General features: G+C 36.7%; 2 protein-coding genes and 1 non-coding gene across 3 annotated transcripts; 2 read left to right on the top strand and 1 right to left on the bottom strand.

The window, feature by feature from the left end:
• The first annotated feature begins 1,566 nt into the window (after positions 1-1,566).
• LOC134532263 (homeotic protein female sterile-like) lies at positions 1,567-42,169 on the top strand. The gene is made up of 7 exons (XM_063368683.1): positions 1,567-1,649; positions 14,808-16,271; positions 19,173-19,431; positions 23,505-23,674; positions 31,199-31,324; positions 40,254-40,371; positions 42,114-42,169. The coding sequence occupies exons 1-7, from the start codon at positions 1,599-1,601 to the stop codon at positions 42,167-42,169; spliced, it is 2,244 nt and encodes a 747-aa protein (XP_063224753.1). The 5' UTR covers positions 1,567-1,598.
• Positions 42,170-49,267: 7,098 nt separating this feature from the next.
• Positions 49,268-69,838, top strand: LOC134532364 (uncharacterized). The gene is made up of 2 exons (XM_063368798.1): positions 49,268-49,478; positions 69,200-69,838. Exons 1-2 carry the CDS (start codon positions 49,273-49,275, stop codon positions 69,300-69,302), a joined length of 309 nt encoding a protein of 102 aa, XP_063224868.1. The 5' UTR covers positions 49,268-49,272; the 3' UTR covers positions 69,303-69,838.
• Positions 69,839-89,839: 20,001 nt separating this feature from the next.
• Positions 89,840-89,910, bottom strand: Trnag-ccc (transfer RNA glycine (anticodon CCC)). The gene has a single exon. It is a non-coding gene; the product is annotated as a tRNA-Gly (tRNA).
• Between the last annotated feature and the right edge of the window lie 54,269 nt (positions 89,911-144,179).

Consider the following 144,179-nt stretch of genomic DNA (forward strand, 5'->3'; position numbering starts at 1 on the left):
ATGTTTGCAATACTTCACGAAAGACATTGTAACTATGTATGACAAAAATAATGGAATATTCAGTATTTTTTTGTTTTATTATGTTTATTAATATGCACAGCTAATACTGGAAAGCTATTCAGGGAACCGGTTTACAACTAACTTTAACTATCGGGGGATACTGGGACAACATAAAGCATAGTCGCCCGGATCTGAATCCGGACCCAGTATTACCGCGAACACCTTTTTTTTTTTCTTGGTCGCGATGGAGTTGTTTGCATGTAAATGTGAAAATTTCAAAAACATATCTGCAGTAACAAATGAATATTTCCGTTTTACGGTACGTTCATCCCCCCCCCCCCCTTTTTTTTTTCCAAGAGTGAAATCGTTGCGTACGTTTGGTAGGGGGGAGGGGAAGGCGCGGATTCTTCTGGACACCCCTGGGTCGGCAGTCGCGTGGCGGACTGTCCTGTGCAAACCTGGGCGGGCGCGGCCACTTCCTTCCTACCCAGAGGAGGCCCCGAACAGTGTTTGCGGCGAAGAACCCCGGACTCGACACCCCCTCCCACCCCTCCCCCCCCCTCCCCAACCACCACACACTTGCTGCGGTCCCGCACCCCGCCTCAGGACTAAAAGTCCAAGTGCCCCACCCTTGCATAGTAGAACTTCTACCACGCCCCGCTCTTCTTCCAGGACCATCCTTCTATTCCTGTAATCCACCTGCTTGTAATAATGCATGACCTTTGCATCCCGCATGTATGTGCCCAGGGTTTTCCCTCTGTCTATGGAGGTTTTACCTGGGCCCAACTTATCTAGTTTTAGTCTAGAATTAAGAGTGAGGGGAGTTAGTCATGGCGAAAACGTCTGCCATGGCTGGCCAATCCCCTCCTAGCACATGATGCACGTGACCTTTTCTGCATGGTTAAAAACCCGCATGTTTAGAGCGTATAGGGCTTGCCCTGAGACGCACTTAGAGTCTTCCCTACCTAGACCCCTCCCTTACACACTTAGTTTTAACTTAGGTTAGGAAAAAAAAAACACCCCGCCTCAGGGAAAAACACACAGGCAACGGCACGGGTCTCCCTGTGCATGTCACAGGCGTAGGTGGATTTCGAAGTATCTGTATATTCTGGAAAATTTTTGGAAACTTCTATAAACTTTTGGAACATTGATTTTTCCCGCATGGATTGAAAGTAGTGATCATAGTCATGAAATTGTTTCATTGTCATCCGGATTACAAAGTTTCAAAACGGTATTACAATAATTGTAAGTAGGTTAAAAATAGTCTTACAAGATTTGATCACACAGTTAGTTACAAGTGAAGCTAATAAACGCGTGTTAAAGACGTACTGTTTGTTTGCTTGTTTTTTTTTCTTTCTCCCTCTCTCCCCTCCCTGGAAGTGTCAGAGCGGACGCGCATACTATCTTGAACGCATGCACCGTCGTCTAGCGCTCGTCAGTCACGTTCCGGCGATGTACTCTGCACACGCCGCTCCGTGCAGATACGAGCGGTCGGGCACTCAAAACCCGGTGGGGGGGAGGCAGTGTATCTCGGCGCTTGGCTCGCCAGAGCTGTGTGTCCGAGTGTGTCTTGTCCGAGCCCTCGCTGTCTCGCCGCGATGCGCGGGTCCGTCGATGATGCGTCCCAGACGCTCCCCATGCATCCTCACGTGAGTAGCAACCACCAGTGCGACCAACACCTGCATCGTGTCAACAGGGGCCGGAGACAGGGCAGTAGCCCGGGGACCCAGGACACCCGCTTCATTTTCATCTTCCTGGCTGGTCTAGCTTTCTGTAATATATATATATATATATATATATATATATATATATATATATATATATATATATTATATTAATGAGAAAAAAAAACAAATGTTGACTAACATGCAATTTATTTATTTATTCGATTTCAATTGAATTTTCATGATTTCATATTTGAAAAAAAAATCACAAAGAATTTACTGCCTCATGAAATGACGCAAAATCAAACGATTTTAATAGTTAGCATTTTTTTGAAAACTGATCCCTGTATAATTTATAAGGAAATAATATTTAAAATGTTTTATATAAATTAGCAAAACAATAATCGAAATTTATGTTCCAGCTTGGCTTAAAAAATATTGTTTCAAAGAGTTTAATTTTCTAATTTTCCAGTGTAGAGCCCTCAGAACATCCTTATCTCTGGGGGCTGTTCCTACTACCTTCCCATGCCCCCGGTAAGGTCTCTCTCCCAAATACAGTAAGCCAATTAAAATATGTCCAAGTTATAAAAATTAATAGTATCAACTGTAAGCGTTGTAGTGGGTTGGTTCAAGGTCACAATTAAAGAGTTACTCAAACAGTTTTAGATAAGCACATGCGCGAGTACTGCTTTGTTGTTTTCTCGCTTGTAGCGCCACCTACGCAAAATGGTGACAAAACGCGCAAAGCGTTTTGTGTTCAGTTAATTTGCTAAGAGTGAATCTGAGATTTCAGCCCTCTCCGTTGGAATCTCTTTGTATGAGAGTGGTTTAATTTCCAAGTCCCTGACCGTTGGCTTGGTCGTAGTGGTCGAGACGACAGATCTCTTTTTCGCTGGTCTCAGCGTTCATCTGACAAAACGCAATGCGATTTTTTTTCCTTTGGGGCTTTATAAAACATCTTGTTTACGTTCCTCCGCTACATAATGATTTGCCAGAGTTTACACATAGAATAGAAGAGGCTATTGCTTCAATTACTCCGGACGTGTTAACCAAAGTGTGGGAAGGATTGACTTTAGGTTGGATGTGTGCCAAATCTAAAGGTGTTCATATTGAACCTTTGTAAGAAAATTAGTTTAGTTTATCTTCAATTTGTTATTTGATTTGTTGTAAAAAGTCTAAATTAAACTGTTATAACATACCATTGAAACTGGGACATTATTTTATGGACACTCTGTGTCACGGCCCCTCAAAAGTAAATGGATCCAGGGCCCCGCAAAGTCTAGGGCCGATACTGGCGGACGATGCATCCCTGCCTACAAGGATCGCTGGATTTTGTGACCCATACTCTGAAGTTTCAACCACGCCGAAAAACTGAATAGTTCACCTACGTTTCGGTCGACGCTGCAGTCACCATCGTCAGGGTGACATTCTGCTGGACTGACTGCATTCCGAATAGTTGGAACTTTTTTATTTTGGATTTTACTTCAGACGGGCCATTCCTTGAAACAACTGGACAAAAACCTCTCTGAACACGATCTTTCCTATGCCTGTTCCAGCTCAAGAGTACACAGGATGATCCACGAAAACTAATCGCCACTTAAAGGCCTATTCCTTACACTATTTGAAGCACAATATGACATATAGCCTAAATTTGGGCCTATTCCTAATTTTGACGGAGTAATTCGATACATTAGGAAAATTACTAATACAATGATAAGAAATCTTTAAGTAAATATTGTGACGTATTGTCAAAACATATTGTTTACAGTCAAGCATAACAAATGCTTGTAATAAACTAACCAAAAGTGTGTCCGTTTACGTCCACACACCTAGCCGCACGTGTCTCACTACATAGCTTAACAAGGTTGCTGTTAATTCATGCGTGATAGCTGTTTGTGCAGTCATTTGGCAAACCATTTCCTTCATACAGCCCCATACACAGTAAGCTGTTAAATTAAAGGCATCTTTGTTGAATTTCTCTGTAAAAATTTGGAATAGGGCCCATAATTATGTGACAGTGTGCTCCTGTGAGTGGCGGTAAGTACTTGTTAAATGGTCTGTATTAGGACAAGTAGTTTTGTGTTTTAGTAACTCCTCGACTGAAAACACTCGGCCTGTATTCAAAATGGCTCGTATTAGCTTGAAGGAACTTTATTTACGGTAACTGTTGACACGATGTCAACACATGGGATATCGCTGGTTACTTTTAAACTGATTCGCTTATAAACTTATCAAATTCGGGTGAGCAAGTTTAATACTTACCGTTATCTTTATTTTTGTTAATGAAGTTACCTTTTTTTTAATTGTGCTTGATTAGATGCGTTGAGGGTGCAATTGAAATGTGCGCTCGTCATGCAACGGAAATTTAAAAGCATTCGCCTTTCGTTCATTTGCGTTCAAACGGAATGTTACACGTGGTTTATTCGCAAACGAATGAAAAGCAGTGTGTACAACAAAATAAAATTGGAAAACTAAATTATATATACTTTTAAACTAATGTCTACAATTATTACTATAATTAATACAACGTTTTTAATACTGACCCCAGAGAAAACTGTTTCTGTTATTTGGTTTTATTTAAGTTTACTTATAGTTTATCAGCCGAGAATATTTTGTTATAACATACATGGCGTTGATCATATTCACCCCTGCGCTCTCGCTTCCTTTTGATGTTAACGATAAGCTTTATTGACTCACTAGCCGTGTGCCCGTTTGGATTTACCAAAATGTCATCCCATATTTAAACCTATTAGGGGATGAAATTTCAAAAATCATTTCTTAGTGCTCACCTACATTATATAAGGAACTCCTACGCAAAATGTCATTTTTCTACACCCGCCGGTTTAAGCTCCGCGTTGTATGTCAGTCAGTAGATGTTAGAGTTATATTAAGTAGAAGATGCCAAATAAGCGTAACTCCTAACGTCGTACGAAAGTACAGTCGCCTTTTGACTTAGCCAAACATACATTATATAAGTACAAATTTTAAGCAGTGGTTTCTAACAATATGGTATATGCAGAGCTGAAGAAGTCAGCGCGCGTTTTAAAGCTTTCTTCTAATGTTGGCTTCTAAAGTTATTCTACGCACTTGGATTATTTTTCTCTGCAGAGCTATACCTTGTTCACCTACAGTACAAAATTATCTGGATACTTTTATGTATTAACGTGGATACGTTTTACATGAAATCAAGCGAATATTAATCAACACGACAGAAAATATTATAAACTGGTATTATTTATCTGATTGTATAATACCTTGCTAGGCAAAAATATGGATAAAGCTAAGAATTATTAAGTAATAAGCTAATGACTAACTAATGAGCAAATTGCGAGTCCTAAATGAGGTGTACGATTATTTTACATTCCATGTAACGTATTTTGGGTATGTATCTCCCCTGAAAAAAAAGGCGGAACTAGTATGCACAGTGTAATTCTATGAAACCGAAAACATATTTTACGGTAGAAATTAAATTACTCTAGGGATGCATATAGATTTTGAAACAACTACCGAAGAATCCGGATTGAATGTTTAGAGTCATGTTACATTTCATTTAAAAATATAAGCTGCAACGTTTGTGTATTAAACATCGAAATTTTGTCCGCGTGCAAGGAAATTATAAAAACATTTATTTAAAAAAACGCATTTTCATCTTTCAATGCACTACGTTACTACGTTATGGGTGTTGGTTCTGATCTCGCGAAGGCTTTACAATTTCAATTTCATTATTTAAGCGTTAATTTTTAGACGTGACATGAAAAATGTCTCGAATTGGACAATACTTTAAAGAATTGTCGTTGTTATACGTAAATACATTTTGCCACTGCTGTTTATTTGTTCGACTTTAATTAATTTATTTTTTTGGCTTTTATTTGACGAAGTTAAGGCTTGTACGCCTTCTTTTTACACTGAATCATGAGACATTAACAACGTAAGATAAGTTATATCTAGGAATCAAATATTAAATCACTTACTAAAAAATGTCAAATTACAGCAATTATTAATCTACCAATTTAATGTCCATGTTTAGTAATAACATATATCATATATAAGTTTTATTAAATATAAAAATATTGTCAAATACTAACATATAACATTAAAATTGTATTAATAGAAAATATATATATTAAAACGTAATTAAAATTCTTATTATGATATTGTCATTCTCTCACAGTCACACATATATTATTCGTAAGCAACTACGTGTAGTTGTAAAGTGCTCGTAAAAAAACCCATCCTGTGTTGCTTTGCGGGAGACAGTTGGCAAATGGGTACAACTAGTACAACTGTCAAATTTGAGACAAGTGCCATGGCAAAGATATGCCACGCCATCCGTAGAAAGCAACGGACTCTTTTAACAGTGCCTCGGTTTGTGGTCCGTCTTCAGCCGCATCAAACCAAGTCTCGCCACATCTTTAGTCTAAAAAGAGATACCCGAGTACGTTCACGCTGGAATAAATGAATGTGGCGACGAGTTCAAACTTGCAGGGCGATGATGCACAATCCGCTGATTTGGAGCGTGGCTATTGCCAATGATTTCATGGAATTAGGAATTGTTTTAATACAGCATGATGTGACGTAGTTTAAGTCAATTTTTTTTACCTAATCAACGTCACATTTTCACGGCCAAAACAAAGCAATACAAAATGGTGCTTCACCACGTTAGACGATAGCAAGTAAGCATGCAAATGGAATCTCCTTCGTCAAACACATTAACTTCCATAAAATACAGCCGTTTGACACTGTGTCCACAGTGCAAACACCAACCAATCAACGTGACGTAGACCATGAGCTGGAGAACAATGGCTCCACCCGTTCACCATGTAACCTTGCAGACGCGGCCACCCGTTGATTACGGAACGTTGTTTCGTGAGTGCTGAAAATAACACAACTATCCAGCACTATGATGCAATACTTTATTCTTAAATTTCTGTCCAACTTTATTTAATTTGAAATACCACCCTGTAGTTTTTTAATGAACAGAAATATTCATGTAAAATTACGGATATTTGTAAATTTGTACATTTACACGATAAAAAAACTGTATTACTACAAAATAATGTTCGTAGTGCATGATAATGGGTTCAGATTCTCACCCGAGAATTTATCCTTTGTTTCATTCCATTACCTCCAATAATTAGTTATTTTGTAATCGTTCCATGATTATACAGTATTAACTACGCACATTAATAAGCGTAGTAAAAAAATAAAGTCAAATTATTGACTATTCAATGTATCTTTGAAGGTTTAAAAAAATTCTGCTTTAGTGCGATATCAATTAAAATTTACAATTATGCGGCGATTTTCGTAAAAAATACTAAGTACTATCTCGAAAAACGTATTTCATATAAGCAAAAATAACCAGTCATGTATTGAACAAAGTTACAATATATTTCTTCGTAGTTTATACAAATTATTTCTTTCAATTGGTTTCCAAAAGAAGCTTTGGTAAAACTATAGAACCTTCCTGTGAGTCTGAGCCTTAAAGATCAGAGACAATAACCAAAATACACCATCTTTGTTTCAACCGCTTTAGGCCATGACCATTTCATATCACTTAAGGTCCAAAATTTGGCTTCGTAAAAGCATATTAGGCCTACACAATGAAGTAAACAGTGACTGAAAACTAAAAACAGTTTTTCCTGTGAAGTAGTTTTAATATTTAAATAATTTTTGGGAATGACGAAAACTGTATCGGTACTGTGTCCATAAACCCTTTACGTTATGGCTTTCAAAAAAAATGTAATGCGTACTCTCTGCCTTAACGAAGGTAAATTTGTTATATTCTAAGTTAAAAAAAAATTGTAATGCCATGAAAACTGTAGAAAACAATGTGGCTTCTTTCGATGTTTTTGTGTTAGTGAGGAGGAATTATAAGTGCGACGCTCGCTGGTGCTTCTAGCTCGGTATCGACTCTAAACGCATGGCTTGTAACAGTCCACACGTCCGACTTACCCTAATTGGTCCGACTGTTGCACACATTAACACTTGAAAAAAAAATTTCTGGGATTGAAAATAATGCCAAGTTCATAAAAAATTTAGTTCGAAATGATTTATGGCGGCATTAAAGTCTCTCGACAACAATTAATGATTTTAATTGCTTTTATTATCCTTGACTGAAAATTCACGTAGTACATTTGCGGCCATCTTTCAAACATAGCATTGTTCCAGATTATCCACAGGAAAAAATATATATTACTAACAAAGATCACTGCTTCTAAAACAATTTACTTTTAAATGGTACCGAACTGACTGATGAACAGATTTTTCACCACTGATATTAAAAGCCCGTGGTTACTTACGACGCACTCTACGACACAAGAACAACAACAAAAACCATTCACGTTTGCCTTGTTATGCACTTTTGCCGATGACTGTGATCAATGAAATCTAAATACAAATGTCCAAAAAAATGTTTCCATATAGGCGTAGCCTGACCACAGTCACGAAAATTATTACAACTCACATTATTACATTCATTTTTTTATCCATCGCCCGATCGCGACCTTTCGGTATCACGAACAAACGAATACTGGACGACCTGATCATCTCCATCCACGAAGAGACGTGGTCACGTGTTCCTCTCAACCAATCACACACAAGCTTTAAACACACTTTACAAAATTAGCCAACCAGGGAACAAGTAACATACTTACAAGAAAAGAGTTTATATATATATACATAAATAAAACCATACATAAATATATACAGTATAACCAGGTAATTTCCCTTATCCATTTTTTTTTTTTTTAAATTCTGATGATAAATTTGTATTGAGGTCCCATTTTCGGCAGGAACTACCATTTCTCTGTCTCTCTATTTTGTACTTCAGGGGATCGCCTGCGTCACTCTTTCTCACTCTAGCATCACGGGCGCTCTGGGTGTTATGAGGAGTCCCAGAGATGCGGTGGTTTCGGATAGGCGTCCTCAGTGCTTGCTGGACGGTCTTAGCCAGTGAGTTACTGTTGGTTGCTGAATGGGTTAACAGAGGGGTTTGGTGGTGTCGATGCTGGGATGGGTCTCCCCAGCATCTCCGAGCCGCGCTGAAGTGGCGTATCCACCACCCTCACCATGTGGTGCCACGCCAAATCAAATCTGCCCACAATGGGGTGTATATGATGGTCCCTGCAAAAGGGTAATTGGCATGTAATAAATTACGCTTGTGATAGTCGCTGATTATTCCGATGTAATTTATCGTCATATTGCATCACAATGCTTCCAGACAAAGAACAATATCAAAATAAGTAAAGGAAATGCATGGCCACGCCTGAAAATTCAAACAACCAGTAAAATAGTTAAATAACTTTTAGGGGCTTTACCAAATCATATAAACAAATCATAAAAAATACTTAACATCATCAAATGAAAAATCTCATCAAAACATGTTAAAATACAAATACTTCAAAAGAGAACTAACAATTTTTTTACACCATACCAGAAAACCTTACCAAGTGTCATCTCTGACTATAATAACATAATAAATCATTACTAATAAAGACAATATTTAATTGTTGCTACAGGCTGTGAACTGGCACGCAGTATTCTCGTTATGAATGTAAAATGTCAGGGGTAACCATAAAACTTTATGGTGGATAATTAAAGATAAAGGTTTAATGCAAGCACCTTGAGTGCTTCCAAGAATCTCTACCGGGTTTACAAACCTAAAAAATATTCTAAAAACACGCGTTTTAGCACTTTTCACTCTTCTAAAAAATACAATTTAAAACGGAATATGGAAACAAAACTTCTCATCTGCCCTAAGCGTATTCTAAAATGCTTAAAAGTTTCAATGTTTCTTTAAAGACCTAGTCACACTGTCGAACTTTCGATCCGACACCTTTCGATAAAGTTGTTCTAATAACGTTGGAAGGTCATGAAGACACCGAAAACGTCCCTAGCGTAGCCATGTTTGTTTGAAAATTGGGACAGATGCATATACTACTGATCCTAAAATTTGTTGCATGTTATACGGAATAGGCATATCAGAGTCGTGTCTATGGAAAATGGAAATGATTTGCGTGGTTGTCTGAACGAATCTTTGAATTGTAGTATACATGTGAGGTCAAAGAAGTTATTAAGTTAAAATATTGACAATATTTTAGGTATGAATATTTTACTCTAAGTACTTTATCTGTCAATAAAGCAAATTATGTATGTATAACTTTTAAAGATCGTAGAACTTTCATTTTACTACGCAACGAATATTAATTTCATTTAAATTTCGAAATGTATTGAAAGCTAATAAATAACAAAAAAAACACATTAAAATTTTTAAAGTGTTCGTACAGCACAGTGAATCATTATTTTAATTTTAAATTAAAGCTAATATCAAAACATTTGAAGAAAAAACATTTGAATACATGTTTGAGGTCATCTGTCCAACTTTGTTTGGTTGGTGAAAATGAAAGCCATGTTTCGTCTCATAATGTACTTAAAACTTTGATGTCAAATGCAGTTGGTGGCAAAAATTTGAGAGAGTGACAGAGCATTGAGTGGAAGTGAATCAGAGGTGATGGGGAAGTACAGCACCGCGGCTCGTGAATCATGCAGAAAAGGCGAAAAGTAACAATCGTCGGTTATTTGGAGACTTGGCTTTGCTGTACCAGGTATATCCCCGTTCTCCTTCCCTCTCTCTCTTACTCTCTCTCTCTCCCTTCCTGTTCCTCGCCTAGACGGCCGCTTCTCCGAGGAATGCCAGGAATGGAGTCATTGTTCCCGGAACAGCTGGGGCCGTGACGTCACTCGGCAAACGGCGGGCGCGTGCGGGCAAAGAGAGCGCCGCCTTTGCTTTCTGTCGCCCTTAAACCCCCCTCCCCTCCTTCGTCAACCGTCCTTGCCTGATTCTCTTCTGAAGAGTTTCACCAGCGCCGCGGTCCGGATGTGTGACGTCCGTTTCCGCGGCGGGCCGAGGCGCACGGCGGGACGAAACCCTCAGACCCGGCTCAGGAGAGGCGGCAAGCTGGATCCCACTAGTTGGACGTCGAGGAGTGCAGCGATATAGCGAACCCCATTCACACACAGTCAACTCGTCCTCCGCTCTGGCGGGCTTTCGACCCGACACCTTTCGATAAAGTTGTTCTAATAACGTTGGAAGGTCATGAACACACCGAAAACGTCACTAGCGTAGCCATGTTTGTTTGAAAATTGTGACAGATGCATATACTACTGATCCTAAAATTTGTTGCATGTTATACGGAATAGGCATATCAGAGTCGTGTCTATGGAAAATGGAAATGATTACCTCTCACACTCTCATCCTCACCAGTAGACTCGGCACAGGAGACGCTACTCGGCAGTTTATAGTAGTCCCACGCTGTAGGATCTTAGTTGTGAGGAATATGTGATAAAAACAAAAGCAGTTAAGCCTGGAAGGAAGTGACACGAAAACGCTAAGCCGATCCTTTTTTTTTTTGTGTTGCTTCTTCTCTTCTCGCAGGAGAGCAAAGCGCAAGAATTGCCCCTGCTTCCTCGGGTTCTAGCATCGCACTGACCTCCCGCTGGGAAGAGAAGATGAGTCCACAAGTTGCCCGGTGTGAAAACCAGCCCGAAAAAAAAGAGTCTTCAAGCGGCAGTCAACTGGTTGAGAGGCAACCAGGCAACTCAGTTGAATCAGCCAGACCGCCTCGTCTGAAGAGGGCCTGGCTGGACCTACGAGCTCTAGAAGCACGATGAGCGCTAAGGGCGACACTGACTAGCGCATCTCACGTCTATTCGCCTCTACGCGCCAGGCAAAGAACTGGCGTGCAGTCTTCGGGTCGGTACTACTTTAAGCCGCGACCCTATTATCTCAAGCTGAAATATTGAAGATAAAGGTGCCATACACTTCTCTATACAAATGACAATACATTTTTGAAAACACCCACTTTATACTTTTTCACTGTCCAAAAACTACACTTTATAGACTAAACCATGAAACTAAACTTTTACATGCAAGTGCAGTGCTGCACTTCTGATTTTGAACCACTCTCGTACAGAGATTACAATTATGAGGGGCTCCATAATGTTGCCAAATAAAGTTTACAGGTTTACCCTCTACTAATTGGGGAAAGAGCCATTCCTTCATCATAGCATTGAATATATATATAAGTTATATATATTCAATGATCATAGGTAACGCTGCATGTGAGAAAACAGCAAAGCAGTACTTGCGCATGCGCTTTTCTAAAACTGTTTATGACTCTTTGATTTTGACCTTGAACCAAAACCATTCAACGCATACAGTTAATACTATTAAAATTTACAACTTGGACATTATTTCATGGACACTCTGTGTAATAGCGGTAAAAAAGTCATGCATGTGTCCAACAATATGATTGATTACTTGCGTGATCTTCAACGGCTAGAAAATAATGTGTAGCAACTATCTGATTAGTAATATTTTGCCCGAACAACAGATGCAGGGGAGTTATAGTGATGAATGTACAGGAAAATCCCTTGATTAAAATGAATGACAAGAAAATGCAATAGGCAACTCGGGGTTTGAGAGGTATGAACAGACAGACACCATATTGGTTTCAAAATTTTAAGGCCGTGACAATTTCTTATAGTTAGATCATCAAAATTTGGTCTATTCATAGCCAGAGGCGTAATTTCACCTTTTACTGGGGTGGGCAAGACATACCGGGGATAAGGGAGGTATGGAATACCCCCACGTACAAGGGCGGTGCGTAGGTCCTATCCCGGAAAATTAAAAAAAAAAAAAAAAATGGTTGTCTGTAAAGTCGATTTACGGACGATAGTTTAACGTGACAACGTCATAAAAAACATTGATGAAATTATAACATACTTTTATGAATAAAATTGAATAATTTTTTATTGAATTATCACTCTTTTGTATGGATACACAGAAGGAGTGAAATGAAATCTACAATTTAATTGAATAATTTACTTTTATTAGCACTCATTAATACAAATATGTTTATTTCTTTAACGAACAGATTATTTTAACTATAACTTTTATACATATTTGCTATTTAAGTTCTTCCAATCTGTGTTATTCTATTAAGGATAGGACGATGATAGGAAAAATAGGAAACGAATGGGAGTGTTTCAAGTTTAATGTGCCTCGAAAAAGTCAAATCGATGGTTGTTCCAATCGAATGGAAGAGAGATAGATGCGGCGTCAGCGTACAATGAGCGTAATGGGACAAATCGTAACGGGACAATGAGTAATCCTTTTTCGTGCGTGCAGCCGGCGTTCATCGATTTATTAGACGTTGTTACAAAAATCTAGCATAAAATTGTTATTAGTTTCTTAAGCTTTTTCAGACTTCTTTAACTATTTAACATTTTTCTATTTAACATAATAAAGTACAAGATTCAATAAACATTTTATTTCTCAGCACCTAATTAAAAATTAATCAAGAAAGTGCCGTGATTGCAAGATGTTTTCACAATCGTTTGTAAATTATTTATATTATTACTTCAAAATGGGGTGGCTAAATACTAAGTGGGTACATTCTGGGGTGGCAACTTCCACCCCTTGCCACCCCCAAATTACGCCTATGTTCATAGCATAGTTGATAATTTGATTAAATGCTGGAAGTTAATAATGAACATTTGCTACAAGTAGTTGACATTTGGACCACTGGCTTGCAGTAATTTACTCATTTTTGGGAACGAATACATCTGTAATAATAGGTACTGTCGATAGATAATATTTTATGGTCTTTGCGAATCCCTAATCATGTTATCTGTGCTGAGATGAAGGCAAATTTTCAATATTAAAAAATATAGGCTATATGGCATGAAAGATTTTTAAAACTAATACGGCTAGTGGAATTTTATTTATTAATCCCGGATATTTACGAAGAAATATTTCTAAAATAGGGCAATACAAGTAAACTTATATGCGTTATCCAGTTTTAATAAAGAGGATGAGGTCTCGCCATCTTGCAATTTCAAATATTTTGATACCGCTTGCAATAAAGCTTCCGTGCTAAATTGTTAGACTTAACATGGCATTGAACTTAGCTTTGGCCACTTTTTGAAGTCAACACTTGAGAACTATTAGGATTATCATGATAGTTTAGTCACCCGTACTAAATAATTAGTTATTTCCTCACGGCACTTACAGACTAGAGCCTGTTGGTAAATACGTGATTTCAACAAAGAAAAGAAGATCCTAGAGATATGATTTATGTCTTAACATATCAACAATTATTGAGATAAATACTTAAAAATTAGAACTATAGCAAAAAGGTTGAAAAATCAAAATGGTGGGGCCTAATAATCCTTAAAAAAATAATTTCTAGGTATCAAATGACCAATGACACCATTTTCCAAGCAACAAAAAAAAATTTCACCGTGAATTTGGCCTGTTATTTTTTTCAAACAGCAAATAACGTGAAAAACAAACCAAAAATTGCGATGCTCATACACTTAATGAAACAACCTTTGAATTGCAACCAAACAAGAATTAATTTCATGAAAATACAATAACCCTTCAAAGACCGATGTTTAGGACGTAGTGGGATCCCCTGAATTCACATTTTAAGTGCCTTTCGGATTACCTTATTTAAAAAAAAATTCATTGGAATGAAATTTTTCTTCCCTGTATTCCCGTAAAGAAAATAAAATAATGTCCCTGGGGTTCTATGGGATTATAAAGTTTAACTTATTTCTTAGTGATCACCTGCGTTATATAAGGAACTCATATGCAAAATGTCATGCTTTTAGACCCATCGGTTTAAGCTGTACGTTGTTTGTCAGGTAGTCAGTGTTAGAATTTTATAAGTAGATGTGGCCGATATGTAACTATTTCTAGACGAATATAAATTATTACCCAGTACGTTACCCAGGATTCGAACCTGGGACTCTTCTCTTAGAAAGTCAGCGTGCATCCAACTACGCGTCGAAGGTTGGCTCCCTAATAGAGTGGTCACAATTTATCGAAATCGTAAATGAACGATACTGCTTTAAATGTGTATACATAACACGGGAAGTGACATTCATTAGATAAGATATATTCGCATTGTTGACCTCCACCACATCTGCTACTTCGTCCGGTTAAAAGTGACTGCAATTTAAGGACTCGTGCTTTCGTACGTTTGAGAGAGAAAGATTTGTATTCCGAGTTATCCTGCACTAAGGCTTTCCGCATCTGCCAGCGATACGGCACTAAAGCAGTTTCTGTGACTGTTCCAGCTCATCAGCGTCATGGAGCAGACGATAGCGCATGCGAAAGCCGCGCAGAACGACGCGTCGCCGGTGACGTCGCAGCCACCTTCCCCGCAGCAGCAGCAACAGCAGCAGCAGCAGCAACAGCAGCAGCAGCAGCAGCAGCAACAGCAGCAGCAGCAGGCTGTGCTGAGCCTGGCCTCGGACGCTAGGTCGGTCATCACGAGCCAGCGGCACGTGCGAACCATCACCACCGCAGGCCGCATCACCACGGGCCATGTGATGGACGAGGAGGAAGACTATGAAGAGAGCCACCAGCAGCAGCAGCAGCAGCAGCAGCAGCAGCAGCAGCACAGCGTTGAGGAGCAGAAGGTACCGGGCACGCCGCCCCAGGAGGACACCCAGCACGGACGCAGTCCTCCTCCTCCGCAGCAGCAGCAGCAGCAGCACATACACCTCCAGCAGCAGCAGCACGTGTTGTCGCCGGCCGCCGCCCCGGAGGCCAGCCACTCCAGACAGCCGTCGCCGGCCGCCCACCTGCACCAGGAGGCGGCGCGGCACTCGCCGCAGTTCTACCAGGAGCCGCCGCAGCACAAGCGCTACCCTCCGACGGCGCAGCAGCTGCGCTACACGCCCCCCGCGGGCCACCAGCTGGTCTACCTGCCGGAGCGCGTCTACCAGCAGCACAGCTCGCCGCCGCCGCTCATGTCCATCAACAGCCTGCACCACTCCGGGGGCCACGCCGTGCCCCAGCCGCAGAGGTTCGCGGCGCGGCCGCAGCAGCGCTACGCCTCGCCCACGGCCGAGCAGCAGCAGCAGCGGTACGCGACGCCGCCCTCGCTGCACGTCTACCAGCAGCAGGGCATGACGCCGCCGCCGCCCCTGGAGCACGTCGACCAGGCGCAGCCGACGACCGCCTTCGCCGTCAAGTTCGAGGACGCCGGCGAGATGGCGCACCTGCAGCACCTCAAGGAGGCGGCGGCGGCCATCGCGGCGCAAGACGGCGGCGGGGAGATGGTGCCCGCGCACCACCACCAGCACCACCAGCACCACCAGCACCGCATGCCGGAGGCGGCGGCGGCGGCGGTGGCGGCGTCCACCACGTACACGACCCTGGAGACGGTGACGCTGACCAACGCGCCCGCCGCCGCCGCCACGTACCAGGGCGCGTACGGCGACGCGCACCACTACCAGCTGCTGTCGGCCCCGGGGACGCCCACCTCGTCGTCGGGGACCCCCGGGTACCCGGCGGGCAAGCAGCACCAGCAGCAGCAGCAGCAGCAGCACGGCGGCGACCTGTACACGCTGTGCTCGTCGCCGATGGGCTCGAAGCAGGTGGTGCTGGCCGGCTCGCCCGACGGCGCGCTCGTCTACATGAAGTCCGACCCCACGCTGGCGTCGACGCTGGGCGCGGCCAAACCGCCCACGGCGCAGCAGATCCTGTACGGGCAGTACGACCAGCAGCCGCCGGGGTCCCCCGGCTCCCAGCAGGTACAGTCCGTCGACCGAGACACGACACTAGCTGCCTTCTGTGTTGCATTCGCATCCCGCTGAACATACTGTTTGCGTGTGAATAATATTTTAAAAAATGGGTGCGTGTACTTAGGTACGCGCGTGAGAAGTTATACATACTTCTTTGGCATCATTAAAAAATATTTTTTAATTGCATGCAAATAATTCTCCGTGGTAGCGTTATTCTCCATGGTAGCGTTAAACGTTTAACGCAACCTTGTTGGAAGTCGCATTCGAAGTATAACTTCAAAAAAGAAATATGTGGACGGTCTCCTGGTAAAAGGTAACAAGTCAATAATTCACTTTTTGCAGGAGAAACAAAAAACTCTTAGATAAAAATTGAATTTAAATACTTAAATTTTACTTGCATTATTCTTTTATTTACCAACATATTTACCAACATAGTTGTCAATGATTAAAATGCATTACATATTCTAAGTATACTTAAGAGTTTAAGTGACTTGTTGACTAACAATCACCAAAATGTGACTTGTTAGCTTTTACCCGGAGACGGTCCATATAATCATGGCGCTCTGAAGTTGGGTTTTAGGTCTCTTTGACAACGAGGTCCATATGATTGCTATTGTTTTATATTTTTACATAATTTACGCGGGAAAATAACATGTATTAACCGGTACAAATATAACACAGAAGTCAGATTGTGTGCGTCTGCTAATTTGTTTATTTGTTTTTTGTCTACGTGCAAGTATTCTTACATCATATGCCTTTTATATAAAAATCACACAGTAAAGTGCATTATTTATTTTTAATGCTACGTAAATGGGGAAAATACATTTAACTACTATTTACTACACAATACTGAAACTACTTAAATATTATACACACATCATCAGTTAAATCATCCAGAAATATAGTGATATTATTGTTATTTGAAAATTATTTTTAGTTTGTATTATTCAGGAAAATAAGTACAATTTGTGTAGCGAAAACTCTAAAGATATTTTTGAAATCGGTTTTTTGTAATTCAATTCATACCGAATAGGATGGATATGAGTTATATAATTAAACTGATTTGTGCTTCTATATATATACGCACTAGTTATTTCGGCAGATGGTAAGACCCCAAGAAAAAATTCAGTTATGTCGCCATGTCCTAATGTTAAGAACCATTCTAGCATTCGCCTGGGATGGACAGTCATACAAGGTGTGGGATTTTGGACATTGATTTACGCTTATGGTTTAGGCAGTACTGGATTTTTGTGGTGGCAACGTTTTTGTTTTCCACCAGGCTGCCAGCCAGCCTAAGAGTTTTAAACCAAGAAGTGAAACAATTATTTGTCGCTTACTAATTAAGTAAACATAAAATTACAAACACTGCTATTATTTGAATCGTTATTGCAATGGCGGAGATCGATTTAAGATGTTTACAGGATGTACGCCATTTCTAGTTACACTGTCGTAAGAAACCTCAAACAAAAAAGAAAAAAAAGATGAACTTTCAAACACAAAGAAATATAGCCAAAATCAGCATGTCAAAAAATTGGAAAACATAGACAGACCTGAAAATAACGTGGAAGGATTTATTCAGGAAAATATCTCAGCATAGACGAACACAGTGGACTAACAATGACGAGAGAGTTGCAAATTGAACAGTAAAAAAAGTAAAAAAAAGACCGTCTGTAATGAAATATTTTTTGTAATTCCTTCCACATAATTTTCTGTGCTGTTTACGTTTTTAGCTTTTTTTTGACATCGGCTGATTTTGGCTTGATTTCTTTTGTTTGAAAATTTAATTTTTTTATGTTTCTTATGATTTACACTACAAGCAACAAAAAAAAATATATGTGGGCGTCTTTCAGTACTCGCGAGTCATGTGTAACACATAACCTCGGTAACGAGAAAATTCGCGTGTTCTCATGTTTCAAATGCACTTTATAGTACGAACCTCGGACACGAAATTTAACGTAGAATTGTTTTAAATAATGCCGAACGGCGCCGCTAGGAGTTTGCTGCCGGAGCAGCTACGTCGATTATCGAACCATTCCATTTGCAGAAACTATGCAATGAAACGGCTCAGATAAAAAGTGAAAAAGACTATAAAAATACTGATTCCCCCGCTTTGAACCTGATTTTCGACAAGTTATTTTACTAAAATACTGCCCATCTTGATAAAATTAATTAAATAGTTTTACACTATAAAGCATGGGCGTGAATACCGAGTAAAGGGGTGCGGGACGCAAGGAATTAATAATACCTTCTCTTCTTGATTTGGGGGGGGGGGGGGGGGTGGAAGCGGGAAGAAGCCTGCATGCACTTGCAAAAGCGTAACCGTGAATCGGTTTTTGATGTCAGAACCTTTGTTTTATGGAAAACCTTCTGTACATCTGGAAGGTTTTCTGCGATTTTGCATGCATGTGGACCAAAAAACACACAAAGCACCGTACAGCCAGAGAAGACGTGTCGGTTAACCCCTCTGCAGGGTTTCCTTTGCGAATCCTGCAGATTGGCGGGCCTGATATAAAGGTTCCCTCTGTCCCTGTGACCTCCACCAGGTGGCAGGCCTTGTGGTTGTTACACTCAGTGGCGTAGCCAGGATTTGTGTATGGGGGGTGTTAAGAAGCATGCCCCCCCCCCCCCCCGTATTAAAGCGGTGGTCCGGGGGTCCTCCCCCGGGAAAATTTGGATTTTAAGGTGTAAAATAGTGCTATTTTAAGCAGTTTTCAGTACTTAAATTTAAATATTGTAATGGTAAAATTATTATTAATTTTAATATGAAATTTGTTTGAGTGATGAATAAGAAATTAATTAAAGATTTGGTGCTAAAGGGGGGGGGGGTTTGAACCCCTAACCCCCCCCCCTGGCTACGCCCCTGGTTACACCAGACTCGCGCGGCTAAGCTGCTGTGCTCACGGCCCGCAGGTGACGCTGTACGGCGCCGGGGGCTCCGCCAGCTACCAGTACGTGAGCAAGCTGCCCGGGGACGCCGGAGCGCAGTACTGGGCGCCGGCCGGCGGCGGCGGCGGCGGCGGCTCGCCCGCGCACGTGGACTACGTGGGCGGCGGCTACGTGCAGGCCGGGCTGGCCCCGGAGGCGGCGGCCATGCAGCTGTCCAACGGCTCGTACGGCGCCGGCGCCTCCACCTCGTGGGGCATGGCGCTCGACGACTCGTACGACCCCAGTGAGTCGCCGCCGAACGTACTCGGGCATGCCGCTCATTGTGAGACCCGTCTGCTGGTTCCCCATTGGCTCAGAGGCCTTCAGATGAGCTGTGAGCCGATCACAGAAGCATTATAACTAGGGATAGGAAAAATTCGCGAGTTGAATGACCTGCAGGATGTACTCCATAGCTCTACGTACACTCGGTCAAATGCCACCCACACATTGGCTGCCGTCTTGTGAGACGTCCCAACGTAGCAGCCTGCGATTCGATAAAGCTTTGGTCGGGCGTTTCTAATTGGCCCAGAGTCATCCAGGTGAGTTGTGAGCCAATAGCAGAGGCAGCACTGAGGTGTAACTATTTGTATTTTAGCCTGTCGCGAATTAAACCCGCAAATTTTTCCTATCCCTAATTATAACTAGAGACACGGAAATTTCGCGCATTCATTTAGTCGCAAGCTAGAATGCAAACCTCCACACTGTCGCACTCTGTGTTCATGATTGGACCGCAGTTATTTTGACACACCCCTCTACGACCGTGAGCCAACGATGTCCAGCTAGGAGAGAAGTATAAGCGAATCAGGTAGTGCCACATAACAAGGATAAAAATGTCCTCGCTAAGAAATCAACCTAATGGGAAAGTAAACATGGGTCGAGCACACCTATAATTTAGAATTCTATCCTGATGGCAGAGGTATCCGCGAAATTTCCGGGACTCTACCTATCACAGATGCATTATAACTAGAGACGCGGAAATTTCGCGCATTCATTTAGTCGCAAGCTAGAATGCAAACCTCCACACTGTCGCACTGTGTTCATGATTGGCCCGCATTTACTTGGAAACGCCCCTCTATGACCGTGAGCCAACGACGCCCAGCTAGGAGAGAAGTAAGCGAATCGGGTAGTGCCAATTAACGAGGATAAACATGCTCTCGCTAAGAAATCAACCAATGGGAAAGCAAACATGGGGTGAACACACCTACTACCTTAAATTCTACTCTGAAGCCAGACGAATCTGCGAAATTTCCGGGTCTCTAATTATAACGTTACATGTGTTTTGATTCTAGCACGACGCGAAATGAATCCCCGAATTATTCCGGACTCTATTAATGTGTTTGTTGCCACCTTTTAATGAAACAGAAGTCATTAAGGGCCCCACCTACCTGGAAGTACAAATCTCCAGGAGTAAAAAAAACAAGTGATTTGAAAAGCATTCAATAATAGCTCTGTTTAGGCATTTCAGTTTTAAACTGTAATTTTATAACAGTGAAAATTGCTCAAAACACGTGTATTCAGAATAACGTCATACACGCTAGAGATTATCCTAAGAGCTCAAGGGACTTGTATTCTAGCTTTTAACTTCATTTCTCCGTCACATAATGTTATAAATACAGCTCTAATCACATAGTTGCCCTATGCAGTACGATGAGAATGCGCGCCAGTTCAGAGCCAGAGGCGGTACCGCGTTAGAAGCACCTTCAAACGTCGCACTTATCGCCACACCTCACACAAATACACCCATGAACTAGGGGGTCCCTTTAAAAACAAGCAAGATATTTATTCGCCGCTCACAATAGAGTGGTACAATGTTGACAAGCAGCAAATCTACTCACGACACCATTTTGTAAAATAAAGTATGATTCTACCCTGGCGATGTTAAATAACGCGTATTTTTCAGGTCTCTAAATTCATTTTTTTTTCCGCAAAATAAAAGATTTTTAGAATAACTGTGCGATGAAACCAGAGTGTGACAATGCATGCATTATTAAATGGGCAGTATGTCCAGGCGATGGTCTGTAAAACTGTGTACCAAACATTTCTTACGATGTCACTAGAGATCGGAAAAATTCACGTTTTATTTCGCGACAGGCTAGAAGCCAGACCCGTTTACCTATTTCCTGCTTCTGTTATTGGATCACCGTTGGCTAGAAGGACTCAGAGCAAATGAAAAACCCTCAACGTGAGACGTATCTAATCATAAGAAACGCAGACACCAGGTCTTACAAGCCAATGAGCAGGTGCCATTTTCCCCGAGTACGTAGAGGTTTGTGGAATCCATCCTAGAGGTGTACATAGTGACTGAAAACATTCACAGGTACTATGACCTCCAGGATAAACTCCACAGTCCTCTGCACACTTACGCAAATATCACATGCATGTGAGGAAGTATCAACTGGGTAGCTTGTGATTGGTCAATCTATTGGTTAAGGTTTCTGATTGGCCCAGAGACCTCCAGACGAACTGAGAGCCAATTGAAGGAGCAGCACAAAGTTATATATGTTTAGTATCTAACCTGACGCGAAATGAAATCGTGAATTTTTCCAGTCCCTATATATCTCTCGTAAAATAATTAATTTTAAATTTTTTCTACTGTTAAAAAATAAATCGAAACTATTCAACAAAATCACTATAGGAAAGTACAATGTATCTTAAATACTGCTCGTAATAATACGCCTTTGAAAGGGATGGTTACAAACCGAAAGACGCCAACCTAGTTTCGACAGGTTTTTGTTTATGGCCAAAACAATTTTCTATAGTTTGCTATTAAAATATTTGTTTCGTTGAGGCATGGTATATAATTTAGTGGAATGTCTGAAGTTAACATTGAATAGCTGCCACAACTAGTGTACACTGTGAATTCACTGGCAATTGATTCTCTGGAACTGCCAACTTTTATAATTATGTCAGTAAAACTTTTTTTATTGGCAGAGACCTGGAAAAATTCGAGTTAATCTCTGGTTACAGGATGAACTCCATACTATTGTACACAAATAAGTGGGTGTATATTGTTCATTGGCTGCTGTAACATTTTATCTTCCCGCCGGTGTACATGTATTTGGGTAATATGAATTTTCTAATGTTGTCATTGGTCTGTCTTTCTTTGGGACGGGTAAAATCTACCTACCGGCCAACGCGGATGCAGTTCAAGTGTATGATGGTTTGGAGACCAGCCTCTCTCCAAAAAAAAAAAAAAAAAAAAAAAAAAAGCTAATTTTTCAGATCTCTAGTTATTGGCTTTGCAAATCTTTAAATGTGTGATCCATGCCCCATGCGATAAGGAAAGCAAATTTTCAATACTAAATTAATAAAAAACTGTTTAAAATGGTTATGGCATAGAAACTGCTGAATCAATATGGCATAGTGATTTGTAAATGGCGCGTTAACACCCAGAAATATGCGCGCTGTTTCGGTAAACTAATTGGTGTAAGTTATCTCTGCTTCGAGCTCTTGAAATGAACCCGTATCCGGGGTCTCTGAGACAAGATTCACCCAAGTGTCCATCCTCACATTAATTACATCAAACAGGCGAAAATTTATTTCCTTGGCCAAAATTTATCTAAAACTTAAGTCATCTTATGACGCAAAGTAGCTTGCGCTCTGTCTTAAAGATTTAGATTAACTCTGTGCTTGATTATACAATTTGAAATACTTGTACATTCACTGTTTCCCAAATAAGTAACTGCACGGGTGCTTAATTTGTACATTTACTACCTCCAACTATTTTAAATGAAATAAATTTTCAGTGGTTTAAGAGCTAAAGTCAATTAAAAATAATCCAGACGATCAGTGTTTCATCTTAAAAACTTTCTCTATTATTAGAGACCTGTAAAATTCGCGGATTCATTTCGCGATAGGATAGAGTCCAAATACTTTTTACATTATTTTGCTTCAGTGATTGGGCCACAGTTTATCTGAAGGACTCTGGGCCAATGAAAAATCTTTAACAGAAGAATTAGCGAATCACGATCATTCCAGTCAACATGTGTTACGAGTCGGTAACCAATCAGCAGATGTAATTTGCACGAGTGCATAGAGGATCATGGAGTCTATCCTTTAGGGATTTGAAATCGAGAATTTTACAGGTCTCGATCTATTCCTGACATGCAGTTTAGACCATAAGTCATGAAGATGTTTTCGACTTATTTTTGTCGCGATGAACATTTTGCTGGTCGCATTCAGGCTCGTCCTGCTATCCAGGCGGGAAACGGGAAGCGGGGAGGCAGTTCTCATTTTGACTGGAATCAATGAGCACGGGCAGAGACCGGGTTGCGCGCAGCACCGCGGACCTCTCACCCGGCCCATTTGTTCGCGCAGACCAGATGCTGGACATGGTGAAGGAGTGCGTCAACTGCGGCGCCCAGTTCACGCCTTTGTGGCGTCGCGACGGGACGGGACACTACCTGTGCAACGCCTGCGGCCTGTACAACCGCATCAACGGCGTCAACCGGCCCCCCATCCGCAGCCAGCAGAAGAAGGTCACCGCGGTGAGTCCGTCGGCTTTAATTGTGCATGTACGTCCTTAAAATTGCTTCCATAGTGGGAGGCAATTAAAAAAAAAATAAAGAATGATAACAAAATCGGGGGATACAGTTTTGGTGTTGCAGCTACATGTCTATCATCTCCATCCGAAATTTAATTACACCACTGGATAGCTAAAGGATCAAATAATTCGTTACGCTAAGTGAGGACTGTGACGCATCGCGCGCGGTGGTGGGGGAAGCGCCGCAATTTTGAGGTCATTTTGCTTGGTTTCGAGATTTCCATTTAGTATAACTTTTGACTTGGAGAAGCTACGACGTTCGTTTGAGTTTCAATCGTCATCTCTCGTCAAAATATATTGATTGCATATATATATATATATATATATATATATCATTAGTGTAAAATAGTTACAGTTGAATACATATGGTGTTAAAATTTAAAAAAAAATACGTGCACATATTCACTTACAACACACGGCCGTGTCCATGACACATCCACCCCCCCCCCTTTTTTTTGGTATGTAAACATCTTAGCATTCGGTGTTCGGCTTTTGATAGGAGTAATGTCGTGAATGGAACAAAATTCGCAAGGAACGGGAAAAGGTTACAGAATTTTACCAAGACGGGCAGTATTATAATAAAATTCTTTGTCAAAAATCAGGTTCAAAGCCGGTATTTAGTATTGTGCAAAGTTACAATATTTCTTGTAGTATTACAAACTATTTTTCGGCAACTGGTTTCCAAAGGATCGTTTTATAAAAGTACAGAAAAGTCACCCTACTCATAGGGACAGGAAAATTTCGTGTGTTCCGTGACCTCTAGGATAGTCTCCACAGTCACAGTCATAGGATAGGATAGTCTCCACAGTCCTCTGCACTCCCGAGCAAATGACCCCTGCCCATTGGTTGCTGGCCTGAGAGACGTCTCAACTGGGGAGAATGTGATTCGTTACTTCATTGGAAGAGGGTCTCTCTCTCTCTCTCTCTCTCTCTCTCTCTCTCTCTCTCTGGCCCGGAGCCTTCCTGACAAACTGTAAGCCAAAAAAAAACAATAAGCACAAAGGTATTATAAGTATTTGAAATCTAGCTTATCAAGAAATAAATCAATGAACATTTTCAGTCTATATAATTGGTTTAAACAGTTTTCATGCCACAACAATTTTGTATATCTTAGTATTGAACATTATCTTTCATTGAGACACAGATTAAACATCCAGAGATCCCCAAAAATACCGTTGTCCATTGGCATTATATCGGTTGTAGTCGCTCCAGTAAATGAAGTCAATACTATACGCCAATAACTTCAAATTAAAACTATTTGCATCAGTTATTATTAAATTCCCGTAATACATTAAAAAAATACATACTCACTATGCTTCAACAAAGTCAAATTTTGAAAACTAAGTGATGGGTAATAGTTATTATGGGAGATGCTTGGCTTATTGGTTGTAGCCGCATTTAAGGCGAATATCACCGACATTTCGGTTGACATTGCTGTCGCCATCATCAATGCATCAGTTACCTACTGAGTTTATTGCAAGTTCTTCTGCCTTTTACTACTCCCGCCTGAGAGAGGAGTGTTTTCCGATTGGCTGCAGCTGTGGGCCAATAAGAGCCTTCCTTTCTTCTGCTTGGCCTGTTGGTTTGGCCAATAACAGCTGGGTTTTTGTGATATACTGGGGGTTAGCTGGCCAATCAGTGGCCTCTTCTCTTCTGGTTGTCTGGGCTGTTTGGCCAATCTGAGGGGATATATGTTTTGTTGGTTGCAGAGCTAGGTTTTGAGGATTTCTGAAATTTGGTTTCCAAATTCTTCTTAATTGGTATCCAACTTTTCTTTTATGTTTGATGGGTGTTTTAATATTTCTAATTATTTTCGAATGAATCTTTACTTGTATTTTGTGATGTTGGCTATAGAGTGTAATTTGTCGAATTCAATGATGTGCCTGGTTTCCAAAGAGAATTCAACTATATCTGATCGTAGGTTTCATGTTTATAATCACTGATATGTTCTTTAACATTTTGTGATTATTCGCCTGCCAGTTTTTCCTATATATACTTTGCCACATGAGCATGGAACCTTGTAAGCACCGGCTAGATTTTCGGTTGGAGTTTTACCTTTCACTGATGCCAGGGACCCCTCAGTCTTGTTTATAGGTTTCGTGCATCCTGAGAATTATGGCCACTCGGCCTGAAATTCCTTAGATGTAAGGGATGGGAAATATTTATTGGCTATGAATCCGTGGAAACCAAGATGGCGCCTTTCGATTCCTATCTCTCCGCACCCCCTCCTCCTAACCATCCCTTTGACATCGGAGTCTTAAATGACAATGATATATGATGACGAGAATGGAGCATTGACGGGATACGTTGGTAGGGGGAGAGTGGGACGGACGAAAGTTTCCCCCGCCGGTTAGCAGCAACATCCGTCACGTTTCACATACGCGAAAAAAAATTCCGAGGCAATCCCGACGAGGACATTCCCCGGTTTTATTGGTGGGAGATGAGTGATATGACCAGTTTTTTAATTTTTTTAATTTTTGAGTTTTTGATAACTTTTACTGCCAATCACCTCTAGGCCCTCTAAATACTCGGGTAAATGTAACCTGTTCATTTCTGCCGACCGGTGAGACGATTCAACAGGGTAGCCTGTGATTCGGTACGTCTTGGGCTGAGGGTTTCTCATTGGCCAAGAGTTTTCCCTATCAACTGTTTGCCAATAGCAGAAGCTAAGTGGTACACGTATTGTAATGTTATCCTATCGCGAAATGAATCCACGAAATTTTTCTGGCACATACAAATAAACCTAGGATCCCCCTTTAATGACATACGTGTGAAAAATCAACATGTGGTTTCCCGCCTGAGGCAGGGTCTACATTGAAGTAACGGGGCTGACACAGGAGCCGGCTGTTCTACCCGAGGAACAGACCTGTAGTTCCGGCCAGCCTGGAAAGTGCGTGAAGTGAGATGAGATGGGGTGTGCAGAAGCGACCGAATTTTTTTTTTGTGTGTGAAACAGGAGTGTCCCTAGAAAACCCACAGGCCACGGCAACGTCCGCCACGTTCCCAATTGCAAAAAATCCTGGTTCTACCTCGCCGGGAATCGAACTCGGATCGCCTTGGTTGGAAGCGAGTTTTATTACCAAAAATCTCAACACGGTTCACAACCAATGATTGCATTTCTTAAACCATCCCTCAGACAAAATCATGCACCCTGAGAATACAAATGAGCGGAGAAAGGACAAGCGAGGATTAGTTACGTTCACAGATTCGCGAGGTAGCATTTCCCAAAGTTCAGTGCCAGCGATGGAGATCATAGGCCAAGTGCGGATGTAGGCTACACCCCAGTGCAAGATCCTAGTTAATAGATTTTTGTGTCCCACAACATTGGCTTACTGACCAGTTGAAACGCGTGTCATGTTTGTTGGGGTCGCAATATCGCATACATAGAGACCTGAATAATTTCGCGTTATTAATTGGTGACAGTCTGGATTGCAAATGTTTGTACAATCAAATTATCCTTGTCGTTGGAAACGCCCCCGAAGTACTATAAGCCAAAGAGTAACTCCTTTAAAATCATCGGACCGAATCTGACCAGGAGATAAGACGAAATTAGGCAGCAACCAATGACAACCTGCTATATCGGCTTGATAATGCACACTTTTGTGTAGTCATACCTAGCTAAAATAAATGACGCGAATTTTTTTCATAGCTCTAATCATAGACCCTATTTTGCCTAAATTTAAATGCTGCAGTTCCATTCCTAGATAATCAAATAACTTCTTGACATTGGACCATTATAAAAAACTCACTGCTTTCTCATTTAAGACCAGTTAGTTGACTTTGAAATGCGCATGCAAGTAAACGTAAGCCATATGCGATGTGCAAGGTGAAGCGATCCAACATTCATGACTGCTTTAAACGCAGCTACTTTATAAATGCGCGAAAGGGGACATTTGCATTGATACCCATCGCCGAATATCGGACATGGTGATCAGACTTCGGCGCCCACAGTTGACAGATGTTCTCTTCGATCATGTTATTGCTGAATTTTAGTTCGTGATCACTCGAGCAAAGAGAATGAGTTACTGATTTTTAGAGAGTAATCTAATAAATCCCCATCCTTTCCAAAATCCCCCCCCCCCCAAAAAAAAATCCATAAAAACGTATTATTCCCACCAACCAAAGTAATTAATCTGAAATCAAATAGCGGTCAAAATGATTGTATTCCACCCCTCTCCCCCCCCCCCAAAATCAAATCTGCGTACGCTCCTGGAGAAAAAACATGTAATTTATTTAAATATATAAAAGGAAATCAATCGTATTCTTGATAACAGTGATACTAGTGACTTCCTTCAGTTGGCCACCCATAAGGAGCCCAAAGAAATCCACATAAGCAGGAAAATCTCGAGTGTCAGAAGCAGATAGCAAAGATGTTGCGCAACTCCCGAAGAAAATTGATGAAACCCACTTTGAAAGATAACGGTTCGGTGATTCAGCGCTTTCTTTTTTACGGTGTCTTATTTTCAAATATTAATATATCTACTTGAATAGCACTAGTATTATTTTATTTCTTTCAGAGCAACTAGAGTTTTAACATCAACTTCCAAACTTATTATTTCCTGGCTTTTCATGAAATTTATCGTGTAGTTTAATAAGATAATCAGTTGTTTTTAGAGAACACAAGGCAACATACTTTGGTAGTAACATTGTAGCATGTTCTTTACAAGTTTGCTACTGGTTCTCGAGTGACATCTTTAAAAGCAGTCATGGGGTGGATTTTCTGACGTGTCTGCAACCTCAAATACAAAACATGAAGAATTTATTCAGTACATGACAGAACACTACAAAAATACTTAAAATGTGGTATTGCAGAGGACTATTTAAATGTATCTTTCCACGATATTATATATTTTGAACTAAACTTAAAATTTTAGAACACTTATTTTCTTTGGAATCATCGCTCAGAGAAGAAAACGAATATTTAAGAATTTCAATTATTACTAATTACTTTGTATGTACTAGGCCAAAAATTTGAAACTTCAAATTATATTTAATTCTATAATAAAGTTTTGATACAACAATACATATACTTAAAAAAATATTCTATGCCACAAAAATTGTTTTTGTTATTATAGACCCTACATAATAATTCTGTAGCGTCTATGTAGTGTTTTATTATTAGTGCGAGCAACATATTTTCTCAATAGGAAATAGTTTTGTTTGAGGCTAAACATTATCTGTTGTTACCAAAAAAATATTATAAAGTATTTATTGACCAAAAATATTTTGTTGCGGTCACAAAACCGCCTTAGCAGTAGCCTATATAAAAATATATTATAAACACAAGTTCTTATTTCACACTAGAGTTGGACTATTATTTCTACTTTGGGGCTTTAGAAACAGAAAATAAACACTTTTTTTAGAACTAAAAATAACAGTAAAATCTAGAACTAAATTTTATTCGTGGGCAAATATACGAAATCACAGAAGCAAAATCACTTAGGGCAGTGTAGTGCCGTGTTATACCTTCAGTACGGGCCAGATCTTACAGAGAGACTCAGAAGTAAAGTACAATGAGCTCTAGCACATATGTCTAGATACTGGAAATATTCGCTGTCGTAATTACTTTTAGGATAGACTCCATTGTTCTGTACATACTTTGGAAAATGTTCCTCGCTCATTGGTTGCTAACTTGAGAGTTTTCCAACATATGTTGCCAGTGATTCGATAACTTTATTTATAAGAGTTTCTCATTGGCTCAGATTTTTTAACATAAACTGTGGGCCAATCATAGAAGTAGGTAAAAAGGTAAAGCTGTTTGAAATCTTACTTATCGCGGATTGATTCCGAATTTTTTTTCCTCTGTCTATGCCACAGCTTGATGCAAATAAAAAGTGATTTTGGTCTTGTCTTCTTTGTTATAAAAATTAAACAATAAAATACCACTTAGAAACACAAACCGACGAATACATTTTCGTACTTTTTGATGTGTAGAAATCTTAGCTCTTGGTATACGGCTTTTGGTAGGTGTAATGTCGTGAAAATGGAACGGATGTCGGTGAAAGGAAATGTGATACAAAGATGGTGGACCCAAGAGTAGCAGCATATAGTCACTTTCGTAAACATTAGGGTATATGCAAAAGTATTGCTTTGCCAAATGAAACTTTATAATAGTGAAACTATAATAGGATACATTTGTTGAACTATATAAATCATAGTAATTCGTAATTTATGTTTTAAAATATCTAAGAAAATTGGCATTAAACTGATTTTAACTAGAGACCAGTAAAATTCGCGGATTCATTTCGCGATAGGATAGTGTCCAAATACTTTTTACATTATTTTGCTTCAGTGATTGGGCCACAGTTCATCTGAAGGACTCTGGGCCAATGAAAAATCTTTAACAGAAGAATTAGCGAATCACGATTATTCCAGTCAACATGTGTTACGAGTCGGTAACCAATCAGCAGATGTAATTTGCACGAGTGCATAGAGGATCATGGAGTCTATCCTTTATGGATTTGAAATCGCGAATTTTACATGTCTCTAATTATAACACAAATTATCCTTGTAATTTGTAAAAGGGCTTGATAGCACGCAGCGGTAGAGCACGCGCTGGTTAATAACAAGGGACGCGGTAGTAATTTCGTCACAGGAATTCATCTTACTTTTTAATAACATTATAATACAATAATATTTTATAATAATGTTGAATTAGCTCAATAAGGTTAAGGTTTGTTTGTAGGAAAACTATTTACAGGCTGATTTCAGACGTTTGAGCAAAAACAAATATACAAACATGTATTTAGTGATATAATATGTATATTTTAATGTTTCGGGTTACTATTTTAGTAATGCCATAGAAGTATAAGTGTGCGGAAACTCTAAAGTGTTAACAGTTTAATGAGATGTATCAATATGAAAAGTTTTTTTAATAAAATTCCTTTTTGAAGAGTTTATTTGCATCATACACAACATGAGAACACATGAATTCGCTCGTTACCGAGGTCAGATGTTTACATATATATCACTGACAACTACTGAAAGACTCGCTCACATAGATTTTTTTAAAATCATATCCTATTACCTGACTCATGCGTAGTTGCATTAGATATGTAAAACATTATCTCAGAGCATGGATGGGTAGAGACTGGAAAAATTCGCGCTTTCGATGACCTCTAGGATAGACTCCACAACCCTTCTACATACTCAGGCAAATGCCACTTGCTCATTGGCTATTCATTCGTGACACTTGTCAACTGGGATGCTTGCGATCCGATACTTTTTTTTTTGTTGAAGGTTTCCCATTGGCTGAAAGTCCTTCAGATAAACTGTAAGCCAATCACAGAAGCAATATATAACTGTACAGTTCTATGGATTCTAGCATATCGTGAAATGAATCCGCGAATTTTTCTATGGATGGGTGTTCATCCAGGACCGTTGATGTAGTCGGCGTGAAGACGCGGTACGTGCTGTAAGTTGAGAAGCAGATGTTGATGTTGTTTTTGTTGTTGTTGCGGGGGCGCAGACGGGCAACCGGCGGAACGGCGTGTCTTGCGCCAACTGCAACACCACCAGCACCACGCTGTGGAGGCGCAACAACAACGGCGAGCCCGTCTGCAACGCCTGCGGCCTCTACTTCAAGCTGCACAACGTGAGTGCAAAACAAACGCTACATACTACATATACATTTTTTTATAAATGGAACAGAAATATTCATGTAAAATTTGTGAAATTTGTACGTTCACACGAAAACAACTTTAGGGAAACAAAATAGTTTTCGTGGTATTACCGGGGTTTGGATTCTTTCCCAGGAATTTACGCTTTGTCCCCGTACCTATAATAGTTTAAGTTATTTTTAAACCATTCCCGAATAGCTTTCCAGATTTAACTGCGCATATTAATAGGTATAATAGGACAAAATAAAGTCCAACTACCAAAAATTCTACTATCTATTCCATGGTTTGAATATAATCATGCTTAAATAAAACATAAATAAAAAAAATTACGCGCCAATTTTCGTAAGAAATATTTAGTATTGTCTTGAAAAACGTATTTCATATATGCATAATTAACCATAGATATCTATTGTACGAAGTTAAAATTTTTGTTGTAGCATTACAAACAATTTATAGGCAACTGGTTTCCAAATGAATATTATGTAGTAGTACACAACAATTTTTTCTGTGCAGTGTGGTAGTTTGCACGTCTACAAAAAAGCCTTTGAACTCGGGGTTACCGAGTCATACTCTCCAATAATCAGTATTCGTACATCTGCAATTTTTTTTTTTACTTTTGTTGGAGCAAAATTTTATTTAAGTTAGGTGTTTTTTTTACAAAAAAAAATATTTTTCTCCAAAATTATTTTTAAATTTTTTTTCCGGTGATCTAAATTAAATTAAAATGTTGATAAGTAGGACCTGGATATTAGCGGTTGCAGTGACCTCTAGCATAGTCTCCACAGTCCTCTGCATACTTGAGTGAATATGCCCCTCATCTTGGGCTGCTGACTCGAGAGTTCTGTGGACTAGGTTGCCCCGTGATTCGACACTTCTTTGGCCCGGAGTATTCCAGGTAAACCGTTTGCCAATGGCAGAAGAGGCACAAATATACAGGTATTTTGTTTTAACCTATCGCGAAATGAATCCGCGAATTTTTCCGGTATCTATTTATTAGTATCCTTACCTACGTTTCTTCTGATATTTTGTGTTTTTGCACACGACGTTTAATAAAAACATAATAAAACCGTATTCAAAATGTTTCGTATAAAAACGTACTTCTTCTAATCAAGTCCCTATTTGATGGGTTTTTTCTGAACTTAAAGGGAAATTTGTATGTCAGTTGTAGCATGTAGGCTACTGCAAGCACGAAATCATGTGGTATTAAGTTTTGAATTAACCGCTCGCACGTAGCCTTAGTCTTCAAACTTTATTTTTTGTGTCTTTTGACTCCACGAGGTACAGAAGAACGCGCACGCAAGCTGCGCGGTAAAATATTTCTGTGTCAGGCACTGAACGACCAATTCGAAAACACAACTGGCTAATTCTGCTTATTGGCAGACGCATCTGACACGTCTTACAGGCTATGGATAGAGACCGGAAAACTTCGCGGTTTCTCCCGCGATATGCCACAATTCAAATAGGGGTAGGTCGGGTGAAGTGGCCACCCTAAAGCTTGAATGACTGCCTATTGGATAAATATCAACATTTTTTACATTACTTTATTAATGAATTCACTCAAAATAATGTAGTTTTGAAATTGCATTCTTGTTTTGACTTATGTCAGAACGTTTTATATTATTATTAATTTTAAAGCCGAAATGGTAAATTGACCACTTTACCTACCTATGTTGGGTAAAATGGCCTACGTAAACCCACAAAGCGGGGAAAGTGGCATAGTATCTATAAAATATAATTATTGCTATATTAATTCAAGTTTTATTTAAATTTGACTCAAAAAATAATCAAATTCGACAAAGGGACTCAAAGTTCTATTTATTCATTATTTTTCATTGTTCATTAATCACACACAAACATATTCTTATGAACAAAATTCACAAATAAAGTCATCATCATCGTCATCACAACCCGAGCATGCTTCATGAGCCCATCGTTTACACATAGAACACTTTATCCAGCCATCTTAATGTATTAACTTAAACCAAACTTCCCCGCAGTAAAGGCATTCAGGTTCGTCATCCATATCATCATAAGTTATGGCGTGTTTCTTAATTTTAGTTTTGGATTTTTTGACAGTTTTTGTGGGAAAAGTAGTAGGTTTAGGTGCCCTCATTTTGTGCTTTCTTTTGTTCCCGTTGTTTCTTTTCTTCTTGCAAATATTTTTTATGTGGACTGCTCCTCTTTCTGTTTATTTATTTTTTTGTTTTGTTTTAGGCTATGCCTTGGTAATGGAAAACAAGTCTTTAGTCGTAACTGCGAATGGCATGCTTGGTTATGGATCTGATATTCGCGGCGTTAATGTGCTTGCGAACTGCAAAAAAAACGCTTTGCGCTCAGGAGTCGCCATTTTGCGTAGGTGGCGCTACAAGCGAGAAAACAACAAAGCAGTACTCGTGCATGCGCTTATCTAAAACTGAGTTATTCTTTAATTATGGCCTTGAACCAACACACTACAACACTTACAGTTGATACTATTTAAATGTAGAACAGGGACATTCTTTTATGGATGTATTTTACTGTCTCAATTGCGATAAAAAAATAATAAAATCACGTGCAAGTATTTAATTTTATCCGCTAAAATAACTTCCAAGTAAATATCTCGTGGGAAAATTGGTTACCCGAGAGCTAAATGCAAGAGAGCTAACGAAATAAATTTACAGGAAGGTTCCTTTAATTAACAGTAGGGACAGGGCAACCGGCGCGTGGGCACCGAGTCATAACGTCCTTTCGACATCCACGTCATTAGAGACCGTGTCGTGTTTATCGCGCGGCTCAGCCTTGTCTGGCGGCATTAAAAAACTCGGTGACTCACCGCAAACACGCTCTAATGGCTTCAATCTGCACGTGATCAATATTGGTTGCCGACAGATTATCGATCACCACCTGGTAGCGTCACCGTCTCCCCTTTGGCCATGCTAAAGAAGCGGGCAGCGGAGTTCCTTCTCAGTGCTTGGCCAAGAGTATTGGAGGGGGGGGAGGGAAATCAGTTTTTTTATGTTCTACACACTGTTAAAAATATTTCACGCGATTTTACTGGTTTTTAATTACCCAAGGGATCTTCGTAAATTAACGGATGTCTTCGTAATTTCACAGGAACACAGTTTGCTGATCTTGAACATGCACTATTAACAATGTTTCACCTCCAGATTACGAAGAAAGCTGGTTACACATTATCCAGGTATCTTCGTAAATTTACGGCTATCTTCGTAAGTTTACGGCAACTGAGTTCGCTTACTTTGGAAGTGAATCCAAAAGAATATTCTTGGCGTATTAACACAACTTTCGAAAACTGGTTACGTCTACAGTAGGAACACTCTTCCTTTGTCCACCTTTGTTTAGAACGAAATATGCGACTTGGAAGTCGAAATACGGCGTAGTTTCCACGAAGATGAAGTTATTTGAAATTATGCAGATGTCTTCGCTTATTTGAGTTAAATTCTTCGTTGAAAAATCTGTAAATTTACTGTAATTTCTAACAGTGTGAGCTCACGAGAAAATAAATTTGGTTTCTAAATCTTAAAATAAATTTCTTAAGCCTAAAAGTTAAACTACCTTCTTCATTCTACGTGCTGTTTATTGTGTTTACAACGGAAGAAATAACTTGGCAGTGAGTCCGACGTAGTTACCACGACGATAAAATTAACTGGATGTACAAATAACTCTTCGTTGTTTGAGATGCAGTATTCATTGAAAAGTCCGTAAATGACATGTAATTTGTAACGGTGCAGTATCTCAAATTCATCAAATAGATTAACTAGTTCCTTGGTAGCTGAATTTAAGGGGCAGATATAGAAACAAGAGTATTTTATTTTAGATTATAAAGTTGTAAGACCATATAAATTTATTTATTAGCATTTATTAAGGCAGAGAGCACACATTAATGTACATTCTGATAGTTTGTTACAGTTACAGACATTAATCGAATTTGAATCAAATTCGAAACGCCCATTGATTTCACATGCGAAACATTTGAACCCAATCTTAGTCAACTTCCGGTATTCAATTTAATAATGTAAAATACCTTAACGCGTCGAATTTTCAATGATAAACCATAATTATTTTTATAACATAAAACTGTTGGCATCTTGCTTGGAACTCTCCGCCTTTATTGTTGTTCCCTCTTAAATCAATTAAAACTTGGGTCTTCCTAGACTAACTTCAAACAGACCTTCGTAGTTTGTACCTTGGTGCTTACTACATTGTGTAGTTTGAGGTTTCTACCACACGAGGTCATTATTTATATTTCATCTAAACACTATTAAAGTAGTCAAAATTATGATGGCTTGATTTTCACAAAAACAAACGTTTTGAATAATTACCTATCAAACTTCCATTTATAATGTTTTTGTGCAGTATTGGTAAAAATATATAAATTAGTGTACTACAGAGTTGAAGAATTTTAGTTTTAAAGGTAATGACTGCCTATTTCATGACATAGTTATGATTTATACAAACATTTTGCCTAGCCTTTCGAAATCCTCAAAATTTTGAGAATTTGAAAGCCTACATTTTTCTGAGAGAAATTAATACATCATCATGATGTGAACATGGATAATGTCGTTAAAAATAATTTTCAGTTCTGTGATATAGTCTCCTTATATGTATCGCACAAAAAAATATATAAAAACATAACTCTGGCTAGCTATGCAAGAAGTATACAATATATTATATACCTTATTTATTTTGTGAAGGCACTCAAAAAAATCCACAATTTTAAACGTGTTTAAAATAATATAAAACAATTACCAGATACGGCGTTATTTATATTTTGACACCGTTGACACGTCGTACGTTTATGACAATAACATAATAAATCTGACAATTTTTTCCCCGATCTTTTCCATCTACAGTTCACGCTTTTGATTAATCGTTTCAATATTATTGTCACTTTTATTTTCACATACTTGATGATACGCTCAGTTCAGCATTACCTACACACTTTCTAGATCATTCGCACGAAACAAAACACGTAAAAATTTATTTGAAAAGGCTTGTTTAAAAAGCTGTTTTACATTGACTTTTAGTATGCACGTGTGTAATGTAGGTAATAAGCAATATTGCATGCGCTGGAGTGTTATTTTCTCTTGATCGTAGTTTTTCCACGTATAGTAAACACAGAAGGGAATTTTCGGCCTTTAAAAACACGCCATACGCACAAAAGCACTGCCCTTTGCTACGTCGAGGTATCACCGCTGAATTCCCCGTGCTTGCTTCGTCGGCGTGGACTGTCGCGCACCGCGGGACGGACTGCAGGGCAAAATCATCATCCTTCTGATATGCTGCGAGCTCGTTTTATCGAAATTTTCTCTAATATCTGTGCGGTTTGACGAACACCTGCAGATAGCCACAATCAACCCACCTGCTTGGCAACCGCCAGATACTGGAAGCAGGTATGGTATCCGTAATCAAGTTCCTATTTGTTAAGATAGGATATCGGATGACGAGCTACTGCGTCTGATACGTGACAGTTGATTTTAACACACTTAGGGAGCCCGCCTACCACGCGGGGTGCACCAGCTTCAGATATCACCGCGCAATTTGAAAACTGCTCAAAATATCCGAAAGGAGTCTGTTTACAAAAAATATTTAAGTATACGCTGCAAGCGGATAAGAAGTTTTGTATCTTTTTTTTTTTCCAGTTTTTAATTTTTTTTACAGAATATATAGTTGCGAACGCAGACAGGACAACGACGTGCGCTATGTTCGTAGCTGGCTGGCAGCCACACTCGGCCACTGAAGTCACGAGCCGTCCACTGACGTAATAAGGCATGCCACGCGTGCCTGGCCGGATTACAATGATCCTCGCTGTCCCCCTCCCCCCTTCACTTCCCATCGCACCGTCACGCTACTGGTTACTGTCAAGGACCCTTTTTAGCGGCCTGGGAATTCTGCGGGTTTCCCCGAGGCCGCCGCATGGAGTGGCGCGAATAAACACCGCCTTTCTGGACTTTTCGGGCATCGGGTCGGCCCAAGGTGATGCGACACTTCCAACCGCTCAGTCGGTTCCAGACAGTCTGACAAGAGTATAAAAGCAGAGACGCCGGCCTCCACGAGAATACCGAGTGAAGAGCGACGAGCGGAGCAGCGGAGAGAGTCTCCCCCACGGGTGATACCTGCGAGAAGAGAAGGCCTGGTGAGCCAGTCGGGTGCGACGAGCGATAATTGGGGACTGTACTGCGTCGTAATGTGGGTTAGTGTGTGAATTAAGCGCAAAAAGGCGGACAGAAGAGCGAGCCGTTGACAGTTTATATGCTACAGAAACTTTGAAAAGCACACGTGGTTTTTGCAAAAGGTTGATTAAACATTCATCGGAATCCAACTGTATATTCTGTGACACAGCATTAGAAAATATTTCCAGTGCAAAAATGACATGAAATACATCACTGTACTTTTAATTAAATCTAAAATTCTCCTCTGCGTGAAAAATGTGGTGTACCAATTAATCGACCTGATAGAATAAAATTACATGTCAAGACATGTAAATGATTCATTTCGTACTCGAAGAAGACTTTATGTGTCGATAAACGCTAGTGATTTGTGTTCTTGTGCTTGTAGTATAAATTATGTAATAAATATTTTTTTGTACTTTTGTTGTTTTATTTCTCAAGCCTGTCATTTTTATGTAATTTAAATTAAACACATTTTCCGTACTATCAAGGATCGAACCAAGCACTTTTTGTGATAGAATCAATCAGTAAATTTACAAGTAATCTTCTTGGTTAATTTTAAAATTTTTTTCCCGAATTTCCAGCTTAAAATGTACAGAATTTCAAGATGATGGCCTAGACGGCCGACAAGATGGTGGATGTCACAGTAATAAATGATTCCTGCAAAAATTCCTGCGGACAAAAATTAAACTAATATGGCGGAAACGCAATCTGTAAAATGTTGTATATGCTAGCGCTCCTGGTATAGATTACTTAAAAAAAGATGGAGGCGACGCCCTCTAGAAGGCGATGTGTGTTAATTAGCGCCCCTGGTAGCAATTATTGGGAAAAAAATATGGCTGTTTGGTATCAAACAGGTGATGCTATTATTCCTTCAAATTAAAAAAAAATATAGAAGTCCGAATGTATGTTATTGTGTAAAACTTAATTAATTCTCAATCTGGTAAATATCTCGATGGCCATGTATGTTTTCCAACCCAGAAGTACGAGCTGACATGGTTCAAATCACAGCACTTCCAATGCATTTTGTTAGTTAAAAAAATATTGTGTCTATAAGGACCATAACAACATTAGCAGGTAATGGAACATTGACCTTGTGTGCATGAGGCAGAGCAATGCTGGTGCTCTCTAGGAACAAACATAAGAAACAAAGATGATGAAATCCAAGATGGCGGTCTCCAGCAGAATGGAAAAAAAATTCAAGATCTCAGCCGTGAACAACATCCAAGATGGTGGCCTCCAGCAGCCAAAAATACTGAGAAATCAGATCCCAGATGGCGGACATGGTTATTAGAATTCTAGAAGGCTGCCGTAACGAAAACTGCAATGTTCGGGGTTTGGGGTGCTCGATGACAAAATTGCGTAATTCAAGATGGCGGAAAGTACTAGAAAACCAAAGGGCGGAATTCAAAATGGCGCCCGGGGTAAAGGTCAAGGTTATCCAAGATGGCTACCGTGGTGTCAGGGGTGGTCGGTCATTGACCCCACCTCATATCTCACATTGCACCCTGTCTAAAAGTGTATTTGCAATGTGAGAACAAATGAATTTGCTCGTTACCGAAGGTGGATGTTACAAATCTCTGGCGAGTACTGAAAGACTCCATCACATGTTTTTTTTTTTCCCCGATCTGTGAAATGTAATAATTATGACCACTTTAATGATCATGATTATGAACACTTGTGTGATCATTATTATGAACACCGCTGTTAGATTATATTGAAACGAAACATAAAATGCAATAGAAATATCGTAGTAAATTTATAGGAAGATTCTTCAAATAATTTAAATGACAGTAAAAGGAAGTAACCAGATTCTGTGTTTGATACTGAGCTTATAGGGAGAGAAAGGAACCGGAATACAACATATTGGTTTCAACAGTTATTCAGACCATAACCATTTAATATTGAAAATTTTCCTTCGTTAAGGAAGAGATCACACATTAATATATTTTTTTCCCAAAGCCATGTTGTAGTTTCTTTTGCTAGTAAAATTACAGGTCTACTCATTCATATAAATCAATTACATACTGAAAACAATTATTTCATAGGGGAACCTATAAGTAGTAGCCAGTCACTATTAACGTCAATTTTTTTCTATGCTTAATCGAAGACCAATTTTCAAAATTTAGGGCTACGATATTAAAATCGCACGAAAATAATTAAAAACAAAATGGCGTGTTTCGGGCTCTTGAAATCTCATATTTCATTAATTTATTTCAATGACTTGAAAAATTGTTGAAACCCGATGGCGTCTTTGGGCTTCTGAAATCTCATTTCTACATTTCTTTAAGCTGTTTTTAATGGCCTAAAAAAGGTTTGAAACCAAGATGGCGTCTTTCCTTTAATCTCATCTCTACATTTCATTAGCTATTTTCAATGGGAAGCCTTCTTTTCACAGACGGTTGTTTTTGTTCATTGTAATTCATGATAACTAATGGTCAATTAGGTTAGGTTAGCTACAGTATAAATACTTTAAAACATTGTGAACGGTTGATTTGGTTAGGATAGCTACATTAAAGATACTGTGAAATCAAAAATCAAAAAAGCAAGCATGAACTTCTGGGAACTTCGGGTGTGGCTCTCTCGTCTGTGAAATGAATGCTTCTCATATTCAATGGTCTGAAAAAGGTTTGAAACCAATATGGCGTCTTGTGGCTCCTGAAACCTCATCTCCACATTTCACCTGTGTGTTTTATCCGAGCCTCGTGCGGCGTCTGACTTGGTTTGTGCCCCGCAGGTGAACCGACCGCTGAGCATGAAGAAGGACGGCATCCAGACGCGGAAGCGGAAGCCCAAGAACCCGTCCATGCCTTCGTCGGGCGGCAGCCCTCTGGGCGGAGGAGGCAAGTCGCAAGGCAAGCTTACCCTGCTCACTGTGGGAAGCCTAAATACAACGGTTCACCGAACTCCGATCAGTCTCCGAACATATCCGAAATTTGCTCGTGGAACTTCACGGTCGGAGTAAAAAAAAAAAACAGAGTATTTCTTAATGTCTCGGCCTAAACCAATAAACATTTCATTTTGCTTATGATACCCACACGAACGAAAAATTAACCTACAAAGAAGGGGGGGACGTACGACGTACACGGTAATTTGTTTTTTTATTCGGTTTGAACACGTTCTGGAATACGGCCCGCGAGTTGGGTTACGGTTGTATCCCAACCAGGCAGAGCTTATTCGCTACCTTAATCGAACATCGTAATACCGTCCTAATTGGAAAATGTGATTTATTCTCCCACGATATACATAAATACGCTTGAAGCTGATCTCGGTGGTGCAGTACGATGCACACCGGCTTTCTGAGTAAGGGGCTCTGGGTTCGACTCACGGTTAAAAATGGGTTTAAATTTGTATAGTCTCAATTCATCACACACACAAAAAAAAAATTTATCAAAGTCGATAAACAGCGCTAAGACAGTGTCATGTCTTTTACGGGATATTAACGTTTAGATCAATTAAAAATAAACATATGTAAGATTTAAACCGTAGTTTATACGGACAACATAAAAAGACCTGCCACATTCGCACAGTCGCGTCTGTGCCTACTATCTAATTATATACAACAAAACTCGGTAATAAACAAAACCAGTGCAGCAAATAAGTTTGCAAAGTTTGAACGTATTATTTATCTATATCCCATAATTATACAGTGCATAAGCCCTAGGAAAACACAGCTACATCGTGAAAATTGTAAACGTCGACACATGCAGCGGCGGCCTAGGAGTTGTAAATATGGAGGGTAGCGGCATTTCCGTAAAACTATAGATAAGTGGGAAAATGGTATTTCTGAATTCAATGTTACAACCATTATAATTATTGTATTATTTTTCGATATTTTAAGTTTTTTACCTCACCATTTCCCTGGACTTTAATGCCCTCAAACACATTTAGTATTTCAGAATCCACTAGGAATTTCGAATCTTGTTTTCTGGGGGAAATCAAAGAAAATTATAAAAAAAGTTCCTTCTTACATATATATTTTTCAATGGAAAGGTCGTGACTCTCTTGAATTACCTTATCAAATTATCCAAGTGCCTGCAAATTCACAATGGACAAGGGGTAAAAATATCTAAATTTTGTAAAAAAAAATGCGCTTCTCAGTAAACTAAATTATAGAAGGCAACATTTTTGAGTTATCAGAGCTAACTTCATGTAGAAGGCATACGGGTTTAGTAATAAGCCAACAATTTCCATATAATCAACACAAACACTGCAACATTTCCACACAAAATGTAAATCAAATCTATGTGCCCTGCTTTAACGCATCGTATGCTTGAGGTATTTCAAAACCATCAGGGTTTTCCTCTCCAAGAAAATAAATAAATTCGGCCTTTTCCTTTTCTTGACTGTGGATAGCAATAGGCTTTCACAAACACGCCCTTACCTGTGTCGCTATCCACACATCATTGTAATTCCTGAAAGATGAAAACTTTACTTTTTTTTAAGCGTCTTGTTTCCCAAGTCCTTGACAAAGCGAAATCCTAAACTTACTTCAAATAAATTCAAATAAATTAATAACGACTTGGTCCGCGAAAACTCTTTCAACATAGCTTATTCCATTATCAGTGGCTGTTTGTTTACCTTCTGTGTCCCACAGTTGAAAGTGGCGCTTCAACCGGCCGTTACTCGAACTTCTTGGCTCCGTCCCATTGAAAGTCATCCATTAAATTGCAAGTACAAAACATCTCGAAAAAAAGGAGCTCTACACGTGTGGGAGAAAAAACAATACAAAGCAAATTGTGCCCGCCTACGGGCTAGACTAATACGGTGGTAACATATTTACTGCTACTCATTTATAAGCCGACTGCATTTAATTGCATCTAATTTAGATTATTTAGTGGTTGCCCATTTATATAGGTATAAGAAAGATACTGTAGCAAATACATACAAATTGAAACCACCTTCAGTTCCGTGTCAGTAAATAATTCGTATCCATATGAATTCAACTATCTAAATTTTTTTCTCCTTCACATACTTAGTTAATGTCTAACTAGAAACAAAACGCAACTATGTAACACATTAAAAGTAGGATTAAAGTTGTAGGTTTAAAAATTATAAGACCTGTAATTGGTAATACTATACATAGTATAAATGTATAAAACGGTTTAAAGTAACAAATATTTTATTTAAGATAGCTTGCCAAACTGAAAACAATGAAGTGTAAATTCAACCCCGGTATTTAGTTTGATCGGATATTTTGTTGCCTAAATAAATACTTATACCTATCTTCGTTTTAGTTTTATATTTGGTTCCATAAATAATTACGTTGTTTGCCATATCAATATGGATTACCATTACTTGTTTTGGCATTATAACAAAAAAAGTGTTTGGCATTAATAAAATGATCGTTCAGTTGACTCAATACTTGCTCTCAGTGCACAGATTTTGCAGTGTGACTGAGGGACCCGTTTAGTCATGGGTGTATTTGTGTTAGTGAGGCGGGGTTATAAGTGCGACGCTCGCTGGTGCTTCTAGCACATCATCGCCTCTAAGCGCAGGGTTCTGAACTGACGCGCAGTCTTCTTGTCGTGCATAGGGCAACTATAAGATTCTAGCGGTAACCATAAATAAATGAAGATAAATGTGTAATGCAAGTCCCTTGAGTGATTTAAAGAATCTGTACCATGTGATTCGCGCCTCAAGGTATTCTGAAACACGCGTGCTAGCCATTTTCATTCATCTGAAACTACAGTTAAAAAACAACATACCAAAACAGAGCTTCTCATCCGTCCTCAGCGTATTTTTAATGATATTTGTAAACAGACCCCAGTCGAATATCTTGATAAGTTTTCAAATAGCGTGGTTTTCTTTTCTGAAGCTCAGCGCCCCGTAAATGTGTGTGCCCAAGTAGGCGGGGCCCTTAACAAGTTATGATTAATTAATAATCTTCACCACACGTTTAATTATTTTTTTTATAAGCAATACGAATCTCTACGGGTAAACGTGATACTGTATTGATAATATTATTACAAATACTTATAATTTTATATACTCTGCCTTATTCAAAAATTTCAAGAATTTACAAGTTTTGTTATTTATTGTTCGGTATGAAAAATCAACGCTAAATAACTATCTACGAAAAAAATGCATTGATATCGCGAGTTACCGATGCGTTTCATTCGATACTTCTATAAGTACGATACTGTTGGTTTTTTTTTCCCCTGCGAGATTACTCGTGAGTGAAGTATCGATACTTTTCATACGATACCGTGTTCTTACCGGACATACGCGAGCGCGCGACCTCTGGCCCAGCAATCACGTAGGCCACGCCGAAGGTGCTATCAACCCACAGCTCTCTCGTACCGTTAAAACAAATAATAACACGTCGCCAGGCGCAGAAGGTGATGGGAGAGAAAAAAAAATGTTGTACCTAAGTACTACGTTCGGCGTGGGCTGAGAGCGACAACAGTCTAAGTACCTACTCTGTACCTGGTGAGATTACGCGAACGAAATACACCTAAGAGCGCCTAATGTAAAATTTGAGGTAGGTGATACTTTGTCCAGAACATGTAACAATGTTGCTTGGAACTGAGTTAAAAATAAATAAATTAATTAAATGTGATATGATTACCAGTGCAGCCAAGATTTCACTGAACCACGATCAGTCCCTAACACATTCCAAGTTCGCCGCTCGCTTGTGAAACTTTGCGGTCGGACTGAAAGCCACAACACTTTCAGTACCCTCCTAGAACAACAAAAATAAAAGCAGACATCATTTAGAAAGATTATCTTAAAATGCTTTTGAACGCTGTAATTTATAAAAAAAAAATCTTAATTTTTTTTCCCAAAAAAGTTATAACGATTTCAATTGAATCAGTGAATTTGATACAGCTTACGCCAGTAAATGGATTGCTCTGTGATTTCTCAGAGAGAAGGTGCCACTTATTTAGCTCGCAGTGACATCCACTACCACACGCCTGAATTCCTAATGAATTTCACTCTTCTTTTTTCAGCCAGCAAAAATCCTTGATAATCATTTTTAGTTACTATAATTTCAGATATTTAAAAACAATGATTCAAATTTAGAGTGAAGTTCCCGAATGTGAAACATTCTTTTAAAAATATATATTTGTATAAGTATACCATTATGGTAAAATGCTAATCTGATGATGGCGACTGCAATATCGATCGAAACGTCGGAGACTATGTCTTTCAAAATTGACGTGGAAAAATAAATGACGTCAGTTCAGACTATGGCATGGAAATATTGCAAACTTTTTTTTTAAATATATACAATATTTGTTAAATATTATTTTGCATTATAGCTACCTTGCAAGGTGATTGAACGTTAAACGCTTGACTCTCATTTAAAGAGGACCTGGTTTCAAATTACATTTTATCCAACCTTGATATCTGTTCTTCTTGGCTTACCAGAAAAACTTCAGGTAAGTATTGGGGTTGGTTTCTAAAAATTATGCCGTGGGACCAGTGGCGAATACTGTCTTTTTTTCCTCGGTTGTGGGTATGGGGTTAGAGGGGAGATATAAAAGAAAAATTTTGAACACGTGTATTAAATAAATATTGACATAAACACACAGACAGTAGTTGCCGCAGGCGACGCGTCTTCTCACGCAGTTGAAATTTCAGGTTTCGTAACAGCTTACCTTCACTGATAGTTTGATATTTTTCTAACTTCGGTGGAAAAAAAGGGAGGGGGGATATGTCTTCTATATCCTCTTCCCCTTTCTATGCGTCCGCTACTGCATTTGACCGTTTTCTTCCTCAATTCCCTGACCTGTAAAAAATTATGACCTCATTGTCGATGAGACGTAAAACGAAAATTAAAAATAAATAAATAAATTTATATAAAAAAAAAAACTTTTTACGTGAAAATAAGAGAGCGCTGGCAAAGCGAAAGAGAAAATTAAAAAGAAGAGGTAGATATTGTTTCTTCAGCCGTTCTTCCACTGCGCGATGGAGGCGGCCGACCTTACCCCGGCAGCCTCACTGTTTGTTCTACAGAGATAACGGCGCCTTATCAATCATGTCTTGTTCGACAGCCACCGCTATCCCCCTCCCCCCCTCACCCGACACTTTGACTCGCCCGGTAAGCGCCGAGTCTTGGGTGATATCAAAGTTCAAATAGCTTCGTGGTGACGATCGGTTCGAACCCAACAAATCAACCGTTATCGAAACGAACTGTGTGCTTGTGCGTGCGGTTAAAACTCCACGGCAGGTTTGCGTTGGCTCTGTGGGAAAGGGTTGTATTTTTGCTGGGCCGGGTTTTTTTTTTTTTTTTTTTTTTCGGAGGGGATAGGACACAAAATCCAGCCACGCGAATTTAACTGCCACTGGAGTTGACATCGAGATAGCGCGCGGTGAGGGCCAACATTTCTGCTGCTTGCTGTCCTATATATATATATATATATACATATATATATATACATATACACACACACACACACCCACACACTAGCTGCAGTACTCGGCGTTACCCGGGCTGTACACAGGGTGATATATTGTCCGCGAGTTAAAGCAAAATTGATAGCGCCATATGACAGTGTGATAGACATAGAGAAATTACACACAATTACCGTTTGTATGTCTATGACCTATGATTTCCTGTTTACCCATGGAGACCGGTTGAACGGTTTAAAAGTTTGTGCGCTGCAGCGTCTTCTAGCGGCGAGTTACAAAAAAAAAGGATAGCGTAAAAACAGAGATTACGAAAAACAACTTCCATTACTCTTTCCTACCACTTAAATTAGTATTTTGACCCTCCTAGATGAAATTTTGCACACTTGACGTAAAAATGAGAACACTATTATCTACATCCGATTTTAACAAGAACTTAACTGAATACATGAGATATTGAAACATTACTTTTCGCCCGATCACCAAACCCTCCCTCCCTTGCACACTCATTTTCTTGCCCTTAAATAATTTGGTGCATTTCTTCATAAAATTTTGCACACTTGACGTTCAAATTAAGAAGAAAATTAATGTCTACATCTTATTTCGAAAAAAAGTCCCCTTCACCATGTGTTCAGCCTGGGCAACGCCGGGTACTTCAGTTTCTATATGAGAAATTATTGAAACCCTAAATCAGTTTTTATTATAAGACTAGCGACCCGCCCCGGCTTCGCACGGGTGCAGTGCTGATACTAAATATACTACAGAATGTCTTTATATACAACGTTCACAGCTTTTTGTCATTAGACAATACAAGCATGTTTTCTTTAGAGATTACTCTTGAAAGAACGATATATAATTGGCCATGTGAAAAACACTCAACGCTCAAATATAAGCCTGCAACGTTGAAAGTTTTACCCTGCGATTTATTAATGGTCATTGCAAAATATATCTTTACCGGAAATTGTAGGCGTTTAAATTGGAACGGTAAATCCGATGGTATCAGAGGAGTTCGGGGAATCAATACATCTTCTCCGGTACCACATCCGGTGAGTATTTTACACTCTATTATATACATTATATAGCCGCTATTAAGGTACTTAATTGGATAAGGACTAATGCTGTATTGCTTAAAATCGCTTCGTTAATAAGCTATTATTTCTCGTAAAAAGTAAAGGATAAAAAAATGGTTATTGTGTGTTATCCCTAAGAGATAGACATATAACATCGCGGACTTTTTGTAGACCTTTATAAGGTGTACAATACTGTAGTACATTATTTTGATCTATCTCGTAGGGTTCAGCCAGCGTTTGCAATGTAAGCGCAAAAAAAATGTGTTTATTTACGACATCACATTAGAAACCTCTAAAATTATCAGTGTTTCTATACTACATTATGTATGTATTATATATATGAACCTTCCTCTTGAATCATTCTATCTATTAAAAAAAAACGCATCAAAATCCGTTGCGTAGTTTTAAAGATCTAAGCATACATAGGGACAGGCAGACAGCGGGAAGCGACTTAGTTTTATACTATGTAGTGATATATCAAACTTCCAACTTCATACAATTAAAAAATATATATTTATAAAATATATTACTTTATTATTTAATTAGAATAGGGAAAGGGTTTCAATCTATGACAGAGTATTTAAGTTATTTTTTATAAATTATAGGAATATTATTACAAACTACGACACGGTAATTAAGTTATGTTCATAAATTAGTAAGTATCCAAATATTTTGATGTATAAATTTTTAATACGATAAATATTTCAAATTTTACTATTTGAGCCTTAAGTAAACAACTATTGCTATGCAACTATTATTCACTAACTTCGTTTTATGAGAAACCTTTTTAAAAAATGTCTAGTACCGAATTTCATTGAAAATTAATGCTAGAAGAGTTAACATAAGATGATTTTTTTTATTAAATTGGGGGAAATGTTCAAACTGTTGCTAACATCAAGTACTTTTCTAAAATAGAATTATCATAGGACATTTATTTTGTTGTGTAACATTTTTTGATGCGATGCATACCTACTTCACGAGCTAATTTCGAATTGATTATTCAAGGCCCAAGTAAAATGCTAGCTATTGAAAACCATGACATTTAATCGAAATCGGTTCCACGAAAGAAAAAATTAGAGCAAAACACTCAAGATACACATAATATTCACACTCACGTACACACCTATACACACAGACAGATAGCTAGAAAGGTGAGGGGGAATATATTTCTGAGAGTCCGATGCCCCGAAGGATGACTGTCCGGCAGCAAATAAACAAAATTAAATAATTAGACTTTTCTGAGGGATTCTTGTTGGATCGTATCGTCAGGTAGATAAATTAAGAAAAATATATTTACCAAGTACAAAAAAATAATAATTTTGTGATACTCTACTTTGCCTCAAGTCACGACATCGCATGGTGTAAAGACTTCAAGGGTGTAGAGTTTATCCTGTTACAAGCGCTTGGAGAATCAACCACCTGATTACTTAAATATGATAGAACGTGATTAATAATAAGTCAGTGTCTTGACGTTTACACTTTAATCCAATATTTATATTCCCTTTTCATCTCCCATGGTTCTGACGATAAGTATAAATATTGTAAAGTTAAAAACAAACATTGTGTAAGTTTGTGAGAATGTTTCTTAGCTTCTGGCTTCTAGCCGCGTCGAAAACGAAGATTTCACTGGCGTTTCGATTGAACTTGCGGTCACCTTCTTCAGGGTAGCAGTTACCTACTGGTCGGTAAAATATTTGCCTTCGACGTGGCTAGAACCCAGAAGCCAAGCAACTTCAGACAATGGCTGCAAAAGCCTGCAAATCTTTTAATTATTTTTTCACTCTACAACTTGGTTGTAAGTGACGTTTATAACCATTGAGTTAGGTTTAGTCAAGAGATGGCATGCTGCGACGTATTTGAAGTCTTTTTTTTATCCCGCCATTACCATATTGTCATGCCCAAAAAAAATATTTCTGAATTGGTGCCTGACCACGTCTGATGATAGTAAGTATGAATTAGAATCTCCATCGTTAAAAACGGTCACTTCAGTAAAATACTGTCATTAAAACTGTTTCCCCAAATCAAACAATACACTCCAGCCAATGTATTGCGGTGTATAAGCAACACGGCGAACCCCATGAGCTGATAAAAAAAATTCATCAGGTTACCATGCAGACGAGGCCACCTCCTGCTTATGTGTTTCTTGCTTTATATTCAGTAGCGCCATTTTGGAGCCTCTTTGAGCTGTGCATAGGTGGCGTGTGGTTACGAACATGCTTTGGCCGAACACGCGTGACGGTGCTGGGTGTGTTGTGTGCAGTCCGCCTGGTGCTGGGAGCGGCATCCATGTGCCGTGTGCTTGTGTTTGCATTCGCAGTGGACTCGATCTCGATGTACGGTGGCGGTAGTGGTGGCGGTAGTGGCGGCGGCGTCAGGGCGGACGGCAAGCTGCTGCAGCACCAGATGGCGGTGCACGCGCAGCACCAGCAGCAGCCTGGCGTCCTGCTGGGCGACGAGATGTCGCCCGACCACTACCTGCCGCCGCAGTCGCCGCTGCAGCTGCCGTCCGCCGTGCTGCTCAGCCGCCACATCTCCAAGTGAGTGCGCCCGCTTTGCTTGCACCGGCTCCTGTCGCTCCGCTTGCGCTGCTCCTGTCCGTCTGCTCGCTCTGCACTTTTCCTTCTGCTTACACTGCTCTTGTCATTCTGCTTGCATTGCTCTTTTCCTTCTGCTTCCACTGCTATTGTCCGTCTACTTGCATTGCTTCTGTCCCTCTACTTGCACTGCTCCTGTCGCTCCGCTTGCGCTGCTCCTGTCCGTCTGCTTGCACTGCTCCTGTCCGTCTGCTTGCACTGCTCCTGTCCGTCTGCTCGCTCTGCACTTTTCCTTCTGCTTACACTGCTCTTGTCATTCTGCTTGCAATGCTCTTTTCCTTCTGCTTCCACTGCTATTGTCCGTCACGTCTACTTGCATTGCTCCTGTCCCTCTACTTGCACTGCTCCTGTCCCTCTGCTTGCAATGCTCCTGTCCCTCTACTTGCACTGCTCCTGTCCCTTTGCTTGCACTGCTCTTGTCCCTTCGCTTGCTCTGCCCTTGTCACTCCACTTGCACTGCTCTTGTCACTCTGCTTTCTCTGCTCTTGTCACTCCGCTTGCACTATCTTTAACTCCACTTGCACTGCTCTTGTCACTCCGCTTGCACTGCTCTTGTCACTGACGGGAGGGGTCCTGACTCCTTTGAGAGTTGGTGCCGGCCGTCAACGTATCGGAGCTGCAGCTGTCTCTAGTATCTGAGAACGGTACGTTCAGGTCCCCGGAAAGGGTGTATAATGCGCTTAGACATACAGTATACTCTCTGCGGCCAGTGGCAACCCTTAAACTCCTCGTGGCACCGACTGTGTTTATAGATACCCAGGTATGGCCCGGGGTTCCCACTCCTCTGGCTTCCTCGGTGGTCCGGAGTGGGTATCTGGTCAGTCGCTGAAGCTATGCCAGATGCAGCTGAGCATTTCCCGGGGTTTGTTTAGTACTCCCGAGCCCGAGTGACTGGGTGGTGATAGCGGTCGGCCCGGGGTTGTCCTGGTGTGGGAACATACCGGGCTTTCACCGGCTGTAACATTCATGCGTGGGAGGTTCTGCGGTGAATAACCAAGGTAAATATATCCATGGCCCGATGCCAGCCTCAAGTCCTGGGAACGCACTGCTGATTGCCGCGGGCTGATCCGTAATGGGAAGGGTTCCCCACTGAGGTCTCCTCTGTCGATTCCCTTGATCATACTGATGAAGTACTCCAAGTTGGCATTGTTGGTTCTTTTGCTTAGAGCAAATCCATCAGGAATCCCAACACAGTGATGGGCTGCTGAGATGAGCGACATGCAGCTTGGATACTAGTCTGCGAATAGTCCTCGACCAGATCTCGGCTTTTCTGGGTGACTGAAGGGTTCCAGTGAGAGACTGTGAGGTTGGCACTGCACCAGAGCTCTTGTAGGGGCTTGCACTTTATGTAGCTGGCTGTGTCGCAGCGGCCCGGGTGGCATTAGGCGACACTGACCTGCTTCTCATCAACATGGTTATACCTTATGAGGCTCAGGTACAGAGGAGTCCTTGAACAGCCGATACAAATGCACTGCACTCATCACTTCACTGGCCTTGTTCTTCTCCATCCGCTTGCACTGCTCTTGTCACTCCACTACCACTGATTTTGTCACTCCGTTTGTAATGTTCTTGTCACTCCACTTGCACGGCTCTTGTCACTTCAGTTGCAGGTATCTTTTCACTCGACTCGCACGGTTCTTGTCACCCCAATTGCACTCTTCTTGTCACTTCGCTAGCCCTGCTTTTGTCACTCCGTTTGTAATGTTCTTGTCACTCCACTTACACTGCTCTTGTCACTCCACTTGCGAGGTTTCGGCACTTTTGATGATATATTTGTCTTTACCAATTATACGCTAAAAATATTTGTACATTTACATATAAAAGGTTCAAGTATTTTGTGTGATTTAAAATCAGAACTTTAAAGTTTTTTTACACAAATGTTTCCACTAAACTAATTAGAGCTACAGCCTTAGGAAAAGTTACACATTTGAACAGCTATCATTTCAATAACTAACATGTTAAATTACACATTTTGATGCATATGTGATGTTACACTTTAAAGAGTTTAATTAATCAATGTTTTTGAAGTGAAAATTCTTTGCTGAGGGGGCTACAATTTTAGAGCGTTGCGAAAATTCCTATCACATGAGGGGAACTGTTAGGTACGTGGTAGGGGAACCGGGTGAGGAGGGGAATAGGTAAATGGTGGGGGAACCTGTAGAGGTGGAGAAGGCAAGGTGAAGTATAAATGACGCAGCATACTTGCACACTTGCATACTTGCACACTTACATACCTGCATGCTTACACATTTGCTTGTTTGCATACTTTTACACTTGCATTCTTGCGAAATATCATAATTTAATAATACTCGTAAACTGGCATATCTTTGATGAGTGTATAGTATTTCTCAAATTTATCTAAGAAAATGCAACAATACAATATATGTTCCAATTCATACCGACAAAATCCCATTTAATTTACATTATGAAAGTAAAATTCCCATTACAAAATTATATATTAGTGTTTACGATGGTTTAGAGATTATGATACTAGACTTTCATCAAGTAGGTCATAGGTTCGATACGCCGCTAATACACTTAAACTTTCAAAAATGTTTATGTGATAAATAGAAGGTAAAAAAAAATAAAAATCACTTTAAAGTTTTACACATTAATAGTTTTATTTTACAAACAAAATATATTTTTAAATAGTACAAATTAACGTGTTAATTGATATTACCTATAAATTTACTCAATGACGCATTAAAATCAACTGGCATTTGTGGTACACTAATAAGTGCCTGCATATATTCATTTATAATACACGCAGTAAAATACTCTAACATCAGTGGTATATTTACCAAACCATTGCAATTGTACCTTTATACCTTATACTTAAAGCATTTTAACTTGAGCATAAGAGTAAAAGTACATCAACACATGGAGGTATAAAATTAAACTTTCATCAGTGGGGGCTCTGACACCATAAACATTTTGTGTTAAATAACATAAACATTTTTACAGTGTATTATGTTTAATTTCTAATTTACATTGTATTGATGCAGTATTATTTGCAAACTGGTAACTTTACAAAACTTAAGCTTACCTTCTGTTCTATGAACAGTTAAAGGATGTTAACCTACGTGGCTGCCAAACATTCAGTGCTAAAAAGGTATCTAGTTCCAAGACTGAAGTCCCTTCACACACTTAACAAAGAAACTTGCTGTTTCTTTTTGCTACATTGTAACAGTCGACTCAGGACCATTGCAACACAGTAAAAATTAAAAAAACCAGGTAACTCAAAATGGCTATTTGTTGTGCTCACACCCTTTAATAGAATGAACTATGTAAATTAATGTTGAAAACAAGGGAATAAGCCACGAATGTTGTACAGAAATGTAAACTCGACATACACGAGTTCAAGTCAGCACAACGATCGCTTCCCACCAATGACACATTTGCGACAATTTGGGAACTGCCGCCGTCATCAGACACACGTTTTCACCCCAACATTTGAACGTCCGGCCATGGCCTGTCACATGAGTTGCAATAGGGTATATTGCGTGCGTAGCGTGGTAGCTTTCAGCGTTTTATTGTATATATGCTTTGAAGCAAAAATCACGAGAACATGAAAGGCGGGTACCTGCGTCATTAAATTACTCACACAGGTTATCCCTGTATTATATCTTATCCAGCAGATATATTTCCTTCAGTATCTTATAAATTATCAGTTCCTGCTTGCCAGCGAGATAAATTTCGCATGGCATTTCTACACGGCGCCTGTCCCGTGGTATGTGGTCATAACCTGTACCTAACTTAAAATTTCTTACGAAATGAAGAACTGTAATGTTAAGAAACACACATACGTTAAGGGATCGGACCACCTGAAGCCATTTTGCCCATTTTAGGCCACGGGAAAGGTGACGGTAAGGACGACACATTCATCGATTGTTCCATTACCTTTACAAGCAAGGTCACGTCACGTGCATGATTTTTTGTGTCATTAAGGGACTTAAATTGTTAATATATATTTATTTATATATATATATATATGACAAAAAAAATTACTTTAAGAAAATCAGAATTTGTTTAAAAAGTAAATATTTCATGAGATCTTGAAATTTATTTATTTTACCGTCGAAAATTTACTATAATTGACCTAATGAATTATTCACGAAATTGAATTAAGGGAAAATTTATTGTGATTTAATGAAAAATGTATTTTATAAGTCTTTCATTCTGTATGCTCTGTTCTTAGTTAGCAGAGACCCTCCATGAATTATTTGGGGACTAACGATACAGTTTTTTCTCAACTTTGTTACGAGATAATAGTGTTTCGAAACAGAAAAATCTGACTGACTCGCTGTTCATAATTTAGCTTTTAAGAGTTATGCCGTATTGAAACATTGTCTCATTTATGTGAAACATGATCTCACTCAAGATCTCCTTGAAATTTAACCTACCCAAACATACGAAAATAACTAGAATTAGAAAAATCTCGACATAACTTTGAGGTTTTATCTATGAAATATGATGGCAATTTATTTAGATGTGTTTTCGTGATTTCAACCATGAGATTTTTCATAACTTAATACTATGGAAAATAATTTCAACACCTGTAGAAATATGTGATAATTAGAAGACGTGTAGGTACCGATTAAATTCCCGAAGACTTTAGCGCCGGCCGGGGAGGGCTCGAACCCACGACCCTCACCTACATGGCCTTACCGCGTTAGAGAACATGACCCTTCGCAACACTGGTACAAAATGAGTTACTGAAAATTGTATGGGCACAATGAATTTTGATCTTTATCCGAATTTTCCTCCAAAGATTCGTAATATGTTTTACCAATTATATATACTATAGCTTTGAATTAAAAAATACAAGTGATTGTTAAGGTCTATTCTTACTTTGGAAGGTTCACATGTAACTATATTTATAAAAAAATATTTTAAAAATCTACATAATTAAATTATATTTAATGGAATGTGCTAGGTATAATAATCTTTTAAAGGCCATATGTATACAATTACCAACAAATAATATGTATGGAGTTTCTTGAATAGAATAACATATTTGAGCTTGTAATTTTTTAAAATTATAAACTGTCATGACAGATTTTTTGGGATTGTGCAATAGAGGAATTTAGTAAATTGTAAATATTTGTCAACAAAAATGTATTTCCAAAAATTCGTTTCCCTTAAGAAAATATCGTAAAATTACAAACACAAAATTGTTTAACAAACATATAAGTTAAAGTAAAATTGTTTAATGTATGTCGTCTCAATTTATTTTTATTTTGACTAAACGTAAAAAAAATCACGCATATAGGCCTAAAGTAAAATATCCTTAATTACGAGATTCAGAATCACACCGTAAACACAGGGACATTCCGATTTTTATTTTGTATTTAAGTCTTCCAAATTACTTAACGTTGGAAGGGGGAGGGGGAAATTGGTTATAATCAGCTCTTGTCCATTGTAAGATACCATTCTAGTATTTTCGAGGAATGGTTTCGGAATAACATGTAAAATAGTAACCAGCATGAGTGTACCGGTATTATGACTTGAATTTTGCTTATGTCTTAACCTTGCTCCATATTTCTCTGGTATAGACATCAAGACAGGACTGTTGATATCATTAAATCCGATGTCAGTTACCTATGGAATGACCTTGAATTCGGCTGCCATAATTAAAATACAATTTTAGGTTTAAATTAACAATAAAATTAATTAAATATCTGTAAAGAATTAAAATTAGTCTCACTTTAATCTCTAAAAAAATATCTTTATAAATATCGTTAGTTATTAAATAATTTATTTAATACAAACGCTTTTAAAACACCTATTTCTGACGTTTTCGTGGGTTCAATAACCGGAAGATTAATAATGAATCAACGAAGTAAAATTTATTTAGAAGCAATATTTATAAGGATCCATAGTGAGAACGTTGACTTATTCACGAAATATTTTTCCGTAATGCTTATGAATGGTACAGTTTAATTTAAAAGTAATTATGTTGAAGTGTAACTGAACAAATATTCTATGTATTTATACAAACACGCTGAAATGTATTGCAACTGTTGTCCTAGTTAAAAAATATTGATATTATAAAATATGAATCTGACGCTATTCAAAATTTCTGTTATTATATAAAATTATTATATTGCAAACAGAAGTCGTATAAAAGTGTTTGGCCACCCCGAGAATCATATTTATAGCTATGTATCTGTGACATACCGAAAGGACGGTAATAATGTTTGTAATCACGTTATTCTAAAAAGAAAAAAATATATATAATAATATAATGTAACCCAACATCTGTACAGCAATTTTGTTTAATCTTATTACCACGCTACGTACTTATGAGCAGGCAAAAATTAGATTTTCTAAATATAAATGGATGGATAAAAATATATAATTCTGCACAGAATTATAGGTGATAAAAATATTTGAAGCCAGTTATATATTCTAGCGAAATAAACAGGACTAAATGCATGTCATTCGTGTTCTTTGGCTGATGACACTTTTCACCTTCACTCTAGGTCGCACATCGTTCGATCCGATGTTTTCCTAGATATTTTAATTGGGTTATATAGTACCTCAGAGCGAGTCAAATAACCCGTGATCCAATCACCAGGGACGTAAAGGTGTATAAACGTTTGCATTATAGACTGTTTCAGATACTGAAGCGAAATTGGCACGTCTCTACTCATGGGTCTCTACACAGAAAAATGTTTTTCTGTACATTTACAAAAGACAACACAACGACGACAGTACAGACGAACACATTCAAACTTAAATATCACGTTGTGTGTTTGTCTGTGCTGTTATTAATTTTTTTAATGATCAATGTCCTTCCACAGAATTCTTGTGCTGTCTGTAATTTATTTTTGAATGTGTTTGTCTGTGCTGTCGTCGTTGTGCTCTCTCTAATACCTGTTTAGGTTAATCGTTGTGTTTATCTGTTTGCAATCAGTTCATTTAGTCTTCTTTTCTGTGAGTATATGTTTTCATTTTTTATTTCTTTTTTTCTTTTTGCATTTATGAATTTTTTTCATGACAAGCAGTGCAAAACTGCAATGGCGTATGTACAAGAAACTGTATTTAATCCAAATTCCCCATTGTAATACTACAAGACAGATACTATATATAACTTTGCACAACACAAGGCTTTGATTATTTTTTCATATATGAAATACGAGATAATATTTATTATTTCTTATGAGAATTGTAGCATATTATTAAATTTTAATTGATGTTTCGTCCAATCATAATTTTTAAAACGTACAAAATTTAACCAAATATTCAATAATTGGACTTTATATCTTGTTTTATTATGCCCATTAATGTGTGTAGTTAATACTGGATTGCTGTTCAGAGAATAGTTCATAAATAACTTAAACAATTGGAAGGACTGGGACAATACAAAGCATAAAGGCCTGGGTAATAATCTGAATCCAATATTACTGCGAACAATATTTTGTTGTGGTAGATTGGTTTCCAGTAAATGTACAAATGTACAATTATCTATAATTTTACATGAATATTTATGTTGTATTAAAAAAATTGCAGAGTGCTTACTAATAAAATAAATCACTTTCAATTTGGATCCATTAGGCTTCCTTTTTCTTATAAACCAAAACGTTTGTTTCATGAAGATTACGTGTATCACGTAAGATAAAGTTTGACGTCACAGGAAAAGGAAAAAAAAAATATTATTTGTCATCACAGAAGTGCCTTGATAAGAAGTATTACAGAAATGTTTTTATCAGTATCAAAATGTGAGTCATAAATATGTTTATTACATTTGTTCAAATGACAGTGTGAGTAGACACATTTGTTAAACACATTCAAAGTTTTTGCCATACAAATTTTTATCGATTCCCCTGTAAACAATTATTGAAAACGTGTTATTGTATTCACATCAAGATTTTTTTTCAATGTAATGTTCATTATTGATTTCTAAAAGAGAAGAAAAATTGGTTGCAGTATGTTAAATTAACGTAAACTACTGTCTGAACTGGGCTAGCTGTATAATTTGTGGGGCATTAAATTAATATCGCCGAGAAATCTTGGACTGTACATTTTTTAATGGAATTTCAATACTAGATATTAAGGTTACCAGATTTATTTGGGACACTCTGAAAAATGACAACCAATAACAAGCTTGCAAAAATCTTATCTTCCCATTATATACAACCAGAACAAAGGGGTGCCATTTGGCAACAAACGACACTTTCCCGACTAGAATATTGCATCTACCGCGGTGTCAGAAATTAAAGTTAATTTTCCAGGAACTAATACATACTTAACTAGTTATACATTCACTGCAAATATATTTTTGTAAATGGAACAGAAAATGTCATGTAAAATTACAGATATTTGTAAATTTTAACATTTATGCACATGAAAACCAAATGTGTTTCAAACAAAAGTGTTCGCAGTTACACGAGGTTCAGAATCTTTTGTGTTGTCCCAATATCTCCAACAGTTAAATTTATGTGTAAATCGTTCCCCAAATAGCTTTCCAGTATTAACTGCGCACATTAATAATCATAACAAAACATAATAAAGTAAAATTATTGAATAACCAATTATCCTTTCAATGGTTTAAACAAATTATGTTTGAATTAAACATAATTAAAAATATAAAATTATGTGCCAATTTACGTAATAAGTACTCATTATTATTACGAAAAGCATATTTCATATATGCAAAAATAATCATTGTCATGTATTTTACAACGTTACAATATATTTCTTGTGGTATTAACTATTTCATGAAAACCTGTTTCCAAAGGATTGTTTTTTGTAAAAGTATGAAATTTTTTTTCTTTGTAGTTGGATTTATTGAAGAGTCGTGTTTGTATTTTACGAATTTATAATCTTGCAACTTTGTTGGTTGAGGTATCGTGCCAAACACGGCGAGGCAGGTTGTGGGGATGAAACCCAGGTGAGGCAGAGATTCGAGTGGAGTTTTTGCTCGAAGTTGCGGTTTAGTTTAGTTTAGTTTTCAAGAAGTCCTGTCTCCTCGCAGCCAGTGATTTCGCCGGTGGCTCGTGACTCCCAGAATCAACCAAGCGTTATTTTGTTTGCTAAGCCATCGACATAGAACATTATGAGCGCCTTTGGATGAATCCGCTCACTAAAGAAAACATGGTTTTGTTGGGTGCCACAAAATAGTATTTCCACATTGACAATACCAGATATTCTGGTCACTGACAATACCAAATATTACTGTTCATGTTGACAATACTGAATATTCTGTCCACATTGATAATACCAAATATTTTGTGATTTTGATGTCTTGACAAACCCCCTTTATTAGTGACATCAAATACTTACTCTTAAACAATTTCGAGAACACTGCAAAAAAATTTTTTTTGCCAACATAAATTTTTTGACAGGTTTTATAATGACAAAATATTCTTTGAGTGGAACAATTTTTATTAAGGTACTAAAATATTCTACGTAGGTAGACTCTTTGTAGACCCTATTAAATCTCGCGGTAATATGCAGGTCACTTAATGGATTAAAATTTTGTACGAATTCAATCAATGCGAAACATATGCAAACAAGTAGTTCTACCCAAAACTATATTTTTTGTTATTTACTTTTATCTCTTTCCCTACATTGTATAGGTGACAAAATGGAATATGTTTAGTCGAATCTTGCGTACATAATCTATCTGTCCTTCATATACTTCTATAGATTGTAAATGGCCAACGTAACAATTTTAATTTAGTACTAAATAGATAATAATATTCAATACAAATTCTACACAGTTCCTTCGTAGGGCATCAAAGTAGTAATGCAGTGTTTCTGTTTTTATTTTTTTTAATATAGTCGGTAGTAACCGTGTTTAAATTTCCTACTATGGGTCAGAAAAATAATGATAAATGTTACATTATAAATTATTTAATTTATACCAATAACAAACTGTTCGAGGTAAATAGTCTGTACATTGAATGAAATTATGAAAAATTTTATTGGAAATTCCTATTAACATAATTAAGAACTCAAAAATGTAGTTTTTTTTCGATTTTGTCTGTTTGTTCCGCCACCATTCGAAAACTACTTGATGAATTTTTATTAATTTGCTTATTAGAAAGTTCTCTGACTAACTTAAAAACTAGGCTATATATAATTACATAATTCCACCCTTAAAGGGGTGAAAAAGTACTGAATACCGTTTTAAAACAATTAATTGTATCTTTTGAAACTAATCAAGCACAAGAAAAGATATTAGGTACCAAAAATGAACATTCGAATAATACCAACAAAAATTTAATCCTTTTTCGAAATTCAACTCCTATGGCATGAAAAAAATGTAAATTAGTATTAAAATAAATAATTATATCTCCGAATCTAATCAAGCATTAGAATAAAAATTGGTTAACTTATAATAAACATAAAATACTACCAACAAAAATTGTACAGATTTTGCATAATTCGCCCCTAAGAGGTGCAACAGGGATATATTTGGTTTCTAAATAAATAATATCTCCGAATCGAATCAGGAATAAGAAAATATATGGGTACCAATAATAAACATACGAGTACTACCAAAATAATTTCACTATTTAGCGACATTTAACACATAATGGATGAAAAAAAAAGTAAAAAGTTTTTAAAAATAATATTTATATGTTTGAATTTAATTAAGCTTAATAAAATATATTGGTGTTCAATAATAAGCATACTTAAACTACCAACAATAATTGCAGCAGTTTAGGAACCTTTGCCCCTGAGGGGTGAAAAGGGGTAATATGGTTTAGAGATTTATAATTATAACTTTGAATATAATCAAGCATAGAAAAGATTCTGGATAACAATAAAAGCATACGAAAACTACAACCACAATTGTACCATTTTGCGAAATTCAACCTCTAAGTAGTGAGAAATGGGTAAAAATATTTTTTAAGACTCCGAATCTAATCAAGCGTAAGAAAATGTATTTAATACCAATAATAAACAAACCAAAACTACCAGCCACAGTTTTACCATTTTGCGAAATTAAAACCCATATTGTGTTTAAACGGTGTAAGTTTTAAAATAAAAAAATGAAAACTTCAGATATAATTATAACTAGCAGTAAGAAATAAAGAAAAAACAACCTGCATCTATAGTTACGTATTGCAAATTTTTTTATTTATTTATCGAACTTCCTCTTTTAAGGGTGTGAAAAAAATTTAAGTTTTATTTTATCGTTAAAATATATATACATACAAATATTGATGGATGAAAGAAACTGTGCATTAATAACTCAAACAATTAATTACGTAGGGTGCATTTACCAATTTTTTTATATTCAACACCAAAGTTAGTAAAATCGGGGCACGCTATTTTTTTATAGTAATAAATCATATACTCAAACAAATTAATATGGAGGCTAGAAACTCAGCAAGAATAAAATATATTATTATGATTTAATAGCATGTTTTAAACATTAAAAATAAAATCTTCTGATCAAATAAACTTGATTTCAGGTATTGGAGATTATTAATAAACATACCTTAAGCTACTTTCTCTTTAACGTTTTCCGAAATATCACACCTTAAATTGTAACAGGGGATAACATTTTTTTTAATAAAAAATATTATGGGATATACTACGTCAGTATTGGCAAGCTATATTTAAATTCAATATAAATGTAAGTTTATTATAATTATATTTGTGTTAACATATCTGGTTAAAAAAAGGGTATCCTTTTGTTTTATTTGGTTAACCGATATTGCCATATTTACTTAGTACTGAATGCTTACATAGGCATTCCTGTGGGGAAGGAGACGGGTAAAAAATGGGGATATTTCTTTTAAAGTCATACTGAGCATATCATAAGAAATAACCTATATGTTAGATTATAAAATTGATATTTGTATCTACTCTATTTTTTAAATAAAGATTCATTTGCATAAAATATCCTAAAAAAATAGATGTTTAATAATACGGAGAAATTATTTAGTTATTCTAAGCAAAGCTGTAACCAAAATAAATTATAGTTTTAGTGTGAACGATGGCATGAAGTTAATTAAAAATAAATAAGCGCATGTTTAACAATTTTTTTTTAATTGTTTACCTCATGAAATGAAAAGGAGATAAGTTTGATTTATTCGAGGTAAAATATATCTTCGAAAACACTTAAACAGAAGTTATAAAATCAGGTACATAATTTATACTAAAAATCTAAAATGCCTACGCATAACCATTTTAAAAATATCATTATCAAACGGTTTTATCAATTAAATCTTATATGCACCTGACAATATAATTATTGTGCCTGTTTCTTTAGTAAATATGTTTGAAATAAAGCACTTTTTTAATGATAATATTTAAGCAATATTATGAAATTGCGCGAGCAAAGCCTCGGGTTATTAGCTAGTTATATATAAATATATACATTATGAATGGTGTTTTACTTTATGCCTTCAGTTTCCTATCCGAGTTATTTCAACTTCCAACAAAAAATGCAATTCTTTATATGATATTACAAATTATGATATGACCTAACTTACCCACAAAAAAAAATTATTCGTCTTGAAGAAATTAACATTATCGTATTTACACTAATTTTTCCCAATGATCTCACTCAGTATATTTTGACAAAGAGAATATAATAATGTAAACAGCCATATTAAGATAAATTAGCTATTTCAAAAACAGGCGCAGCACATTAAAACGAAAACACTGAACAAATTAAAACTATACTTTCTATCAGTCAGATCCTTCCCTAATGTGATGCATGTATAATATAAGCAGCTTTTTGGTGCTTAAAATATTTCGAAGTAAAATCACAATTTAACAAAATTATTAACTTAACAACATTTACAGATTTGTTCATTTTACTGTCATTGAGCAAGAGAATTTTGTTGCTTTTTTTTTGAAAATTATGAAGAATAATGTGAGAAAAAGAATAATTTATTAATTCATACAGGCAAACTGTATAACCTATGATGCCATATGATATATATTAACTTTCTACATTAATATATACTAATAATAAAACTGTTCGGGGTAAAAATCTGTACACATGACGAAATTAGGAAAAACCTTGGTTTAACATGCATAGTGTTTTTTAATTTTTTTTTAATTTTTCAAAACTTGACCTATAATGGAGTTGAAAAAAATGGGGGAGGGGGGGGGGTAGAATTTGGTTGTATTACAAAAAAAAATCATACCTCCAAAGCTAGCAAAGCGGAAGGCAAGTTATTGGGTACGTATAGTAACCAATCAAACATTATGAACACCTTTTTACCATTTTGTGAATTTCCGCCCCTTAGTGTACTAAATAGGAAAAGTTATATTTTTAGAAGAAAAAACCGTACCTCCAAATCTACTAAAACGGGATACAATCTGAACTTAAAGAAAACGTACACAGATTTATAGTTTGCATTTTTTTTATTTAACCATTTAAGTGGTGAAAGGAGGAGAGTTTTGTTTAATTTTGGAAAATTATTAGTTATAAGCTAATAAAGCGGCAGGTATTGTATTGGGTATGATTAAAAATAATAATAATATTAATACCAACCAATTTTTTCCATTTTTCAATTTTCCACCCCAAAGGTATGCAAAAGGGGTAATTTTGGATTTAAAAGAAAAATTTATATCTCATAATCTATGCATATATCCAAATCTAAAGAAACTATAAATGGTGAGATTTAAATAATCTACATTAAAAAAAATACGCGAATGTTTACTTATTTTAAAATTTAGTCCTTAATGGAGTGGAGAATTGTCATATTATCATGGTTTAAAATATCTTCAAATACACTTAAAATGGGCAATAAGTAATCGTTACGTGCAATATACATTATTAATGTGCATGCTCATATAATGACCATTCTCGAAATTACAAATTACGAAAGGTTTTCTAGTGAAGTAAATTTAATATAATACCTAGACAGAATATTTTTTTTCGCACTACCCGTACTCAGGGCTAAGAAACGATTCTATTTTCTAAAGCCTATAAAATATCGCCAAAACTGTTAGCCAAACACAAGGTTATCAAAGACACTAACGACAAAAATATGTTATTCAATTATACACCCAAAAAATCATGACAATTAATTGCAAAAAATGTAAAAAAAAATCAAGGAACGCTATGGAAAATAAGCACCATGCAAAAAAAATAAGAAAATGTCAATTAATTAACAAAAAATAATGCACTTACTTTCTAAGATCGGGCTCTCTTCAGCTATAAACAATAAAAACCACAGTGTATGTGAATTATCAAATATTTGGCCTGCAGATATATCCCAAAAAAAATTTGCAAGTAGACTTTAATAAATTCCTTTCGGCACAGCCTACAGGCTTGAATAGTTTCGGACTTATCTATTTCTTCTGGAAATGTTTTGAAAACTCCTAAAAACTTCTGGAACAGTTTAAGAACTTAATGTACATGACATCCTATACATTCTCCAATATTCCAAAATTATCGATCAAACATTTTCTCATATTTCGTGCAGTGAAAATGTTTCGAATGTTTTTAACTCAATGCATCCAGCATCGAATGCCTTAGAAGGATTTTCATACTATTCCTACTAACATAGTTATCTTTTTTACCTTCAAAGACTATATTGTCATCCCTTTCACGCACGTGATAGTTTAAAAATTTGCTTTGAACCAAGGTTTAAGATAACGTTTAGAAGGTTCAAAATAAATTCTAACGTATTTGATAAGGAAGTGTTTAGTTTTATTAATTTAAACCCTTGTTTTAATCAAAAATAGTTTCAGGCAAAGATTTTATAAAATATTTTAAAAAATTACAAATTATTTAAACGTACTTGGTACTCTACCTATTAAAAACATTTATGACTTTTATTGTCTTTCAACGCTTGTAATTTCCACCCCTTGCAATAATGTTTAGTTACACAAAATTATTTAAGACAAATGTTGTAGATAATATTTATAAAGTTTAAAATAATTAAGAACGGATTCATTAGTGTACATGTTAAGGAAGTTTTATTTATATTTTTATTTCCAACCTTAGTTTTCTCAACCTTTTGCAGTATTGGTTCGTTCTATCAAAATGTGTTTCAAACCAAAGTTTTAGATAACAATTACAAGATTTAAAGACAATCCAACGGATTCTATGATATGCCTAATAAGGGAGTTATAAATTATTTTTTGTCCTAAAACTTTTTTCACCACTTGTAGTTATGGTTGGTCGTATCAAAAATTAATTAGACAAAAGTTTTTGGTATTACTCCTACAAGTTATAGTACGTTAAAATGGATGCGATATTCGTCATTAAGTTACAGTGGTTTTTGTTTTCAAAAAACCATCCTCATTTCTACCTTTTAGGTCGGATTTTGCCCATTAATATATTTTATGTATTAGTTTGGAAGTGATAAGCGTAAAATTACGGCAGTTATCTTCCCCATAAATAAATAAATAAATATATATATAAACACATACACTAGCTAGACCAGGCCACGCTTCGCTGTGGCTCAGTCTGATATGAAATGAATAGGTAAGTAAATTAAAGAATTCTAGCGAACATAGATTCACCGAGGAAAAGCATCATTCAATTTAATACCCTGCTTGCGTTGCTGTGACTATGCTGTGGAATGAAAGGAAAGGAAGATTTTTTTTATTTCCACATAAAATCATTTTTTAATTTAAAGCTAGTGGATGGACTACATTTCTTGTGGTCCGTTTTCTGCATAAACTTAAAGATCAGACTGTTTACTGACTCTTAAGCATGTGACGTGTAATTGCCCTGAGAGAAGCCTTAGTTTTCTAAATAGAAATGGCAAAATTATAAAGATTGCTCTGGCGCTTTATTGATAGTCATAGCGAACGCAAGGCGCATTGTAAATTGAACCCGTTTGAACTCGAACGCTATGTCGGTTGGAATTAGTGGTATTCGTGGAAGTAGTACATCTTCACATTTATGAGGTCCAATCAGAATTGTTGCTTTAATTAAATTGTTCATCTTTTTAAAATACTAATCGTGTGCCATTGCATAACTTTGCCTGACTGATTTATCTGAGTAATATAATTGTCAGTCCAATTTTCAAATTCAGAATGTGTGACAGTAATCCGTTAATATCGAGTGAATTAAAAAAATTCTGTTGGAAAATTCACTACTTCACTTTGGTTTATCATAGAGTCATGGATTTGTATATCAGTGTATTACCTGCGATTCTGTTTAGAATGATGTTTTTTTTTTTAATATCATATACGTCGACATTATTAGCCGGTAGAATGGCTATTCCGCTTAACCATGCGTGATTTCTATAATTTGTTTCGATGATTTGGAAAACCTTGTCTACTAATTCTTCTTTTGAATTCACGATATTGAATAAATTAAATGGAAAAGTGATCTTTCCTATTTCTGGATTTGTAGGTACAGTGCCGTTATTGACCTCAAGTAATTGATTCGAAAATATGTCAGCTGTGGGATCGGTTTGAAGCTGAACTCTCATATTTGTTGTTAAATGTATTTTTCTGACTGTGCTCCAAAAAGCTGAATATTTTAACAGGAATTCAATTCATCAACTGAGGTTGAGCGAGGTATAACTGGAAGCGTTTGCCCTAAGTCACTGTATAGTAACACCAATAATCCACCAAATTGATCCTGATTATTTCTCTAGTCTTACAATGTATCTTATAATGCTTCCAATGACTTCTTGTAAGCCAACTCGTAAAACGCGTACAATGGCAAGCGAAAACAAAATACGGTAGTAAAATTCATTTTTATTTTTTTCCGCGCGTGCATTCAAAAGATAATATATTCATTCCGTGAAGAGTCTAATCTTCTTTCTCGCTATACTTTCCATAGGTAATTAGGTTCTAAACTACATATTAGCAGAAACGAATAAAAATTCTATGGAAAAGTGTATAAGTATATATTTTTCTTTTCCAAAAACACTTAAACCCGTATATGTTTATTTCTAACCAAAAACCATAATATCTTACTTTGAAAATTTATGAACTTCACGGAAAAGTACAGGATTTTGTTTTGAAAAAAAATATATATAGGCCTATATAAACTTTTGAGTTTAAAATGGTTTTGGGGTACGAAAAACTATGGAAAAAGTTTCCGGGAGTCGTACCATGGTAACGGCTACAATATGTAGTCTTTTTTTTTTAAATATGCCAAAAAAAAAAGAATAGTCTGGGAGCCATATTTTACCAAAATCATTTTCATAAATAAGGATGCCAACTAGGGATAATTTACCTGATATTTAACAAAACGTTTCGACAATGTTGGAGTCAAACCTTTAAAACAAAACTGTGTGAAAATGAAAGCTATAGCCTATTATTTATTTTAAAAAATGAGGATTTTTTGGCCAACCATTTTATATGAAACAGGTCTGACGAAGAAGTCCAGCTGCAGTGGTCACATGCCAGTTCAGGAAGTCAGCTCTACAAATCTCACGCCTGTTATCATCGCTAGTCAGTGCGCTCCGGAGAGTGGGCTCTGTAGATGAGTGTTTGGAGGCTATGTTGTGTTGCGCGCGAGTGCTGTGTGCTGTGGGCCTCGCAAACGTTTGCCAACTTTTTTAACTTACAAATATTTACATATATTTCTTTTTTTTTCGGATTTAGTTTGTTTAGAGGTACGCGAGTTTATATATATATATATATATATATATATATATGTAAGTATATAGGCTATGTAGTTTTTAATGGAACTATGAACAATAATATATTTTATTTACTACTTGACTTGATGTAAGTTTTTGGACATACGCCATTGCTAAGAACTTTTTCTGTTGAAGAAAAACTAAACAATAAAAAATAAATAAATAAAAATACCCAAAAAGACAAAAAAAACACAAAAGTAAGCAAAAAAATTGCTGTTGTCAACACGGATATAAACACCACAAAATATTCCGTAACAGGAATATGGTCAACAAACAAAGGAAAACAAAGAAAAATGTACTAAGAGAACGAAAAAAAAAAAAAAAAACACAAATGACGACGACACAGAAATATTGAACCCAAAAAAATCCAGCATAACGGTTGAAACGAAATAAAAACACGACAAAACACAATAGTTTTCCACATCAAGTCATGAACTCGCATTGCACAAATCTTTCAAAGATAATTATTTACTACTTGTTAATGAATCAAGGCCTATACTTATTTTATTTTCAGCTGTCAATTGTTTGCGCCAAGCTGATCAAGTCAATTGTGTGCGGTTTGACCTACGAATCACAAATCCTTTCGTTCACGTCGGAATACTGGACATTAGTGTAACTTCGAGATTTTTTTTTGAATCTCGCGTTTAATTAACTTCTTTAAAGTTCTCCCGGGCAGTAACGCGGGCGCCGCCACGCACGAGTTCCTGCTGTGCTTGCAAGCAGCTTGCTTCGTTAAGGACAGGAACCTTTAAATCAGAACCTGTCACGCGCGACGTAACAAATATTCTTCCTAAAAATTTTTAATCGATTTTTTTAAGTACCTTTGTTACGTCACTCGATTCATTTATGTAGCGCTTTCGAGCCGCACGTATTTTTTCTACTTAAAAAAAAATTACAGAATGAGTCTTAATTCGACCAACCAACTTCGGCCGCAAATTCATGTTGGAAAAAAAAAGTTGAAAACACTTATGGACTAAAATGCTTCTCAAGGCTGGTATACGTTTTTGAAGTTGGAGATGTAAAATATTTGTATTGTGAATAATAGATAAAGTATTTAAGGTGGGACATAGAGCTTCTGGATAATGTATAATTTAATGAAGTTCTACACCCAACGCTGTAGAAAAATTATTTCATTCATATAATTGGGAGGAACACCTCTATTTTCCATATATTTTGTTACTGCCCGCAATTATTTCAATGAAATAATTTTGCTACAGCGACAAATTCCGTGGTGTTTGTAGAACTTCATTCAATTAAACATCATTCAGACACTCAGTGTTGCCTCTTAAATACTTTTTTCTATTATTTACAATTTAAAAAAAAAGTTGTTCCGCTCCAACAACTTCAAAGACGTGTACAACAAGCCTTGGGAAGAATTTTGTACCATAAGTAAAGACAGGAAAAATTCGCGGGTTCATTTCGCGATAGGCTAGAATCCAAGTGCGTGTAACTTATTGCCGCTTCAGTGATTGCAACACAGTTTGCCTGAAGGTCTGTGAGCCAATGATGACCCTCAACGTAAGAAGTATCGAATCATAAGCATCCCAGTTAGCAGATGTCACGAGTCAGTAGCCAATGAGCTGGTGTAATATTCCCGCGTACATAGAGGTCATTCAAACCGCGAATATTTTCCAGTCCCTAACCATAAGTGGTTTTCGACTTATTTTTTCCATCGTGTATCTGCAGCCGGAGTCTTGTCGGCCGGATTCGGACCGGAGGCGAATGGCAAGAGTTCGAGCGTGTTCGGAAAGGATTTGTGATTCGTGGACATCCCCCGGGAGCAATGGCGCAGCCAGGGGGGGGGGGGGTTAGGGGTTAACCCCCCCCCCCCCCAGCACCAAATAATTAATTAATTTCTTATTAATCACTCAAACAAATTTCATATTAAAAATTAATAAAAATTTTACCATTACAATATGTAAATTTAAGTACCGAAAACTGATAAAATAGCACTAATTTACACCTTAAAATCCCAATTTTCCCGGGGAGGACCCCCCCGACCCCCCGCTTTAATACGGGGGGGGGAAGGGGGCATGCTTCTTAACACCTCCCCCATACACAAATCCCGGCTACGCCACTGCCCGGGAGCGACCCCGGTGTATTTAGTTCCCGCTCCCCTGGTTGCAGCGTACCACCGCTAGAGCCGGTGGCGGCGAGGCACGTCGCGACGGACGACCTGACGAGCGTCATCACGTCGACCACGGACGCCGCCGACGGCCGCCGCAACTGACCCGCCAGCGCCGCTGCCTCGCCCCGGGAGCCGGACGCGCCGTGCAGACCGCGTCGGAGCGTGGTCCGCTGCGTTGCAGAGCCGCGTCGCAGACACGCGCTGCAATGTCCCTGCAGCGTCTGCAGAAAAACGTGTCCGAAACATTCGCGCTGCTCGAGCTGACGTGTCCGTAACTTTCCCCAACGACCCTAAAGTTCGCGCCGAAGGAACAAAAACGTTGTCGCGCCGACATTTTTAACGTGTTCTCTCGCCATGGAAGACCACACAAATCTTTACCGTGCGACACGTAGGGATTCGAACACACAAAAAAAAAGTGGTTTAATTGTTAACGTTGATCGGACCTCCAGTTCCAAATGTTGTGACGAATTTGAACAAAACCTTTTTATAGTTATAGCGTTAATCTTTAGCAATTAATTGTTGACAAATAGGTGCAACTGTTAAAGGCCATTTTTCGAAGATTAAAAATGCAAATAATAGAACATTTTTAAAACGCACGCATTCGTTTACATAAATATTCTGGTTTGAATAATCACGATTCTCCCCTTTAAAAAAAATTTAAAACTAATACAAAAATGTCACTTATAGTGTTCAGATCATAATATAATGTTTGCGAGTGGCATATTATTTTGAATTTGAAATTTTTAAAATTCCTAATTGATTAGTGTTGATTAAATATTCTTAGCACTTAATATCCTATAAGTGCTATTATTTTAAGAAATTTATTAAATGTTAATATAGATACTGTGAGGTTGTGTGTTACTTAAAATCCAGGATAGCATAATATGAAGAAAAAACATTAAAAAGCGAAATATGATTACAGTGTACGTAATGAATACGGTAGTGAGACATGTTAAAACGTACAGGATACCAATATATTTTAATAATATTCTCGATTTTTTTATGATTTTATTGGATGTAATTAAGAAATATTGTTCTATTTCATGTTGATATACTTAAATATAATTTTTTATTGTGCAATATTATTATGTTACAGAATTTATGTTGTATTTCGTCTAGTCAGTGTTGCCAAATTAGTGTATTTATGTAGTTACCGTTATTATTATGAAAGTCCTTCGTTATGCTTTTTCCTGTAACATAAATATTTAAATGATAATTTATTGTGTCATAACTTTAAGTCTATATAATGTATCAAAAATGAGTACAATATTAATGTAAACATTCAAGCCTTATATAAATAAATTTAATATATTCCTTGATGTGCTAAGATTTTTTTTGACTGTTATATAAGGATCTAGTTTGAAAGTTATATGTTAGTTAAAACACGACAAAAATTATATACAATAGGTTCAAAAAGTAATATCATAACTCTTGTTTGCCTCCTTTTCAATGGCTGAAGCCAATTGTTACATATAATCATCACCGCAAGCATCAAGGTAAATAATTGCATCTAGGCGTTCCATCTTGCTAAAGACTGTCAAACTTTCAATCAAACACATTTCAATGAAGTTGTTTAAATAATTTGAAGGGTATGACTACAACGAATACGTCGTTGTGCAGCCTTTTTTTTTATATTGAATAAATTGAGATTTCATAAAATATTTTCTACATAGAAAGAGTTCTAAAATATTTTGAATATTTGACGGAATCAGCCCATCATAATCGTGCCCAGTGAAAACAGAAATGTCAGACATTTTCGTTGCATACAATATTTTAATGGCAAAGGACACATGAGAAATTTATTTGCTATTCAGGATAAATATTGTTAATATGAATGTAGTACGTAAATAAATTTATTTGTGGAAAAATAAATGTATGTGCTTATAAATTTTAAGAATGTAGATATGTAATTTTACCATGCCACTAATATCGATAATATTAAGATTTAAATGTTTTTTATAAGTTCTTGAAAAATAACAAGTTCAAAATTTTCATATAGAACTGTGATGAACTGTTAATTTTAAAATAAGGTTAATGTTTTAACTTTAGCTAGCTCAGTCCAATGATAAACATGTTTTACATCGTGCCACACTATCAAAGTTTGTGTTTACCTATTGAATTTTATTTTATTGAGAATTTTGAAAGCAAGCATTTTTGTCAAGTATAATTGGATAAGAAAATAGCTTTACCGACAATAAACGATAAAGGACCACCTATATTTTAATTACCACAATAGTTTACACTTTTTTTTCAACATTGTTTAATCATTCTTGTCCTACTCTTTACTAATTTAAATGTAAAAGTTTGTGAATTTATATGTATTTTTGTACTCAATCACACTTTCATAACTAAACCGAGTTGAATAAAATTTGTAACTGTTGTTGCCCATATAGGTAATGGATTAACACATAGATAGTCTGTATATCATTACTAAATTACACCCTGGGGGAGATACGAGAGAAAGAGAGAAGGTAAAATGAGGTAGGTTTGGTTTTATAGATAAAAATGTATATATCTACTAAAGATGTTCAGAAACTAAACATTAATTGCATCCATAAATAGTTACGGCGTTTGTGTTTTTCCAAGTTAGTTTGAAATTCGACCACAAAGGGAGTGAATAGGGTAGTCCTATCATTTTTTTAACTATAAGAAATATAGCCCCAAAAAAATCATTCCGGAGATAAGATAAAGGGCATGATAAAATACACACACCAACTACCAATCATTGAATATATATAATATTTAATGTACCAACTGATATTTACCACTTTCTGGAATGCCACTCCTAATTAGCGGTTTCAAACTTTTGAACTAATATAGCTATACGATTTTGTAATGGCAGCAATAACAACATGCTACTTGATATTCTCATCTTAGTTCGTACATGATGAAAGCCCTTAAAATATAAACTGAATAAAAAATTAAGTTTAAAATATTTACTTTCCCTTAATCTAACGCGGTATTTAACGCGTTCGATAAAAAACAGACCGTGTAAACTTGATATATGTGAAACTTGTTTGGCAATTCAAACCTTGACTTGTATGCGTACCGTAAGAGGTAAAATATCAGTACACCAATCACAATAATTCGGTGCGGAAGCAAACATGCTCTGAATGGCTCGGTCAAATAAGGCAATATCTGCTCTTTCAGGTGACCACCAGTTACAAGGAAAGAACCAGCTGGCGCGGACATTCAATATTACAGTCTACTGGAGGTTTTGATTTCTTTTTTCCCTCGCAAAAAAAATGCCTGCGCCTACTTATGCATCACTACTCACAATCAGTGCAGCTATGTTAGTAATATATAGAGACCCGGAAAATTCGCGGGTTCAATGACCTCCAGGATAGACTCCAATATCCTCTACACTCTCGGGCAAATGCCAACTGTTCATTTGCTGCTGACTTGTGAGTCGTCTCGACTTGGTGGCCTGTGATTCGACACTTATATGAGTGAGGGTCTCTAATTAGCCCTCATTACTCCAGATTAACAGTGAACCAATGACAGAAGCAGCACTTAAGGTATAATTATTTTGATTTTAGCATAACACGAAATGAACCCGCGAATTTTCCGGGTCTCTAGTAATATATTACTAGGGATCGGAAAAATTCGCGGGTTCATTTCGCGACAGGCTAAAATCCAAATAGTTACACCTCAGTGCTGCCTCTGCTATTGGCTCACAACTCACCTGGATGACTCTGGGCCAATTAGAAACGCCCGACCAAAGCTTTATCGAATCGCAGGCTGCTACGTTGGGACGTCTCACACGACGGCAGCCAATGGGTGGGTGGCATTTGACCGAGTGTACGTAGAACTATGGAGTTCATCCTGCAGGTCATTGAACCCGCGAATTTTTCCTATCCCTATATATTACGATAGCTACTGTCTAGCGGGTAGACCCAAAACTACATCAGGAAACTAGATGTGAGTCTCGGCAGAGCTTCTCGCCCGAGGAACACACGAAGTCTCCACATCTCTCCCTCCTGCGCTCTGCGGTGCGCATGCGCCGTGGCCACCGCTGCCGCAGTGCGCAGCGTCTGACGTCACGAGCTGGCGCGTCATTCAAACCGGAGTAGCCCGCTTCAATCCACAATAAATATATATTTACACTTTTACAAAAAAAAAATAGTTTCAAAAATTAGATATATTTTACCAAGTATCACCTCTAGAAGTACAAAAATAACACATATCCTAACAAAACTGGTAATATTGTCACGTGCACCTAGCCGGTGCCACCGCCATTTCTGTCACGTGCCACTTTCGGAGGGGGGAGAGAATCGTAGCTCTTTACATAGAAACAACTCGCTTGGCATCAACTAGTCTTAACTTCATAAAATACTTTACTGTACCTAGGATCATAGGTTCGTCATCCCGTACAGGATGTCTGGTGAGAGCTGAACTAAGGAGATTTTGCAAAATAACATAATACTTAATTAAAATTATTTTATTCTTAAAGTCAAATACTCAACATCATTTTAAAGAACATTTAAATAGCGGGATTACAATTTAAAACAATAATCTCTTTACTTCCTTAACGATTGAACGACCTTACAAGAGAGAGAATGAGAGAACTTCACTAAACACTTCCCTAGTCCTTCCGAATACCTCAAATCATAATTAATACTTAAAATTAAAACAAAGATAAGTCCATACTCACATTTTCCGAAAAGCCTTTCTTGATCGATTACTTTAAAAAAATAACGTAGGGGCCTCTCCTGCCCTTGAAATCCCGAACGAACATTACATTTTAAAAACTATGACGCGTGACCCCTGACGAGGGCCATAGCCTCCGCCCGAAAGCTTGACGACTACATTATGACCTAACTTAAATTAAACGACTCGTGGCCTCTGGCGTCGACCATAGCTTCCGCCCGAAAGCTTGAATTCCTACATCACGAACGAACTAACAACTCGTGACCACAGGTGAGACGCATAGCCTCCGCCTGAGTGAGCCTGAATTCCTACATCACGAACGAACTAACAACTCGTGACCACAGGTGAGACGCATAGCCTCCGCCTGAGTGAGCCCCGAGTCACCAATCACTTGCGCTTAAATTCGCGCGCCCTGCCGCGCCTACCATAACAAAAGCTCGTTATTGAAGTCAAATTTACTAAACAACTAACTAGAACATCTGGGAAGACTACCCCCCCTCTACCCCAATGTGCAGGCCACACCGCGCGGCTTGTTACGACAGCGCGCCCCAGTAACCGCGGCCCGTGGCTGCGCCAGCGTGCGGCCAAACAAACAAACAAAATTCTGCAAGCCCGCAGCGCGCCGCGCCGGCCCCGTGCCCCAATTACATGGTCACGCCACTTGCGCTGACGAGTGAACAGAGCAGCCAGCCCAGAGTCCCGTCAGTAAAGTCCCTAAATTTGATTTCAACAACCCTGCAAAATTTCAACCCGCGACATAAACCTCCCCTCACAGAGCTCGAGCCCCATCGAGCTACCTCAAAATTACAAATTGTCTTTTTCCATTAAACCATAACTATAAATTCCTCATTTCACAAAAATAATAATTTTCTTAGTTCCTTGCTGTCTGAACATACATCTAGATTCTGCATAAGATTTATTTTAAAACAACAAGTATTCATAAAATTAAATGTAAAACTTTTATCTGGTTTGTTCTCACAGGAACCTTCAGAGGCTCGAGTTCTCAATTCTAAAAAAATTGTTCTGTTAGTGAAGCTCTCTTTACAAATTAAATTACTGTTCTTAGTTTCTCAGTATTCGTTAAACAATGTGCAAATTCTTGATAATTATTATTATTTTTTTTTTTTTCGGTTTCCGTTTATTACCATACTTCTTTCGTTCTTCAAAAAAAATTAAGTGTCCTTACAGTGTTTCAATTAATTAAACTCTTATCTCGTGAAGGTTGGTGCAACTCCTCGAAGTCAGTGTTGTCGAGAAGAGTAGCTCCCTGGGCTGGCCATCAGCAAACACCACTCAACTCCAACAGCTACTGGACTGGCTTCCAGGGCAGCTCACAACTTCTCCCCACATCTGCTTCGGAGTTGTGCCATCCTCATCACGAACAGATTACAATTCTGAAACATCATCAACAGGCATTACCATCACGCCTGACAAATACAAAACTAACTACTAAACTGCAATCGATGGGCAAGGATGCAAACACACAAAAAAATAAAATTAATTAATTCAACTGCTAACATAAAGTATCCCACCCTTAGCATAATCTAATCAGGCAAATAATTTGATAGGAAAAACTTAAGGAAGGGAAACATGACCTCCAATGATTTTCCCTAACTCTTGAGTCTTGATCTTCTCTATACAGCAAATAGTCCCCACGAAGTAACTGGGTTGAAGGTCAGTTCACATGACCCACCCATAACCTCTTCTACTCTTCTTTTCTTCTGGGGGCAACCACAATGCCCACCAATCTCTCTCCATGGTGCCGAACCAGCTATCCCATGAGAGTAAACAACGTAGTCAATAGGAGCGCAGAGGGGAAACACCAATCTCTGGCTTGTCGAGTCATAAAACTGCTTTATCTTCTTCTTCTTCTGAGTAAAAATATCTGACTAACCTTGCTTCTATTCTTCCAAACAGTAAAAGTTCATCAGGTATCTTCATGAAAGAAACATTCTAACTAATAATTCTTCATTTTTCTTCTTCTTTATTTCTGTTAGTTGTAATAGAAGGCCATGTTAGGGAGGTTATAGGGAAAAAGAGTGGCCAATTCCCACCCCATCACCCACCTAGATCATGACTAATTAACTTTTAAACTTTCTATTTCAAACAAATTAAAAAAAAACCATTTTTTTATTCAAACTTTTAAACTATAATTACTTTTACTTCATAACCTCAAAAGCTAATCAATAATTCTAAATGAAATTGTGATTTACTGCATCCTTGTTCCATCCGATCTGTTTGTTTATAACCTTTCTTGTAAAGTATAAAATTTTCAAACATTACTAATTCAAAAAAAAATTAAATTCTGGTGTCCTTTGAGTTAAAATTAACTTTACTATTTCTTAGCTTGAAATAATTTAAGTTTTCAGAACTATTTCATTGTCTAATTCACAACACTTAAAAATCAACTCAAAACAACAAATCATCAAAATCAATAAGATCATCTGACCTACCTATCAGTACTGTGAACTTGAACTGTTCGTACACATTTATAATAAGCTATTGTATTTAAATTCCAACCTAAATAAGGTTTAAAAAAAACTACTAATCCCTCTGTAAATTAAGAAAATTAACTTTAAAAATTAAACTTAAGGTATTAGTTCTTTTTGACAGCTACCACAACTCACTAGTTCCATTACATTACTATAACCTAAAAAGTTCTGTAAATAATGTTTATAACAAAAAAAAAACTCCAGTTACTGTCTTCCATAAAAAAAAATAAAACTTTACATGACCTTATTAATCTCCACTTGTAAGTCCATGGCTGCCAGCTTTCTCTTCTCTTGAATCTTCAGTCTTGGCTCTTGTTTCAGTGATCTTGTATCTTGTCTCTCGAACTCTTGTCATCTTGTAAACTGGACTGCTGCTCAGCTCATCTTAAGGAATCTGTAACAGTTTCAAAAATACATGTTAATTTAAATTACATAATTCCTGTTCTTTGGTCCTAAAAAAAAATTGTATTATTAGTACACATTACCCTGAAACAACATTATTATTCATTGTTTATTACTTAAAAAAAATGCTTTACCATAAAATCCTTTTTTGTTCTTTTCATTAGGCCTATTTATTTTCCTTCTTCTTAATTAAATTCTGCTTCAAATGTTAATCCTAACTTAAGACCTACCATCTATTTATTATTCATTACCTACATTATTTATGTTACCCTAAAATTCCCATAAGTTTCTAATACTTCCTATCAAAGACATTCTCTCTAAAAAAAAATTTACTTGTGACTCTTAACTTAACAAACTTAAAAAAAACTTTTACACTAGACTTAACTTATTATTCATTCTTAGTTACTAAATTTCTATATGTAAACTTTAGTACTTACAAACAAAAACTGCCTATTTCTCTCTACCTCTTAATCTCTTTCAATTATTACAATAATAATGTTACCTTGCATCTTTAAACTTTCTTCTTTTCAATTAAATTAGACATCTCATAACAATAAAAATTCTGCCTATACTCTTCTTATGGGTGTACAAACCAACAACAAAATTTCAAATTCTCAAGTTTCCTTATATTTAAATTATGCAATACAAATAACCTCTGTGGTGCCTGTACCCTTTAGGCCTACCACCTTCTCCTCTCACAGCATAACTCTTATTCCTCGGGGTCTGTATTCACTGTTACAAATCAAATATCTCAAAAAAAATTAAAAACAAATTTATTATTTTAAGAAAACAAAAATTTACATTGAATTTACTATGGAGCCTGGAAATCTTAATGTCTCACAGCAGCTAACATGACTAAATCCCATGGAACCCCAGGTTTACATAACCTGTGCCCAAAAATTTAAGCATACCAGGCTTTCTCTGCACTGGTTTTACAGCATCACACACTATTTAGGGCCCCTGATCTGCCATCAGTCCCAAGGAGTTTTCCCACAACCCCTCTCTACACAAGCGCCTACCGCATTCCTCTCAATTGGCTATCGGTTTTACGGCATTCTTTTGGGATCCGACCATCAAGTTAGGGCTAATCGAACACTAAACCTCCATACTTCCAAACTAATGTAAATCAATTAAATTTTCTCTGTAATTTCTTAAAATCCAAATAAAAATTATTCAAACATGCCCAAGAAACTTTCAAAAAAAAAATTCATAATCTTATCTTCAAACCCTTAAAATAAAAATAAATAGATTACTCTGTTTTCTCCTTAATAACTGTAAACTGTCAACAAATATTATGTCGTAAATTTAACTATGCTTACTGACTCTAAATCATAAAATCTCATTCGTCCTAATTAATAAACAACCAATTTCCTTGAAATCTCACTGTATCTCTCATACTCAAACTCCACTGGCTGAATATCTCAATAAATTCAAAAACAATTATCTAAACTCTTAAAGAAACTCCTCCCCAATTATTCAAATTACTTCACCTTATTTTATTTCATTACTTAAAACACCTTACTCAAAAAAAATTAATTAATTATCTAGCTATCTTCCATTATTATTTATTTACCGAACAAAACTTTCTCCTAAATTAATTTAGTAACATTCAATTTCACATTAGGCAAGTACACTAACTCTCTACAGCAATGTTTCTCATTTCCCTCCTTCCTAACTGAATCCAATCTTACTTAACCTCCAGGGAATTTACCTCACAAAATAACCAAAAATTTCACTGTAGTGCCTATCTGCTATAGGCCCACTACACAGGGGGCTCTAACCCCACCAACAAACTTCATTGAAATGGTACCCTATCCCATACAGGATAGCCACTTCGGTACTACCATGGGGAACTCCTGCCCCAAACTACTCACAACTCTCAGGATTCTCCTGACCCTTAATTCCGTAGTCAGCCCATCTCCTATGGTCTGCGCTACAATTCCCTTTCTTCCCAGGGACACAACGCCTCACCTTAGGGTCCCTCGCCCTAATGAAAACATTAATTTTGTCTCTCTGTTCTTTTGGAGTAAATTCCCTCTACACACAAAATCTAGCCTTCCCAGTTTTCTTAATGCTTATCGATTTTATAGTGTACCTCCTTAATAATGTTTACAAATCCCAAAAAAATATTTTTAAAACCGAGGTAGAATTTAACTAACAAAAACATAAACAACTTACAACGAAACACTTCTAGCCTATACATCATACACTTCTTAAAATAAATTACTTACATACTGAAAGTTCCTCTTCTTCTAAAACACACTTAAATTTAAATTTATTTAACCAATAGTCTATTTTCTTATCGCTAAGTTACCGTACAGCTGATCAAAACAAGGTCACGGCCGTCCACGTCTCCGTATGAGCCCGTGACGTCACCGAATTCCATCAGGTGCGCCAACCCTCGCTTGCGGTTCCTCCGTTCTCCGCTAGGTCTCAGCACCTCCCCGTCACGTGTTCACTCTGCCACGTCCACTGACGTGTCGTTCTGAAACAACTCTCAACATTTTTCTAATTAAAACAAAACATCACTATAAATTCTATAACTCTCTTTTACATAAACTCTCGTTTTCTCTTTAATTCCTTTCTAACGTTTATCCTTCCCTCGACTGATTTAATTCGTACGTCTCGTCTCCTACGCGCACGAAAACAAAACAAACTTCTCTTGAAAATAATTCCTATTTACGACAAAAAACTTTATTTTAAATTATAATTCTCTTAACCTACAATCTTAAAATGAACTTCAATTAAATTAAACCACTTGCATTATCTCTAATAAGCATTTAACTTATAACGTATTCTCCTCACGTAATAATCCCCGATATAAATCTACAATAAATTCAACGACTTAAAACAACTTATCACTATAAACTTTATCCTTACAAGTATCCTCAAATAAACATCTGTTACGTCAAAAAAAAAATCTCAAAGACTTCCTCCACTATAGACTAAAATTCCGTAATCCTCTCCTCAAGTAAACTCTTAATAACCTGCTATCAGAAGCTGAAACTAACTTAATAATAAACATAAAAATCTACCTCTCTCTCTCTCCAGAAATAGAACCTATCCGGCGAACTCTACCATTTCTGTCACGTGCACCTAGCCGGTGCCACCGCCATTTCTGTCACGTGCCACTTTCGGAGGGGGGAGAGAATCGTAGCTCTTTACATAGAAACAACTCGCTTGGCATCAACTAGTCTTAACTTCATAAAATACTTTACTGTACCTAGGATCATAGGTTCGTCATCCCGTACAGGATGTCTGGTGAGAGCTGAACTAAGGAGATTTTGCAAAATAACATAATACTTAATTAAAATTATTTTATTCTTAAAGTCAAATACTCAACATCATTTTAAAGAACATTTAAATAGCGGGATTACAATTTAAAACAATAATCTCTTTACTTCCTTAACGATTGAACGACCTTACAAGAGAGAGAATGAGAGAACTTCACTAAACACTTCCCTAGTCCTTCCGAATACCTCAAATCATAATTAATACTTAAAATTAAAACAAAGATAAGTCCATACTCACATTTTCCGAAAAGCCTTTCTTGATCGATTACTTTAAAAAAATAACGTAGGGGCCTCTCCTGCCCTTGAAATCCCGAACGAACATTACATTTTAAAAACTATGACGCGTGACCCCTGACGAGGGCCATAGCCTCCGCCCGAAAGCTTGACGACTACATTATGACCTAACTTAAATTAAACGACTCGTGGCCTCTGGCGTCGACCATAGCTTCCGCCCGAAAGCTTGAATTCCTACATCACGAACGAACTAACAACTCGTGACCACAGGTGAGACGCATAGCCTCCGCCTGAGTGAGCCTGAATTCCTACATCACGAACGAACTAACAACTCGTGACCACAGGTGAGACGCATAGCCTCCGCCTGAGTGAGCCCCGAGTCACCAATCACTTGCGCTTAAATTCGCGCGCCCTGCCGCGCCTACCATAACAAAAGCTCGTTATTGAAGTCAAATTTACTAAACAACTAACTAGAACATCTGGGAAGACTACCCCCCCTCTACCCCAATGTGCAGGCCACACCGCGCGGCTTGTTACGACAGCGCGCCCCAGTAACCGCGGCCCGTGGCTGCGCCAGCGTGCGGCCAAACAAACAAACAAAATTCTGCAAGCCCGCAGCGCGCCGCGCCGGCCCCGTGCCCCAATTACATGGTCACGCCACTTGCGCTGACGAGTGAACAGAGCAGCCAGCCCAGAGTCCCGTCAGTAAAGTCCCTAAATTTGATTTCAACAACCCTGCAAAATTTCAACCCGCGACAATATAGTCTATACATAAATTTATTATAGTAATACAGGTCTGGTGTTTGAAGTATTTACAATATTTTTTGTTATCCTACCTATTATAACTTTTATTTGGAATAAACAACAATACTTTGTAGTAATACGCATTATTATTTTTATTGTGTATTTTCACAGATAAATGCATACCTTGTAGTGCCATCGAGGTACATAAAAAAATATTGATAAACTTTTCACTTGTATTAATGGGAGAAACTAACGTGAAAACGACGACTAATGTTGTGATAAAGATACTAAATAATTTTTTAATTTCTCAAGGAATTTTTTTTGTAATTTTTTTGTGTATATAGTTGATTTAAATTATTTAACATGTTTTATAACTAGTTAAAAAATAAGTTTATATACGAAACTGTTATTTTGTGTGAAGTACTCCATTCTAAACCACAGGCGATCGGAGTAACAAGACTAGACCAACAAGCTGGGAAAAGGTTTAGTAAAGTACTTCAGCGGAATTATGAAAATTACTTAAAGTGGATTTTAATACGGCTGTGTACACTAAAGGAAAATGGTAAGTACTATAACATTACATTTTTAATTGTGGTGTCTATTTTTGTGATTTATTATATTATATAAGTGTAGACTATTAATGTACAAGATACTTTACTAAATAAGTGTTTAGAAAATAAAATTAATTTTGAATTTCGGTACATTTACTTTCATGAATTCTAAGAAAACCATCTTACCACTAGATCATATTTTGTTGTGGTTATTTTATAATTTTATCAGATTTAATTAAATATATTATTTCACAAAAAGTTATTATATAATTGAAACCAAAGCTAGCAATATTAACAAAAATTCCAACAGTGTATAATTAATATGCATGTTATGAAATATTTTGGAACTAAATATTGTTTTCTAATTGTCTCCGACTTTTTTTAAATTAATACAAATACATTAAAGGTCGTTATAAACGTATTTAAAGTATTCATTTTTTTATTAAAATAAACTTTAAAAAAGGCAAAATCATTATGCCTAATTGAAACACTTTGATATTATATACATTTTGTAAGTGTAAATGTAATTGCTGGTAAAAAAACATTATTATCAAGCTTTTTTTTTAACTTTACACTTACGCAAAGTTTTCTAATTTAGCACATAAAACAAACATGGATGAATAATTGTATCTCTTAAAAAAGCCACTTGAATATATAATTAAATAATAAATGTTTTTAGTGTAAGTTTTTAAGGAATAACATCTATCTTGATTTCAAAATTCACTTCTTTTCAGACTTTCATACAAAAAAGACACAAAGCTCACACACCACCCACAAAAAATGAAATAAAATGATGTTTGCACATGGTTGAAACCTAACGACTTTTTCAACGTTGATCTTAACGACATTTTCTTCGCGCCCACTCTTCTACGGTCGTCTTCTTTCCATTTACGAAGAAACCCACCTTCGAACAAGTGGATATAAACTTCATCCAGATACCTCTGATATGGTGACGGATAGGGAAACTGAAATACTAATTTTGCCCTGAAAATGCAATCAGTGATTTTGTGCAGTAACGGCTGCCCACCTGCGTGGTATTTGCTTACTTCCAGGTAGAAATCAACCAGAAATTCAGAAGTGGCGTAACTTAGGTTCCTGTTGAATGCGACGTTGTCCAGTGCCTGGCTCGCGTTAGCAACCATCGATGTCTTCAGAAAAATGCTGAAAACAGTGTTGTCTGTGATATCAAAACATTCCATAATCGCGGACACGTCATCTTCGCCGTCTATTTTCTCGGTGACCACGTGATAGCCCGACTGATCCAACTCTTGCAAAGTGTTGATGTCAGGCAAGTAGTGAGGGGTGGTGAGGTAGCTAGTGAGCGCACCTTGATAAGCATTCGACATGATAAGACTGAAAATAAGACAGCACGCCACAAATATTCTCAGCGAGGACGTGGTCTGGTGAAAATTCGTGGCACCTGACAAAGCCACTCGCCACATCTCCAAAAACGCAACTGTCCAAGAGGTTTTTGTCCTAAATATCTTTGTGAGCATGACAAAAATGGCTAAGCAGCATGCGTACAGTATCCAAGTTTCCACCTCAAAGGGCAATACAACATTTAAGTACTGTGGTATAGGTTTGGCTTTCGGTACTAAAACCGAAAGGCAACTCTCAATCAGTGGATACGTAGATCTTCTTGAATTTCCTGAATACATTATATTAATCTTTCCAAAAACATCTACCTCTTCGGGGATAGTCTCGTCTCTCATTTTTCTGGTAACTATTTTCATAGTTCCGTTAATTTTCTCGGAAAAATGTTTTAGTGGAAACATTTCGCTATGAAGTGTGAAATTTTCATTTCCGTTGTATCCAATGAGGCTGTTTCTAAATGAAGTAATATAAACGTTAAACGAATTTCCATGCAAGTTTGGAAACTTACGCGATAATTTTTCATATACTTTGGGATACAAATTTATTAATTCCAATTTTTTCCCTTTAAATAAAGGTTTAAAACGATACACACATATTTTATGAGTTTTGTAACTAGAAAAACTATCATTTAAACACCAAGCTAGTGCAGTTAAGGAAAGAATGTGGTTTTGATTCCAAGTCTTTTGAAGTATTATTTCCAGTCGACGCTCATCCACAAATTCTAATTGGGTTATTACTATGGTAAACCATGCGTGAGAATTCCAAACGTATGTTTCACCCAGTCTCTTCAGAGAACTCAGAAATGTGTCGTCTAGCTGCTCAACAAAGTACACTATTCCACCAAGCTTCCCTGTGAAACCAGACAGACCAAAGCGGCTAGAATAATTTCCAGTGGGGTAGCTTACTTGAGACATGCCACTGTTTTCAGAGAAGATGTCACCGAAATTGTCACTGCACGTTTGGGTCAACACCACTACAGGAGCAACGCAATAATCCTGTAGCTGCTTCATCACTAGATCCGCGAAGACGCCGCACCTTTTGTCTTGCAACACTATACCGGTGAGACCAGTGCCTGGCCTTTGTATGTGGTTAATGATGTTGCCTGACACTCCAGCCAAGTCGTCCAGATATGGCACCTTGTTCTCGAACTGTGGACGCGTGTAAGGTTCTCTCTCAGCCCAGAACGCACTCCCGATAATCATCGGTAAAAACGCCCTTGAAACTAAATTCATGAAAAAAAAAAATTCCCTTTTTTCCCCCTTCAAAATTTCAAAAGCCTCTTACTAACTAAAACCAAAAGGGATTAAAAATGAAAGTGCTTTTTACTGAACTTTGATCGTTGGCTCTCTTTGGAATATTTTACGTAAAACAAAACACATTTCAATGGCTGCCCCAGTGAAGTTAATATGCCTAAAAAAATCGATAATTGTATAACGATGTCAACTATGGTAGAGTTTGTAAACATGTTGAAAGAGTTTTAAATGACTTCTTCTGAGCATCAAGATAATACTATAATTTTTAGCTGGATTCTTGTATTACTTATAAAGCCGATTCGCTTGTGGTGATAAAATACGTTTCCTGCTTGTCAAACTGGAGTATGTTATGTGCTGCTGCTGTTGATATGGTAGCATAATTATCTAGCAAATGGCTTCAAATACCCCATATTGATTTACACCGAGTACTTACCTAGCGAGAATGAGATCTCACTGTAGATTATAAAACACAACGCCTGACAGCATGCATGAGAAACTTCATGCCAGAGAGTTATTTCGTTTTAAATACCTACTTCATTTCAAAGCTGTAGTTTCCAGATTACTGTTAAGACGAATTAAATTTAATGAACATCAGTGGCATGTAGCATTGCTATTAAAACAAGCCTTTTTTTCTGTGAAAGCAATTTGAATAATTTCATTTTTCTTTTGTGTTTTGTTAATAACTTACTGTTATTTTAACTTATATTATGTTTAAGTTTGTTAATCTGTTTTATTCTACTCTCTACCATTACTACAGAAGTTTGCAATACTTTTAAACGATATGTTCTCGATTTCAATCAGTTTTCAGACCATTAATCTGTATCAACTTCTCTTACAATTAGTAGCTTTCGTAGAAGTGGAAACCTGTTGGCCCAGAAAGCAAGAGAATAATATTCTTTGATTAGCCGAGGTGAAAAAAACCAACTCTTAGTAAATTTTTAAGAACGATTTATGAGTCGGATGGAACATAAATTCAGTTTGATAAAATTATTTAATTGGCCACTAATATAAATTTTGCATTTAGGTCTTGTGAAATTTCTCGAAATTAAGTTACGTGGGTTGAATTTAAACTCTGTAAAAAGTACCAGGATAAAAAATTTGCCAGCGATTATTATTAATAATATTATAGCAGTACAGATTGAACAAGCACAAATATGTGAATTTTTAAAATAATTTACACGCACTCTAAAAACCAGATTTATTCTCGAACATCCAGTTTAGTAGTACTATCTGTTGCTTTCAATTTTATATTCCGTAGGCTTAAGAAATGTTTGTTTACCTTCAAGTGCTGATGTAATCAGTTAATGTAGGTCATATATTGTGGAAGCATAAATCACACAATATTAATTTATTTCAATTTTGAAAATTTCAATTTTCATAATTGATATATTTACCTAATAATAGAAATTTAACACTTTAAGCATTATATTAGAAATAAATTATTCCAAAAGTTTTAAACTTGCCTCAAATCTAAACTCCCCGCACTGGCCACAACTGGACACTTCCTTCAACAATGGATGAATCCGGCCCTGATTATGATAGGAGATAGTTTGTTCATGTAAATAATCAAAGATTAATGCTATATTCAAAGACATTTTCTTGTTGCATAGGGGTATACAACTACGTACAAATTATTTGGTGATAGATTTACAGAAAATTATTTCACACTTATTCTAAAAACTATAATTTGTAACACAAATTATTAAAATGTTATATAAGGTATATTATAAAAATATTTTGTGTGTTAACTTAAAAAATAATTAACGTAATATAAAATATAAAAATATATAATTATTTTTAAAATTTTATCACTTGTTTTACTACTTTAATTTATATATATATGTATATATATATATATATATATATATACGAAAAAAGAAATATACAGATATACATATATATAGTAAGTAAAATGCGCCCGAGGTACCGTTTAAGAGGTAGAGCTAATCAAAAGTCTGCAATTTTCGAAATAATATTATTTTCAAATAATTGTAGAAATATTAAAATTATTTTTAAAATGTAACTACAAGTTTTTTTTAAATTAAACCTACAAAAATCTAATACAAAACATGTGTAAAAAATATTTACTTGTTTTTATTTAAAATAAAAAATAATATTATCTTAAATATTAGAGTCTAAATTTTACCCGAATCACCTTAAAATGCTGTATCAAATAGTCCAGGTACTATTCTGAATTACACATCAAAGAACCACTCCAGGCCAGTAACACTTATACTATATTTTCCCGATCATTACTTTTTTTAAAGAAAATGTTTTGGTGGTAAGGAAAATATCTTAGATGTATCACGCATTATACGAAGTTTTATTCTGGCATTAATGAAAAAATCAAAATAATTTTTTTATTTATATGAAATATCGAATTTAAAGATTTTGCTATTTTAATATATTTATTTTAAAAGGTTAAAAAAAATACTTTTTGGGATCGAATTTTAAAGTTTTAGCATTTATGAGGCATTTTTAAAATGTTTTGCTGTGTTTATAAGATTTTAAAAAAAAGTTCAACCGATTTATTTTAATGATCCAAAATATAAATTTATATTATAAACATAATGACCTTCACAAAATTTCAACATTTGGATCACACAGATTTGATCAAAATAAGTATTTTTTTTGTTTTATTTTTTCTCTTAAAATCGTTGGTTGAAAGGGCCACAAGCATTATTAACGTAATTTTTTTTCCCCTATGGGTAATTTATTTTTTGTAACTTACTAATTCTACCCTTCTAGTACCTACGGGCACTGGCGTTTGGGAACCGAAATTTTATCGAATGTTGGTACGCAGAAGTAGTAGACGTAATTATCACGCTGAGAATTTCGTGAAAATTATTAGTAAGAATAATGTTTCTTAAGTAGTATTAAGTTTTACTAAAAATATTTACACGATTACTAAATAAATAAAAAAAACTCTGGTGGTTGCAAACTGGGTATTTTCTTTCTCGAAGAAATTTCTATTGTGGAAGTTCGAAATTTTAACTTCATATGAAACCACATTTAAACAAAATTTAAGAAAACAAAACATCCTTTTCGATAAAATTTATCATCGTATAACCATTGACTGCACTATCTGCGGAGTATATACAACAGCGCAACCTGTGATGTGAACTCGAACTGTAGTTTAGTTGCAAGACTGCTAAACAGATGGCAGAGCACGAAGAGTTACATTCGTTTTGTACCGCTTATTGGCTTCAAATTTATGACTGACAATAGTTGCAACCTTCAAAATATGCTCAGTGTATAAATTAGGTTACCGTGTAGACTTTGCAATCAGTATGATTTAACTTACGCTCTTAAAGGATATCTGATTTCTTGTCAGTCACCATAACCACGCGGCCACAACTGCTTATGTTTACTAAGGTTTTTAAATTAGTTTATTTTATTTTAAATTTACTTCAACAATACGAATTTCACTCTAGTAAATTTTTACCTGCACCCAATACAATATTTTACATATTTCCCAATCTTGACTAAAAACCACTATTATTTCTCCTTCTTCCCGTCCTCTACCCCAGCGATTAACCCAGAAAAAAAAAGTATTTTATTCAAGTTTCAACTATACAAATAAGTAAAATTAACTGAACGTATTTGTGCAGCAGAAATAATGACAAACATCAATATTGAACAACAACATAGGCTGTGCTCAGTGGCGGACGCAAGGCGAGTCGATAGAGGGATATATTCCCTCCCACCTTTTTTTCCCACAGACATGAAATGTTTTTCAACATATCAGTGAAGACAGTATGTTGCTGTGTGAGAAGCCATGTCGCCTATGGCTACTACTGTAGGCCCTTATGTCAGCGTGTCAGTGTCAATGGTTTTTTTTAATACATACATTAATTTTTTTTTTTCACCACTGAGCCGGTGCTTCTTTAAACCTTTTACGACAAAAAGGAAGAGGTCTGGTCGAGAGAGGTGAGGGTAATTAGTAGGGTACGTTCGTCTACGCATGACGTCACCACCGAATCTCCGGCACTAAATATCGATCAAATTTATAAAATCACTAACTCACCTAGCAATAGAACGGAATGACACAGTTGAATACGCACATGCAGTATCTCCGTGATCACGGTGGGTTGCAAACTCTGTTGGATACAGACTCGCAGCTCGTTAATTTGATCTTGAACCCATGAACCACTTCTCTACAAGCCTCAACGATCACTGTCCCACTGCGTACTTACCCTCGTTCAGTTTTACTTAGCACAGTCCATACTGACCTCTGTTAAACGCTGACTTTGACTTTTACCAAAAGTGTTCTGCTACCGATTGTTTGAAATAATCGTAAACACTGTTTTTCCCCCTTCAATTATTTTAAAATAATGATTTGGTTTTTAAGTAAATTTTAACGTAGGAATACGCAAATAAGTCACGACTAAACATCGAAAAAATGTATGCATACTAAAAAAAATTATATTTCAGTGAACAGTTTCTTCCTGGAAATAATTAATGTGCCAAGAAATGTACAACGTACGCAATCGGACACCTATGTTCATAAATAAGTCTTGTTAATTTAGACATAAAGGAAGTAACACTACTGTTTATTTCAAGAAAAGAATACAGAAAGTTTTTGTGTAGTAGATTTTAAGTGAATGTTTAGTTATGGACTAATTTACTTGATATGGTTAATCTTTATTTGTTAGTTGGTATAATGTGTATTGGTTCTATTTCGTAATTTTTTAATATTTTTTTTTTGTTTCAAGTTGGTTTCTTCGAATTTATCCCCCCATTTTCCCCCCGGAATCCTTTTATATATATATATATATATATATATATATATATATATATATATATATATATATATATAGCCTACCAGCTCAATGTATACCCCTGATCATGAGCGTACGCAAATTTTCATTTGTTAGGAGGGAGACCACTTTGCCCGCTGTTGTTTTATATATATATATATATATATATATATATATATATATATATATATGATTCCCGCCATTAAGTGGAGAGAATTTGAAAGCAAACAGCGGGCAAAGTGGTCTCCCTCCTAACAAATGAAAATTTGCGTACGCTCATGATCAGGGGTATACATTGAGCTGGTAGGCTTTTTCATAGTGCTCCTATTCCTCCAACAGTGGATCCCGTAGCTGCTCCAATCACATCGCTTCAAAGTCTCTAATGATTTGGATGTCTACGAGAAATTAAGCGTCCTTAATTAATTTGATTTTCATAATAAACACTCTATTCTTGCTTATCTAAGGGGAGATACAGCGAATATTCAGAATCGCGGACAATTCTAAATCGCTAACTATCCACTTTCATTATGGTCGTTAGCAGTTTCATACGAAAACGTTTTACGAATTGGTAATGAAAATTTTATTATATTTCAATTTAAAATCTACACTCTCTCGTTGGCAAATTTTTCAGCGAGTGGTCAGCGGGAAATAAATTTTCAATATTTTATTGCAAAAAAAAAAGAGTGCTTTTATTGCTTAGATATAAACTTATTTCATTAGTCACCTGTCCTACAAACAGATACCACTGTTATGTTTGGTTACATTAAAACGTTAAAATACAGCTGTAAATGCGCAAAAAGTACTTTATATTCTTTTAAGGTTAAGAAAGAATAATTAGTAACATTTTAAACATTTAAAAAAGTAATCTTACAGAGGTGAAAAATAGTGCACCGCCCGGGAATCGAACCCGGGTCGCAAGAATGGGAATCTTGCATGATACCACTACACCAGCGGTGCTCACTTAATATTTAAGAAAATAATAAGAAAATTATATTGTATTGTATAGGTATTACATTGGAAGTTTTGATTTATTAATACTAATCATCGGAATGAATTATACCGTAAATTACACATTCAAACAGTGGCCACTATTTGATTGATTATCATGATCCCGTTGCTATTAGGTCTTTCATCTTTTAATATGCTTTGCGTCGAGGTAAAAATTATCTTTTAAGATTAACTATCTGTAATTCACCAATTCACCCGCATACAATGACATACAGTATTTAAAGTTATTGTGGGTGATGTCCAACAAAAAAAGTTTAAAAACTGCTACTTACAATGTAATACAATTATTATGTTTAATTCTTACCTCCATGCTCATTACTAGTTTTAATTCAACAACAATAAATTGACTATTTATAACGCATATTTTATTAGGTCCTGAAGAACCGTTGTAACAACTAGGTTACCTGTAGTTGAGCGACAATATTGAAAAGAAATTACCTACAGTCATTTTGCGCAGACGACTTAGCGTGATGTGATTAATATAAATGTACAGTTTTTTTTTTAATAAACTTTCCCCATTTCTACCCCTTTGGTCAAATATTGTCCATTAACGAGATTTTCCACTACTATATTTGATGTATCAGTTTGGAAGTAATTGGTGAAAAATTACATTTATCGTGTCTACACACACACACACACACACACACACACACACACACATATATATATATATATATATATATATATATAACTTTTTGACCTGACGATGGTTTTGGGGTCTATGGACCATGAAACGAAAAACGATAGGTATAAAAATTTTCTGGAAGTCGCACAATGGCAACGGCTACAGTAGGCAGTATTTATTTGAAATCTACCTCAAAATGTGAGCCAGTCCTTCAGTACTCGCCAGTGATGTGTAACATCTAACCTCGGTAAATTCACGTGTTCTCGTGTTTAAAATACTTTTATAATACTAATCTCGGGCCTCGGACACGAAATGTAATGTAGAATTCTTCAAAAAATATTGCCGAGCGTGATGAATTCGCGGCCGAAGCAGCTACATTGACTATTGAATCATTTTATTTGCAGACCGAAATTTTAAACTACAGAACGAAAAGGCTCCGATAAAAGCGAAACTTCCCTACCCCTTAAAAAAAAAAAAAAAAAAAAAACCGGCTTTGGGCCTGATTTTCGACAAGTAATTTTATAAATATATCCTGACCATCTTGTTAATATTCATTAAGCATTTAATACTATTAAGTTTCTCTTTGGCATTGTGAAATTTGGTTCGCGCCATCGGCCACATATGTATGGCAGCACCATGCTTACACATTTGCGTTCCATGCGACCTCCGTCGCATTCACTAAATTACTCCTATACCAAATGCCGTGTTTCGGGAGCTAAGATGTCACACATCAAAACATGTCCCGCGGGCCGTAGATTCTTCGTCACTAACCTCGTCGAGGGGGGAGGGGGGGGGGGAGCGCTAAGGGCGACACTGGCTTTTTTCATCACACGTGCCTTCGCCTCTATGCGCCAGGCACCGAACTGGCGTGCAGTCTTCGCTTCGGTAACCACGCCTCTGTGGGACTTTGAGCGGTTACCCTGCAGTTTTATGCTGGAAAATTCAAAATGGTGGCACCCTGCACTTCCTAATTTTACTTGCAATACAGCGTTTAGAATGGTTAACATAAAAAAAAAAGTCCGTGAAACGCGCGTTTTAAGCCTTATTTCACTGTACAAAATAAAAATAGATTTTAAAGACTAAACTCCAAAACTAAACTTGTATGGACAAGTGCAATGGCTGTTAAGGTGGACTTCTCAGTGATACATCGAGTCTGTCCACCCTCCGTCCATCAGTCAACAGTCTGAGCGACTCACAACTGATCCTCTCGTCCGTCATATAATTGTCCATTTTGATGCTGCCAACAGACTAGAAGGCTTAAATAGAGATGGAATTTTATCTTGCATAGGTAGAGTAAATTCACGATCTAGATAGTTAAGCACTTAAAAATCATTTAACACAATTCTTTTTTCGCTTGGAAGTATATTCATATATTATTAGTAGGGACCGGAAATATTCGCTGGTTCAATGACCTCCATGATGAACTCCATAGTTCTACGTACACTCGGTCAAATATCACACACTCATTGGCTGCTGTCTTGTGAAACGTCCCAACGTAGCAGCCTGTGATTTGATAAAGCTTTGGTCGGGTGTTTCTCATTGGCCCAGCGTCATCCAGGTGAGTTGTGAGCCAATAGCAGAGGCAGCACTGAGGTATAAATATTTGTATTTTAGTCTATCGTGAATGAATTCGCGAATTTTTCCGGTCTCTAATTATTAGTCGTTAAAAACGTGTTCCAACGTAAGATAAAAACATTCAAGGGAAGCAGCTAAACCAATAACACAATTTCCGAACCTTTTTTTTTTAAGATAGTAGGTAAAGGTTGTCGGTAATATCTTGCTAACATTTTGGTGGTAATAGCATAATCCCTCCGTGTTCCGTCCATAGCTTGGGAAGCTTTTGACGAAAGACGGATGGAATTTTTTCGGGCCTTATGGGTGACTTTGGTTCACGTGAATTACGAACGGATGGGAAATGGATGGACGTGACGGATCATTGTGAGTCCATATTTGAATGCAGTGCCTAATCAGACACTTTCAAGAAATCTTGAGCGGTTTGTAAAAGTTGCGTTAACACCCTGAGTTCTTGCTTGGGTTCCCGCGCCCAGGGACGATATTGTGATTAGCTTTCCCCCCTTTTTATCTTTTTATTTCAACCCCCCCCCCTTTCCTTCCTCCCTTTTCGACCAAACAGCAATAAACGTACCAGTCATAATTTATTTTGCATCCGTACGGTCTTAGAAATGACAGTGAATTTATGGACTTTTCAAAGAAGAATTCACCACATAAGTATAACTAACTATACGAGTAGTTATTCGTAATTTAATATAATTATAACTGAATCTTCGTATAAACTAGGCTGTATTTCGATTTCCTTTTTTTCTTTTTGGTAAACACACTCGCACAAGAAATAATAGTTGTTTTTGCAGGTGTCTTAACAACGTTTGAATGTTTTGCTTGCTAGTAGCTATACAAAGATTATTTTAGTGAATTCATGTTAAAAGTTAATAATTTTAGTACCCGCAAATTTACGAATATAACGGCAAATTTACGGAGATCTCTGGATAATTTGTAACGAGCGTTCTTCGTAAATATTAGGGTACATATTCTGAACAGTGTGTATGTAACATTTTAGGTTAAAAAAAAAACCTCAATAGAAACTGAGTAATAAAGCCTTTCATTGAAAAAATTGTTACATATAATAGTATTGTATGGTTATTTTTGATATTCGTCTTTTGTTTCACAACTTTTTGCAGTCTGCAAAAAATTTGAAGATCTTACCTACGCCCCTCTAACCCGGCGCCCGTGGCAGGCTTGACTCCTCCCACCCCCCCCCCCCCCCTTCTTCGCCAAACCTTAATCTTTACCAAACAGACAGACGGCCACCTTACATCTAAGTTAGAAGATTCATACAATTTCTAAAGGCGATCGAAGCCACTCGCTGCTAATTACTGGGTTCCTTACAAGCCGCCTCTGAGGGTCGTGCGTGGCACCCGAAGAGTTACTGTCACATCCACACACCCCCCCCCCCCCCTCCTCTTTCCAACCTTTCCCCAACCCCCCAGGAGGGGGGTGGACAGCGCGACAGTTGAAAAGAATTCCGTGTTTCTTTGAGAGAGGTGGCGCCCAAGTGGAGGAGGTGGTGGTGAGGGTGGAATTTTCGGGGTGTATGGAAAAGGAAGGGGGGAGGGGGGAGTTGAAGTCCGTCTGGCCGTTGTTTTAAAACCTCGTCTCCGTCGTCTCCTCTGACCCACTTCGTCGCAAGGTCAGCGCTGACCTTTCCCGCCCCCTATTTCGGTCTAGGCGACGGCGGTCGCTGCTAGAAGGACTACCCCCCTTCCTCTTCCACTCGTTCGCTGCGCCATCAACTCCTGCAGCCCCTGTCTTTGGCTCGACGCCCGTTATGCATAACACATTCTTCACCAACTGCAGATCAATAGTTTACAGGTGTTTATGAAACAGGTAGACAAACTGTAACGCCCTGGTTTTATCGTTCCCAGTGCACCACCCTTTTTTACTTAAGAACCTCATCACCCAAGACGAATCCTTAAAGACGCCACTAATACATTTGTGGATCATGGAGTATTGTTGGCCCGGAGGGGGTTGGGGGGGGGTGAATTAGGAGAAAATACCTCTTTGAAGACGTATTCGCAATGAAATTTTTTTATGGAACAGAAGTATTCATGTAAAATGTCAGATGTTTGTAGATTTTTACACTTACATGAAAACAACAGCGTCACTACAAATCAGTGTTCGCAGTAATACTGGGGTTAGATTCGCACCCGGGCATGTATGCTTTGTATTGTCCCAGTATCTCCAATAGTTAAAGTTATTTGTAAACCGTTCCCTGAACAGCTTTCAAGTGTTAACTGCCCCCATTAATAAGCATAATAATACAAAATATAATTCAATTACTGAATATTTGATTTTTTTTCACAGTAAACAAAAATATGGTTGAATGAAACATCAATTAAAATATAAAATAATGCGCTAATAATCGTAAGAAATCTCTGTATTATCTCGAAAAAAAATCGTATATGAAAAAAATAACCATAAACATATGTTGTAAAAATTTACAATATCTTAATTGTAGTATTACAAAATATGTCCATGCAACTGGTTTCCAAAGTAATATTTTGTAAAAGTAGAGATTTTTTTCTGCGTGGTTCGGTATTGTCCCTGAAATTACACAGATTCTTTTGGTCGCAAGGTTGACTGCAAAAATTTATACATTTGCATTTATTTGATGATTGGAACACAAATCTCTCAACAATCCACTTTACGAATTTAGGCTTGTCAACTATCAACTAGCGCTAGTGACCTAATAATGTAGCCCCATTGAAAGGAAGACATTAAAAAAATGTAGCTTACGTGACCAAACCAAAGATCCACGTATATTTTGTAGTATTTATAATGTAGCGAATCCAACTAACAGTTCATACAGTTCCACAGTATTTTTAATATAGTTGTCCTAACATAACCAACAGTCCACCCTATTTTACATTATTTTTTATGTATCTTACAAACTGTCAATCGTGGGAACGGTTGGGTTGGTTAGGTTAGCTACATTAAAAATAAATGATAGTAGTGTATACAGTTGGTTAGGTTATGGTAGCTGCATTCAAATTACGGTGAAATATTTATAACAGTTTGTAAGGAATTTCATATTATAATACAGATAATCTTACCCCAACAAACGTCCACACATAGATTTTAAATACTATTTTTAATTTTTTAATGTTGCTTACACAACCTTAGAAGTTGTTCACAAAATTACACAGTATTTAACCCAAAAAGCCGTAAAAATGGTCAAAATGATAAATTTCCGGTAAACTACTTGTGGTACCACTACAGTTCCCATATAGAATTATTGGAAAATTAGTCAGAAAGCTAAAATCATTTTAGAAGTTATTAAAAAATTTTATGGGAAAGAGTTCTGCACCAGATTGAACTAAAAACGTGTGGATGTTTAACTACTACTACTAAGACGGTTCAAACGATTGGTTAGGTTATGTACATTAAACGTTCTAAATGCATATATGCAGTTATGCATTGTAATCAAGAAATATTAGCTTAAAAATACAATTTTAATTTTTTAAGAATAATTTTCTCTTTTTAACAATTAGAAGCCTACTATTTTTCTTCATAAATATAGTTAATGTGTGAAAAAATTTAAGTTTCTGCGGAATGGCCCTTGCTGCCTTTTTGGTGGTTTTAACTGGAGGAGGAGAACGTAACGAGTTAGGAAAGCACCATAGATGGTTAAGAGATCACTAAAAATCTCTTTGTATTGCCAGAGAATCCATTAAGGGTGTATTTTCGATTATCGCCAGAAGTGAGACAAATTGTGTGTAACATGCTGCATCAAATTCTTCATCATGGAAATAACCCTGGGCTATCAGTTGAGACGCAGGTAAATATTCAAGCTTGTTTCCAATCAGTGAATAATATGGACATAACACACTTTATTTTGTGAGGCAATGCATACCAACATGTTCTTAAGAGAAACCTTCTATGAAAAAAAAAAATGCTTCTAAGTGAAGAAAAAAATTACTCTTAATAATGCGGTGAGTATTTACAATAACTGTATTTTTTTTTCCATATAGCTGTTTGAAATGGCAAAGTCACGGGTCACCGTCACCAATCCGCCGAGAAAAGTCAAACTCTATATTAAAAAAAAGCTGTCTGGCAAGGCTTTAAGACGCACCTAATCGATAATTTACCAGCTTTTGATGTTGCCAACCTGGAAACAAAAGAAGATGTAAAATCAGCAGTTACCGAACTCACAGTTAGTATTCTGAAGCCTCTTAAGGCCCGGGAAACTATGAAATTCAGGCAGTTGTCCTTAAGAAACATGCCTGATGAAATCTTACACTATTTAGCTGAATTAATAAATGCCATGCTTAAATTACAATATTTTCCTTCTAATGGAAAGAGGCGAACGTAATTGCCTTTCAAAAACCTGGTAAGGACAAAACTCTACCGCAGAATTATAGGCAAATCAACTTGCTTAGTACAGTGTCAAAATTAGCTGAGTATGTAATATCACAAAGACTCAATACTCACATTGTAGAAAACAACATCCTGCCAAACGAACAGTTTCGTTTCCGTAGCGCGCATTCAACACATCAGTTGGTACGAATGACTGAGCAAATAGTAACTGCGTTCACATGGAATAGTTATAATGTAGCAACATTCTTTGATGTAAAAAAAACGTTGAACAGAGTTTTCCACGCAGGACTAATTTATAAACTGTATCAAGCAGGCTTCCCCGACTGCTTTATAACACTGTTAGTTTCGAGTCACGATAGTAGGGGTACATTCAGATGTAAAAATAATCAAAGCACGAGTCCCGCAAGGCTGCATTTTAGGGTCTGTTTAATTTAATATGCCTAAGCCCGATCATAGCTTAGTACAGTGTGGCCTGTTTGCCGATGACACGGGACTGTTCAGTAGGTCGCGCAGTTAAAATCTTGCAACAAAAAGACTAAAAACTGCGTTAAATTTACTAGAGCAGTGGTGTACCAAATGACGAATTAAAGTAAATCCTACCAAATCCGAAGCCATAGTATTTACGTGGAAACACCTCCCGCCATTAGAAAATAGGCAGCGACTAACTCTAATTAATCAGGAAATTCCGCATAAATAGTTAAATACCTAGGTGTTCGTATGGACCGAAAACTACTATGGCGCGACCACATAGACGCGAAACGAAAGGCAGCTTTTAGGCGAGTAATGACACTAAATGCGGCCATGAATAGACGACTTGGTAGCACCGTTAAAAACGGCTTAATCATTTATAACGCGTAAATTAAACCAACTGTAACTCACGCGGCACCAGTGTGGGCAACAGCAACTGAATCCCATCTAGTAAAGTTTGAAGAGAATACAGAATAAGTGCATTAGTATCGCGACTGACGCACCTGTGTATTGCCCCGTCAGGACCATGCATGGGGAGCTTAAACTCGAACTCCTGAAGGACTATTATATTAGGACGGCCCAAAAATTCTACGATAAATGTAAATTGAATGTGAATCAGTATATTTCCTCTCTGGGCGATCACGACCCGGACTTGTATCGTAAATATAAAATGCCGATTTCAATCTTGACACACAGGCTACCGTAGGCACACTGTGATTGGCCGGCTCTCCCGGCCAATCACAGCGCGGCGCGAAAATTCCGCTAGCCGACCCCAGTTCCGCCGTTGCGGATTGGTGAGAAAATTTTCCCCGCGACCAAACTTCAACTCTAATTTAAATAAATCTTAAATATATAGTTAGGCTACTAATACTTAGCAATAAAGAGAGTCGTACTACTAAATACACCCCTCTGCCCTGGCATGCAGTGCAAATATACACCGATCGAGTGGGAGAATACCGATACGTGTGGCATGCTGCTTGCTACCGGGCGGTGCCGTTGTGTGACATGATCGCAATAATTTACTATACTAATGTAAATACGACTGTATGCTCTTGAGTTGCCTGCAATTTTAATACACTGACAGTTCCTCTATACGGCGATCTAGCATAAAGAATTAAGCATATCTACTATAGTATAATGTACTAGCCATAAGGACCAAAAAATATATAAAATACAAAACAAAAATATAAAAAAAATATATATAAAATAATAATAATTTAAAATTGAACTTATCTTTAGAATATGTTTTAAGTCATGCACACCCGGCCCGTGCAGAGCGAACATAGAGCTAACCATGTTATACTTATATATATTTAGTTTGTAAGTTGTATTCTTTTCCTCTCTAGTTTCACTTGTTGTCTGACAGCTGATTGGTGGTCCGGTGTGGCCACTCACACCAGGAACGTTCGCGTTCCTGGATTCAAAATCCAGTCTTGGGTAAAAAGCAAAGCAGACCACGAGTCCAAGACTATTTATATACTCTGCCCAACTCTTCATCCAGACCATCCTCTGTATCATATATTTTCCTACACTTAATGCATGCAAATTTTCTTCTCCCTCTCCCCCCCCCTTCCCCATGACAGTGCCCAGGGTTTACCCTGTGTGCATACAGGTTTCACCGCGCCCCAAGATGTTTAGCCTAGATTTAAGAGTGAGGGGAGGCAGTCATGACATCAATCGCTGCCATGGCTGGGCAATCCCCTCCTAGCACAAGATGCATGCGACCCTCTCCCTGCATGGCTAATCCCAGCATGACTAGGCGTATAGGCTTCGGCCTGAGACTCACCTTGGTCTCTACATAACCCTCACCCTCACAAATACACTTAGTTTTAGTTAGGTTGGGAAAAAGATCGGATATTATTTATTTTATTGTAACTATTTCAATATTTGACTGGTCACTCTTATGAGTGGTCATTGAAGATTAAATTAAATGATTTAGAACCGTATCATATGATGTATATACTCTGAAATAACTAAAATAAATCAGTAGCAACCCTATTCACAAGTAATTAATAACCCGCGGCTTCGCTTACGCGATTTTACGGTACTGCTATCTTTCTATCGTAAGAAAATATATGTGATTAATTACAAACATTATTACTACAGAAATAGACACAGTATATGGGCAAGAGTATAAAATATTTTATTCATAACAAAATCGTTTAAGAAATATATTTTATGGTATGCTTATGTGTAAGTTTTTGTTTTAATTTTTAGAATAAATTAAGTATCTGATTTTATAATTCCCTTTTAAGTGTGTTCGAGGATATATTTTACCTTGATTTAATCTGACTTACCTCCTTTCCACGTGATGAGGTAGCAAATTAAAAAATTTAAAAACATGCGCCTATTTTATTGTAATTTATATTATGCCATGGTTTACACATACACTTTCGTTTATTTTGATTATAGCTATGCTTATAATAATAAGATAATTTCACATTATTACGGAAAAATCATTTTAAGATTTTTGAAACATTTGCATTTTTAATTTAAGTGAAGGGTACAGCTAAAAATTTCTTATCTAACATATTAGTTGAAAGTTGTTATGCTTAGTATTACTTAAACATTGTCCTAAATATTTTACACATCTCTTGTATCCGCAGTGTTTCCTACATGAAAATTCAGAAGTACAGATCTAATTAGTAAATATGGCACTTTCCGTTAAACAGGTAAAACATAACTCATCTAGCTTTTTTCTTTTACCGCGGATGTGAATATCAAAATATTTATAACAAACTTAAATGTATATTAAATTTAAATTTATTTTGCTAATAATGATTAACTAGTTTCCATAGGTTTTTTATATTAAAAAAATATTCATCCCTTTTACAACTTAAGAGGTGTTTTTTTGGAGAAAAATATGAGATGGTAGTTTAAGGTATGTTGATTAATCATTTCCAGCATATTAAATTAAGTTTGCTTTGATCTGAAGATATTATTAATTTTAATGTTAAAACCATATCTACAAGCTTTCACCCCTTAAGAAGTATAATTTCAGGAAGAAGTAAAAAAGAGTTGGTAGATCATACAGGTTTATAAATAATACAGCTTAACTTAGAATCCGCTTTATTATCTTCAGAGAAATTACTTTTTAAATAAAACGCTGGTTACCTTTTCACCAATTTCACGGTCGAACATAGAAAAATGGTAAAGACTCAGTTTTTAATTTATGTTGGAACAAACAGATAAACAGTCAAAATAAAAATAAAAACTATAATTTGAGCTCTCAGTAGTGTGAATAACAATTTTCAATAGTTTTTTCATAATTTCATCGAATGTACAGACTTTTTTTTACCTCGAAATGTTTTATTATATATATACATACATACAAACCAGTAGTAAAATTAGATATTGTAAGACAGAATTGTTTTTTTAATTTTTAATTTATAACTTGTAATGAGAGCTGTGCAGGCAAATATAATTTCCGAAATATATTTATCAGATATTTAAGTTTACTAGCTTAATCAGTATTAAATAACATGAAAAAAATAATTAAAACAAAAAACTTTATTGTGGTAGTATTTGTTGCGCTACCTTCGTCAAAGTTGTTTCAGATTGCAATGAATAGAAAATTCAATAGGTACCTAATATATAATAAACGTTTATAACCAATAAATATATTTTTTTTTAATTTTTACTATTGGACTAAAAATTTTAGTGGGACCTGTAGTTGTTCGGACTTAGTTAAAAACCAGGTGTGTTTGGTTTTAGTCTGACAAACACAAACATTTTGTCTTGAGTGAAGTACCGTTCCTAAGGGAGACATTATAGAACGATGCAATTACGGCCTAAGGGATGTACTTATTTTTTTTTTTTAATTTTAAGAGCGTAGTAACCTAAATTATTTTGCTTGTAACAATTCGGGATTTTGATCATCTGCATATCGAATTTATAGTACATAGGACCACGATAATAGTTTTAACAAATCAATAAATTATTATGTGATGATTTTAAGAAAATTTAAAATATTTAGAATTTCAACTCTAGAATTTACAGAAACCATGTAATCATATGGTGTACAGTTTTAAATTAACCGTTCTTACATAGCCTTTGTAGTAAATCTTAACTTTAGTATACCAATCATACCTATGTCTCGAAAAAAAAAATTATAGTAAAAACTGATAAAACTTTTGTTTCCCCGAATATGGAAAACCAGCAAAGTTTTTTTTTTTTAAGACATGTTTTACAGACACATTTTAAATTCAAATCTGAACGCCACGTGATTATGCTAGGTCTGAATTACTATCTGACCTTTAATGCTCTTAAAACCATAAAAAAATACCATATTATAGAATCGATAGCAAAAAAACATTTCTTTATCGTCAAAGATAGCAATGTTAAGAACTGACGACAAATCATTGTCAAAAAAAACACAAAATTAAAAAAAATGGAACAATTTGGAATACCACGTTCTTAAAGGGTGATATTTACATCGTTGTTGCACACGGGGCGGTCAGGAGCATTTAACTTCTCTTAAAGCTGCCCCCGGGGAAGAGAGCCTGAAGGGGTGAGTGAGGGAGGGAGGGAGGAGGGAGGGGATTGGTTTGATGTGAGCAAGTGGCCGGATCTGAGAGGGCACTTAGCCCCTCGCGGCCCCATTAGGGACACAGATCCGCCGACGAGGGCAAGGGATGTGAGTGGCGCGAGGGGGTTGGCCGTCTGTTCGCCGTCTGGACGGCCGGGAGGGGTGCGTGTGTAGAGGCTGGTCTACCAGGGCAGGGGCCCCGCAGCACATGTACCATCCAACCCCCTTACTCATACACACACACACTCTCCCCGTCTTTGCGGGCGCTATCGCCGCTGCGACATACCACGACCAACCCCCACTAATAGCTGGCGCCTCGCGGCGTGCAAGACCTGCCGGGCCCTCGTTGACACAAGACACCTGGCTCACGCTATTGCAGCGGCGACTACACAGGGAAAAATTATGCATGTATATTTCGGTACTTTTACAAAGAGATTTCCCTTTGGAAACCAGTTGCCAAGAAATAGTCAGTGACACCAAAAGTAATAGATATATTGCAAATTTGTACAACAATTCGCTAAGGTTATTTTTTCTTTTCATGTATGAAATACGTTTTTTCGAGATGATCTGAACATTTCTTACGAAAATTGCCGCAAATTTTATATTTTAATTGATGTTTCGTTCGAACATTATTTTTTTCTAAACCTTGGAAAATATAATCGAAAATTCAACCATTTGACTTAATTTTGTTGTATCACGATTATTATTATTATTATTATTATTATTATTATGTGCGCAGTTAATACTGGAAAGCTATTCGGAGGACTTGAACTATTTGAGGTACTGGGACAACGCAAAGCATAAAATCCCGGGTTAGAATCCAAACAATATTTTGCGGTGGTAGACATGTTTTCATGTTCACGTACAAATTTACAAATATATGTAATTATACATAAATATGTTTGTACCATTAAAAAAAAATACAGTGTACCCAAAAAAAATGGGTGTATGGTCATCATGCGCGATGGAAGTGAAACATCGCACATTAGGAAATTTGTGGGGCACACAAATGTTTGAAACACGTGCACAAGTGTGCAGGTAATCAAGCGTACATGAATGAGAGCGTATAAGAATGTGGGCGAATATGTCATTATGTGGTTCTATTAGTATCACACAGGAACAACCCTCTTGCTTCGGTACTTTTTTAAGGAGCTCTTCTAGTAGGGGGTGTATTCGTGTCACTGAGGCGAGATGATAAGTGCGACGCTCGCTGGTGCTTCTAGCGCGGTGTCTCTGAACTGGCGCGCAGTCTTCTCGTCGTTTGTTATTAGAAAACTATAAAATCTGAGAAGTAATCATAACATTAGCTGACGGATAAATGAAGAAAGATTTGTGAAGAAAGTCACTTATGTGCTTACAAGAATCTGCACATAATTTTCTTGTATAAAAATTATTAAAAATACGTGTTTTAGCCCTTTTTCACTCTCCGAAAACTACAGTTTAAATACAAAATACGGAACCTCAGTCTATTATTAAATGATTTTCCTAAATAAACCTTCTCGGATACCTCGAGCAGTTTTCAAATCACGTGGTTTCTTCTGAAGCTCTGCACACCGCGCGTATGCCAAGGTAAGCAGGAGCCTTACTCCTGTTCCAGTCCGCCGACTCGTCAAAACCCTGTGCGCCTGTTCGCCTCTCCCAGCCCCTGCGTTAGTCTACAGTCACGTGACCCATGTTGCAGTTAGGCCGAAGTGTCACGGAGCGCCAGTATCTAAAAGCAGTGAATGTGGTTGACTGTTCTCCGCAACAATGATCCCCTGCCCACCCCCCCCCCCCTTATCAAAAACCATTGGTGGCCTGGGAGACCGCCCAGCTTGCCCCGACCTAGAGAAAAAAGGCCCTGATCAGAATGGACATGGCCCGGGTCCTTCCTAGTACGTTTCCGAAATGTTACCGTTGGCGCCTATGACTGCACGGCGCCTCTGACTGCACGGCGCCACTGACTGCACGGCGCCTCTGACTGCACGGAGCCTCTGACTGCACGGCGCCTCTGACTGCACGGCGCCTCTGACTGCACGGCACTTCTGACTGCACGGCGACTCTGACAGCACGGCGCCTCTGATGGCACGGCGTCTCTGACTGCACGGCACTTCTGACTGCACAGCGCCTCTGACTGCACGGCACTTCTGACTGCACGGCGCCACTGACTGCACGGCGCCACTGACTGCACGGCGCCTCCGACTGCACGCCGTCTCTTACTGCTCGGCGCCTCGTTGCTCGTCAGTCCGCAGACCGGGTTGTTGCGACTCTTCGTGTCCTCCTACGCTGCGCAAACACTATCATCACACTGTTAAAATTTTCCTCTTTAATTTACGAAGAATACTGGTTACAAATTATCCAGGGGTTTTCGTAAATTTACAGCTATCTTTGTAAATTTACGGACACTGAGATCACTTTCTTTAAACATTGATCCAAAGAATCTCCTTTGGTATTTAACACACCTTTCAAAAACTTGCTAAGAACACTCTTCTTTTGTCCGTTTATTTGTTTAGAACAAAAAAATGCGTCTCGGAAATCAAATTACCGCGTAGTTACTATTAAGATTCAGTTATTTGAAATAACGAAGAACTCTTCGTAATTTTAGGTTCATTCTTCGAGAATAGTCAGTACATTTACTGTAATTTCTAACAGTGTAGAGACCGTAAAGTTCGCGATTTCAATTACTTTTAGGATAGACTCCGTAGTCATGTGCACATTTGGGAAAAAGTTCCTCGCGCAATGGTTGCTTACTTCAGTGTTTATAAAGTTTATTGTTCCGATAATTTTGTTATGAGAGTTTCTCATTGGCTCAGAGTTATTCAGTAGGTCAAAAGTAAAGCTGTTTGAATCCTAACCTACTGCGAAATGAATCCGCGAATTTTCCAGGTCTGCTTCCAAATGAGCGTTTTTTTTATTTTGCTTCCGATTGTGCTTCCTTTTCATTGATTGTCAATGCATGCAAAGGACTCACTTTGCTTTCTAAGAAGACAGTAGACATCGAGGAAATTGAGTACTTTGTTTATTTTTTGTACTTGTAGAATATCTAATAAATTTTTTACTTGTATTTTGTTGTTCTTTTCGAACCTGGCGTTTTTAGGTAATTTTAATTAAATTATATTTTATTGCATCAAGCAAGAATCAAAACAAGGGCAGAAATCAATCGAATCATTAATTTAACAAGTCTTTTTTTAATGGTTTTTGGAATTTTTCACGAATTCTTAGTTTAATAATTAGAGAATTTCAAGATTGCGCCCAAATGACAATATGGCGGTCGCCACAGTACTAAATTATTCCTGTCCTCTAGCGGTCAAAATTTAAACTAATATTGCGGCAGTGCACCCTATCAGTCGAATACAATATGTCGGATCCAAGATGGAGGCCTCCAGCAGGCGAAAACAAGATAGATGTGCTGACATACTGACTGACGTAAAATCTGTCTTGTTATTAGTGGTGGGAGTTCAGTCTGCCTGTGGCGTGTTTGGAGAAAGGATCTGTGGTCATTTTTAATCGATCACCCTGAACCAGGTTTGAACCGAGGACTCTATGACGCAAGTAGGTTTTTTTATTCAAAAAAATTAATCAAATTAGTTTTTTTTATTAATTAAAAAATTTTCCCGTTAAAATCGCATAATAAATACGGATTTTGTTGACGGCGATCAGTTTTCAAAATGACGGAATTTTTAAGGAACTATTTTTGTTTTTTATAAATTTAAATATTTTCCTGTTTATGACTGATAATAATAATAAATTTTTATTATGGCGGCAGTAACGAAAATTGCAACTATGACATCATACAAATTTTAAGATGGCGTCCGTGACAAAAAGAGCAGCGTTCTAGAATCCAAAATTGTGGAGGTAACGTAAGTGTAACACTCTAGAATCCAATATGGCGACCGTGACTTCATAATCCAAGTTGGCGGAGGTTATTTTCATTTAAAATTTTTATTAATTACACTATTTTATAAATATTAATTTTTCCCAATTAAAAAAGAGAACTTTTTTTTCTTCAAATTTTAAATTTAGCTAGTGCAACAAAAAGTGCAACATTTCTAGAATACAATATGGTGGGTGTGACGTAAGCCAGATTTTTATATTATTTGGAATTTTATCGGAATGTTTTGGTCAAAAATTAAAGATTTCGAGTTTACGGTCCATGTTATTATCAAAAATCCCCACCGGAGGCTTTTGGAGGCTTGCCCATGGGGAATTTAAGCCTCAATGGGGAATATTCATTTTTTTCTAAGGCAAATGTCTTTAGGTGGTTTTCAAATTCCAAATTTTATAATTTTTGAGGAAAAACAGGAATTTTTCCTACAAAATAGGGAGACTTCTAAGAATTTTGAATATTTTTTGGAGAATTTTGAGGTAATTTGACACCAAAATGGCCACTGTGACGTCACAATCCAAGATGGTGGCCGACACCACCGATACCACAGCCAGAAGCCAGTATAGTAGCAGGAGCTCCATTTAAATACTACTCCTGTGATATACATTATACAGGTAATAGCTAGAGAATGGTGAAGTAAGCACACAAAATAAAGTGAGGTAAAAGATTTTGAGTTTCTAGTTATTTTCTTTGAAATAAAAGCCCACGATAAATTAAGGAAATGGTTTAAGCAGTAATATCTTTTTCGAAATTTCTCAAAGGCATGCATTAGGTACACCTAATAAATAAATTTGCAGATTGTTTGGGGCAATGTTTTGTAATGAAAATTAAAAGTAGAGACCTAAAAAACGCGAGTTATTTGGCAACATACTAGACTGATCATGGTTGTACACTTAATGGTCCTAGTCATTTGCCACGCCCTTGTCTCTTAGAAGCCAGTCACAAACACACGAGAAAACATCTGACAGAATCATGGGCGACCCAGAGAAAAAAGTGAAATGATGCAACAGCCAATGAACAACTGATATCGACGTGACTGTACAAACGGTTGTAGAGTCTAACTTGATGCTAGAAAATAAAGCTAATTTTGCATGTGTCTTCCAATTAGTAAGGGCATGTATTTATAGCTAAAAAAATTCTGAACGCTCAGTAGACCGCAATATGGTCATGTCCGCGCCAGCTGTTTCTTCCTTGTTATTAGCGGCCACCTGCGAGAGAAGTCATTGCCTTATTTGACCAGGCCATTCAGGACGCGTTTGCTTTCGCAATGAATTTTTATAATTGGTGTGATGACTGTAGATATGTACCTGAAAGAAACTTGACCAATCACGAAACACAGACGATAGTACAGTGTTTTAACTCTCAGCAAGTCTCAAAGTTTTTCGTGAAAAAGGCATGCTCCTACTAATAATTGATTCTATAAACTGTATAGTTTGCACAAATACTTCTCAGAAGTAGCCTGTATGATAGATATATCATGTTTGTGACTAAATTACCGATTATTTCTATTTTCCGAGAGTTTTTTTAATACTTGGTAATACTGAACCTGTGGTTATTTTTAACGTAAATTATAACGTGCTCTTCATGTTGTGGATATAAATTGGTTTTTAATAAAGTAAAACTAAAGCCAGGTTTTCCTTCATAAATTGGTTTTTGATTTATTAATTATTCCGAAGGAAATATAAACAATGTTCATTCTTCTATTTCTGTCTTTATATTTTGTTGCGTGAAGTCAACCACATAAAAATCCTATTTCAGAAATGTCCAACGAAAGACTCCCAAATAAAAAGTGGTGAGACGAAAATTAATCACACATTCAATGGCGGAGTTTCTTCTTCGTGGATGTTTTAATGTAAGGAATAAATAAACTTCCCATTGCTTTGGGAAGTTTTAGTTCGGACAGCTTTAAGTTGGCTCGCTGCCGCGAGTTCGTGCTGCAGACGACCTTGCGTGTCCGCACAGCGTCACGCCTTGGGGAGCCTCGCGGTTCATTGGTCAATAAAGAAGCCGCCTGCTACGCCCCCGCCTCTCTTCGTGAAACTTCCAATCTACCTCCACTGCACTCCTTCCCGCCTCTGATTACAGGTGTGCCAAACTTGCGGCCCGCGAAGTCTTGTTTACGGTCCGCAATTCTTATATCGAAAAGTATCAAAAGAAAATTTTCACATTCTCGGTTTCAGTTTTCCTTGCAGAGTTCTTATAATTAACAAATTAATATTTTCTTCAAATTTTATTTTTGATATTTGTTTGGTAATGACAAATATTTTTTTTTGTAAGAATAAATAGTAAATTATATTTTGATTCAAGCAAAAAAATTAGTTTTAAACTTACAATGAAAAATATCGTGCCATTTTGCAATTACGTGTGTTCAAACAGCTACAGCGTAGTGATAACAAAAACACAACATTTATTTATTTATCGCTTAGGTATTGCCTGTGTATTTCCACATATAAGCTTACATCTAAATGTGTTATTAACTAGTTCGTAATTTCAATAATTTAAACTGTACAATTGTGAACTTTAAATTAGTTTTTTTTTCTGGAAACATTTGTGTCAACTTGTGAAAACTCTACTAGTTTTTAAAAACAACTGGAAAATGTTTCATCGTGTAACATTTACATAAGTAATTCTATGAATTTGTTTTGCACTAGAACTAGCTTATTGTTTTTCCTATACTAACAAAATTGTTGGTCTTTTATTAAGTTATTTGGGCAGTTGATAAGCGTCGAATACAAACACCAAACAATAACCATATAAAGTATATTATAGGCTTGTGATTTTACAAAATATCATCAAGTCTCGGTCACACACGCCATGTTGCTTAGTTCATTTTCTTGTCATTACTGAGTATTATTAAATTTAAATCTAAATCATACCAATAGCTCTCTTGCATACTATTATGTTTCCTTTCAAATTTTCTTAACCGATATTTCCCAAATCTTATGCCATTAAAGGAACAATTTTCCCATGTATTGGCGTTCACAAAAACAGCTCTAGCGATTTCGTTTAAATTTGCAGGAAATTTGTAGGAAAAACTTTTTTTTATCATAATTTTTATATCAACTTGAGTAATAATCACTTAAACAAATACAAAATCATCACTTAAACAATACATGTAATATATCAGGAAGAATAAATATGTACTATACCATAACCTAGAGATTTGAATACCACAGAAAATGGAATTGTGTGCATAATTCGTGTTTTACATAAACAATAGAGTAATGATTAACTATTAAAATACATCTATATTAATTAAACAATTCGAACTCACGGCTGCATTGTATGTAATAAATGTATGTTTTTATTTATGAATTGTGTAATATTTATTTACAGCTGTCAAATGGACACAATGTTATTTAGTGTGAATCGAGTTGTATAATGCAAAAATTTACAAGATTTTTTTTAACCACTACGACTTGAAAGGGAGATCTCTAATACAAAGGTTTTTTTCTACAGCTATTTTATCTTTCTCAAGCATCATAACATTAGAATCGTGTATGCCTATCACACTTAATACAGAACCATAAGTTTATACAGGTGCAAAACAATTTAAAAAGTTTAATTTTCGCTACAATTCGCTTAATGTTTGTCAATATTGCCGTTCAGGCTTTTCGGATTCTCGAAACTCGCAATACAACCACGAATAAAATGTCATAGCTATCACATAACTTAAAAGTCGATAAATTTCTATTTTATGTTAACTTAAATTGACTTTTAGATAAACGGTGTGTTAATTTTCTCCTGAAAAAATAATGTTTATTTTAAATGCACCTGCATATGCGCTACAATGCTCACAGTAATTTTCTTCCAAGCAAACCTCGGTCATCCAGATGGTATGTATTACCTAATAGTACTAAAACGTCAAGCAAAATTTCATAATTATGATCATTTAGGTGAATTTCCATAGCTTGAAAATAATGCTAAATAAATATCTGCTGAAAATTTTATGTGAAACAACGACAAATGCAAGAGAGTTTTTGGAATGAATTCACAAGAAAATCCCTCAAAAATAGCAACTACAGGAAAATAAAATTTATCAACGCGTTGTATTTGACCGAGCATTAAGGGTCTGTCTAATACGAAATGTGGATCTTTTTATTTTTTTTCGGCATTAGGTACCCTACTATTAATTAAGTTCTCTTTCTGAAACTGTAACACGATACCTCCTTGCATTTCTTGTCATATCACCATTATTATCCACATATATTCACAAGTGTAATGCAATTTGTGTAAAAGTCACGAAATTGTTCTTAATTATTATCTTTTGCGTGAAATTACACCCGTTATATATTACACTTGGCGAATATATGTTAATAATATATTGGCGGAAGAACAAAACTGGCAAGTGAGATATCGTGATAGTATTTCATAATGTGCCCTTAAATAATAGTGGTGACGAGAAACTAGAAAAAAAAGTGAGCCAGTCTTACAGAGATGTGTAACATATAACCTCGGTAAAGAGGTTCATGTGTTTTCATTTTGCAAATACACTTATAATACGAAGACTGGCTCACATTTGTTTTCTTAATTTTTTGTCACCACTGTTATTTAAGGGCACATTATGAAATACTAACACGATATATTTGTGTTCTATTTTAAAGCCTGTACTTATTTACAGAATATACGTTAGTCATCTCTGTAACTTTACACCGCAAGGGAAGATTGTCTGGTTAGGTGCGGGTTTAAAAACTTTTGCCAATATGATGAGAAAATTAAAAATAATTTTAAGCGTTTTATACTCTCATGCTACGGCATTTATGTATCAATTTAGCATTTGTCTAAATTGATAAAATCTCTTTCGCTCGGGGTGCGTTCCTTCGGTGCAAGCCCAACGCCTGTCATGATTCCATCTGCGAACAGATGTCTGACTCAGTACTTCGAAGCCCACTATAGCCACAAAGGTCCTGACATTTTAAGTCTCGGCGCAGAAGAGTGCGACGCGAAACCTGTGGGGTCTACCCTCTTGACCTTAAAACAACGCAACGTTGTTTATTTAACTCAATGGGCAAAAACTGCCGCAATTATTTTTAGAACTTGCCTGCTCAAACCGCGGGTCACACCCTCCACAGACTGAGCACTGCAAACGAAACGAGAAGTATGTGAATGCCGATACGGGCACAATGTATATTTTTTTATGGGACTACGATTTGGTGGCTTGTCAATCGTGAGGTTTCGGTCATGTTCGGGTGTTTCCGCCGTCGTTCGATACCTATGATTAGTAATTAATTACAAAAATCAAGCAAGAAAATAATAAAAATAATACATTTCGTTTTAGTGTATTATATTACGTCTGTCTCAAGCAATGTGCGCCCACGCCTCAGCTATAGTACGCTGTGCATAGCATAGAAACTAATTAATCAAGTTTATACGCTTTTATTTCTTCTCCAGTTCTAGGTGCTGACTGGCAGTGGAGTGAGTGGCCAGTGTAGCCACTCACCACCCGGGGTGCGAGCGCCCCTGGTCATAAATCCAACAATGGATAAAAATATAAAAGCCGATTAGCGTCCAAGTTCACAACCATAATCATAATAATCTTAAACGATACAAATGGAACTCAAAAAAATCCACTTATACGGAAATGAGTCGGAAACCTAATACATCAAACCAAATCACTCGATTCAATAGAAATAAAATGATTTGTACCCAAATGTAATAAAATTAATCAAATGAAGTAAACAAACAACAAACAGCATAAAAATAACCCATTTATAACGAAATAAGTGTTCTATAATAGAAAAGAATTACAATGATTAATATCGAAATAAATCAAAGGAAAGGAATGGAATGTGTGGGAAAGTTATCTACTTGAACATATAAATGTGAAATAATCGAAATAATCTTAAACGATACAAATGGAACATAAAACATGATAGACTCTTTTCTACTGTGTCCAACTCTTCATCCATGCTGTCCTCTGTATCCTGTACACTCTTTCTCAATTAATGCATGCCCCTGCATTCCGCATTTGGAGTGCGCAGGGTTTTCCCTGAGTCTACGCAGGTTTTACCTGGGCCCAGCTTCACATAGTTTTAAGCTAGTTTTAATGTTAGGGGAATTAGACATGTGCCAATCTCTGAGCAAGGCACACGATTAATGCGACCCTCTCCCTGCAAGACTAATCCCCAGCACGACTAGGCGTATAGGCTTCGGCCTGAGACGCACCTAGCTCCCGCACTAGCCCGGACCCCTCCTGTAAATACACTTTAGTTAGGTTAGGGGGAAAAAAAAATAATATGAGCTTGTTGACCATGATCGGCTACTTTCGTCTTTTACGTACGCAATTCTGCCCGATATTTCACTAATTGTGAACTAGAGTGTGCTAGTGTCGCCTGCGATGAACTCTACCGTCTCCAGCCGCCATATTTCATAATTGTTTCGCCATTTCCTACTACTATTATAAAAATCACTTTACGTTAGTCTTTATTGTTGTTTCTTAAAATATTTAAGTAAGTTATAATATTTCGGAATGTGGGAAGGGGGGGGGGGATGATGGTGAATTCGAACCAACGATCTGGAGGATTATGATGCAGAGCAGCGCCTATGACCGCTCAACATTGATGTCCCAGGTCAAGATGTAATATCCTTTTAAGCATTCGCTTGATTTTTACAAGTTGAAATAACACAAACAATATGTATTCCTGCTACAGTAAACTGATTTCAGTTTAAAAAAATTATATAAAATCCATTTTTTTAAATTTACTTAACAAATATATTTAGATAATTTAGATTTAACTATGATTGTGAGTTGGATACAAAGAGCGGTCATTCTGCTTCCAAATTACATCCAAATCCCTCACAAAGTTATAAACTTTCCCTATTTTGAGGGAAAAATTCCCGTTTTGAAAAACTGTCGGTGGCTTATAATACCCGCAAAGAGGATTAAGACTCCGGTTATTGTGGTCTGGGCCTTGATCTGAGATAATATTTGACATTTCAAGAGAAATTTGACACCTCAATCTCGTTACCTGAAATAAAACAATATTAACTGAACACAAAAATGTTTTAAAACGCAATAAAAATATTTATACAAGAAAAATAACTTATACCTACCATATAGTTTGAGTCTACAGTTCTTACCTGTCGAGGGTAAACATTAATTATTTAATAAAAATTTAACAAAAAACGGGAAGAAATTTTCTTGTAGAAAACAATGTAAGTAAATATAACTACATAACGGTAATCCTAGTACTCTGCTCGATTCCTACATTAGATATTGGAGTTCCATGTGTTAAAATCAAAGCGAGAACGCAAATGCTATTTTTAATAAACATTTTTTTAATTTCCGTTCTCACTACGAAAAATTAATGTATACAAGACAACTGTCCGACGAAATAAATACGTTACTCGATATAGCTATGCTTACCATGGAGGCCGTATTCGGCGCACCTTATGATTATAGAGTGCCAATTACAAGCATATAACGCAAGAAACTCCCAACCATGAAGTCTATTCGTCAATACTAAACATAAAATTAGTCCAAGTAAAAACTATCGACAAGCATAGGCTTATAGAAAGCACAAGGACTTATTTTTAGATAGTATTTACACAATTCAAACATGTCATGTACAATGTCAGGCGTATAGATCAAGAGTCTCCGAACCAAGAGAACTTATTTTTAGATGCTTATTATACCTTTCAAACGAGGCCTTCTTTGTTGAGTTCGATACTTGGCATTTCTTTCAAACAAGTCATGTCCAATGTCATATGTATAAGCCAAGCGAACCCTAACCACGAGGCCTTATTTCAATTCTTACCATATATTTAAAACAAATATGTCCTATTACAAGCAGACAAAACAAGAGTATCCAAACTGTCAGTCCTACAATATGGATATAATCTTTAACAAGGAAAAAAACGAACTAAGCATGTTTAACGCTTACAATGTAATCAAAATTCCCTGAAAAAAGTTTTATACTTATTATAAGACCAATAAATATTCAGTCCTTACACACATTTTACGAAAATTACGTACATTTGAACGAACATTCAAAAGGGTAGGATACATTCGCTAGTATAAAGGATATGATATGTTTCAGTTCCATCTGGCTACAATTGCTCCATCCGCATTTGTCTCCATCTGGCTACAATGGCTCCATATGTATTTGGCTCCATCTGGCTACAGTAACTTCATCTGGCTACAACGGATCCATCTGCGTTTGGATCCAACTACTCCAATTGTTCCAACTGATTTGATTACAACTTATTTATATTGCAATTTGCTTTAACTGGATACAATTGATGGAATGGCTTTATTATTAGTCTCAATTTTGTTAGTCATTGATGACGATTTTTATATCTTTCAGTTGGAAGTTGTATTACAAGAACTTAATCTTAGTTATACTTTAGATTACAAGAAATAAAACAATCGTATTTTTAATCAAAAATATATTTTTTTTTCTTTTTTATACACATTCAGGTAAAACAAGCAATTATTGTATGTATCCCACACGTCTTAGTTCATGAAGTATGGTTCATGTTTCTTTGGTGATGAATAAATTTTCGGCATTTTGCGAATATGTTAGGATATTCTATGGCGTGTTATCAATCTCTTTAGCTGCTGTCATTTTCCTTACAAGTTTATTATTAATATTTTTAAGATATCTGAATTCGTCTGTTTTAACACGAGCCTCAAAGTAATAAAAACCATAACTGTCTCAACGTTTCATCACAGTCTTCTTGGAACGTGTGAGCTTCAATTGCTTCATCACAGTCTTCGAACTTGTGAGCTTCAAGTAGCTACTTCATCGACGTGGCTGCAGATCTTTCGTGAGTTAAAAATGAACAAATTATTTCCAAAACCGACACTTCACAAACACGGGAAAACCCATGTTTGACAATGGCCGTAAAAGGAAAATATTCCTGGGGAAAGTGAATAAGTGCCACATATTCCCTAAGACATAACTAAAATATCCTCCACCCGCTATTACTTTAGAATAAGATGCAATTTATGATATGTCTTTTACATCAAATATTGCAAGAAGTAAACATAACAGGAGCGTAACGTGACTGTAAAAGCGTAATTAATTTTCAGTAGAATCAGTGGAATGTTCAGTAACGCTAGACGAGTGAAATAACTACAGAAATATTACGAAATAAGACTGTTTGACAATTGAATGAGGAGGAACGGACATATTACGAAAACTATGTATGTGTTAGTAATGCAAAGCCACTTAACATTTCTGTAATCACATGCAACCAGGCAGATTGTCCAGAATGATTCCATGAAAGCAAACTTATCTCAGCGAGAAGAGGAAATCTTAACTCCTTAGCAAATTCTTCTGTCGGCAGATTCTCATTAAATTCTAGAAGGTGTCGCCACACGAATTGTGAAATACGGGAAATAAATGGAATTTGAAGCCATAGCCAATTTTCAAAGCAAATATTTTACGATAGGGGTTCGTTGTGGACTGATAGTTCAGGTTTTGTAGCATAGACGATATTGTAGTCAGTAGAGGCAGGACTGAAAGATTTGATTCACCCGCCGGGGAAATGACGAGTGACAAGGTACTTAAAGATTAGCATAAGGCATACGGTAGATAATAATTTATGTGGCACTAAGGTTTGATTTTAACACTGAGAACAAGTATTCACCAGAATGACGACAATATTAAATTGCTGTATTGTATTTTTCTTATAAAGGCATGAAGTTGACTCGTTGGTAATCTGAGAACACGTAAAAATTAATACTGATAAAAACATATACTAAAATAATTATTCATGAAAAGAGAAAAAAATATGGCGGTTATTTAAACTTACTGTACCACAGCCAGTCGCAAAATAAAAAAAACACTTTAAATAGCACATATTGCGGTTCTAAAATATTTGTTGAATAAAAATTATTTTGAAAAAAGAAAAATAAACGCGAAAGGCCGTAACAAAAACAAGCTCTTCCTTTAAATATTCAACATTTCGAAACAAATTTTCAGCAAAATAATTTAAAGGAACCTTGATGGAATTGGTGTTTATAAAAATCTTGCAAGTATAAAAGTTCTCGACTTGCGATGAATCAACAGAAAGGATTGACAGGAAAACGGTTGAGAAGGACGAAAGGCCGCCGGAATTTGCGGCGACAAAATGTAGAGCTACCCGCCTCGCGGAAGTGGTTGGAGCGAGTCCAGGCACTCGGGCGCTGCAGAGCGAGCGCGCAGCGCTGCACGGGGAACTACACTAGCTGCCTCTACACCGGGCCTGTACACCCACGTGGCTCTACGCCGCGACGTCAGCAACGTCTTCACTCCCGCCTCAGCAACTGGGCGACGAAATGCTGTTCGACGGCGAGTGCGAGCTTCCATCGCTTTCATCCGCCAGCCGACGGAAACTTAACACAGGGCGTGATGTTTTTTCTGTCAGTAACGTCCGTCGCGTGGTAGAGGGAAATGGCGACAGTCGACCTCTCTACTCGTTAAATAACACTTATTTATAAAAGTACAAGATTTCGCATCCGAAATTGTCATATATATATATATAACTTCATTAAGGAAATATATTTTTAGATTAAACTCCGAAAGAGGTGAAATTAGGGTTCAAAATTAAAAGAAAGGCATATAAACGCCCAGCTTTAACAATTAGATTTGAATAATAAAATTTAGAGAAAATATTTCTTACAAATTGTATTTAGCATAAAAAGTCGAATTGTTCGAAATTCAACCCCTAAATTTGTAAAAAAAAAATTTTTTTTTTTTTTTTTTGAGGAATAAGACATTATTTGATGCTATTATTTCGAAACGTCATTAAAATTATGGTAAAATTTAATAATGATTAAACATATATTTTTCTTTTCATATAGTAAACAAGTTATAAAGGGATGAAATCTTGATACAATGTTTTTAATGGAGGATAAATCTATAACAGTTCTGTTTTTAGAACATTCGTTAAAGTATCCTTACACATATATAATTATTTTTGGAAAGAGAAACATAGTTAATTTATATATGCGTATCTGTTGTTTGTTTGACACTAACCATGCGCAGGACCTATGACCTCCAGGATATACGTCACAGTTCTCTGCGTACTCTGGCAAAAAATAATCTGTTCATTGGCTGCTGACTTGGAAGTTTTGTAAGTCGTCTCAACGTTGGAGCCTTTGATTCGGTACTACTTTGGTTGAGGATTTCTCATCGGCCCGGATTTCTCCACATAAACTGTGAGCCAATAACAGATGCAGCACAAAGGTATTTGTATGTTAGCATATCGCGAAATGTACCTGCGAATATTTCTGGTTTATGACCATGTTTTAAAAACAGAATACTTACGTTAACATAGTAAGATATTTTTCAATCGTTTTGTATAGCCCAGTGTATGAAAAAGTTCTTAACTATGTTTCTCTTTCCAAAATTAATTATATATGTGTAAGGATACTTTAACGAATGTTCGAATGTTCAAATCAACAGAACTGTTATCCATTTATCCTCCATTAAAAACATTTTACCAAGTTTTCCTTCCTTTATGGCTTGTTTACTATATGAAAAGCATGACATATGTTTAATAATTATTAATTTTACCATAATTTCATGACGTTTCGAATTAATAGAATCAAATAATGTCTTATTCCTCAAATACATTTCAAATTTTTTTTTTTTTTTTTTTTTTTTTTACAAATTTAGGGGTTGAATCTTGAACAATTCTACTTTTTATGCTAAATACATTTTGTAAGAAATTTTTTTTATCTAAATTTTAATTTTCAAAACTAATTGTTAAAGCTGGGCGTTTATATGAATTTCTTTCAATTTTGAACCCTAATTTCACCTCTTTTGGAGTTTAATCTTAAAATATATTTCCTTAATGAAGTCCTACATTTTATAAGGAATTTTTCCTCCAATGTTCATGGTTCTAGATACAATGGTTTAGACTGTGCGCATATCTGTTCACAAGACAGTTAGTGATAATTTTATATAAACGGCGATACTTCTGGCGGAAAAACAAATACGTGAACTTTATGTATGTCATTCGTTCTCCGTTTATTAACCTTCGATTTTCGTGCTTTTAAATCAAGATTTATTAATATATAATATAATAACAAACTTAAACTATTTAGAGGTTTAAATAATTTTAAAAAGTCATTGATGGATATAGCTATGTTTATTATGCAAATTTAATGTCTTTCTCAACTCCATATAGGATATATTTATGAATACGATTCATTTACAATAAAAATACTTACTCCCCTTTTTAAACCTTAGTTGGGCTAGTTTCTGAAAAAAAAAAAATACAAACACAAACTACCTATGTTATTACTTGTGTTATTAGCGCGCGGATTCCTACATTCTGCTTGATTATATTGGGGGACATGTTTTTCTTTTCTTATGAAACGAAACCTAACCCTTTATCATACCCTTGGAGTTGGAATTTTGAAAATTTACAAAAAAAGATTTTGTATGTTTTTCTTATTTATACTCAACAATTTAGAAACCCCTTGAGTAAATTAGAGATACTTGAATTTTTTATATAAAAACAAAATTATGGTCACTTCGTCTGATTTATAAAAAACTAAACGCACTGTGATTATTTTTTTTTTGCCTTTTGTGTTTAGTTTATTTTTTCATCCGGTTTTATTAGCCATGTAGATATAACTTGTTATTATAAAACCGAAACTTTACTTTCAGTACGGGCCACGAATTTTCTGTGATATTATTATCTTTTAAGCGATGGCTTTATTTGCACACTTAAACTTGTAATTCAGTGAGAAATTAGCACTGAAACTGTGTCCTAAAACCTTTCTGACTGAAGCCAGCCGTGAACGAAGAGAACAAATCCAGCCCAGTTTTACAGGTGGGCTGAAGTGTTGAATCCCTTTATTAGCTGCTTTGTATGCCATTTTTCACTCCGCCCTGAACTCTTATTTATACTAAACAGAAAAAAAAATTCTGTACTTTTACTAAAGATTATTTTGGAAACCAGTTGCCAAGAAAAAGTTTGTAATACTACAATAAATGTATTGTAACTTTACAACACATGACTATGGCTATTTTTGCATATATTAAATATGGTTTTAGAGATAACTCTGAGTATATCTTACTAAAACTGGCGCATAAATTTAGATTTTAACTGTTTCATTCAAAAATATATTATTTAAAGAATGGAAAAGATAATCAAATATAAAATAGTTTGAATTTATTTTGGTTTATTATGCTTATTATGAGAGCAGTTTTATTACTGGAAAGATATTCAGGAAATGGTTTACAAATAACTTAAATTATTGGAGGAACCGGAACAAACCCAAAGCATAAACGCCCGGGCATGAATCCGAACCCAGTACAACTACGAATACTATTTTGTAGTGATAAGGTTGTTTTAGTGTAAATGTACAAATTTATAAATATCTGTATACTTACATGAACATTTCGGTTCCATTTGCAAAAAAATACATACAGTTCAGTTATAGTCATCCTTGAAAACTCTACTTTAAGCTATAGGAGCGTCTGCGTCCGTTTCGTCACTGGTTGAGTTCACCCAGACCAAAGTTTACTCGCTGTAAACCAAGTCAGGTAGTGATGAGCGACAATTTATCCATCACGTGTGACTCCATGAAAGTAATCGGAATACGCACGTAATGTAACACCTGTAATTTCTTTTTTACTTTGTAAATTACAGTTTCTCATTTTGACATCCATATTGTTTTATATAAGTATACCACAGGAACACAAGATATATTTTCACTGTGGTAGATTCACAAGAATACCTATATTTTGACAAATAATTTACAAATTTTTTTTGTGGCTTAAATCACAAAAATTACGATAATTTTACAGTGCGCTCAATCGGCTTGGTTAAACACTCACTACACCAACTAAACCACGTGATTAGAGAATGAAAAAAAAAAATGTCAACACATTGATATATCGGTCTTTTGAAATATCTGTTGAATTACATCAATACCGTTAGAATATCGGCTGGAAAATTATCGATATTTCCGATTCGGTCTGTTATAATATAAAAATTTTACTCATTCTTTACTTATTATAAAATTATTATTTGAGTATAAATTATATTGAGTTATTGCAATAACTAAGCTAACTATAACTTATATATATAGCTATTAATACGTCTACTTATATACTTCTACGTCACCGACAACTGCCCTTGTCCAACAGTCGATCTGTCAGTCCATTGCAATGCTTCAACTTCCCAACTATGAAATACCCTACTGTGGACGCCAATATTTCCCTTTTTTTCCTTAATTTAGATAATATTTTGTTCTTTCCGAAGTCTTCGGTCCACCATTTTATTATTTTTTCTGCCAAATTTTTAAAGATAATTTTAATAATATGTTTTACTTGAAACATATTATTTTATTTAAATTCGATAATTTCGAAACAAAATATTGATATCAAAAAATACAGGCACCAAACTATCGATATTTTGGAATTGATTTATCCATATTTCCGATGAATCGATATACGATTGCCATCCCTACGTGTAGTCCATAAACTGAGATGCTCGCCAATCTTGTAGCGCTCATAGGTTGGCAAATATCCGACGCGCAGTGTAAAAACAGAAGTAAAATTGCACATACAAACGTTTATTAATTTTGAATTTTTGTCGTGTATTTAAAAATTTTTAAGATTTCGTAAAAAATGTTTCTAGATTACCTAAGTGTACTACAGGCTTCAGTTTAAATACGCAAATGTAGGTATACATATCTCTCATTTAGATGCACATGAGAAATCATACATACAAATTTGAACATTTATAATTTTGATAGAATTTCTATTTGAGCAGAAAATCAAACCAACACGTAGCTTACAGGTGAAAACTTACACTAACTTTGCATTCACATACATTTTGTGTAAAATTAGACAGTTATTTTTATATTTCGCAATATACGTCACTATAGGCCTATTATTCGTAATAAAGGATTGGTTCTTATGCTCATTCATCTTATTTTGTTATTGACTTTCGTGAACTGCGAGCTCATTTACCATATCTATTCCACCCAAGTATTTATTATATCATAAACTGTCGGTGCAGCGAGAAGTGTTGTTTATGTGTTTCCTATAGATAATTTATTACTTAATTTCCGACCGATGGGTTAGCGTTTTAAATTATATCTTGACTAAATTTAAAGGTCTCCACTTTTACTAATTGCCCGGTACAATATACTTTACAGGCTTAAAAAATAAATTAACGAATGCTTTGCTCTAAAAAAGACTGCGACACTTCGTAGAATATAAACAGAAAAAAAAATCTGTACTGTTACAATATATTTCTTTGAAAACCAGTTGCCAAGAAATGAAGTGCAATACTACAAGAAAATTATTGTAAACTTGAACAAAACATTGCTATGGATATTTTTCCATATATGAAATACGCTTTGGTAAATCATACTGAACATTATTTTGTTGTCGCACTTTCGAAAAATGACACATAATTTTAAAATTTTAACTACCAATTATCATTAAAATATACTGAATAACTTCAATAGCAATAATACTGATCGTAAACCATGGATAGTATAATAAAATATTAAAGAATTGGACATTATTTTGTTTTATTGTACTTATTTATATGCACCGTTAATCCTGGGAAGCTATTCAGGAAATGGTTTACAAAAAGCTACTGGGACAATAAAAGTTAAAGGCCCGGACAAGAATCTGAAGCTAGTATTAATGCGAACTTTTTTTAGCGTTACAGTTGCTTAAATGTAACTTTAAAAATTGAAAAATATCTGCAATATAAGGCCTACTTGATTATTTCAGTAACAATTACAAATTTTTTCTGTGTAGGTAGAACATACGTACTCAACATTAAAACGTCGCGAGAAATTATTATTATTTTCTACTACTACAAGAGTGTTTTCATAGCTGCTTCGAGCTGCTGATGTAGTAGTTTTTAACGAGTTAATTACAATAACGCACATCCTTAAACGACACGTTACGAAGCTTTTTTTTCCCCTCTTCTCGCGGGACGATCATAATTTAAGCTTCACTCGCGAAGCGTGTGTGTGTGGACTGCATAGACCGTGGCCAAGAGCCGATACCGTGACGTGACGTTTTTTTTTTATTTGTTTTGTTCCTAATTCTCTATTCCCACCCCCCCCCCTCCCTCTTTATTCGGATGTCCTTTAAAGCGAGAGCCACGTAGCGACCTGCGCCAAGACTCAAGTTTAAGAGGGCGGGCACCGCCTTATCGCCGCACCGACTGTAACCGGACGATCGCTGGAAGACGGAATTGAGAAAGGAGTGTATAGTCTGATGTCTGGCCCGATGACGGTGGGAATGGGAGAGGGAGTGGGGAGGGGGGGATAGGAGTCTGCATTGCGCATGCGCGCGTGCTCTGGCGGCCATCTTGCAAGCCGCTTTTTTTTTTTAATCTCCATCTCCGCACTCCTGGCTCTACCCTCTCGCATTCATTATCCGGGTAATCGATGGAGCGTCCGAAAGAGGGCGGGGTCGAAATCACGGCCGTCGCCCAATCGCATCGCGTCGTCGTCCTCTTCCTCCCCCCCACCCATTACGTATTTCTTTTCCCTTCGTGCTCCCTCCTTTCCACTCTCGATCCTTGGTTCCCGAGGGTTTTATACGATCAAAGATATAAAAGCTAATATCATTCCTCTGTCTTTTCCATCCTTCCCTCTTTTTTTTTTTTCGAAAGCTCTTTTCCACTCTTCTCCACTTGGTCAGAAACGAGTTTTTTCTTCTACGGGCCTGGCTTTTTTTTTTTTCCCCCTGCCGTGTTTTCAAAGCATCTTTCGATCTGTCAAAAAGGGGGTGGCGGGGGAAGGTATATAAAGATATTTAATCTAATGCTCGCCCGATATGCGTTCCAAATGCTTCCATCAATATGGTCGCCGCTGCACTAACCTCGCTCTTTGCGGCTGATATTCACCCAAGTAACTTTGCCCCCCCAGCGCCGATCTTTCTCCTTTTTAAATGCCATCGCGGTTTCAATAGCCCTCGCGTCGGAGCTATGGCACGACGGCCGAGCAATTTTTTGGTGGTGATCGGTTACGTAAAGACTGCACAGCTACACGCGTCAGTGTTTATAGAGCGCAGGATATAAAAGCATTGCCACTCATCGTCTATTGCATCTGTATGACGGCAGGCGAATTGGATACCTGCAGCCGAATGGTCGTCTCCAATTGGAAATCCCTCCCTACAAACGCTCGGGCTTTCAGTAGCCTACCAGACGACCTCGTCCTAATTGCCTTGTAAATCTAACAGCTTGTTTGTGATACACCTACGGCCTGTGCCTACAAATTTAGATTAAGTAAATTACTCTTAATGCGAGTAACATGCTGTCGAAATAGTCTGTTTAAACTTCATGCAAAGTGTTTCGTTGCTAATTAGAGAACAGGGATTTAATTACTGTTCTGGTTAATCGTTTTATGACACAGTTGGCGCTGTTCTATCACTGATAATATTTCAAATCTGAAAACACAAGTCACATGTTTTTTTGTTAAGTCTCGAAAATCGTACAATATGTTTTTTTTTTTTAATTATAATCTAAGATAACTACCCGTAAGGATTCCTTTGTTAGATATTTTTAAAACAAAAGCGTTCCATATCGACTACTTAATGCGCAACATTAAGGAAACTTTTGTGCCTTCTTAGTCGTCAATTTTCGACTATTTAGAGATGATGATTTATCGAGAAAAGGTTTTGGGTCAAGATAGTCAACAACACACAGTAATATTTTGGTACTAATATTTTGGTTGCAATAAACATATTTGACAGGACGTGTTATTTCCGCCGAACCACGAGCGCTTTTTTTTTTTTGCAATGTAAGAGCTGCGTTCTCATTGGTCTAGTCAAGTAACCTTATTATAAATACTTTATACGGGCTTATATAATGCTGAGAATTCTGACACGTTGGTCAGCAACGGATACAAAATAAAGCCACCATGATAGACTGAGTGTAACGGTCTCTTTCCAAACGACTCCACATATTTCAGTATTGATGCATTCTTCCATAAGTGGCATTTCCATGCAGCAGTGATGGATGGCTGCGAGGTATAAGGTTTAGGTGAGATTTTAACACGTAACTGCTTTCAGGCAAAATTATTTCTTTCCTTGCTTGAAAAGTCATGTATTTAATACTCATTGGTTTCGTTTTCTAAAACCTCAATTTAGTGTAGAGCTGTTCGTATGTAGTTCGTTTAAGTTTTTCACATTTTCAAGGTCTAACCTATCAGTAGATGACTTTTTACCTGTTTACCTGAGAATCGTAATCCATTATCACTATATGTAGGGGAAGGTACTAAATCATTTTTTTTTAAATCCAAAATAAATAAAATTTGATTAATGTGGTTGAAATTAAAATAATGCTTGTTAAAATCAATGAAAAAATTAAAAAATTATAAAATAAACTAAAATTTTTACAATAATATAGTTTCTTATTAAATTTTTACGGCCTTTTGTTACTACCACCTATGTTCATAGAGTGTCATTAATAGAGACCTGAAAAATTCGCGGATTCATTCGGTGATAGGCTAGAATTCAAACACATATACCTCTTAGATAATTTTGCTATTGGCTTACTGTTCATCTGGACGAATCTCAACCAGTTATAAACCCTCAACCAAAGAAGGATTGAATCACAGACAAACCAGCTGAGACGACTTACAAGTCGGCAGCCAATGAACTTGCGTTATTTGCCCGAGTTGCAGGGGTTTGTGCACTCTATCCTGAAGGCCATCGAAACCGCGAATGTTGCTTGTCTCTAGTCATTAATATTAAAAAGGATTTGTAACTGAATAATATTTCTTACTTTTATCATTAAAGTAATTCTTTTTTCACCTGTTAGGGTCAAAGTACAAGATATTGTTATATACTTTTTATTGCAACTCTCTTGAGATTATTTTTATTGAAAATTTACTACGAAACAATCTAAATAATTGTTCAAAATTATGTTATAAATCAACAAAGTTGAACATTGGTATTGTTTGATGATTTTTCAAACTATAAATTAAAAAACTACAACTAACACAGCACCCTTATCTAAAAATCTAACCAGAACAAAATAACTTTAAACGGACATATTATTTTTCAGTCATTTTCCAAATGACATTATTGCAGAAAACAATCACATACATTAGTTCGCACCTATACCTATGACTAGAGACCGGAAAAATTCGCGGATTCCTTTCGAGACAGGCTGGAATCCAAACTCGATCTATCCTAGTGGTCATTGAAATCGGGAATTTTTCCAGTCCCTACCTATGACACAGGCTTCTTTATTAGTTTAAGCGTTCGACAGCTCTTTTATTGCATAACTTAAGAGTGTGGATAGGTTCCTATAATAAAAGAATGTTAAGAAGCAAAGTGCACGCTCAACTTGAATTTCAACGTTGTCTCGGTCAGCAGTACGGACCGTGAGGTCTGTGTTCAAGCCCGAATGCTTATCGTGCGACACGAGAACTCATCGTCCAGTACTAGGCCTGTCCACCCTCCATTTGTAATTGGTAAGCTTTCCTCCCACTGCTTGTACACGACCGGCGAATGAGATAACAGCTTCACGTCTCTCCATCGTCGCAGGTCTCGGGAGGGGAGAAATTCTATAGCGCGTCTCATCCTTAGTTTGCAGTTGTGCATTTGAATGGCCATTCACTCTCTATTTGCAATGCACGATTTCCGCCATTGCACCATAGAGCACAAACGTTATCACAAACAACTTTGTAATGTAATGATTTTTTTTTTCAAGATTTATCTTAAACATGGTATTTTGAGTGACAAGAAAAATTTGGAATGAGAATTTCGGGAATACATTTTCCTGTTGCATTTCATCAAGTGCACCGTCTGATAATATTCAAAATTTTATTTCTAAGGAGTTTTAACTGAAAGACGCCATCTTGATTTCGAAACGTCTTTGTTAAAAATGTTTGACATTATTTAATATTAAAAATATTGGTTCTTTTGAGTACCTATAGCACTAGCAGATAATTTTATTGATTGCCTTATTATTAATAGAGACCGACTGTAATAATACGGTCAATAAAAACTAAATTATGATCTTATAAATATAAATAAATAAATTGGAAAATCAAAACCCATTGCAATTAAAAATTATGTATAAAATAAAATATGCAGTGAAAAATCTGGGTACTAACAATCTGGCACCAGCGGTCCCCATTTCCCCTGTACTGCAACCTAAGCGTGAGACAGACTATAAGTAGGCTATAGATTTTACCTACTTTCCTCTATACGGATATAAATACGTGGATTACCCTTACCCAATGTTAAAGTCACTGTTCAATGGCTGTCTCGTGTAGTTGTGCCTGTAACGAAGAATGTCTTTGTCATAAGCAATTCGACGTTGTGGTAAAGACTGCTCACACTTCACACATGTTGGTTAGACACCCGAAACATCGACTGAAGTGAAGTGTTTGCATTGTGGAAACAGTTTTAAATAAATATATTTTATGGAAGCGACTGCTTTCGACGGTCGAGATTCTAATTCATATTTACTAACCATCATCAGACGTGGTCAAGCACCATTTCCACGATGTTTTTGGCGTGGCACTATAGTGATGGCGAGGTAAAAAAGTGACTTCAACTACGTCAAAGGTTGCCATCTCGTGGAAATTCCTAACCCCGTGGTTATAACGACTATTCGCTGATAAATTAAACTACAATGTAAATAAATTGTACTTTTACAGGGATAGTCCTTGGAAACTCAGTTACCAACGAATGGCAAGGCAGAGCTTCGTACCTTTTAAATTTTACTAACCTCTGCCTTGCAGTTTTACAAGTGATTTCGTTGGCAACTGGGTTTCCAAGGATTTTCCTGGTAAAAAGTATAAAAATATTTTACTCTGTACTAGAAGTACACAAAATTTAAGTCATATTACAGGTGCAATGGATTCTATGCTCACAACTAAGGCCATGCAAAAATATCCCGAGACTAGCTGAAAGTTAAAACACTGTAGAATCGTCTGTTGTTTCGTGATTGGGTAAGTTTCTTTCAGGTACTGCCAGCACACCAATTACAGTAATTCAGCGCAGAAGCAAACGCGTCCTGAGTGGCTCGGTCAAATAGGGAAATTGCGTCTCTTGAGGACGGCCACCAATCACAAGGGAAAAAGAACCTTTGGTGCGAGTATACCTTGTTGCAGTCCAATGAGCATTCAGATTATTTTTCATGAAAAATGCCTGCCCTTACTTATAACATCAGGTATGCTTTAGTACTGATGTTTTTCTCTTGCACAAGTATACACTACAAAAATTGTTTGTACTTTTACAACGATAGTACTTGGAAACTCAGTTGCAAACGATATCACTTGTAGAATTGCAAGTCAGAGCTTTGTACCATTTGCAATTTTACAAATTTCTACCTTGCAGTTTTACAAGTGATGTAGTTGGCAACTGGCTTTCCAATAATTTTCCTTATAAAAGGAAAAAATAACATTCTCTGCAGTGTACGTAAGACCATTGTACAGAATGTTTGTGAATTGCAAAGAATAAAATTTAATATAAGGCAGAGAATGTCAAACCAAAGCATTTTTGTCATACATCCGGAAACGAAACCTTGCAACGTTACTGGCGCTATAAGATTAACGCGCAATTTTGAATTTGGCGGGTTGCAGGGGACTAATTCTTTGGCTGAGAGGTGGAGCGATCGCAGCGCTGTGGCGTTCAAATGCTTCCGCGGGGAGCAGGTGACGAGAAAGGCGCAAACGTTTAGATGGTCACGCACAGTCTTGTGTGCATGTCACCCTTCGTGGTATGAAACTCCTAGTTGCAAGTAGTCGCTGGTTAAGGGTGTAACTTATGTCCCGTTCCAGGTCATTATTCTATTTTGACATTTAACACGGTTAATCTTAAAGACTTTTTGGGTGGCCGAACTTCAACAAAATGTGCATGTGTGTGTATATAGTACATACCTTTTGCATAATAGTTGGCCACGTTGAATTTTTAATATTTTTGTGCTGTATAGATAAGGAGAACCAAATGAAATAAATAACTGAAAATTTTTGTGTTTAAAGGCAATGCTGGGGGCTGCTGCATAGTATTGTTTAAAATTCTTTCAGAGTAAGTTATTTAATTTTAGTTTGCCTTTAAAATAAAAAATAAACATTCTTATGATTTTAAAAGGGCAGAAAAAATTACATATTATTTTCTGAAAGAAATTGAAAACCATGTCACATAGCAGCCAATAAAAGTAACTTTAAACCTAAAAAGTTCCAGTTTTATATTCCATTTCATTCTCCTTATCCATTCGCACAAAAACGTTAAAAATGCAACTTTGCCATCTAATTATACCAAAAAAAAATGCTATGTCGGCAAGTTTAACCGTGTGGAACGTAAATATAAAATAATGACCTGTAACTGGACATAAGCTTACACGACTGTTGTAAAAGCACCCCTTGGTAGACACGCACCGCTCTTGCTGCAATGTTTTGTCTCCTGCACGTATATTATCAACATTTCGGCCGTCTGCACAAGTAAATTCTGCCACACTTTATTGCTCTGTGTCAAACCTGTAAACCACATCATTGGTTTCCAAAGGAATATTTTGTAAAACTATTTTTTTCTTTATATCGATCTGGTCAATAAAAACACCAGTATGTGACATTGCAAAACGACTGTGATCCGACGAAAAATAACCACGTGCTTCCAAAAGTGTTTTCATTCAAATTAGCAAGCACAAGTTAGTGTGTTTTGTAGACTATCTTGAGAAAATATAAATATATTTTTTAAATATATCATCATACCTACGAATCATTTGCGACGCAAGAAATAATTATTTAATTACAAGAGTTTCCTAGTGATGTGAACTTATATCGATGAATATTTATTTTTGGTTGGATATATAATATTGAAACTGAGCTTAATACATGAAAAAGAAATATGCTTCTGAATTTAGTTCTTGCGTCGTTGGAAACTGGTTAAAATAGTATTTATGGAGACTGGAAAAATTCACTGGCTAAGAGTATCCCTGATAAACCGTGTGTCAGTAGGGAAAGCAGTTTAGAGGTATAAGTGTTTAAATTTTAGCCTATAGCGAAAATACTGCGTTACATTTTCCAGTCAAGAAGGGATGGCGGATTTATCTCGAAAATCTTTTTTGGACAGGAGAGTTTGCGCAACTGTATGATTTATTTGATGATAATGACTGGAATTTTTTTTTTAACATCCTAGCTTTGTGAATAGATAAGTGGGCTTTCTTTGTCAAAACATCTGTAATTTGATTTCACTTCACGAAATGTCGATGTGTTCTTTTTTATTTCATTAGTCGTATCCTTTGACAAAATACCTGCTGAAACTATGGGCAAACTGTCATATTGACATATTTTCAGATTTAACAATCATTATTTTCAATTACATCTCATTTTAGTCACATCGGCAGTATTATTTCGCGAAAGAAAAAAAATGTGGTAGACTTTCTAGATATATACGCACGTCAGAAGTTATACAGTACTTATAATTTTGATTTAATACACTGAACTATTTTAAAATTAGTATTTACAATAGGTATAATCAACCAATTTTGTTGACTAATTTTTGCAACAGACAAAAAATACTTCAACGTCTTCTTTCTGTGACTATTAAAGATTGTGTAATAGATTTCCAGGATAGTTTTTGCTATCCCAGAGAGAATTTTGGTTTACCGATTCACTTGGTACGTCCCGCGATTTTCACGAAAGTGAATGTAGCTATACACATTAATGCAACTAGACTCGGTCGGCTATCTAGCTATCTAAACGCATTCGGCAGTAACGCGCATACGCGTTAGAAACAAACCTGTTAAACTTCTGCGTCATTATGCGCGCGCAGATCTTCGTATTTACGTAACAGTCTGAAATTTAATCCTCAACAATTCTAAAGAAGTATAACTTTAAAGAAAATCTGACCGCTCATTAAACTGCAGTAAGTAGGGGCATTTAGTATTCGTGAAATAATATGATCGATCATTACCATTAGACAGCAATAAGTAGAGGCCGGAAGAATTCGCGGATTCATTTCACGACAGCCTGAAATTCAAATAGTTTTTACCTCAGTGCTGCCTCTGCTATTGGCTCACAACTAGAGACCCGGAAAATTCGCGGATTATTTTCGTGTTATGCTAAAATTCAAATAATTATACCTTAGTGCTGCTTCTGTCATTGGTTCACTGTTAATCTGGAGGACTGAGGGCCAATTAGAGACCCTCACTCATAGAAGTGTCGAATCACAGGCCACCCAGTCGAGACGACTCACAAGTCAGCAGCCAATGAACAGTTGGCATTTGCCCGAGTGTATAGAGGACATTGTAGTCCATCCTGGAGGTCATTGAACCCGCGAATTTTCCGGGTCTCTACTCACAACTCACCTGGACGAATCTGGGCCAGTGATAAACACTCAACCGAAGCTGTATCGAATCACAGACCACTACGTTGGGACACCTCCACAAGACAGCAGCCAATGAGAGGGTGAACCCGCGAATTTTTCCGGTCCCTAGCAATAAGGCGTGCCTGCGCTAGCGATTGTTCCCTTGTGATTGGCGGCCGTCTGCAAGTGAATCCGTTGTCATATTCGGCCGGACCAGTCAGGACGCGTTTGCTTCCTCGCTGGATGGCTGTGATTGGCGTGCTGACAGTAGACATGCATCTGAATAAATAAAACCAGCCAACCACGGAACACAGACATAAAAAAAACCGCTATAAAGCTTTACCACGCAGCTGTTCTGGAAATCTTTTCGCGGATTAAGTGAAGCCACGATTTGTTCGTGGATTCTCTTAGTATAAAAGTAGACTGGAAGCAGGTATACGTCTGCTTCACGTTGATGATTGGTCTATAGTACCCTTGACACGCCCTTGACGACCCTGAGCCAGTTACAGAAAAGGAGAAGAAGTGATCATCCAACCACGTGGCACCCACCAAATTATGTGCTCTTGTTATCGACTTAAGATGCAAAATGATTCTAGCCTGGAGTGGAATAAATATTCAAAATAATCCTGCTTCTAGCAATAAGTTTTCTTCCATGTAATTTGCGATCGTCTGCAAGAGAATCCATTGTTATAGCATGGAAAAAGTCGCGTATTCGTTTCGTGATATGCTAGAATTAAAATAATTATACCTTGATGATGCTTCTGCTATTGGATAAAATGTTAATATGGAAGAATTTTGGCCAGTTAGAGACCCATCAATCAAAGAAGTATCGAATCACAAATTACCCAGTTGAGAAGCCTCACAAGCCAGCAGCCAATGAACAAGCAACGTTTGTCCGAGTATACAGAAGATCGTGAAGTCTATCCTGGACGTCAATAAACCAGTTAATTTTTTCCAGTTCCTAGCCATTGCCTTAATCGACCGGGCCATTATGAAAGTTTGCATCCGCACACATTGGCGGTAATTCGTTTCCCGACAATAAGTAAACATGTACCTGAAGCAATAAAGAAACATATACTATTTTACAGTGTTGTAACATATACTCCTTCGTATCTGTGGATATAAATTATATTTTGTGAAATTGTGAAAGTATTTAGTGCCAAGGTAGTTTTAAAGTCACTGTAGCTCCTGCCTACTTTTGTCAGAGAATATTTTGGCATTCAGAAGCAATGAAGTGGCTGCTCCTTTGAAGTAGGCGTACTCGGTCATCTTTTGTGCTTCCAAATGTGCGTCCTTTTTGTTAAATGTGTGTTCCAGTATGTTCATTGTGTGTCCAGTGTGTGTACTCTTGGTTCATTGCATGTGTGTACTGTGTGTTCATTGCGTGTCCTGTGGGTCCATCGCGAGGAAAATCTTTATGATTTGTCACTCCCCCCGCTGTGGTAGATCTCGCATTGGTGGGGCCCCAAATCTGGCCAGTTCGCCTCTGGGCAATGATTTGGCTGATTGTGTTCCGCCATATTGCTGGCCAGTAGAGTATTTTTGCCTTGTTGGAGTAAGCATAATGAAGTTCGTGATAAACTGACCAGTAGAGACTGGAAAAAATTCGTGGAATAATTTCGCTATAATTCAAATACATATACTTTTAAACTGCTTTCACTATTACCTACCTAATCGTCTGCATGACTCTGGGCCAGTGAGAAACCTTCAACCAAAGGAGTATAGAATTACTGGTAAACCAATTCAGCAGCCAATGTTGCCCGAGTATATACAGGACCGTGTAATCTATCTTGAAGATCATTGAAACCACGACCCTACTGACCAGTCACAATTCAAAATGCGTTTTAACGGGACTCTGGCAAATCACGATATAGCAACAGCGATGTCATTAGCTTGTAAAGTATGGAATTAACTTTCTTTAGAAGAGACCCGTAAAATTAAGCGTTATTTGATGACAGTTTAAACTGTCAATATTTGTACCTACATGTGTACGGGCATTGTCATTGGACTACGTGTTATTAGTAGGGACTGAAATAATTCGGGGGTTCAGTAACCTTTAGGATAGACTCCACGATCCTCTGCATTTTCGCGCAAACGTCGCCTTTTGATTGGCTGCTGACATGTGAGGTGTCTTAACTGGGTAGCCTGAGATTCCATATTTCTTCGGCTGATTGTCTCTAACTAGGCGGAACCAATACAGAAAAAGCACAAAGGTATAAGTATTTGAATTTTAGAATATTACGAAATTAATCCGGGAATTATTTCGGTTTCTAGCCACAGAGGATTCTAATCTAATTGCAGTTCTGCAGGAACTGGATGAACGAATCGAAAACAATTCAGTCAACATCAAAGGGGGCGTTTCTTTGATGGTAAATACATATTGAGTAAACAAATGGCATCATCTTTTAACGTCTAGCTAGCAGTGTGCTGTTTAACCTGCAGGTCAACTTGACCTTGAAATTTTCCAGTCCATAGATACAGATAATTCCTTTCGCAAATAAAAGGCCTGTATTCAACAACGAGTACTATATGTACTTAAAAAATAAATGAGGCATAACATTTAGGAGCGTATATTTTTTAAAAATTAATAAATAATAGGAGACACTTATATTTCACAAATATATTTACCAACAAATAAAAACCTGAACATTTGTACTTTTTTTTGCAACTTCTTCATTTGAGCCATAGCTGTTTTGAAACATCCTGTGAAATTTAAAATCAATAACTGACTAAGCGAAGGAACGATTTAAGGACACTAAAATCATTCAATACTAAAATTTCTTCTCTCACGGAAAACGTCCAATGAACAAATGAGTAAGGCTCTATAAAACACAGTGGCAGTAGTATAGGAATGGGGCTTCTGGGACATGGCTTCTGGCTGTGGTGCCTGTGGTGCCGACCGCCATCTTGGATTGTGACGTCACGGCGGCCATCTTGGATGACCTTGACCTTGACCTTTGACCTTGACCTTTAATTTGATCCTCAAAAATCGCCAAAATTGGGCAGAATTTGCCCAAAATTCGCCAAAATTTCCATTTCTGTGGAAAAAAATTCCGCCAAAAAATCTCAAAAAATTCCACAAATTAAAAATTTCTCTTTTCGAGGGAAAAATTTCCCGTTTCGAGGGAAAAATTCCCGTTTTTAGTCCTTAAAAATCCCAGCGGCTGAAAATTCCTAAAACTGGCTTAAGCATCCTTAACTCAAGCCTCAGTTAAGCCATTTATAGGATTATGACGTCACCGTTGCATTTTCCGTTACGCCCGCCATCTTTAACTTTTTTATTTATTATTCGATTTTAATGAAAAAAAAAATTAAAAATTATAAAAAAAATCCATTTAATAAAATTTTAATAAAAGATTTATAAAAATTATATTTTTACGACACGGAGTTCGGAGTCCTCGGTTCGAACCCGGTGAGGGCAAAAAAATTAAAAATGACGACCGATCCTTCCCCCCCGCGGTGGCTGCAGGCATACTGACTCCCACCACTTTTTTTTTTTTCAAAGCATATATATCGTCAGGTAGTATGACGTCATGTCCGCCATCTTGTCCTCGTCTGCTGGAAGCCATCATCAGTGTATCGTCGGCGAGAGTGCGCTGACGCCATGTTAGTTTAATTCTTATCCGCTAGAGTGCAGTAATCATTTATTATTGCTGTGACACCCGACATCTTGTCATTTGGCCGCCATCTTGAAAATCCGTAATTATTTAGCTAGAAATTCGGGAAAAGTTCCAAAATTCATTAAATAAATCACTCATTAATTTACATATTGATTCGATCGATTCACGTCCTCGGTTCGATACCCGATCGATGCAATAATGTTTAATTTTATGAAAAAATAATAATTTCAATAAACCATGTTAAACTTTCGTAAAGAGACTTTAAATCCTTTACTACCATCATCCTATCAGACGTCAAGACTACCATATTGGAAATTCGTAATTTTAATGCTAGAGATTCGGGAAAAAGTTCAAAATTCATTAAATAAATTTGTAATCAATATACTGATTGATTGGATCGACTAAGGTCCGTGGTTCGATCCCTTGTCGATACAAAACAACATTAATATTTTAAAAAAGTACCACTAAAGTGTAAGGTTTGAGAAAATAAAAAACACCGCAAGTTCTTTTAAAAAAACTTTTATTTCATACATACTACACTACTTCAAGTACAAAAAAAAACACTGACAAATTACTTAAGTTTTGTGGATTTCTCGATTCAAACATTCTTCTTATTGTACGGACTAAGCCTTTTACATGACTTTAAATGTCTATACGATCCGTTCATCACCACAGCCAGAGACGGACTGAAGTTCATATCACTTATATAGTCTCATTAGCCGGTACAACACATGAGTCGAAACAATAACCATGTTCATTATACGTCTCGGAGCATTTTTTATAATGACGATGTAAGCTATCGAGACGTGAAATTAGTTTATTACATTTTATACACTGAAATTGTATTCTTTGAACATTATTAGAACAACCGCTCCTTTCATGTCTGCGCGCATTTGAAGTTCTAGTAAATGATGCGTCACAATATTTGCACTGATGCGATGCACGCTCTTCATGAATTGAAGTCTGGAATACAGATGGTGAAACTTCAGCTGATGGTGGAACAGCACTTATCGAAGTCTCCTCCAGCGTTGTCAGAGGCGTTGCCAACGGGATCTGCTCCAACATCGTCGGCGCCGACGTCATGGTTCTCGTAGTCGATGGTACATCCTCCATCGAGTACGACGTTAAAGTCGGTAAAGATGCCATCGAAGTCTCAAGAACAGGCAATTACGCGACTTATACACCAGAAGAAACAAACTAGGTGATCCGTACACCGTCAACGGCAGTAACAAACTAAGCGTCCTGCTGTATAGGACTCGTTTATATACATTAACCGGTTTGAATAATACGCTAGTCAAATCAAGAACAATTTACTAAAATACTAGAGTCAAAACAACATTAAAAAAATAGAAGCACCATCAACAAAAAAGGAAACACATTTGGAAGCACCTTCAAAAAAGGAAAAACAATAGGAAGCACCGAAAACGAAAAAACAGCACATTTGGAAGCACCGACAACGAAAAGGCAGCACATTTGGAAGCACCGTCATCGAAAAGGCAGCACATTTGGAAGCACCGACTACTAAAAGGCAGCACATTTGTAAGCACCGACTACGAACAGACAGCACATTTGACAGCACCGACAACGAAAAGGCAGCACATTTGGAAGCACCGACTACGAAAAGGCAGCACATTTGACAGCACCGACAACGAAAAGGCAACACATTTGGAAGCACCAACTACGAAAAGGCAGCACATTTGGAAGCACCGACAACGAAAAGGCAGCACATTTGGAAGCACCGACTACGAAAAGGCAGCACATTTGGAAGCACCGACTACGAAAAGGCAGCACATTTGACAGCACCGACAACGAAAAGGCAGCACATTTGGAAGCACCAACTACGAAAAGGCAGCACATTTGGAAGCACCGACAACGAAAAGGCAGCACATTTGGAAGCACCGACTACGAAAAGGCAGCACATTTGGCAGCACCGACAACGAAAAGTCAGCACATTTGGAAGCACCGACTACGAAAAGGCAGCACATTTGGAAGCACCGACTACGAAAAGGCAGCACATTTGGCAGCACCGACAACGAAAAGGCAGCACATTTGGAAGCACCGACTACGAAAAGGCAGCACATTCTTAAGCACCGACTACGAAAAGGCAGCACATTTGGAAGCACCGACAACGAAAAGGCAGCACATTTGGAAGCACCGAAAACGAAAAGGCAGCACATTTGGTAGCACCGACAACGAAAAGGCAGCACATTTGGAAGCACCGACAACGAAAAGGCAGCTCATTTTGGATGCACTATCATAAAGGCAGCACATTTTGGAAGCACCATCGAATAAGGAAGCACATTTGGAAGCTCCATCAACAAAAAAAAAAAAAAAAAAAAAAAGGGGGGCAAAAAGGATGCAAAATTTACGAGATCTAAGTCTTAGTTAGAAATCAGAATACAAGAAATAAAAACATTAAATTCTTATAATTTAAATTATTTATTTTATTTCTTTACATTATACAAATGCAAGTAAAACAAGCCATTATTGTATGTAGCCAGCTTCCCTCAGTTCCTTGAGTATGAAGGATATTTCTTTGATGCACGAATAGTTTCCTGCACAAAGCGAACCATGTAGAAGTCTTAACCGGTCAACCAATATGTTTGGATCTTTCCATGATGTGTAATCATTCTCTTCTACCACCATCTTCCTTGCACCTTTATAATAAATATTATGATCTCTGGTGTCTTCCGTTTTACCACCAACCTCAGGGTAACTTTCATGTTTGAGACGGTGATCATCACAAGCTTGATCAGATTTATTTAATATATCACGTCGTTTCCAACGTTTCGGTCTCAGGACACCGCCACATTCTTCGATCTTGGCAGCTTTAGGTGCTTCATCATAGGCTATGTCTTTGTCAGCAGCCTCAGAGTCACTGTAACAATCACCGTAGAAGGAATCGTCTTCACCCAATTTACCATAATAATTCGATGTTGATGATGTTGAAGTGTCTTCATCGTCTTCATGCTTCCTTTTTAGGAGTCCATCATTTTTACAAAGTAGGAAAGAACTACTTGAATTCGGCTGGAATATATTCTCACTTTTCACGTTAAGGATTCTTCCATTGTCTTCATTCTTCCGTAAATCATCATCCTCCTTCAATTTTAGTTCTTTGTCGAGATCGGAAGAGCCAAGAAAATTATTGTCGTAATGCAGATCACTCTTCCTTAGGCTAGTAGATTCATCGTTGTCCTCTAGCTTGTACGCAGGCTTGGCGCTACAAGTTCTGCCATGTCTTTTTAGGCTCTCTCTCCGCGTAAACGACTTGCTACATCGAACACAACTTATCATATTGCGCAGTGGATTTTTAACACAGTCATTCTTCTCGTGTTGTCTTTTATTCTTTCTCAAGATAAACTCTTTACTGCAAAACTTACACCTATGTTCTTTCGATACAGCGTCAGATCCCAAATCGTAATTCATATTAGTTACTGAGACTAATGTCAGATGCAAACTAAGAGTTTTAAATTAGATATATTACTTAAATATAATTTTTTAATTATTTCATCAGCGATAATTAATATATCTCATGCAAAAGTACTTTATGCATGTAGTTCTGCTTTTCAACAACAGATGTCGACACATGTTGCTTGCAGGTAAATAATATTTAGTTCTTTTATGCGGGATGCCTGATGCTCACTAACGATCGCAAAAGAAGGATGGCTTCGATAGACTCCAAGGAAAAGGAAGTTCGTCTTGCATGTTGGTGCTCCACAGATGTCTCATGGCGTAATATTAATTTGACTGAGTAACGATATTTGTCAATTCCACCTGATAAAAAAAAATTGCAAGTTTTGATTTAGTAGCAGAAATTATCGAATTAAATGTAACTCCAATTAAAATGACATGTCCCATTAGACAAAAAAAAAATCCATGCAGAGAGCGGTTCCTCAGAATAGTCAGAAACACTTGAAGAAACCACAGGAATGATTGCAAGAACACGGGAAAAACCATCAAAATATTGACATTAATAATCAGGAGCACACGGAGAAAACCATCATAATATTGGCAAGAATAATCAGGAGCACACGGAGAAAACCATCATAATATTGACCAGATTAATCAGAAGTACTCGGAGAAAACCACCACATGTTTTCCTTGATATCATAAAATTACAGGAAAAAATATTTAAAAATAAAAATAAATTAAAAAAAAAAAAATAAAAAAAATTCATAAACAGTTTCTGATAGCTTGTAAACTTATCATTGTTGAGCAATGATAGAGTTCTTGTACAAGCCAGAAATTTATGAATTTTTTTATTTATTTTTTTTAATTATTGACAAATATCGTTACTCAGTCAAATTAATATTACGCCATGAGACATCTGTGGAGCACCAACATGCAAGACGAACTTCCTTTTCCTTGGAGTCTATCGAAGCCATCCTTCTTTTGCGATCGTTAGTGAGCATCAGGCATCCCGCATAAAAGAACTAAATATTATTTACCTGCAAGCAACATGTGTCGACATCTGTTGTTGAAAAGCAGAACTACATGCATAAAGTACTTTTGCATGAGATATATTAATTATCGCTGATGAAATAATTAAAAAATTATATTTAAGTAATATATCTAATTTAAAACTCTTAGTTTGCATCTGACATTAGTCTCAGTAACTAATATGAATTACGATTTGGGATCTGACGCTGTATCGAAAGAACATAGGTGTAAGTTTTGCAGTAAAGAGTTTATCTTGAGAAAGAATAAAAGACAACACGAGAAGAATGACTGTGTTAAAAATCCACTGCGCAATATGATAAGTTGTGTTCGATGTAGCAAGTCGTTTACGCGGAGAGAGAGCCTAAAAAGACATGGCAGAACTTGTAGCGCCAAGCCTGCGTACAAGCTAGAGGACAACGATGAATCTACTAGCCTAAGGAAGAGTGATCTGCATTACGACAATAATTTTCTTGGCTCTTCCGATCTCGACAAAGAACTAAAATTGAAGGAGGATGATGATTTACGGAAGAATGAAGACAATGGAAGAATCCTTAACGTGAAAAGTGAGAATATATTCCAGCCGAATTCAAGTAGTTCTTTCCTACTTTGTAAAAATGATGGACTCCTAAAAAGGAAGCATGAAGACGATGAAGACACTTCAACATCATCAACATCGAATTATTATGGTAAATTGGGTGAAGACGATTCCTTCTACGGTGATTGTTACAGTGACTCTGAGGCTGCTGACAAAGACATAGCCTATGATGAAGCACCTAAAGCTGCCAAGATCGAAGAATGTGGCGGTGTCCTGAGACCGAAACGTTGGAAACGACGTGATATATTAAATAAATCTGATCAAGCTTGTGATGATCACCGTCTCAAACATGAAAGTTACCCTGAGGTTGGTGGTAAAACGGAAGACACCAGAGATCATAATATTTATTATAAAGGTGCAAGGAAGATGGTGGTAGAAGAGAATGATTACACATCATGGAAAGATCCAAACATATTGGTTGACCGGTTAAGACTTCTACATGGTTCGCTTTGTGCAGGAAACTATTCGTGCATCAAAGAAATATCCTTCATACTCAAGGAACTGAGGGAAGCTGGCTACATACAATAATGGCTTGTTTTACTTGCATTTGTATAATGTAAAGAAATAAAATAAATAATTTAAATTATAAGAATTTAATGTTTTTATTTCTTGTATTCTGATTTCTAACTAAGACTTAGATCTCGTAAATTTTGCATCCTTTTTGCCCCTTTTTTTTTTTTTTTTTTTTTTTTTTTGTTGATGGAGCTTCCAAATGTGCTTCCTTATTCGATGGTGCTTCCAAAATGTGCTGCCTTTATGATAGTGCATCCAAAATGAGCTGCCTTTTCGTTGTCGGTGCTTCCAAATGTGCTGCCTTTTCGTTGTCGGTGCTACCAAATGTGCTGCCTTTTCGTTTTCGGTGCTTCCAAATGTGCTGCCTTTTCGTTGTCGGTGCTTCCAAATGTGCTGCCTTTTCGTAGTCGGTGCTTCCAAATGTGCTGCCTTTTCGTAGTCGGTGCTTCCAAATGTGCTGACTTTTCGTTGTCGGTGCTGCCAAATGTGCTGCCTTTTCGTAGTCGGTGCTTCCAAATGTGCTGCCTTTTCGTTGTCGGTGCTTCCAAATGTGCTGCCTTTTCGTAGTCGGTGCTTCCAAATGTGCTGCCTTTTCGTTGTCGGTGCTGTCAAATGTGCTGTCTGTTCGTAGTCGGTGCTTACAAATGTGCTGCCTTTTGGTAGACGGTGCTTCCAAATGTGCTGCCTTTTCGATGACGGTGCTTCCAAATGTGCTGCCTTTTCGTTGTCGGTGCTTCCAAATGTGCTGTTTTTTCGTTTTCGGTGCTTCCTATTGTTTTTCCTTTTTTGAAGGTGCTTCCAAATGTGTTTCCTTTTTTGTTGATGGTGCTTCTATTTTTTTAATGTTGTTTTGACTCTAGTATTTTAGTAAATTGTTCTTGATTTGACTAGCGTATTATTCAAACCGGTTAATGTATATAAACGAGTCCTATACAGCAGGACGCTTAGTTTGTTACTGCCGTTGACGGTGTACGGATCACCTAGTTTGTTTCTTCTGGTGTATAAGTCGCGTAATTGCCTGTTCTTGAGACTTCGATGGCATCTTTACCGACTTTAACGTCGTACTCGATGGAGGATGTACCATCGACTACGAGAACCATGACGTCGGCGCCGACGATGTTGGAGCAGATCCCGTTGGCAACGCCTCTGACAACGCTGGAGGAGACTTCGATAAGTGCTGTTCCACCATCAGCTGAAGTTTCACCATCTGTATTCCAGACTTCAATTCATGAAGAGCGTGCATCGCATCAGTGCAAATATTGTGACGCATCATTTACTAGAACTTCAAATGCGCGCAGACATGAAAGGAGCGGTTGTTCTAATAATGTTCAAAGAATACAATTTCAGTGTATAAAATGTAATAAACTAATTTCACGTCTCGATAGCTTACATCGTCATTATAAAAAATGCTCCGAGACGTATAATGAACATGGTTATTGTTTCGACTCATGTGTTGTACCGGCTAATGAGACTATATAAGTGATATGAACTTCAGTCCGTCTCTGGCTGTGGTGATGAACGGATCGTATAGACATTTAAAGTCATGTAAAAGGCTTAGTCCGTACAATAAGAAGAATGTTTGAATCGAGAAATCCACAAAACTTAAGTAATTTGTCAGTGTTTTTTTTTTGTACTTGAAGTAGTGTAGTATGTATGAAATAAAAGTTTTTTTAAAAGAACTTGCGGTGTTTTTTATTTTCTCAAACCTTACACTTTAGTGGTACTTTTTTAAAATATTAATGTTGTTTTGTATCGACAAGGGATCGAACCACGGACCTTAGTCGATCCAATCAATCAGTATATTGATTACAAATTTATTTAATGAATTTTGAACTTTTTCCCGAATCTCTAGCATTAAAATTACGAATTTCCAATATGGTAGTCTTGACGTCTGATAGGATGATGGTAGTAAAGGATTTAAAGTCTCTTTACGAAAGTTTAACATGGTTTATTGAAATTATTATTTTTTCATAAAATTAAACATTATTGCATCGATCGGGTATCGAACCGAGGACGTGAATCGATCGAATCAATATGTAAATTAATGAGTGATTTATTTAATGAATTTTGGAACTTTTCCCGAATTTCTAGCTAAATAATTACGGATTTTCAAGATGGCGGCCAAATGACAAGATGTCGGGTGTCACAGCAATAATAAATGATTACTGCACTCTAGCGGATAAGAATTAAACTAACATGGCGTCAGCGCACTCTCGCCGACGATACACTGATGATGGCTTCCAGCAGACGAGGACAAGATGGCGGACATGACGTCATACTACCTGACGATATATATGCTTTGAAAAAAAAAAAGTGGTGGGAGTCAGTATGCCTGCAGCCACCGCGGGGGGGAAGGATCGGTCGTCATTTTTAATTTTTTTGCCCTCACCGGGTTCGAACCGAGGACTCCGAACTCCGTGTCGTAAAAATATAATTTTTATAAATCTTTTATTAAAATTTTATTAAATGGATTTTTTTTATAATTTTTAAATTTTTTTTCATTAAAATCGAATAATAAATAAAAAAGTTAAAGATGGCGGGCGTAACGGAAAATGCAACGGTGACGTCATAATCCTATAAATGGCTTAACTGAGGCTTGAGTTAAGGATGCTTAAGCCAGTTTTAGGAATTTTTAGCCGCTGGGATTTTTAAGGACTAAAAACGGGAATTTTTCCCTCGAAACAGGAAATTTTTCTCTCGAAAAGAGAAATTTTTAATTTGTGGAATTTTTTGAGATTTTTTGGCGGAATTTTTTTCCACAGAAATGGAAATTTTGGCGAATTTTGGGCAAATTTTGCCCAATTTTGGCGGATTTTGGCGATTTTTGAGGATCAAATTAAAGGTCAAGGTCAAAGGTCAAGGTCAAGGTCATCCAAGATGGCCGCCGTGACGTCACAATCCAAGATGGCGGTCGGCACCACAGGCACCACAGCCAGAAGCCATGTCCCAGAAGCCCCATTCCTATACTACTAGTGGCATTAAGTTTAGGCTACACGTCACTAAAAATTCGAAATTTCAGGGCCTGTACGATTGATATTCATAAAAATACTTATTAGAGTGTTTAAGATTATCAAGGATTGCTCAAATATAAATATATATATTCAAAACTTTATTTTTACTTTACGTTGAGTGATTGGTCCAGATCCAAGAAACGTAATTTACACACAAATAAAAAAATTACGCGTAAACATTATTAACATTCATGTAATGTGATGTATTTACAAACCACAAGACTACTGAGAAACACGTAAACAAACACTTTTTCGAACTCAGTTATTCCTATCTAAGAATCAGAGTTTTATAGGCTCATATAGTAGTTACAACGCATCTATTCTACAAGTTAATTGTTTCAAAATTGTCTGCTATCAGCACCTGCTGTGCAAACAATAACCATACAACTGGATATGCATAGAGGCTTATTTGAATCATGGATAAGCAGTCACGTGCCTCCCATAATTTTACCATAAACAAGGCATCAAATTCGCATGAATTACACATAAAACGTGCATGGGCAAAATGTGTGCGAAAATTGTCACAGTTTTAAACGTTTGTAATAATTTTTTTATCAAAATACTTAACATTTTGTATTAATAAGAAAATTAACAGAGTGAGTGTATGGCTTAGGAGGTAAATGAACTTAATTGGTCAATGTGAAGAATTTGAAGAGTGGGTGGTTTTGTATTTATTTAAGAACAGGCCTGTGGCTATAAAAACAATTAAAATAATATTAATATTGTTTTTTAACTTAAAATTGTAAATTTATATACTGGTGTTTTAATATATTATTAGTGCCAAGCAGGTAAAATCATAGAGAAAACTACGCGCCTCTCACTTGACTGAGTTCTAAATACACCACTCGATTGTCGTAATTATTATTTTGTCTTTTTCGAAGCCATGGATCTTGACGGAGAATGAGTCACTCTGAAGAGTGTGACTGAAGTTCTATTTTCACCCATGAGCTGGAAGTAACACGCTGGCCACTTGGAGTTCTCTAATCATACGCCCTTAACGTGACGTGAGGGCTTTGAGAAGTATTTTTTTACGACAACAGTAAAACTGTTCTGAAATTTTAAATGACTGAAAAAATACACTGTTAATATTTTTTTATCTTGAATTATCTCAAAACACTGGTTACAAATTATAACTTAATATATCTAAACTTGAACATTAACTCGTAAAAATATTTCTGGAGTGTAAATCAAAATCTTCAAAAACGTTTTTAATCAACAGATAAAAAACTACATGTTTCTTCTGTACTCACAGAACACATAATTTTGGAAGTGGGTACAAATATCCAGTTATCTAGAACTACGGATAAAACAACTTTTTTCAGGTGCATTCTGCGTTAAGAAGTCATTGAATTACTATAGTTTGTAACAGCACTTTTCCTTCTTAGCTGTGGGAATAGTGCGACAAGGAACAAAAGGGACTTCTCGGACATTGACATTGGTATCTGCGGAGGTTCTTTTACTATTTGTCGCATTATAGGGATAAATAGGTAACTTTACCAAACTGATAGGGTGAACAAAATCTATCATCTCAGTTACAATCATGAAACGAACAATGTGTCCAAATGCAAGGAAAATGTCGTGGAAGGGTTAGATTTTCTTTTGTTGTGTAGCTACGCAATGAATATGACTTCGATAAATTGAACAAATTGCTGGCTAATTTAGATATTCCTTACAATTTTCAAGTATAGTTTATAAATGTAATCTCATGGATGATCTGGAAGTCAAAAAAATACTGTAACTGTAATTTTTAACAAAAAAAAATCATTTAGGTTTTTTAAAACTATGGCAATTTTTTCCCCTGTTTACGCGCACAAATAAAGGACTTTTTATAATTGATCCGTTGTGTTAAACCCAACCAAACACACCAAGAATTTTCCGCAATAATTCTAAACCGTCACTGAAGTAAAGTCTGGTTTAATGTCACAGAGTTATCCACAGCGGCTTAATGCTGAGATTATGGAGAGCACCAAACCATATAGGAAGAAGCTTGAAACCTCGACCCTCACCAAACGAGTGTAACGTATCACCGCTCCATTAAATAATAATATAATCATCGTTACACTGTATGTTATAACGTACGCCATGAGTGTGTCTAGCGCATTAGTTATTGCATTGTAACTTATACTTTAAAAATAGTAAATACAACCTACACAGAAAAAATTCTGTACTTTTACAAAATATTCCTTTGGAAAACAGTTAGCAAAAAATGGTTTCTAAAACTACATATAACACATTTTAGCATTGTAAAACACAGGATTTGGTTATTTTTGGATATATGAAATACGTTTTTTGTGTTAATAATAAGCATATATTACGAAATTTAGCATGTATTTTATATTTTAATTCTTGTATCATTCAAGCATAATTTTATAAACCATGGAAAACCAAATTGAATATTCAAGAATCTGACTTG

The sequence above is a fragment of the Bacillus rossius genome, chromosome 5, assembly GCF_032445375.1.
Source record: "Bacillus rossius redtenbacheri isolate Brsri chromosome 5, Brsri_v3, whole genome shotgun sequence".
Lineage (NCBI taxonomy): Eukaryota > Metazoa > Arthropoda > Insecta > Phasmatodea > Bacillidae > Bacillus > Bacillus rossius.

Bases quoted from the DNA above. Each gene is read 5' to 3' on its own strand.
- LOC134532263 (XM_063368683.1), top strand. From the start codon at position 1,599: ATGCGCGGGTCCGTCGATGATGCGTCCCAGACGCTCCCCATGCATCCT. The intron at 19,432-23,504 runs GTGAGTCGCCGC...TTGTTCGCGCAG, and splicing joins CGACGACTCGTACGACCCCA to ACCAGATGCTGGACATGGTG. The intron at 40,372-42,113 runs GCAAGCTTACCC...TGTGTCCCACAG, and splicing joins CGGAGGAGGCAAGTCGCAAG to TTGAAAGTGGCGCTTCAACC.
- LOC134532364 (XM_063368798.1), top strand. From the start codon at position 49,273: ATGTACGGTGGCGGTAGTGGTGGCGGTAGTGGCGGCGGCGTCAGGGCG. The intron at 49,479-69,199 runs GTGAGTGCGCCC...CCCTGGTTGCAG, and splicing joins CTCAGCCGCCACATCTCCAA to CGTACCACCGCTAGAGCCGG.